Here is a 144,179-nt window from a genome sequence, read left to right on the forward strand (position 1 = left end):
ACGACTCAGAAAACCAGACGGAGACCATGTGGAGACGGACTCGGAAAAGGCCCAACTGTTAAATGAATACTTCTGTTCAGTCTTCACCCGCGAGGTGCCGGGAATCGGCCCTCAACCACATACAAGGATTAAATCAGTAGACCCGTTTAGTAATTTCAAATTTACACCCAGCAGCGTCTACTGCGAGCTGTCAAAAATCAAGGTCAACAAGGCAATGGGGCCTGACAACCTACACCCTAGGGTACTCAGGGAGTTGGGAGATGTCTTGGCGGAACCACTATCCGCGCTCTTTAATCTCTCCCTTAGTACAGGTAACATCCCGATGGACTGGAAGACGGCTAACGTCATTCCACTACACAAGAAAGGCTCCAGGGTGGATATGGCAAACTACAGACCAGTGAGTCTCACTTCAATAGTGAGCAAACTAATGGAAACCCTAATCAAACACCAAATGGATAGGATCATGGACGAGGAGAATCTGCGGGATCCCCGCCAACATGGATTTACTAAGGGGAGATCGTGCCAATCCAACCTGATCGGCTTCTTTGACTGGGTGACGAGGAAGCTGGATGTTGGTGAGTCCCTGGACATCGTCTATCTGGATTTCAGCAAAGCATTTGATAGCGTGCCACACCGCAGGTTGCTGAACAAGATGAGTTCTTTAGGTTTGGGCGACACTTTAACCAAATGGGTTGGGAACTGGCTTGGAGGTAGGCTTCAGAGGGTGATGGTGAATGGCACTCCCTCCGAGATGTCGGAGGTGATAAGTGGAGTGCCACAGGGCTCCGTCCTGGGCCCGATCTTGTTCAACATCTATATAAGAGACCTGACAGAAGGGCTTCGAGGTAAAATAACATTGTTTGCCGATGATGCCAAACTGTGCAATGTAGTGAGCAAAAGCACAACAGACAAAAAAGCAATGACAGACGATATGGTGCATGACTTACTTCTGCTGGAGCACTGGTCTAGGTCCTGGCAACTCAGTTTCAATGCCAAAAAATGCAAAGTCATGCACCTGGGAAGCCAGAATCCATGCAAGATCTACACCCTAAATGGCGAGATCCTGACAAGAACTGTAGCAGAAAGAGACTTGGGAGTGATTGTCAGGGAAGACATGAAGTCGGCAAACCAAGTGGAGCAAGCTTCATCCAAAGCAAGGCAAATCATAGGTTGCATACGCAGGAGTTTCATCAGCCGTAAACCTGAAGTCATTATGCCACTGTATAGATCCATGGTGAGACCGCACCTGGAGTACTGTGTGCAATTCTGGAGGCCGCATTACTGCAAGGATGTGCTGAGACTGGAGTCGGTCCAGAGGATGGCCACCAGGATGGTCTCGGGACTCAGGGAGCTCCCGTACGAGGAGCGGTTGGGGAATTTGCAGCTCTACTCACTCGAGGAGCGTCGAGAGAGGGGAGATATGATCGAGACATTCAAATATCTCACGGGCCGCATCAAGGTGGAAGAAGACATCTTCTTCTTCAAGGGTCCCGCGGCAACAAGGGGGCATTCGTGGAAAATCAGGGGCGGGAAACTGCACAGTGACACTAGGAAGTTCTTCTTCACTGAAAGGGTGGTTGATCGCTGGAATAGTCTTCCACTTCGGGTTATTGAGGCCACCAGTGTGGCGGATTTTAAGGCCAGATGGGATAGACATGTGGGATCTATCCGCAAAGATAGATAGCGAGGATCACTGGAGTGGGCAGACTTGATGGGCCGTGGCCCTTATCTGCCGTCTATTTCTATGTTTCTATGTTTCTATGGTATTAATATGGCCTAATGAAGGGATTGAGAGCAAGTTTTGATTAGATGATCGGAGAGAACGCTGAGAAGAATGTGGAGTCAAGAGTCTGTTAATAAATTCTGGCTGGCAATGCCAACCAGGATGTCACCACTGTCGGACAACACTTTGGAAAAACCGACCTCTGCACCAATGATTTTATGGTGAGAATACTAAAGGGGGGACTTTGGGCTCCTTTTACAAGCCGCACTAGGGCCTTAACGCGCGGAAGAGCGTGCGCTAAATTGCCACGCGTTCTAGTCGCTACCGCCTCCTTTTGAGCAGGCGATAGATTTTCAGCTAGCGCGTGCTAATCCGGTGCGTGCGTTAAAAACGCTAGCGCACCTTTGTAAAAGGAGCCCTTTACGACAATCCAAGAGCGTAAAACCTTTGACGTCAAAACAATAAGGTTTTTTGACACCTACCAGACAGGACTTAACAGAGATCTGGGCTTTCTTTCCCACTATAAAGACATTTAAAACTGCTCTGCCAAATAGTCCTCTGTCCTATGCTGTCCTCATTGCTGGGGGGTGTTGAGGCTAGGATACCTCTCTCTCTGAAGAGAATGATAACTTATTACATATATTAATCCTCATTGCAATTCAAATTATTCTAACTGGAAGAATTTGGGGCTCCTTTTACTAAGGTGCGCTAGCGTTTTTAGCGCACGCACAAGATTAGCCCATGCTATAGTGCACGCTAGCTGAAAAATCACCGCCTGCTTAAAAGGAGGCGGTAGCGGCTAGCGCACACGGCATTGTAGTGCGCACTATTCCGTGCGTTAAGGCCCTAACGCACCTTTGTACTAGGAGCCCTATCCAATTTTGAGGACTAGTGTGGGATTAAGTTGAAGAATATATTATTTTTTCATGTAGCTCTGGTTTATTTTCAAGTTTGAAAATAATTAATGTTATGTTTTCTTGATCGTACTTTTCTGTACAATAAATAATTTGAAAACTTATAAATAAATAAATTAAAAAAAAAAAATAAAGGAGCCCTTAGCAGCAGCGGAATACAATGCCTGGTGGAACATGGTTTGTTTGGTGGCCAAATACGAACGCAGTGCTGCAGAGCGGCTTCGGACAGAGGAAAAGTTTGAAAAACTCTGGGCTCCTCTTTTGGAATACTCCACTCTGCCTCTTCATTCCTCGGGTCGATTCCTTGGAGATTACTTTCAGTGTCAATACCATACTTTCACACCGCTGTGCTTTCCCTGTATTGAGTCTCATTATTGTACTGAGCCCTTTCTTTATGAGTGACACCCAGACAATGCTCATTATTTTTCTTTTATTGACCGTGTTACACAGTGGTTTTGTCATTTTATTTTATTTTTTTCTTTTCTTATTGTATTGATTGCATTGTGGTGCTATTTTTGGTAATGTTTATTATCCATATGTACTTGCTGGTCTGCACCATATGTTTTGTTTTGATTGTTGTGATTTTCTTTTCTTTTTTTTATTCTTTATTCATTTAAAAATCAAATACATAGTGCAAACAATTAAACAAACAAGCAATATATCCCACTGCACTTTGATTCAATCAAATACTATACAATTATTAAATTTCACCTCCCACTCTCCCTCTCCCTCACCCTCCCTTCCCTCCTGGATATGTATACTAATCTTTCATAAACCAAAGGGAATTAATATTACAATATCATAACTTGCAATATTTTGTTAATGGGTTCCATATTTCCTTAAATTTACTATGATGACCCCTCTGTAAAGGAAAAAATGTTTTCAAACTTATAAATTTGAGAAACGGACTCCCACCAAAAACTATAATTCAAATTATCACAATTTTTCCAATTTTTCATTATCATCTCCTGTCATGATAAGAAGCAATTTGTTCTTATTTGCATTTATAGGTTTCTTAGTGAACAATGTTGTTCTAAATAATATTATATCGTATGATATTGATAGTGGAACTTCCAATATTATAATAATTTGACCCCAAATGGTTTTCCAGAAGTTGAGTATCAAAGGACAGTAATAAAGCAAATGATCCAACGTCCCTATATCAAGACGACAATGGCAGCATCTATTAGATTTCGAACTATCTAACCGATGCAACCTAACCGGGGTCCAAAAATATCTATGCAGTAAGAAAAACCAAGTCTTTGATTGTTGTGATTTTCTAACATTTAATAAAACATTTTTGAACAAACCCCCCCCCCCAAAAAAAAAAACTGCTCTGCCACCTTTCTGTCTCCTACCTGTCACCCATCCTTCCCTCTTCCTATCTCTGAAATGCTTTCATGTTTTCCTTATATATACTGACATGTCAACATTTGCTTTTATCTGATCTGAAGAAGAAAGGTTACCTTCTTCACAAGCTCATCATAAAATGCATTGAGTTAGTCCAATAAAAAAGGTATCACCGAATTTCCTTTGTTTTTGTTTTTTTTGTTTTATTTCTTTATACTACATATTACTACTACTACTATTAATTATTTCTATAGCTCTTCCAGACGCACGCAGCGCTGTACAGAGTCACAAAGAGTTAAAAAAAAAGTCCACACTCGAAAGAGCTTACAATCTAAACAGGCAAGACAGACATCACTAATGAGATTGGCTCTTATTGGTGGAATGAGGCATTATGACATCGGAGGAGTAGGGTTACGGATTGAAAGCTATATCAAAAAGGTGGGTTTTCAGTCTGCTTTTAAACAAAGGAAGGGCCTTTACAGACAAACTCAAGTAATTTATTCCAGGCATAGGGGGCAGCTAGATTAAAGGAACGAAGTCTGGAATTGGCAGTGGAGGAGAAGGGTAATGTTAAGAGTGATTTATCTGAGGAACGGAGTTCTTTGGGAGGTGTATAAGGAGAGAGAAGCGAGGAGAGATATTGAGGGGCAGCAGAATGAACACACTTGTAGGTCAGCAATAAGATCTTGAACTGTATACAATGGCAGATAGGGAACCAGCGAAGTGACTTAAGGAGAGGGGTGACATGAGTGTAGCGAGGTTGGTAGAAGATGAGTCACATGGCAGTTTTGCACATATTGCAAGGGGAAGAGGCGACACTGAGGGATACCAGTTAGGAGTATATTGCAGTAATCTAAGCGTGAGGTTATGAGAGTTTGGACAAGGGTCCCGGTAGTGTGCTCAGAGAGGAAGGGACAAGGTCTTAGCAGCTTGGTTGGATATACGTAGAAAATGAGAGGTCAGAATTGAAGACGACTCCAAGGTTGCGAGCAGAGGAGACTGGAACAATGACAGTATTATTTACAGAGATGGAGAAAGGCGGAAAGAGAAGCAGCTCAGTCTTGGACATATTTGGTTTCAGATGACGGCAGGACATCCAGGCAGTGATGTCAGCCAAACAAGCAGAGACTTTTTCTTGGACTTTAGGTGAAATTTCAGGCGTAGAGAGGTAGATCTGGGAGTCATCAGCATAAAGGTGAAACTGGAAGCCATGGGAGGAGATCAGGGCGGGAAGAGATGTAGAGAGAGAAGAGAGATATTACCTGGAAGAGTGGACAAACGGCCACCACACCATGGCCACCGTTTCATTCAGTTTGAGTAAATTCATGTGCATACAGGCTGCATGCACAAACCTTTACCCACATATAATTCAGGCAGTTTTACAAGAAGCCTTTTTTTTTTCTGTGCTTTATGCGCATAAATGGCTTTTTTAAATTACCCTCCTAATGCCGAGTTATTTTTGCAACAGTTCCATACCATGAGCTGAAGTGGTGCATCCTAAGAGGTGCTATATTAGCTGGGCCGTTTAAAAAAATGTCCCTCTGAACAATTTTCCCACTGAGATAATTGGTCCCGATCAGATACGCTTCTTTGAGCCTCACTGATGTCATCCAATTTTGCTGAATATTCTGCATATCAGCAATGTGTGAATGCAACGGTCTTGATTGCACTTGAAACCTTTAAATATCTTGTTTCTCTTTACCTATAAAGCAATTCTGTTCTCCAAAGAAGCAGTTTTAAACAACAACAAAGAGAATTACTTCATTTCTGCCGGGGATTAAGATACGGTGCGCCACTAAGATCACAGTATTCTGCGCTGCAGGATGAAAATAGGGCAATGCAGTTGGCTCTATTCAGTCAAATTGGCGTAATTACTAATTAAACGATGTAAGTAACCCGGTGACTACGGCTGAGTCTTTAAAATGCCAGAAATTGCTCAATCCGTTCTCAAACTGCTCTTTCTTAGATGTACAAAACATGCCCCATAGTACTGTTTTGAACAGGATCGTCAATTTAAATGTCTTAAAATCAAATTTTTTCATTTTTTCATTCATAGTCTTTTAAGGTTCACATATACATTTGTGGCATCATCCCCAGGGACATTCACTGAAGACAACATCATTCATAATACCAATTATTTATCAGTTGTATTTTTACACAATTTGGTATTCCTTTATATTAAAATCAAATTGCCATCATTTTGGGATTATATCACCTTACGTGTTAAATATTTTAACAGACAAAGGGCTCCTTTTACGAAGCCGAGGTAGCGGCTTTAGTACGCGCGGCTTTCCATCACGCGCTAGCCGGAAAACCCACCGCCTGCTCGGCCGGCGGTTTAGCGCGCGCTATTATGCGCGTTCAACCGCTAACGCGCCTTCGTAAAAGGAGCCCAAAAACATGTTTAGAGACAAGTTGCTTAGCAAATGATATTATCGAGCTATGTAAATCTATAATGTATATCTATAATTTGTCTTTCCATGCAGGTTCTATAGTTAAATTCTCAGAAGTTCAACACCGATTTCATAAATTCAGTTATTTGAAGAGACGAGCCATATCTTTTTTTTTTTTCCCCAATTAAAAATATGATTAAATTACATAAAATAATAATCTATGCTGTGTTTAACTGGTAAACTCATAGCCAATTATGACTTTTTTTTTAAAGCCTCCTACTCTAACGTTTTTTCTTTATTTAAAAAAGAAATGGAAAAAATTAAAAAGAAACCATCATTAAGTAAGAGGAGAAGCTGTCACTAAGCTTGGCAGGCAGCATCTGTTAGCAAAGCTAAGTGCACTTTAGGGAAATGGTTCCCATGGTCTCATTTTTATAGCAATCATCTGAAGGAATTGAAATTTTTTTTTTTTTTTTTGCTTTATATTGAAAAAAAAAAAAGTTAATGCACCTTGCCTCACTTAACCAGAGTGTCAGTATTATCAAACAGATGGATAGTAATGTATTTAACTTGGTGTGGGGTCCATTGGCATCTTTTATTGCTTCTATACATTTGTCATTTCTCTTTTATTTTTGTCTGATTTCCTCACACATCCAAGGTGGGAGGGAAGGGGGGGGGGAATGTGGTATTATTTTAAATAAGAATGGGCAATTGGAAGAATAATTGCATTTATATTATTGATTAAGTAAAGGGGTGGGGAAAAATATTACTTTCAATTATTTGTAAGTTCAAAGTGCTTTTCTTGATTTGTTATATGTTCGGTTTCATATGTATTGCATTGTTAATACTTGAAATTCAATAAAGATTTTTTTTTTTTTTAATATATATAATATTTCTTTATTGAGCAAACCAGTACACACATAACAGAACAGAGTAAAGGGACATCCATCAATCCAGAAAAAAACCGCCCTACCGGGCATACAGAGAGCAAAGGTCATAAACACAACCAAGATCAGATGTCTCAGGAACAAGAGGTGCTCAATACAATTTTCCATGTAAAACCCTCGGAAAACCCCCCCAGGACATATCGTAGCACCCCAATACTATAACATACATTAGAATACACCGTAGAAAACCGGATCCAAACCACCCCCCAACCCCACCACCCACTCCTACTCCTGACCTGTGAAATATATATTATTTTAAAAAAAGAAAAATCAAGCAGGTTGATATTCAACACGATATAACCAGCCAGAAATGGCTCCAGACCAATTTAATCACCAGTTTGAAGCTAACTGGTCAATTTCAGTGGCGCGTAACTGGTTAGAACTGATGAAAATAACCATCTAGCACTGAACTGGAAACCTGCTGTTTTGGGGGTGTTCCAGGGGCGAAGTCAGCACTTGACCAGTTATTTGCTGATGTTCAGCCAGGGTAAAAGCAAGATAACCGATTATTTACCAAATAGATCTCTGTGTTCTGAAAACTCAGCTTTGCTAAAAACAGACGCTAATCCAAAATATGTTGAGACCAGTAAAATGACCAGTAAAATGACATTTTTTTAAATGGCCCACCTAAAATAGCACCTCTTAGGATGCATCACTTCAGCTCATGGTATGGAACTGTTGCAAAAATAACTCAGCATTAGGAGGGTAATTTAAAAAAGCCATGGATCGATGAAAGAGGCTTCCATCCACAATTCAACCAAAGGAGATTTCAATGATCCTTGGCGTAGAGTTCTGAGATCTTTTTCCTTCATTTAGGCACATCAGCACTATGGTTAACCTTCTCAGGATCTAATATTTATGGTTGTTGATGTTCATTTTATATTATTATAATTTTTTGTGTATTACCATATAACCCTTATAATTTATGCTGGGTCTTCCAAAACTCTTGCAAAACCTATTTGTCTACCACCCTAATAGTCCTCATAGCTACAGGTAGCCCCTATATGGCAGTGGAGTAGGGTTTTGGTGGGCTCACACTTTACACTATAAATGTAGTGGTTAGAGTGGCTTATGGGCATGGGTCTTCCTCTCTATGGTTCACTAGTCCATACAGCAGATTACTTAAGACACCTTTGTGATGTTGTACTAGGCTTTCCCATACCAAGTGCTGATGTTCTACTTTTTTTTTTTTTTTTTGGGGGGGGGGGGTAGGAGGAGATTAGTGAGCAGTGGGGGAGTATGGAGGAGTCATACATTAATGTATCCAGTGGTTATCTGATCCGTTTATGTACCTTTGTAGCACTTAGATGCTTCTAAAACAGGTCTAGCTCTGAACGTCTAAGGTCCGTCCAGGACGTCATGGAAAAGGTTTGATTATCGCCGCATGATGTCCAAGTTAAGCACGCCCAAAGCACGCCAATAATACACCTCCCAGCATGCCTCCTGGAACTTTGGATGCACAGCAGGAGAAACGTCTTGCTAGATGTCCAAGGAAGAGTTTTGATTATTGTCACTTGGACGTCCTGGCGATTAGAATGTCAACGTGCCAACCTAGGCCTTTTTTGGGATGTTTTATTTTAGTTTTTTTTGTTTATCTTGCTTTTTACCAAACTTTTCAAACCACCCTTCAGGGGTTAGTACACATCATCTTAGCACCTAATGTTAGATGATCTATAGAGAATTACCCCTCCCCCCCACGGCTCCTTTTGCGAAGGTGCGCTAAGCGTTTTAGCGCACGCACCGGATTAGAGCGCGCTAGCCGAAAATCTACCGCCTGCTCAAAAGGAGGCGGTAGCGGCTAGTGCGCGCGGCAATTTAGCGCGCACTATTCCGCACGTTAAGGCCCTTGCGCGGCTTTGTAAAAGGAACCTATATTGTTTTTTATTTATAAATTCTTTATTGATTTTCCAAACGTCAATAGTGCAAGACACAAGTATATAACATAATAAGTCAATAAAAGCACATTCATCTTACAAATATACATGACCAACCATTTTATCCCACCCACCCACCCAATGATTAATCAATAAAACACAGAAACATAGATTTTCTTACACATATTGTTTTTTATAAAGTCAGATCATGCACACAGTACTTGCACAATTGGCATGCTCAGGGGTAGTTTTGGCAGAGCATGGTAGGCATTGTGATTTGCATGTGCCTGGTCAGGGCAAAACATGGATTCGTGTCGGCACTAATATCCCTCTGATACGTTTTCAAAAGATAAGTGCTTTAACTTCGCATTATAAGTTTAAGAAGTGTGCAGTAATGTTTAAAAAAATTCAAAAAAATCATTCAAAATATGGACTAATGAAGAAGTGAGGTTCATGCATTATGCTATGCTGAACAGTATACCTTGTATACCTCTGATGGTCCAAAAATTCCCCCCCCCCTAAAAAATAAAAAAGTTATATATGGAATGTGGCATTTGCACTGCTTTTTTTTGATTGGTACAATTGATAGTGCATATTTTTGAAGATATTTGTTAAGTTGGTGCCTCCTGTACCATTTTATAAAATATGCATAAATTTGAATATCGTTTGCATGTCCATTTTCATCTTTTCCCGAGCAGGGGTATTGTCCATATTTTCAATCTGGGTAGAAATGTTAACTTTTTATATAGGAATTCATGAATACACAATAATAGATCAGAGCAGAAATCCAAAATTCCAGTATAATACTTTCTCTTCTCATGCTGAATAACATCCTTTTGGTTGTTTACAGCTCTATACACAGCCCCTGTAAGAGTGAAACATAATCATGATCATAAATTTATTCTTGTATATCGCCCAACCAGGAAGTTCCAGGCGGTTAACAACAAAGAAGAACTAACTGTTCAATCAGTGAAAGGTACATCAGGTTAATAACAAACTTATCAAACAAGTGTGTTTTTAAAAATTTTTCTAAAAACGTTAAAAGAATCTGTTTGACAAATAAGCGGGCTTAACCAAGAGTTCAGTTTGCCTAGTTGAAAGGCAAATGTCCTATTCAAAAATTTCTTATAACTGAAGGATACATAAACATTAACTTATTATAAGTGTTTTTTTTAATGAGGTATAAAAATTGAATTGAGAGGCTAGATATCCCGGAGCCAACCTAAAAAGAGATTTAAAACAAAGACAACCAAATTTAAAAAGAATATGTGCCTCGAAAGGCAACCAATGTAATTGCCGATAAAATGGGCTAATGTGATCATATTTCTTCAGGCCAAAGATTGGGCACACTGACGTATTTTGTACTAGTCGAATACGTTTTTCTTAAATGATGCAAGATAGACGATATTACAATGGTCGAGGACAGAATTAGAGACTGTACCAAAATTCTGAAAGAAACAAAATCAAAATATCTTTTGATAGTTCTGAGTTTCCAGAGGGTCATAAAACATCTTTTTATCTTAAGGTCAGTATGATCCTAAAATGTTAACTGTCTATCTAGTGCAGCGGCAGGCAATTCCAGTCCTCGAGAGCTGGAGCCAGGTCAGGTTTTCTGGATATCCACAATAAATATGCATGAGATAGATTTGAACCTCAAGGAGACAGTGCATGCAAATCCATCTCATACATATTCTTTGTGGATATCCTGAAAACCTGACCTGGCTCCTGCTCTCGAGGACCAGAATTGCCTACCCTTGATCTAGTGTAAACCCTAAAATCCTAATAAAAGGAACAATTTCAAAGGTTTGATCATTGATTAAGACCTGTTTGTCTGAAATGGTATCGTTTGGGCTGGCAAGAAAAAATTTTGTTTTATCCGAGTTAAGTTTAAGTTTAAATCTAAACATCCAAAGTTGTATCTTTGCCAAAATTTCAGCAATCTGGACTTTAACGTCCTCAGAACAAGATGACATAGGCAATGGCACAGTAATGTCATCAGCATAGATATAGAATTTGACTTTAAGTTTTTGCAAAAGGTTAGCCAGGGAAATCGAATATATATTAAAAAGATTAGGTGACAATGGGGATCCCTGAGGGACGCCAGATGGATTACTCCAGGTGAATAAGTATGTCCCAGTACATTATGCTTGATAAGATCTACTGTGTAAAAATCCTTCAAACCATCTATGGACATTCCCATGGCGGGCTTTTAATTAATTATGTATTTCTCATTTTCTGTGGTGAATAAATTATTTTCTTGGAATTTTGGATTTCAGTTCTGATCTACTGCTTTTGTATATCCTAGGTCTTGTGGATCGGTTGCCTGTCTGTTTTCTTGGGAATTCATATAATATACAATCTAAGATAACTCTTGTAATGAAAAATATTTATCCCTTTCACTAAATTAACACAAAAGGAAAGAATCAAAGGGAACATTCTGCCTAATCTCCAGTCATACATAGAGGACACATAAGGACATAAAAATAGCCTTACTGGATCAGACCAATGGTCTGTCTAGCCCAGTAGACCGTCTTCACGAAGGCCGATCCAGTTCACTAGTACCTGGCAAAAACCCAAATAGTAGCCACATTCCATGCTACCGATCAAGGGCAAACAGAGACACAAGGAAGAATTCCAGGAACGAAAAGAAATCAAAGGGCATGGACATTGTTGTGACACCATAGGAAAGTCCATGATATAAAATGACCACATATATAGATCACCAGGGGAAAGAAGTAGCCTAGTGGGCTGAGAACCAGGGGGCCTGGAGATACTGGTTCTTATCCCACTGTAATGCTTTGTGATTTTTTTGTGTGAACCCTCCAGAGACAGAAAATATCTACTGCATCTGCATGTACACTGCTTTAATAGCTTTGGGAATTACAGGTGGTGTATAAGAGATTTCTATCTATCTATCTATTGTGACAGGGAAGCTCTTGTTATGGTTAAAAAGACTGCTAACCCAGTCCAATGTACAGCCCTCAAACCTGCAATCCTTAAAATAAAGCCTGTACACCCTGCCAAAAGCCCTAGTTTAGGACAGAAAGAAAGAAAAGAGAAAAGGCAGGTGATGTCACAGCTAGAAATTCAGGCAGGGAGGGCACAGAAAACACAGTCTATCCCCTATTATTCCTTTCCCAGAGCTATCGAGAAACATAAGATCAACTCAGAAGGGGGTGGAGTTAAGCCACAAAGCTCTGCAGTCAGGTAAGCTTCAAGCAGGAGGACTGCAAATGGATAAATTGTCCTCAGCTGACTCTAACAACTACTTAGTAGCTTCATCGCATGTCCCCTAGTCCTAGTATTTTTGGAAAGAGTGAACAAGTGATTCACATCAGAACAAGCTCCGATCCCATATAGGGAGGAGCGAGGCCAAATCGGCCGGAGCAAATAGATAGGAGGGGGGGGGGAGGGGGAAGGGAGGAGGATAGGGAAACGCCAATCAGCGAGGGAGGGGGGGAGGGTTAGGAGAAGAAGGGGAAGCGGAAGGGAGGTCGCCCCTTTTCCCGACGGCGGTCCAGGGACATCGACGCGACTTCCCTCCCGCTCACCCACTACAGAAACATTTGTTTTCTTCTCACCTTACTGGAGTGCTCCCGCGGAGCCAGAAGTCGGCAGGGCATCCTCAGGGCGCCTCCGGCTCCAGTATCCATGTGCCAAGTGTGGGCTGGGACGTTGGGCCGCTGCACACGTGGCCAGGAGCATTTCCCCACCCATCAGCAGCGGAAGGGAAGTAGCGGGAGACCTTTGCAGCCTGTCTCCAAATGTCTCCCCCAGGGCATCGCCGAATGGAATCCCTGGGGCGAGGCGGTTCACTCTGCTCCAGCATGCAGTCACACACGGAGTGAGTCGCGTCGCACCCCCTTTGTACCGCGGCCTGCCAGATCCCGCCGAGATGTGAGGTAAGAGCGTCTCACATGGGCTGCTACATACGCCAGCCCATGTGAGTCTCCAGCCGTGGACGGGTGCAGTCTGTGCCGACGGCCTAGGCTGTGCGTCGCGGAAAGGGTGGTGGCGTCTCCGGCGGCGCAGCACCTTGTCTCCAGGTGGGAGGGGGAGTATGGCCGCCGCACACGCGGCATTTTTGTGCTCTGGCCAGCATCCTGGCTGCACCTGGGGCCGGGCCGAAATGGAGAGTCGGCCTGCGGTACACGCGGCATCTCCTGCCTGGGGCCCTGCGCGGCCAGATCTCTGGCCCTTTTCGGTCTGAGGATATAGGAGAGTCGGGCTGAGCGGGGATGAGAGGGACTGGGAATCGCAAGCCTCATCGCCACGCTGCCACCACCGCGCCGGCCCAGCGTGCACACAGCAGGACTCCTGGTGATCACGCTGGATCGAGCAGAGGGGCCCGCCGAGATACCCCACAAGTAATTCAGCTCACGCGTTCACTTAACGTACCCGGCAGCTCCTTTCAGTCCCCCAACCCAAATTACAACCAAAAAAAAAAACCAGTGTGGGTAAAATAGTTTCTCTAACATCAAAACAGTATGCATTTCACAAGATTGTAGACATTCATGTCACATGTAGTTTCTACCATTCATGTCACAGGTAGTTTCTACCATAGCAATTTGGATGGGCTTCAAGCAAGTAAATGCCTGATTTGCATTAAAAAAAAACAAAAACAAAAAAAACAACAAACTGGAATGGGCACTAAAATGTCCCTACTGCGTTTGGCAAGAATCTGAGTGCACTTTTGCCAGCTCTGCTCCTGTGATAAGCCGTTCCTGGCCGCCTTCCTCTTTTATTTACTAAAACTCGAGCTAAAATTAAGCTACAGATCTTTAGAAATGTTAGCTAGTAGTTAAGAAACCTTTTCAATGAGAGCTCTCAAAGTCTACATTTACTAATAAAATGGCTAAGCAATCCTGACTGTACCACATCCAAGTGAACATAACAGATGATTTATCTTCATAGCCAAGCTAGGTTTTAATGGTTTTGTATGAGAGACCAGCTGACAAGCATTTTCCAAAGGAATAAAACCCACTAAATCAGGCATAAAGTGGCAGAGACACAAAAGAAGAGCTAATGCCCCCAAAGTACTATTTAGCAAAAGTGTACAGAGGATGGGGTAAGAGCGGATATCGTAGCTGGTTTTAAGAAAGGTTTGGACAAGTTCCTGGAGGAAAAGTCCATAGTCTGATATTGTGAAAGACATGGGGAAGCCACAGCCTGTTTTAAAGATAGGGAACCTGCCTTCACTGCTGTTTTAGTGAGATGTTATGCTTTTCGGGGTATGTCTAGCCTAGCCATCTGTCCAATCATCATGTTATAATGATACTATAATTCTTATCCTGGGGATTTAAATCTAATAGCATAGCAATTTGGACAGATAGTATTATGGGGTAGTTTCTTATTAAGTTTCAAAAAAAAAAAAAAATTATAAAATAAAATAATTTTGGGACTCATGTTACCTTTGTTTTCTCACACAACTGCCTTTATTGTTCTCTCACATATGTATGTTTTCATTTATTAATTTAGCACCGAAGTTAAGAACATAAGATTTGCGGCTGCTGGGTCGGACCGGCGGTCCAGCGTGCCCTGCAGTCCACTGCATATGTTCCGGTTAAGCGGAACTCGTCTAACTTTCTCCTGAATACATAGATGGTGTTTTCCCTTATGACAGACTCCGGAATAGTATTCCAGTTTTCTCCCACTCTCTGGGTCAAGAGGAACTTCCTGCCGTTCGTATGGAACCTATCCCCTTTCGATTATAGAGAGTGCCCGCTCATTCTTCATCTACTAAGTCTATTTCCTTCAGCACCTTGAATGTTTCGATCATGTCCCCTCTCAGTCTCCTCTGTTTGAGAAACAAGAGGACGATTTTCTGTACTCTTTAACAGTACGGCACCTCCTCCTACCACGTAACCATCTTTGTCGCATTTCTGGACCCTTTTGAATAGTACCGTGTCATTTCATGCATGGCGACCAGTGCTGGATGCAGTACTACAGGTATGGACACACCATGCCTATAGTACTGATTCCTTCAAGTTCTAGCATTCTGTTTGCCCCCCCCCCCTTTTTTTTTTTCGTCGTCGCTTCATCTACTTATCATGCAGAACTCCCAAGTCTCTTTCCTGGGGGGTCTCTCTAAGTACGGCCCCGAACATCCTGTGCTTACTGACATCCATTACTTTACACTTCCACGTGATAAGCATGGAAAGATCAGATGGCTTATCCATTCTGCCCACCCATGCCATACAGTCTCTTTTATTCCCTGTAAGACTCTATGTACTTGTCCCATGCTTCCTTTAATTCATATACAGTTGTGATCTTTATCAACTCCACTGGGAGGCCGTTCCAGGAATTTCACACCCTTCGGCCTTCCGGCCCCAAGTGGCCTATCACGTCCGTCCCTCGGCGAGTCAGCTCCTCTGTAAGAAGCAGTTTGCCCCCTTTTTACATAGGAACTATTATATACGGCACTCCATGATGTGTCCCCTGTATTTCAATAAACCGGATGGCGAGGGAGACCCATCAGGACCATCTAGGCTGCCCATCTGCTGTAACCATTATCTATTTATCTTGTGACCGAGAGATTCAACTCATGCTGGAGAGTCCCGATTGATGGAGTTACAAAGAAAGACCCCTTTCCTTAGCCACCAACTTCTTCTATGAGAGGTTATGGGAGACACACAATGATATCTGCTTTCATATCCCAGCCTTTCCACATCATAAATGTTAGCTCATAATTGCTTCATCATTACTACGTTATCCAACGAATCACTATGTCCTCTACCAGTGGCCTTAGGATGGGACTAACAACGGATCGCTTCTATGGATCATTCCCGGGTAAGGGCGCCCATGAGTTGGGCGCCAGGAGCAGCTCCTCATCTTAAGCACGCCAGGGTTACGCATCTAGGTACCATCCTTAACAGGATCAGTCCACCACTCAAGACTTTCATCCTCCCTGAATCCTACAATCGAGGGGACCATATCCAGGTAGTATCAATCCCTCTTCAATAAGACTCTTGGTCTCCATGGTATCATTTTCTTCCTCCATTCATCTACGAATTCCTACTTTGCCAGAGGGGACTACGATGTAGACCTTGAGCCCTCATATTTGGCTTCCTCGAGTTTTCTCCATGACTATAGCGGCCCCTTATACGGGGTGCTACAGGCAAGGGTTGTGTGGCCCTCACTTCATGCGTACCTCATGTATTAACTGTTTTCGTGCCTCACTCACTCTTCATCGGCAACACGGCCATGATATCATCATTTACCACCGTGCTTACGACCTTGAACGGGAAGAAAGACGTAGGCCTTGAGCCCTCATTTACCTTCCTTGAGGTCTCCTTGACCATACCGGGCCCTTATACGGGGTGATGCTACTGACAACAGATGTGTACGTACCTCCTCTATTAACTGTTTGCTTGCCTCACTCAACTCTCTTCATCAGCTACACGGCCTTGCTACTTACCACCTCGCTAATTACCTTATTACCGGAGACCTTAGCCTTGGGACCAGCTTACATTCGCAGGCATCAGGAACATAAGAACGTAAGGAGTCCCCTACTCAGCAAGGAGCATCAACATCTGGGAGGTAAGAACGAACGCTCAGTTTTACTAATGTTATGAAGGGTGTTATGGTGCGGATGAATGGCGACTGGAATCGGGCGCTACATAGGGCTTACATAGAGTTTATTGATCTTGTAAATCCGGGTCTACATTCGGGTTATGGATGATGGAGGGTGACTAGAATTGGCCTTTAACAGGGGTTTATTGAGGGAGAAAAAAAAAAAAGAAAAAAAAAATTCCAGGGCCTACCTTTGGGTTATGGATGTTACAATGCAGGGTTTACATCGTGGATGGTTAGAGGTTGAAGTACCTTCATAATTAGAAGTACCTTCATAATTAGGTTACATAACCTCAAGAGTGGCACTACCTTACATTTGTTGCGGGGTTTACATCGTTTACCTTATAGTTTAGCCGAAGGACCTTCATAATTAAGTGACATTACCTCAACTGCGTTTTTACCCTAGATTGGTAGCAAAAGTTACAATTCGAAAATCATGGATATACATTCGGTTTATGGCTGTTACTATTCGGTTTACATCAGGGTTAGGGATGGATGTTGCCTCGCATTTTGATTCACAGTACCTCAAGGACCTTCATACTTATGTTTTACATTACGGGATTTCACTTTCGGCTTACAGCACCTCAAGAGAGGCTGAATGATCTTCATAATTACATTACCTCAAGAGCGGTCCAAGGCTTCCCTGATTGTTCGCGAAATTATGTTTTTACTGGTCTCACATTCCGGGATTAGGGGGTTGACGGGATACTTAGGGTCACAGTTACTGGGTATACGTACCTTGGGTATGGGTTTAACTTTGGTTCCGTGGGCGCTAGAGACCACGAACAGTGTACACTTTGTCAAAAAAATGCGGACCGATAGTTTATCCTCAGCCAGCAGGCTTCCCCTCACTACCTTATTGATAGATAACTCGCATTAAACTCAACAAGTTAAATGTAGACAAATTGTTATCCTCAGCCAGCCAGCAGGCTTCCCCACAGACCAATAGTAGCCTCAGACAGCAGGCTTCCCCACACTACCTTATTGTGGTCTCATATTATACCCCGGTGAGTATGAAAAGGTGCGAGTTCTTACACAGCCGTGGAGATAACTCTCAAGAAACTCAATAAGTAAAAAAAAAAAAAAAAAAAAATTTCTACTTGCTAGATACACTGCTCCGACATCGGTCTGGATATATTCACCAGTTCTATCCAGATTGGCATATGTTACCGTGTGCGGGGTCGCAGCCATGACACTTGGGGGGAACCCGCGATAAGCGAGGTTTCGCTATCACGGGTAGTGGCAGGTAAGCACAGCATATGGGTAGAAGGCTGACATCTTTACAGTGGTTAAGACATGGGGCACGTCGCCTTGCTTGGACGGCAGGGGGCCAGGCCATGATCTTCACAACAACGTACCGCTGACGAGGGGACACCTCCTTGAACGGGAAGGGTCCGGTGAGCTGGGGAAGCTTGTACGGCGCCCCACATTGTGCGGGATAGAGAGCCAGATGCTGTGCGCCTGACCATCAGTTCCTTATATGTTGCCTGGTGATGTACATTGTGTGTTATGCCATTTTCTGAAGTGCGCACGATTTGTACCCTTTCCACTTCACTCATTATTTTGTAGACCTCTTTCATATCTCCTCTGAGCAGTTTCTTCTCCAAGCTGAAGAGCCCTAGCCACTTTAGCCATTCCTCGTAGAGAAGTCGTCCGTATTAGAACAGCAGCTGTACAAGTTTTCTTGAAGCTTTGAAATGAAAGGTCATAACACAAACAAATGAAATGGAAGCACTGGGGGGGTTAAAGAAAATCACATGACCCTAAGAAGCAAACACTCAGATACAACACTAAGGCCCTCTTTTACAAAGCCGATTACCGTATTTCCCCATGTATAGGCAGCCCCATTGTATACGTCACAGGAAATGCCTCCCTCTTAGATAAGCCGCATCACCCCCTCCCCTTAAATAACTCCCTTGCTGGACAGCTGCCGGCTGCCTCCTCCGATGACGCTGTGCGGGGCAGGAGCAATGTTTTTGATCTCAAGTCTTGCCCCGTGTGGCTTCCTGAATGGATGCCGTCAGTTCTCGCGATGGCAGCCATTCAAGGAGTGGCATGGGGCGAGGCTTGAGATTGAAAACATTGCTCCTGCCCTGCACAGCGTGATTGGAGGAGGCAGCCGGCAGCTGTCAAACGAGGGAGGTATTTACCAGCAAGGGCGGTGAGGGAGGTATTTACCAGTGAGGAAGGATGATGATTGCCCCATGTATAGGCCGCCCCATTTAAGCAAGCCGCACCTACTAGGCCGGTTTGCAAAATCGATGTATAGGCCATAGCCTATACATGGGGAAATACGATACCTCAGAGGCTTGCGGTAATCGCACCAAAGCTCACTGAGAATTAATGGACTTTGGTGCCATTGCTGTGTGGCAGCTGCAAGTACGGCTTTGTATAATGGGGGGGGGGGGCTGTGTAAAAGTTTTCAGCATTTTCAGTTTGCTACCTACCCAATGTTTCCAATTGATGAATCATTGATGTGTTTGGGTAGTGGCATAGTGAGGGTGAATGCTGCCTAGGGCGGTGGTGCCCCTCCCCCGCCGTGCCTGCGCCCTTTCCCCCATACCTTTTTAACTTTGGCGTGAGCGGCCACCGACGTACTGCCCACGTCGGCTTCAGGGCCCTCTCTGATGTCACTTCCTGGGCGCAGGTCCCGAAAGTGACTTCAGAGAGAATGCCAAAGCTGGCGCAGGCAGCCAACTAGTGGCTGCTCACGCCGAAGGTAAAAAGGAACGGGGAAGGGAAGGGGCATGCGTGCAGTAGGGGGAGGAGTGGGAAGGCAGGGGCGGAGAGGAGGAGGGGTGCCAGCACCCCGAGGAAGATAGTGCCTGTGGCAGACCGCCCCCTTCGTCCACCCTTACTAGACTATTGTTTTAGGGGGAGCCCTATAGATAATAAGGGTTACGGGCACATTCCACTGGAAATAATCATCTAGGCAGATAACCGTGTTTCTATTATGTGGAACATAATAAGCCCCCCATGGACCGATATAAATGCCGTCTTTTCCTAATTATGACCGGGATAGCCATGCAGATGATAACCCATAATTGGAAAAATTACGATTGCCTGAATTTTCCTTTTTGGTGGGCTCTAGTTATAGGTATGAAAAAATGAATGCGGGAGCATAGTAACGTATTTAAGCTGGTTTGGGGCCCATTGACATATTATATTAGTTCTCTGTAGTTGTTTTTTGTCTTTAATTTTGTGCAATCTCCAGGGTGGGAAGGAGGGAGGGGGGGTGGGATTGTATTATTGTATTATTTTAAATAAGTGTAGATTATTGAAAGAGTATACTTGAGAGGGTCCAGAGGAGAGCAACAAGGATGATAAAGGGCATGGAGAACCTTTCATATGCCGAAAGGTTGGACAAGCTGGGGCTCTTTACCCTGGAAAAGCGGAGACTTAGAGGGTACATGATTGAGACTTATAAAATCATGAAGGGCATAGAGAAGGTGGAGAGGGACAGATTCTTCAGACTAGCGGGGACAACAAAAACAAGAGGTCATCTAGAAAAATTGAGAGGAGACAGATTCAAAACGAATGCTAGGAGGTTCTTCTTCACTCAGAGGGTGATGGACACCTGGAATGCACTTCCAGGAGAGGTGATAGGACAGAGTACATTATTGGGGGTTCAAAAAGGGACTGGATGACTTCCTGAAAGAGAAGGGGATAGCAGGGTACAGATAGAGGGTTACTTACAGGACATTAAGTAAATAGGGTATAAACATCTTAGGTAAGGAGCACTTACCATGGACCTGGGGGGCCGCCGCGGGAGCGGACTGCTGGGCGCGATGGACCCCTGGTCTGACCCGGCAGGGGCAATGCTTATGTTCTTATATATGTTGTGATTAATCAATGGGTGGGATAAAATGATTGATTTTGAATATCTGTAAGTTGAATGTGCTTTTCTTGACTTGTTATATGTTCTTGCACTGTTAATATTTAAAAATTAATAAAGATTTATAAAAACAAAGCAAAACGTGTTTCTAATAGCTAAGGAGTTTATACCACTTTACAGAAATGTCTTTTGACATACTGTTCGTGGAGCAGCTGACATTTTGAGACTCCTCTGAGACTATGCGGCAGCATTCTCGGAAAATGTAATAATTTTATACAATCCTTGAGTGCAGCGAGGTAGACTATTACCTGAAAAAAAATGTACTGTAGTCCAAAAAGAAGTGAATTATTTCGGAATGTAGGGGCTAATTTTAGAGATATTTTTTCATCCATCAGTTCTAAAAAAAAAAAAGTATGTGAAATGCATTTTATAAATTTTCTCTCCCCAGACAAGGACTCCCTATAACAAGCAGGCACATACTTGTTTGATTTGCTTGGGGAGGGGGGGGGTGTTCATTCTTTGATTCAGCATGGGAGATGGCACAAAATGAAACTTTTCTGGTCTCCCCCTCCCACTCTCTCCATTTGAAGAGCCGACAACCTCAATACCTTCCCCCTTCCCCCACCTCAGCCTCCCTGACTCCCTGGTGGTCTAGTGGATGTCCTTGGTCGTCTAATGGAGGGCAGGAGCGATGGCCATTTGCCAAGGCCACAACCTTTCACCCTATTCTCGCAGTGGTACTAGTGGTACTGTGAGTCTAGGGTGAAAGTTCACAGCTGCCATGTTGGATGCAGCCGTAAATGGGCATTGCTCCTGCCTCAATAGGAATTCAGGTAATTCTAGGGGAGCAATGGGGTCAAGAAGAGGAGGCAGGAAGAGAGAAACTTTGGATCATGGGGAGGGCTGTCATTGCCAAACCTTTTGTTGGCAAATGAAAGCCTGCCCTTTTTTTGTTTACCAGTGACAGGAAATGATGAAGCCCATGTCATTGACATAACAACATAAGAATTGCTATACTGGGACAGACCGAAGGTTCATCCTGTTTCCAACAATGGCCAACCCAGGTCCCAAGTACCTGGCAGAACTCAAATAGCAGCAACATTCCAGAGCTGAGATTATAATGTCATAAAGCCTCATTCCACCATAAGAGTCAAACTCATCACTGATGTCACAGTGGCTTGATTGTCCTATACTTGGCTCACATAAGAACATAAAATCGCTGTACTGGGACAGACTGAAGGTCCATCAAGCCCAGTATCCTGTTTCCAACGGTGACCAACCCAGGTCACAAGTACCAAGCTAGATCCCACGTAGTAAAACTGATTTGATGCTGCTTATCCTTGGAATAAGCAGTGGATTTCCCCAAGCCATCCCAATAATGGCCTATGGACTTCTCTTTTAGGAAATTATCCAAGCCCCTTTTAAACCCCGCTAAGCTAACTGATTTCACCACATTCTCTGGAAATGAATTCCAAAGTTTAATTACACGTTGTGTAAAGAAATATTTTCTCCAATTTGTTTTAAATCTACTACTTAGTTGCTTCATCGCATGCCCCCTAGTCCTAGTATTTTTGGAAAGAGTAAACAAGTGATTCACATCTACCCTTTCTACTCCACTCAGCATTTTATAGACTTCTATTATATCGCCCCTGAGCCGTCTCTTCTCCAAGCTGAAGAGACCCTAGCCACTTTAGCCGCTCCTCATATGGAAGTCAACCCATCCCTTTTATCATTTTTGTAGCCCTTCTCTGTAACTTTCCTAATTCCGCTGTATCTCTTTTGAGATACGGTGACCAGAATTGCACACAGTATTCGAGGTGCAGCCATACCATACAGCGATTCAATGGCATTATAACATTTTCATCTTTATTTTCCACTTCTTTCCTGTTAATTCCTCTGTTGTTGTTAATGACTGCCCATCCCTTATTAGCCAGAATTGGCATGAAGTACCTTTGGTCTGACCCAGCATGTTCTTATGCATTCCAGACTTGGAATGGCATAAATGCAGAGGTTTCCTCATTAACCAAGATTATAGAAAGACAGGGATCTCACACGGTTTTTGCAGTCACTACAATTTTTGGGGAAATAGGTTTATTTACAATGTATAAGTGAACATTTAAGTCCGATAGGGAGTCTATTACTAAGGCACTAGCCGATTTAGCACGCACTAAGGGCTCCTTTTATCAAGGTGCGCTAGCGGGGTTAGCGCGTCAGACATTTCCTCACTCGCTAACCCCCGCGGCAAGCCAAAAAACTAACGCCTCGTCAATGGAGGCGTTAGCAACTAGCGCAGCAGGCAGTTTAACGCGCGGTATTCCGTGCGTTAAACCCCCTACCGTAGCTTGATAAAAGGACCCCTAAATGCTAACACCTCCATAGAATATAATGGACGCGCTAGCATTTAGCGTGGGCTAAATCGGCTAGAGCGCCTTAATAAAAGACCCCCCCCGTAGCTTTTTAGCCTAATAGTATTTAGGATAAATTCACTGCAGAGCAGATCAATTGTATCCATTACAAATCTTTAACAAATGGCAGTGCGATGTTTTAAACACGTAATATTTACTTATTTAAAATGAGGTTTCAAAGAGACTAGCGATTATGTATCTGCTCAATTGTCTTCATTACACATATTAAATACTGTAATATAAGTTGCTATAGTGACAAATAATCCTTTGGAACAGACCGTTCTAATGCACATTGTAGGAATGATAAAAGCATAAGTAATTTAATGTATGTTTTATATCATGAAACGGAAGACTACGTCGAAGTGCCGGCAAGAACATAAATTCCAGTGAGCAAAAACTGCAAATTATCGCATGTGCCTTTTATGCTGTTATGAAATAGTACGAACAGCGTGCACACACCTGACAGCTCCTCCGAAATGGTCAAAGAAAACAGCACATGACAAAATAATTACCGCTTGTAAACACACAGCGATACACAGACAAGTCACATTTTTTTTTCTATCCGCTTTATTGAAAATTATCGTGCTTCTGCCTGCACTTCCCCCACATTAGACTATAATAAACTTGATGAGCTATATAAAGAGTCATCATTTGCCCACTCTAGTGTCAGGCTTCCCTCTGGCTGGCTATTATATTCTGTTTTGTGTAACGAAGCCAATTAATCTTATACTGACCGATAGAATCTTATACTGAAAATAGCATATAATTCCGAGTGAATGCAGCTCAATTAATGGCATATACTGCTGGCCATGAATGTAAATAAAGAGACAGATGAGCGCCTTATAGGTCCTGATTGACCAAGGCTTTTGTTTTCCCTAATTCTGTATTGAGTGGGGAAATCTTAGCACATCAGGCCCATAATGTCAACAGAGTTCTTCAAAGAAATCTCTGGCGAGGTATATATTTAGGTTTCAGTAATTGCTTCTATCAGAAGATGTGCAGCGCTCACAGTTATCTGCTATAAGTAATTACTACAATGTTGATTCACCTATTTTGAAGCCAGGTAGGAAGCTGAGGTGAAAAAGCTAGTCATGCAGACAAATGAATGCAAATACAATAGAAAGCTTTACAAAAGGATGAAAGGGGAAACTGAATAGAGAAAAAAAAAATAAGGCAACAATGTAAATTTAGAGCCCAATTTACTATCTCCCCCCCCCCCCCCCTATAGTCAGAGAAAAGGAAAACATAGGGGGGTTGATATTTAAGCGATTTAAACGGCCAGGAGAGGCCATTTAGACGTTATGTTAATCAGGTTTTCTATTTCGCCTTTACCTATTCAATTCAAGGTCGGATTATATTACATGAGGTTGGGTCAGTTACCCAGGAAGTTACAATAGACAGATTGACATGGACATCCAGTAGGGTTGCTAATACAGGTAGATCAGTACAACTATTAAAATAGTTAGGTCATAGTTTCAGATATATAGTTACAAGTACAAGGAGGTCATTGTTGGTTCTTTGTTTTGTCCCAGGAGTTGCATTAGATCACTTGTCCAGGGCTAACCAAGGATATTCACCCCCTCTTTTACTAAGGTGCACTAACCGATTAGTGCATGCTAAACGCTAATGCATCCGTAGATTAACATGCATGCGTTAGCATTTAGCGTGTGCTAAATCGATTAGCGCACCTTAGTAAAAGAGGGCCTCAGTGGTGCTTGAACAGTTAGTTCAGATGAACAGTGGCATATCCAGACAGCTGATTTAGGGTGGGCCCAATACCAAAGTAGATGGGCCATAAATCTAATCTCTGTCATTTCCACTCCCTATGGCACCCCTCTTCTCTCCAAAGTCAATGAAATACCTGAACTGGCTGGGATCCCCAAGCCTTACCACCCAAAAACCTCCTCCCCGCTGAAAGAACTTACATCTTGGGTGGCATTCGCTTATGCTCAGTTTTACTCACGCGTGAAAACTGAGCATGCGTTTGGGGGAGAGGGGGCTGCGGCTAGCAGCCGTAGCTTGGGGACAGTGTTGGCGGCCATCAAAATGTAAGTTATTTTGACAAGGAGGGGGTCTTCAGCTTGGGGGGGAGCTCAAAGTAGTAGACCTTTACTCACCCAGGCCCACACATGGCTACATCACTGCTTCTGAATATCTGTGGTTAGTGCCTTAGCCAAAATCAGCTAATTTGTGGATGATTTGGGGGTGAAGACATAGTTAAATGCCGCAAAGGTAACCACATAAATATGACTGCAAAAAATCTTTATGCAGGGAAGTGTTGAATATTGCTCTTGCCACATACGTGTTAGTAGGCCATATATGCCGGGACATGATGCTTCATTGAATATCTAGGGATAATGCTGGCCGTCACCACTCGTATTTATGCAATAGTAACATAATTCATGCATTTAAAATTGTCTTTTAACTATATAAATGCTGGTGTTCAAAAAATCTTTCCCACGTTTCCTGCCAAAAACTTGCCCATGTTGCCATCCACTTTCCTATGCTCCTTACTTTAAGAGTTTAGAGAAATTTGGAGGTTGATAGTCAAAGCGATGTAACTGGCCAAAAATTACTCCCGCTGGTTATATTCAGCGGCGCTTAACTGGACGGTACCACCGAAAATGTCTGGTTAGAACCCAAAGCAAAGCCAGTTATTATGAGGGATGTTCCGAGAACGGAGTCACCACTTGGCCGGTTAGGTGTCAATATTCAGCATGCCAAGGTAACCTCATAAATAGGATTGCATAAAAGTCAATCCTATCTTTATGTGGTCCACAGTAGCTTGTCAAGTGTTGAATATCGCACTTAACTGGCTATGGTTTCACCAACTCTGTATACCCAGAATTCAATCCTGGAGCCCAGACATGGCCTGGCATTGAATTTCTGGAGAACATGCTGATAGTAGACAGCAAAGTGCTGATTGCCACCAGCTGAATATCAGGCCTTTGGAGTAGAAATGTGTGCAGTCTGCCCTAGTACATGTTCAAAGAGGCCAATTTGTGAGCATAACTCTCCAGGTTAGGAGCATACATCCTTTGAATATCAGGTCCCAAGTGTTCAGATTCTGATTTCTTACCCAACATTTTATTATAATCCTTTCTAGTGAAATTTTCAAACATTAAGCCTTCTTTGGATGAATATAAAAGCCGTCTTTCCTTGATCATGACGGGAATAGCTATTCAAATGGTCACACATAACTGGAAGAGCCATGACAGAATCAATTACACATTTTGGTGGGCAAATGTGTGTACCAGATATAAATATGAGAGAATGAATGCGGAATGTTTGGGGTCTAGTGATTCATTTAATAAAGTGTGGAGCCCATTGACTATGTTTGTTACCCCGCATTAATGGTCATGTATCTCTCCTTTTCTTAGACTTCCTTACACATCCAGGGTGGGGGGAGGGAAATGTATTTTGAAGATTAAAATGACTTATTTATAATAATGTAATCACATAACATGTCTTGTTGTATTAATAATTGGGAGGAGGGTGGGAGAAAATGATTGTTTTATATATTACTTGTGTAATTAATAGTGCGTTTTATGCAGTATTTTATGTTCAATCAATTGTATTGCACTGTCAAAGTTTGAAAATCAATAAAGATATAAAAAAAAAAAAAAAAGAAATTTCCAATATGTAACAAAATTCAGAGAGAATATAAGAATACAATAAGCTAAGATTGGTACAGTAATATATAACGTAGACATTAGGCTATGAGCTCATTTATCAAAATCTGGAGTCCGGTCAACTCTTATTGCAGTACAGACTGATGGCATTCAATTATTGCGCTAGGATATAGATATCTACAACAGAACTTATGCATTATATCATGGCTCGCTATCCATATTTATACGGGGGTATAACTCTGGTGTTCCTCTGTGCTTTGAATATTGTATATGGTTATGGCTGTAGGTTGTTCTGACACTCTCTTTTTAGATAGGCAGGGGTCAGCTGGTTGCATTGCCTAGATCAGGGGTGTCCAATGTCGGTCCTCGAGAGCCGCAATCCAGTCGGGTTTTCAGGATTTCCCCAATGAATATGCATGAGATCTATTAGCATACAATGAAAGCAGTGCATGCAAATAGACCTCATGTATATTCATTGGAGAAATCCTGAAAATCCGACTGGACTGCGGCCCTCGAGGACCGACATTGGACACCCCTGGCCTAGATAATATTTTATGATTCTTTGCTTTTTGCACAACTTGTCTGTATCTTGCCTTGTTAACATTTATTGTATTTTATTAAAATCAATAAAAATCTTTGAACTGAAAAATTCTTATAGCCTTACATTCAAAATTATGTATCATCATTACCGTAGAACACCAAAAATGGAATATGTAATAGTTGTGCAGATTTCCAATTAGAAAGTATCATTTGGAGGGTAAGAGCTATAAAACTATCTAGTATTTATTTATATACCACATATATCCTAATTGGTTTTACATTCAGGTACTTTATCATATTTCCCTATCTGTCCCGGTGGGCTCAAACTCTATCAGGAGTACCTGGGGCAATGGAGAGATTAAGTGACTTGCCCAGGGTCACAATGAGCAGCGAGGGATTTGAACCCACAACCTCAGGGTAGCTCTAACCCCTGCACCACACACTCCCATTTATCCATGCTATCTGTGATAACAATTGATCTAAATATAACTAGGCTTGCGCCAGAAGATGTATGAGGAGAGACTGGAAGCCCTGAATATGTATACCCTAGAGGAAAGGAGAGACAGGGGAGATATGATTCAGACGTTCAAATACTTGAAGGGTATTAATGTAGAACAAAATCTTTCTCAGAGAAAGGAAAATGGTAAAACCAGAGGACATAATTTGAGGTTGAGGGGTGGTAGATTCAGGAGCAATGTTAGGAAATTCTACTTTACGGAGAGGGTGGTGGATGCCTGGAATGCGCTCCCGAGAGAGGTGGTGGAGAGTAAAATTGTGACTGAGTTCAAAGAAGCGTGGGATGAACACAGAAGATTTAGAATCAGAAAATAATATTAAATATTAAACTAGGCCAGTTACTGGGCAGACTTGTACGGTCTGTGTCTGTGTATGGACGTTTGGAGGAGGATGGGCAGGGGAGGACTTCAATGGCTGGGAGGGTGTAGATGGGCTGGAGTAAGTCTTAACAGAGATTTCGGCAGTTGGAACCCAAGCACAGTACCGGGTAAAGCTTTGGATTCTTGCCCAGAAATAACTAAGAAGAAAAAATTAAAAAAAAAAAAAAAATTTAAATTGAATCAGGTTGGGCAGACTGGATGGACCATCCGGGTCTTTATCTGCCGTCATCTACTATGTTACTATGTTACTATGTTAGATATGGGAGATGTAATTGGTAGAATATGACATATAATCACCAGACAGATGCTCAGAAATCATGTAAGATAGCACAATGACATATCATGTGCAATAAATCGCCCCAGTGTAAGCAGAAATGCCAGCATTTATTCAGATTTATCAAATGGGCTTTATGAAGCTTGCTGGGTGTCCAATAGGCTTTATGGTAAAATAAATACATAGACTGCATAAGGCTGGTTGATAGCGTGGGAAAAATGGAATAGCAAAAATAGCTAAACCATTGGTCCATCAGGTCCATTCCAGACTCTTTCTTCAGACCAAAGTTTTTAAATCTTGCAAGTGAGCGCAAGCACTAACGTCGAAACTTTGATCTGCGACCTATCATTGCTACACATCTTATATATCTTAAACCGTTAGTATGGAAGCCACAAGGGAACTTTGAGCGAAATTTTGAGCAAAGCTTGAGCTACACAGCGTTTTCTTATACCCTCACTTATCTAGCGATTCTGTTGCGCGCATCTTATATAAAAAGTTAGCTACAGCGGCCTACCGTTAGCATGGAAGCCACAAGGGAGTCGAAATTATGCGGGTGCACTAACTTCGAAACTTTGAGCGGAACTTGAGCTACACAGCGTTTTCTTATACCCTCACTTATCTAGCGATTCTGTTGCGCGCATCTTATATAAAAAGTTAGCTACAGCGGCCTACCGTTAGCATGGAAGCCACAAGGGAGTCGAAATTATGCGGGTGCACTAACTTCGAAACTTTGAGCGGAACTTGAGCTACACAGCGTTTTCTTATACCCTCACTTATCTAGCGATTCTGTTGCGCGCATCTTATATAAAAAGTTAGCTACAGCGGCCTACCGTTAGCATGGAAGCCACAAGGGAGTCGAAATTATGCGGGTGCACTAACTTCGAAACTTTGAGCGGAACTTGAGCTACACAGCGTTTTCTTATACCCTCACTTATCTAGCGATTCTGTTGCGCGCATCTTATATAAAAAGTTAGCTACAGCGGCCTACCGTTAGCATGGAAGCCACAAGGGAGTCGAAATTATGCGGGTGCACTAACTTCGAAACTTTGAGCGGAACTTGAGCTACACAGCGTTTTCTTATACCCTCACTTATCTAGCGATTCTGTTGCGCGCATCTTATATAAAAAGTTAGCTACAGCGGCCTACCGTTAGCATGGAAGCCACAAGGGAGTCGAAATTATGCGGGTGCACTAACTTCGAAACTTTGAGCGGAACTTGAGCTACACAGCGTTTTCTTATACCCTCACTTATCTAGCGATTCTGTTGCGCGCATCTTATATAAAAAGTTAGCTACAGCGGCCTACCGTTAGCATGGAAGCCACAAGGGAGTCGAAATTATGCGGGTGCACTAACTTCGAAACTTTGAGCGGAACTTGAGCTACACAGCGTTTTCTTATACCCTCACTTATCTAGCGATTCTGTTGCGCGCATCTTATATAAAAAGTTAGCTACAGCGGCCTACCGTTAGCATGGAAGCCACAAGGGAGTCGAAATTATGCGGGTGCACTAACTTCGAAACTTTGAGCGGAACTTGAGCTACACAGCGTTTTCTTATACCCTCACTTATCTAGCGATTCTGTTGCGCGCATCTTATATAAAAAGTTAGCTACAGCGGCCTACCGTTAGCATGGAAGCCACAAGGGAGTCGAAATTATGCGGGTGCACTAACTTCGAAACTTTGAGCGGAACTTGAGCTACACAGCGTTTTCTTATACCCTCACTTATCTAGCGATTCTGTTGCGCGCATCTTATATAAAAAGTTAGCTACAGCGGCCTACCGTTAGCATGGAAGCCACAAGGGAGTCGAAATTATGCGGGTGCACTAACTTCGAAACTTTGAGCGGAACTTGAGCTACACAGCGTTTTCTTATACCCTCACTTATCTAGCGATTCTGTTGCGCGCATCTTATATAAAAAGTTAGCAAATGAAAATATAAACATACCTTGTAAATGAAGAAATTTGGAAGTAGTGTCGCTCTCACCAAAGGCGAGTGAAATCCACGCAAGAGAAATACCTGTTATAGAGCAAGTTCTAGGCCAGACCTATAACGGACACAGTCAGGCAGCGAAAGGAAGGTGGACTGTTCTGAGCAAGTATAAAAGGAGCAAACGTAACCAATCACAAAGATGCTAGCGAAGGGAGGGCGGGCTGTTCCGAGCACGTAAAAAAGGAGCTAACGTAACGAATCAGCTAGATGATGGCAAAAAAAAAATCAGGAAAACCCATCCCTCCATGTTGTTTGGGAGCTTTTAAAGTATTTAGAACAATTCTAGGTGGTTTGTTCCACCAAATAAAGTCTGAGAGGAGTTTGTCCAATGATTTATAAAAAGAATTGAGGGGTCCATTTGGGTAACTTACATAAGGCATTGGCCCTCTTTTACAAAGGTGCGTTTTAGCGCGTATTTAGCGTGCACTAAATCAGTCCGTGCGCTAACTGCTAACGCATCCGTAGGTAACATGCACGTGTTATCATTTAGCATGCAATATTTATCATGCATTAAAAAGCATTGCACACTTTTGTAAAAGAGGGGGATAATTTATAACAGGTGTAATGGTCATTTATTTATTCAATTTTCTATTCCGTTCTCCCAGGGGAGCTCATGCATTTATTCAGGTACTCAAGCATTTTTCCCTGTCTGTCCCAGTGGGCTCATAATCTTTCTAATGTACCTGGGGCAAGGGGGGGATTAAGTGACTTGCCCATTGTCACAAGGAGCAGCTTGGGTTTGAACCCACCCCAGGGTGCTGAGACTGTAGCTTTAACCACTGTGCCACACATCTTTACAACTTCAATACATCCCCACCAAGTAAGGGGACAACTGAGTAGTTAATTTACCGCCTCCCGCCTTTACAAAACCGCAAAAGCATTTTTTAGTGCTGGCTGGCATGCTGAATCCTCTGCCCCGCTCCCAGTGCTTATAGGAACATCATTTGTTGTTCTATTGTCCTTTGATACTCAACTTTTGGAAGTCAATGTGGGGACAGATTGACCTCCATACTGGAATTAACAATCCCTTTGATGTATAAGGCAATTATATGTGGGACATTGCTGCATATCAAGCCTCCCATGGATCGCTACAAAGGCAGGCTTTTCCTAATTATGACAGGGATCGCTAAGCAAATGATAACCCGCAATTGGAAAAATTGCCACCGCCTCAACTTTTCGTTTTGGTGGGCCAGTTTATGTTTAGATTACAAATACGAAAAGATGAATGCTGATATGCTGGGGCATAGCAAATCATTTAAATTGGTGTGGGGCCTGTTGATATCCTTTGTTACTTCAACATAGTTTGTTTAATTTATTTTTCTTTTTATACACGTCCAGGATGGGGGGGGGGGGGGGGGTGGTAGGGATATCCTTTTGGTTATTCTTTGATTAATTTGTTGGATGAGAGGGGAGGGATATTTTTCTTCTGTATGGTTATTGTTTGAATTTAAGTGCTTTTGTTGTTTTTTAATGTCAATATACGGTATTTCCTGGCACTCTGTATTCGTTTGGAAAATTAATAAAGATTTATTTAAAAAAAAAAGAACTTGGCCATCATTATTTACAATAGAAGCAATTCTTGATCTTTGTTTATGATTAGCCAGAAACCTTGCTAGACAGCCGCCAGCTTTATTACTAGCAGTGTGGAGGGGGCATAATCAAAAGTGTGCCTAAGTCTGAGGTTGGACGTTTTGAGCAAACCCAGCAGGAAAAATGTCCATTTTCAAAGCCGCCAATCGTCTGTCTTTTATTTTTGAAAATGAGCTAGGTATATGTTTTGGTCCTTAGGATGTCTACTTTTTTTGCCCCATTTTCAAAAATGAAAACGTCCACCAGAAGTAACCTTGGGCTTCCACACCAGCCTTGGGCATCGGTATGCATCCCTAGACACCTCTGTAGGCATGAGACGTCTATATTGTATGCGTCCTTTGCATCATGGAGTTTGAAATTAAATATGTGTGTCCCGATTGGCTGATGAGACGGTGGTAGGAAGTCCGTAAATCTCTAAAGGACACTGATGCGTGATTGATATGTGATTGGCAGCCACTTCTTAGGGGCCGCTGAGATCAGTGTCCTTTAGAGAATCAGGCCCTTTATGACCTTTGTAATGCTTCATGTTTTCTTTTTGATGTCAAGAGCTTATGCACAATAGATTTTCATACACATGTGAGTCAGATTTTCATGCACATATAAGACTATAGTGATTGGGAGGGGGGGGGGGTTGCCCATGAATAATGTGACCATATGTCCCGTTTTTAGATCGCCTGTCCCGTTGTCCCCACGCACAGTTTTGGGATGCCAAAATGTCCCATTTTCATAAAGTATCAAAAAGCTGGTTATGCACTAGTCCAGCTTTTTGATATTTTCATTCATTTCTACATTTTGGGACTGGTATAAGCATTCACTACTTTAGCCATATTTGAGGAAGCCATTTTCATAAAGAGCATCCCGAAGCTATGCCTTGGGACAAAGGGACAGGCAATCGAGGAGCCCAGGATTTCTCCCTGAATCCCCCAGATCAGGTGCGTCAATTCTGGTGTGTCAATTCTGATGTCAGAGAGGAAGTTCCAGGTCAGCCAATCGCTGCCTGGCTGACCCGGAACTTCCTCTCCAATGTCAGAATTGACATCAGGGGAGGAAGGCTTAAGCAGTCATTCCATGTACCTGGCCTGTTGCTGTGGCGGAAGCTTGGGGGGGGGGGGGGGGCATGGAGATAGAAAGAAGGACAGAAAGAAAGGGGGCAGGGAGAGAGAAAGAAAGACAGTAAGAAAGGATGCACAGTCAGAAGGAAGTGCAACCAGAGACTCATGAAATCACCAGACAAAAAAGATAGGAAAAATGATTTTATTTTCAATTTAGTAATCAAAATGTGTCAGTTTTGAGAATTTATATCTGCTGTCTATATTTAATGGGTTCTTGGAGGGGGGGGTTCTGGGACCCGGAGGTCTGGGGGAAGGATTCATGGAGGATCCCGTGGGGAGAGGGAGTCCGGGGGGGAATCCTGCCCTGTTTAAAGGGAAAAAATAAATGGTCACAATACCCATGAAAGAATGTGTGTGGTGCAGTGGTTAAAGCTACAGCTACCCTGAGGTTGTGGGTTCAAACCCACGCTGCTCCTTGTGATCCTGGCCAAGTCACTTAATCCCCCATTGTCCCAGGTGCATTAGATAGGGAAAATGCTTGAGTGCCTGAATAAATTCATGTAAACCATTCTGAGCTTGCTTCAGAGAACGGTATGGAAAACTGAGTGAATAAATAAATAAATCCTTTTGCATGTACCATGCTTTGGCTAATTGTTTGAGAACTCTTTTAAATTAAGCCCTTTTTTTTTTCTCCACTGATGAAAGTGTGCAGCTTGTGAGTTTGTCTGTGCTCCAGGTATTGGATGCATTAATTTATGTGTTTTTGAATGATTGGATGTTCAATTTCCTCTATATTATAAGTGGGCGTACTGTATATAAATGTTTTATGGATGGATCACTTCTGAAGAGACAAAGGGAATCACCCCTTTGAGAGCTCATTTAGTAGCTACTACGAAGGACAGGGAAATCTCATTCTGAGCTCTGGGTTCTCATTAAAGTAGGTTGTACATCTATCTCTGCTGTAATTGACATCCACAGTCTTCTCCATCTGCAGAATTATGCCTAGCAAGCATGGACAAGATCTATCCATTCTAATAAACTGAACCTTGTGAAAATTGCCTGCCAATACATTATAGGGTACTTGAAGTCCAATCTTACCAATGTCTTTGCAGTTTCTCTTTTGACGCTTGCCAAGAGGTTTCTGCTAAAATTAATTAGGGGCTCCTTTTACAAAGCCGCGCTAGCGGTTTTAGCACACGCATCGGATGAGCGCACACTATAGGGCGCGCTAGCCGAAAACCTTACCGCCTGCTCAAAAGGAGGCGGCATCGGCCGGCGCGTGTGGCAATTTAGCGTGCGCTATTCCGCGCCTTAAGGCCCTAGCGCGGCTTTGTAAAAGGAGCCCTGGGTGTCCTTTTACTAAAGCGCGCTAGCCGTTTTAGCACACACTAAATGTTACCGTGCACTAAACACTAATGCATCCATTATAGTCTATAGACACGTTAGCGTTTAACACCGCCTAAGTGCAGTTGTGTAGATACAGGGGGGGGAGCACTTTTGTTTCAGGCCCCCTCCGCAACTGGCTGGTGAGGATCCCAACCCCCACCGGCTGATGAGATCTGCTACCAGAACCGCCCCAGTGCTGCCACAGTAGGGAAGAAGTCTGCTGCCCTCCTTCCTACCCATTAAAAAAGGGTGAAAGGCCATGGATTTGATATAGCGCCCCTCTGTGACTACAACCAAAGTGGAAAATTGATATCTAAACCCTAAATAACCTGCACACGCATCATTTAACACAAGATAAGGAAATTTTAGTCGAGAGAAAACTTTCTAAATGCATAAAATCCATAAAACACAAATTTAAGAACTGCTTTCATGTGTAACCAGGCTCTTACAAGGGGCATTTGAAAAGGAAAGTACCTACAGGATCCTGTGATGCCCTATGTGCCCTCTTGAACATTGCGCTCTGCTACACATTGCAATTTGGTTATTCCAACTCATAAGAAATTACACTTACAGACTACGAGATCTGGTAATTTCCTGGGTGCAGGACCCGTTGAGTGGAATAAGCTTCCAGAATATATCAGGCAACAAAAGATTTGTGCAAATTTCACAAAAATTGTTAAATTGCCATATATAAATTGTCATCTGTTTGCATGATGAAGTATGATGGTTGACGCTTTGTGTATGATCTAGTGACTTTGATATGTTTATTTTGTTATTTTAATTGTGTATGTTTGGTTGCAATCCACCTTCTTTAAAGGCAGGAATATAAATAATAAACCATAAGTACCTGGTTTAAGCAGTAAGAAGAACTTATATCTTAACCAAGTAAGCCTGGGTATATATGGAAATATCAAAAAAAGTTTGACCATAAGAAGGTACACTTTTCGTTTGAAAGTATGTCTTCAATATCTAATTGGTTTTGCAATAGTAGTAGAAGAAACCCAAAAAAGTGGCCCTTTTAACAATACTATCCTGAGGGGATTTCATAAATCTTGTAAGGTCTACACCAGTGTCCCGCAAACTTTGTCGAGCCGCCGTGCACTAGACGTAGTGAATTTTGGCTCGAGGCTCATCCTAGGCCAGTGGTCCCCAACCCTGTCCTGGAAGACCACCAGCCAGTCCGCTTTTTTAGGATAACCCTAATGAATATGCATGAGAGAGATTTGCATATAATGGAGGTGACAGGCATACAAATATGTTCCGTGCATATTCATTAGGGCTGACCTGAAAACCTGACTGGCTGGTGGTCTTCCAGGACAGGGCTGGGAACCACTGCTGTAGGCAGTCAACCAGCGCCTCCTGCATCGTGGCACCCTTGAAATCTCAGGAGTCACACTAGTGTGCTGCGACATACAGTTTGAGATACACTATCAGGGGAATTTAGATGATCAAAATCTCCTTCCTTATTAATTATTTCAGTCCCTCTAAAAAGGGAATACAGAAGCATGCTCGTTTATCAAAGCACATGTGTCCCCATAGGCCACAATGTAAACTGAAACAATTCGTTCCACAACCAAGGTTTACTATGGTGGCCCTGGGGTGGGTACCTGCCCGTGGGTGCTGCAGCCCTTGCAACATGGTGGTTTCCTTTCCCCGGGGTCCCTGTGCGGGCTCTCCTCCCTCTTCGGCCGATGCCTCTGCCGTCCACCAGCGCCTCCCGGCTTCCGATTCAAGCCGGCCGCCATCCTCCAGACGCATGCGCTGGACCTCTGAACTCCCCTGTCAAGCCGGCGCCACTCTAATAACACACGTACCACGTATAAGCACACAGGACGTCCTGCATGCTTGTACGTGGAGCGCGTGTTGTTGGAGCGGCGTCGGCTTGACGGGGAAGTTCAGAGGTCCTGCGCATGCGTCTGGAGGATGGCCGGCTTGAATTGGAAACTGGGAGGTGCTGGTGGACGGCAGAGGCATCGGCCGAAGAGGGAGGAGAGCCGCACGGGGACCCCGGGGAAAGGAAACCGCCACGCTGCAAGGGCTGCAGCACCCACAGGCAGGTACCCATCCCTGGGCCACCATAGTGAGAGCTCGTGTGGCGAGTCAACACTCGTTTTGCGAGACAAAAGTTTGCTGAGTGTTTTGCTCGTCTTGCAAAACACTCGCAAACCGGGTTACTCGCAAACCGAGGTTCCACTGTATACATTTGGAACATTAATAACAAATTGTCCAGTTTTAACACTGTGGTAAATCTGCGGCTTAGCACATGGGAAAGTCTCTGTTGTTAGGTGCCATCGACTCGTGTTTGAGTCCTTGCGAGTTCATGAACATCATTAAAGTTTTCATGGCAGAATGCAGAAGTAGATTGCCGGGTCTTTCTTTTGCGCAGTATAAATTAGATGAAGTCGCCGTTGTCACATCAAACGCAATCCTCTGCCTCCATCTGCTACTTCCCAGATTAGTCTGACCTCTCTGCTGAAACCTGCCCGCCTCGGGAGGCCTTGCCAGTAATGAAACTACCAACGGCATAGCTTTCAGCTTCACGGACATGGGCAAGCCCCAGCGGCACAACAAACCTAAACCCAGATTTCACTGCACCTTGATAAAAGGGCCCTTAAATCGATTACAGCAGTCCATTTTACCACACAGAATTCAAACTCACAGTATTCAAGCTTAAGCAACTGAGTGAATTGTAACAATAACTATGGTGAGCATAATGTGGAAAAAGAAAAAGGTGTTATAACTCTAATATCACTGTGCCTTACGAGCAGAGCTAATAATTGACAACCAATTAAAGATTTCTGCCAGCATGTATGAATTCAATCAATTCTGAGATAGTTTATATCGGCTAAACTAATTTAGATGGTCCAATTTTGCTAAAATCAAAACCATATTTGTTTAATGAGGTGTTCCAAAATCTTTTATTATAAGTGGACCAAAAGCAAGCGCTTCTTTTTGTACCTAGCCTTTCAAGCCTAAAGACCAGCCCTTACAGCATGGCCCAATTAAGTCTGTTTCAGATCAATGCTGCTCTCTGATTGTTCGCAACAGTGTGAGAAAGCAACTGGAACAAATTAATGCCTAGGTTTGAGATTGTTTCACTTAAAATTACTTATGTCAGAGAGATAAATTGAGGATGCGGGCTAGAGGTGGTGGAGACAGAGACTGTGTCTGAATTCAAGAGGGCCTGGGATAGGTACATGGGATCTCTTGGAGAGAGAAAGAGATAATGGTTGCTGCGGATGGGCAGACTAGATGGGCCATTTGGCCTTTATCTGCCGTCATGTTTCTAACATCAAAATTCCAAAGCTGATCGGCAGTTTCTTCCAGTGCCAAATTTCTTCTGGTCCTTGACGCCAGGGCTGAGGATGCTATAAGTGGCTGAGCAGCTCCAAGGTCAGGCAGCTCTGTGATCTGTATTCATCATTAATCCGTCCTCTTCTCTCAGGTGAGAAAGAACAAGGATGCAGAAGTGGTACTAGAAGCACAAGCAGCAGATCTGACATTGGGGTGCTCAAGCATTCATAGAGATGATAACGTAACATAACAATCAGCATATATGGTAGTCCTTTTACTAAGGTACGGTAGCTGATTTAGCGTGGGCTAAAAAATTAGTACGCGCTAAATTCTAACGCACGCAAACGTGTCCATAGGATATAATGGACACAGTAGCATGCGGTAGTATTTAGCGTGTGCTATAATGGCTAGCGCGCCTTAGTAAAAGGACCCTATACCGCAGCACCGTGACGTTCTATGTGGTTTACAAAAAATAAGATATACAATTGAATGGAAGAATTAGTTACCTAAGTATTTGGCGAAGAGGTATGTTTTTAGATACCCCCTACATTCTAAGTAGGAATTGGAAGTCATGATCAATCGATCCAAATCCTTACCCCATAAATCCGCCTGATATGAGAAAAGATGTTGGTGATTTTTTTTTTTTTTTTAAAGTTTACCTACCCATGCTATTGACCTACCAATGATTTGCAAGCTGATATTGCCAGGTTTTGATTAGGCTGCTGACCAGCTGATAAAATGAACAAGGAGAAGGTTATCATGCCGCTGTACCGGGCGAGGTACGCCCCCACCTGGAATATTGCGTCCAGTACTGGTCGCCGTACATGAAGGAGGACCAAGTACTACTCGAAAGGGTCCAGAGAAGAGCGACTAAAATGGTTAAGGGGCTGGAGGAGTTACCGTACAGTGAGAGATTGGAGATACTACTGGGCCTCTTCTCCCTAGAAAAGAGGAGACTGAGAGGTGACATGATCGAAACATTCAAAATACTGAAGGAAATAGACTTAGTAGATAAAGACAGGTTGTTCACCCTCTCCAAGATAGGGAGAATGAGAGGGCACTCTCTAAAGTTGAAAGGGGATAGATTCCGTACAAACGTAAGGAAGTTCTTCACCCAGAGAGTGGTAGAAAACTGGAACGCTCTTCCGGAGTCTGTTATAGGGGAAAACACCCTCCAGGGATTCAAGACAAGGCTAGATAAGTTCCTGCTGAATCAGAACGTACGCAAGTGAGGCTAGTCTCAGTTAGGGCGCTGGTCTTTGACCTAAGGGCCGCCGCGGGAGCGGACTGCTGGGCACGACGGACCACTGGTCTGACCCAGCAGTGGAAATTCTTATGTTCTTATGTATATTTGGTCGGGTATCATGCACAGAATATCACCAGAGCCTGTTGTAGAGCCCTCAAAAATAGCTGAAGAACCATTTAAAGCCAGTCTACATTGAGGTAAAAAAAACAAACAAAACCAAGAACAGTAGACCAGGCTGAACTCAATTCATTTGCACTCACTTATGCTTTTGATCCTGTCTGATAATGAGCAAGAGGGTAGGGACTCTTCCTGGGTCCCAAAAGAAGAGATGGCATTTGGGCAATAATTAGCCCCCCAAATCATTGCTGCGATGTCGAACTGGTTTCTTCTAGTACAAATTCTCTCAAGGCATCATTAAATCTATTTTTAAAACACCAGTACTTTGATTGAATAACACTGTAAATTCTGCCACAAAGGTAGAAATAGGTTCACTTTCTAGCTGAATCCACATGCAACCTTTAATCTTTCTGCTGGGAATAGAAATTCAAGTGACAAGAGTGTTCCACCAAAATTTTATGCTATCTTTTAAAAGATTCATCTAGTTGACTTCTCTGTGGTGATCGGGTTCTACAGTATAGTAAACAATACATTATTTTCTCCCCATCACACTTGGTAGCTGATACATGCATTTTCAACCTCTCGTCCAAAAAAAACACAAAACAAAACACTGTTTCAGTCTCTCCCCAAAACACCAGCTCTGTGGGTGCTAAGTCCTAGCATCCCCCCCCCCCCCTCTCATATTTTTTTTCTAGAATTGCCCAGACATCAAAGCTGAAAACTTCAGGATACAAAGCTAAAAGAGAAAGCAGGAAGGAAAGTTGTTGTTTCCTAAGCGCCTGCTTCCACGTCCCCTTGAAGTCTATTCTATGGCTAAGGAAAATCTGACTAATATTGGGGGGTGCTCTGGCATCCACAGAGCTGGCACCTATGGATAGAGGGGGCTGGGAGAGGGAACGTAAGTTGTAAAAGAGGGTGCTGGTTATAAGATACATAGTAGCATAGTAAATGACGGCAGATAAAGACCTGAACGGTCCACCCAGTCTGTCCATTAGTTATTCTCATTTAAAATACATGATTAAATTAACTTGTCTTTTCTTTGATATTTCTGGGCCATAGACTAAAGTCCACCTGGTATTGTCCTAGGTTCCAGCTGCTGAAGCTGTCATCTAATTAAGCCTTTGTGACATCACTGATGAGGTTGGCTCTTAGGCATTGGTGGAATGAGGCATTATGACATCACAATTTCAGCTCTGAAATGTTGTTACTCTTTGGGTTTCTGCCAGGTAACATAGTAAATGACGGCAGATAAAGACCTGAATGGTCCATCTAGTCTGCCCATAAGTTATACCCAATATAAAATGCATGATTAAATTAACTTGTGTCTTCTTTGATATTTCTGGGCCATAGACTAAAGTCCACCTGGTATTGTTCTAGGTTCCAGCTGCTGAAGTTGCCATCCAAGCTCACTCCAGCCTAGTCAACCATCCCGTTGATTGCAGGATTTCTACCATAAAGTCTGGCCAGTAACGTCCTCATGTTCCAAGTTAGTGGAGTTCCCATTGATGCCCTCATCAGCCCATCCTACACCAAATCATCATATTAATGTATGGGACACAAATATCGCTGTGAGGACCGTTTCTATAGTGCTACTAGAGGTAGACAGCAGTACACATTAAGGCCCGGATTCTGCGTAGGACGCCCAGTCTCAGAAGCTGACGGGCGTCCTATACAGAACCGCGCCTAACGTGAACTCGAGTATCTAACCGACGTCCATGTTACAGTCTCCAGTTAGAGAATCGGATTGTAAGTAGGCACGGCTGCTGAGGTTATCGTGGCAAGGGATATCCCTGCCACAATGAGTTTAGCGGCCGCGACTCTGGCCGCCTGTCCCCTATCCCCCCTGAATGAACGCAGCAGGGGGGGATGCCCGGCCACTCCTGCCCAGAACACACCGAACGAAAGCGGCAGTAGTATGTAGTCTCCACTCAAAGGAGACATACAGGAAAATAAGGCATTAAGGAATTACTCGTGGGAATAATTAACAGATTGCGTACTGAACACGTGAATAGGCGTTAAAGAGTTAAAAGCGGCCTCAAAAAAGGTGGGCTTTTAGCCTAGATCTGAACGTAGCCTGAGACAGAGCTTGACGTACTGACCCTGGCCCCGACGCTCAAAGCTTTCTGTGCCGAAAGGACCCCTCCTGCCTCCTGTCCTGTGACGGTCTAATTTTCTCAGGCATCATGTATGAGGGTGACGGTGTGGCCTAGTGGTTACAGCTGCTGCCACAGCACCTTTACATTGCAATCCCGGCACTGCTCCTTGTGACCCTGGGCAATTCACTTAACCCTCCGTTGCCCCGACTACCGTAGATTGTGAGCCTGCCAGGGCAGATAGGGAAAATGCACAGAGTACCTGATTGCTATTTCATGTAAACCACTGAGGATATCGTGCAACTGCGCTGAAATGTTTTGCGCTGAATTGTCTTGCGCTTAATTGTGGTTGTGCTGAAATGTCTTGCGCTCAATTGTGGTTGCGCTCAATTGTCTTGCGCTCATTTGTGGTTGCGCTGACCTGTCTTGTGCTCAATTGTCTGCGCGCATTTGACTTGCCACTGTGCTAAATAAATAGAATAGAAATACTTTGTCAAATGCCTTTTGAAAATCCAGTTGCACAATATCAGCTGGCTCACTTTAATCCACAATGTTCATTCACCCCTTCGAAGAAATGTAGCAGATTGGTGAAGCAAGAGATCTTTTGACTAAATCCATGTTGGCTACAGTGTTCATTTTCTAAGCGGAAGGATCTTTCAAAATGACCAAAAACATGTCCATCTGCCCAAAACATCCAGATCACGATTTTCAAAAGTCAGAATTTGGAAGTTTTACACTGCAGGTTGTGAAAATAATAAGGGGTAGGGTTACCAGATTTTACGTTCGGAAAATCCGGACCCCCCCTAGACACGCCCCCAGGCCTGTACAGTTCCACCCATCCCCACCCATCACGTCCCAATCCCGCCCTAGACCCGCCCCTGCTGCCTGCTCTGATTGGGCAGGAGGGCATTTGCACATGCACGCATGCAACGAGATGTCACGTGCACATGCACACACGTGATGCCATCGCATTGCCCTCCTGCCCGACGGTGATTTTGAGGGAGGCTTTTCTAAATCCGGACAAAGTGCCGGGTTTTGAAAAGCAGTCCGGGGAAATCCAGACGTCTGGTAACCCTAGTAAGAGGGTATGTTGGAGGCATGTTTGGGCAGAACTGGGGCAGAAATAAAATTAGGTTGCCTTTTAGCAATAATGGAATGGGAAGAAATGCCCAAGGCAAAAAAAGAAGGATGTTTTCATCTAGACCTGCCTCAAAAACACCAAAGTTCGCATTAGGACACTTTGCCCTCCAGAACAACGTAATTTTTTACTTGAAAACACTGTGGGCTCCTTTTACTAAGGTGCGCTAGCATTTTTAGCGCACGCACGAGATTAGCGCGCACTATAGCGTGCGTGAGCTGAAAAATTACCGCCTGCTTATAAGGAGGCGGTAGCGACTAGCGTGCGCAGCATTTTAGCGCACACGAAGCACGCGCTATAACCGCTAGAGCACCTTTGTAAAAGGAGCCCTGCGTCTTGCCTTAAAACCCGTGGAAAAAGCAGAAAATTGCTCCATGTTCTAGATGAGTAATACATTGTATAAGCAGGACACAGGAGGGCAGAATTGGCTGTTGTTTTTGTATCTGTGTGTGTGTGTGTGTGTGGGGGGGGTTTCCAACTTCAAAGTAGCTCTGTTTTTGTGTGAGGATGATTGGAATCTTCTGGTTTTCTGTTAAAGAACTATTTTTTTTTTTTTTTTTATGCCCAACAGTCGCTTCTGAGCATTTTAAAAGCCTTGACCTTTCACCCCAGAAGTAAAACTTAAAAAGCCAGTCATACACGATTCAGGCTGATTCTACTGTTTTTTTTTGCTTGGTGAGGACAGATGCTGCTTGTTTTGCGAGTACATGAATTATATTTTTATTTTCTTTTTGTTTTTAGCTCAAAGCAGCCCAATCTTCTTGTGATCTAAGTGGTGTTTTGCTCAACTGCTGTTTCATTATCCCCTTATGAATTCAGGTGTGTTTGAAAAAAATTTGCTTTAAGGGAAATGTGTGCATTAATCCCCTTTTAAGTATGTGTTCCTTTTGACAATTTCTAAGGCTTGGATAACTTACAACCCCTTTTATCAAGCTACGCTAGAGGTTTTTAGCACAGTCTGGGGCAGTAAATGCTCTGAATTCCTATGAGCATCGGAGCACTTACCTCGCCAGCCCGCGCTAAAAACCTCTAGTTCAGCTTGATAAAAGGGGCCGGTAGTAATTCATTGAATGTGATCACTTTGTGTAATCAAAGATTTGATATGCCACCAATTATTCAGTTGTGGATGTTCATTCATATCTCTGTGCTTGCATGTGAATTGATCTGATATTCACTAGAATCAGATATATAGGCAACCTACCCCAAATAATCTTGCACTGACTATACACTTTTATGGTAAGCTTGTAAAGATATTTTATGCATGTTCCTTCTTGCATGTATTCTTTATTTTACTTGGTTTTTCATTTCTGTAATTTATTATTATTTAATGTATTTTTATTTAATATTGTCAGCATTAGTCAGATTCCTGAGGCAGGCCCTTCTGGGCCGAAACGCGATCGTGTCGAGTCATATTAAACAATAAAGGAAATTGAACACCAAGGGCGGGACCGCCGGAAGAGGAAGCAGCGCAGACACAGGGCTCAGAGAAGGGGTGGGACTGCCAGCAGAGGAAGCAGCAGGACAACGGTAGGCAGCTTCTCCATGATGGGGGTGGGTGGGGAGGCTGTGGGGGTGCGAGCGGTCCTTCGGGGTGGGGGTGCGGATGGTCCTGCGGGTTGAATCGGACGTCGGGGGGGGGGGGAACTATGTAAAAAAAAATGTGTACAACGCGCTCATGAATATAACGCGCATGGTTATACTCGGTTTGTAAAATCATGTATAACGCGCGCGTTATATGCGTGAAAATACGGTAGTCATTTTATATTGTTTGACAAAAGCTGTGGAGAACTAAAAGTCCTGTGCCAATGTGTATAGATGCCCAGATGGCTATGCCTAAACAGCAGTTTCCAGGTCCTAATTCTAAAAGCGTTGCTTTGTGTCCACTCAGTTTGCAATCTTTCATTTTCCCCTCTTCCCTTCATCCAGAAGCAAACTTATCACCCTCAGTTCCACTGCTCCATCAGCGATCCTTTCTTATTCCCTACTCAGCTTACCTTCATTGCCATCTATCACTCTCTCTCTCTCTCTATCAACCCTTTTCAGCTTCAATCATCCTGTAGCCCATAGGCAGTAAAACTCTTTTTTGTTTGGGGAGTGGGGGGAATTTCCGCCCCAGAGCCCACTCAAGCTCCACCCATGACTCCACCCCCATAATAATGGTACTAATTGTAAAGTCATTTTCCATTCATTTTTCATATACTGTATATACACACAATATAATCTTATTAACAATACATAATGGTTGACCACAAAATCAAACTACACAAAGCACACTGTATGGTTCTCAACATTCATTCCTACCAGAACACCTGGCCTTGATCACAAATGCAAATACAAGACCACAAACTAAAAGCACTAATGTACACAAATGAAACCCTAAGATGCCAGACTCTACATGTAGTGCAACACCAGAGAAATAGAAATTAATTTCTTCCTGAGCAGTGCAAAATGTAGACAGCAGATATAAATTCTTAAAACTGACATATTTAAATCACTAAATTGAAAATAAAATCACATTCCCTACCTATGTTGTCTAGTGATTTTATTTTTCTAATAATCTTTTCCCAGTCTGTGATTGCACTTCCTTCTGTTTGTGCTCTTAACTGTGTTTCCAGGGCTTTCTTATCCATTTGCTGTTTTTCTCTCCTTCATCATTTTCTGCCCTACATCCATATTTGGTATTAACTGTTAACATTCAATTTTCTTCCATTTTCTGCTTTCTTCTCAAAATCTTTCTATTTTTCCATATCTTACCTTCCTTTCCTATCTATCCATGTGTACCATCTTCTTCCTCTTCCCATCTATCCATAAGAAACATTTCTTCTATCTTCCCTGACACACCCATTGCTGTGTACCATCTCCTCCTTTTCTCTCCCCTACCCTCCATCCCTGTGTACTAGTGCTGCCCGATTCAGGAAAAAAAATTTTGATTCGATTTTCCTGCCCAATTGGGTGGTTTTTTTCCAAACATCCTCTTCACACTCTTTGCCCTCTCCTACCCACACTGGTCCTGTGGTGTAAACAAAATAAACAAACAAAAAAAGACTTTTCCTCTCTCTATTAAATCCTAGCTCACGTTTGCGGTCCAACACCAGCTCTGGAAAGATACACATTTCAAATCTGACATATTGTAATCACAAAACAGAAAATAAAATTATTTTTCCTAGCTTTTGTTGTCTGGTCATTTTTCAAATCTTGTTGGTCCCATGTTGGTCTGATTGTCTTCTGATCAGACTCTCCTTCTTTCTTCTTTCTCCGTGCTAACCATCCATCTTCCATCTCTGTCCTCCCCTTCTGTTTCCCTTTCCTCTCCTGGAGGTCTGGCATCTTTCCTTTTTTTCATTTCCATCGCCCCGCAGCTGCAGCGATGGACCCCATCATCCACAGATCCACCATCTCTCCTTTTCTCATCTACCCTTTCATCCAGCATCTCTCTTCTGTGTCCCTGTTCCTATGCTCCCTCCATGCCCAGCATCTTATCTCTCCCCATATCCAGCTTCTTCTTTCTCTCTTCCTTACCTCCTGTATCCCCTTCCCCAGGTACAGGCTTTCTCCTACTATCGCTCCTGCATTCCTGCACCTTGCCCACCTACTTTGTAGCAGTATCTGTCCCTCTAATATCCTTCCCCTTGTGGTCTTGCATTTCTCTCTCCCTCTCCCTCTTTCCATTAGTCCAGCACCTCTCCTCTGCTTTCCTCCCCCTCTTTTTGGTATCTCTCTTCCCTTCACTTGACCCCAGGTCTGGCATCTCCCCTCCCCTCTCTTACTCCTTCCTCCTCCTCCCTCTGCACAGGCCTGCCTCCCCACCGCCAATGGGGTGATGGGTCTTAAGCGCACGAGACAGACGCGTGCCGACAAACGAGTGGTGACAATTCAGCACAAGACTTCAGCGCGCCGCAGAAATACCTTCTTTTAAAGGGCTCCGACAGGGGTGTTGGTGGCGAACCCCCCACTCTACTTAATAGAGATATTGCTGCCGTGTTGGGGCGTGTGGGGGGTTAACCCCCCATATTATACTGAAAACTTAACTTTTTCCCTAAAAAATAGAGAAAAAGTTAAGTTTCCAGTATAATGTGGGGTTACAACCCCCCAACACCAGCGCAATAACTATTAAGTAAAGTGGGGGGGGGGTTCCCCACCAACACCCCCCATTGGAGCCCTTTAAAAGAAGGTTTTTCTGTGGCACACTGAAGTCTTGCGCTGAATTGTTGGCCCGCTTCTGTCTCACCCGCTTAAGACTATGAACCGCCAAAGGAACTCTTCCTCCTCCTCCCTCTGCACAGGCCTGCTTCCCTGCCCTGAAGGCCTGCTCCCTGCCACGAAGACCTGTTCCCCCCCCCGAAGGCCTGCTCCCCCCAAGAAGGCACTTTCTCTCCCCCTCCCCGCTAAGAAGGCCTGCTTCCTCCCCCCTCCACCCCGGGAACGAACGCTGCTCTCCCCTCCGCCCCGAAGGCACATTTTCTTCTCTCCCTGCTGGGAACGAACGCTGCTCCCCCCTGCTGCAAAGGCACATTTTCTCCTCCCCTCCCCCTGCCAGGAACGAATGCTGCTCCTCCTGCAAGCCTGCACCTTCCCAACCTCCTTACCACTAATAGGGCAGCTTGCAGGCTCGCTGGTGTTATAGCGATCCCTGCAGCTGCCCGTGGTCCTCAGCGGTACATTCTTCCTGCTTCGTCCTGCCCCAGCTCTGACGTCAGAAGCAGGATCGCGGCAGAGAGAACGTGCCGCTGAGGACCACGGGCAGCTGCAGGGATCACTATAACACCAGCGAGCCTGCAAGCTGCCCTATTAGTATAAATGAGGTAAGAGCGGGGAAGCTGGGGGAGGTATGAGCGGGGAGGCAAGAGCGGGCAAGCTGGGAGAGGCCTTTCTGACGACCCTCCCCCCTCAAGCAGGAGCAGCAGCGGATGGCCAGCAAGAGGCAGATCTGCAGCTCCTGCTTTAGGAAGGCACGGGGGAAGGGTCGACCATTGAATCAGGAGGCCGATTTTTTTTTTTATTGAATCGATTCGAATCAATTCACCTGATTTGAATCGGTGAATCGATTCGAATCGTGAATTGGGCAGCACTACTGTGTACCATCTCCTCCCTCTTTCTCCCTCTCCCATGGTCTGACCTCTGTGTCTTCCCCTTCTCCCCTCCTATGGTCTGGCATCTTTCTCCTCTTCTTCCCACAGCCTGGCATCTCTCTCCTTCCTTCCCTCTTCACATGGTCTAACATTTCTCTCCTTCTCTTCCCCCTTCCGATGGTCTGGTATCTCTCTTGAAAACAACAAAACTCTGTGGAGATGGTGATGTTCAAGATGCAGGCTTTATTTAAAAGTACAATTTAATAATCCACATAAAATATATCTAGGAACCAAAACGGGAGCTATGGACCCTTTCTAACACGGCCCGTGTTTTGACAATGCTGTCTTCCTCAGGGGTCCTATAAATGATAATTTAATGAATATAATCTTACAATGTCTAATGGACTCATTCCTGGATTTGCAAATGTCGTGGATATTGACAAGGTGTGATATTGACAAACAATGTGTGGAAATATATTTGAATGTTAATATTGACAAGTGCTACGTGACATGTGAATGTGTAGGATTGTAGGCTGACCAAGGTTCCAGAGGTATCCAGATAGAAAACTCAACAGTGAAAAATTAAAGATTAAAGAGCAGAGATTACTCTCCCTGGTGAAATGCATAGCCAAGAGGCATGATTAAATGATATAAATAATACTAAGCCGTCAGAAAGAAGGTCTAGTATGTAATCAGTGACAGACAAGACTTGATAAACAGAAATGTACATACCCTAAAGATTCTGATATAAATACTCGTGGATTAATAATAAAAAGCTACAAACAAATGGGAAGTTAAAATCAGCATTATTAAATAAACTTAAACATAAAAATAATGATGATAAGCATGAGCATAAATATTAATCATGAACATAAAAATTAATAACAAGTACAAAATCTTCATGCATGGAAATACAAGAGCCTACAAAGAACTTAAAAAGAGGATACGAGAGTAAAAACTTGTGAGGTGGACGGAATAGAAACGCAAATAAAAATGTATGCATAAAACTTCATGCATGGGGCTGTGACAAGAACTTTAAAGGACACGAAATTCAAAATTCCCTTTAAGGTGAATGTAAGTGCGGTTCCGTGGTGGTATTTGTCTGATAAAAGCAAAAAATTTTCAAATTGTAAGGACAGTAGCTGTGAGGTTTACCACAATATGCTCCAATAGGATAATGTTTTAAAGCCTAAATAGCTGTCAGCCAGACGGTAATGAGACTTTTAAAAAAAATTTTAACTTTAAAAAAGGTGCTTGTTGAACCGTCATAATTACTGGGTACCAGAACATAAAGCTAAAACTGTCTAAACACTGCCGGTACAGATATCTAACTAAGAGTACTGGAGGATCAGGTTGGAAAGCCAAATAATGACGGTAATTACAGAAACTAGGTCATTACTCTGCACAGGTGAGGATGCCTCAAGAGCGAGAAAAAACAGCATGTTAAAGCGTAGCCTCTTTAAACGTTACAAAGAATGTCACCGATTGGTGGTCTGCAGAGGTGGGGGTGTGGCCAAAATGTGACATCAATGGAGGGGAGGAGTAAAGGGTAAAGATCAAGAACGTGCTTTCTAATCCACAAAGATGGGTATGTGACCAAAACATGACATCAGTGGAGGGGAGGAGTCAAAGGTAGTGATGGGTAGGTGTGAAGATCAGGATCAGGCTAGGTGCTAAGGGCCATAGAGGAGAGGAATCTCAACTGTCGAAAAACTATCGAAAAACTGTCATGCTAACAAAGGAAGAGCCGAGGTTAAGTGCACTATAGCTTATAGGAGTTAATCACATAACAGCTGATAATGACTGAACAATATGATGAAATGTAGCTGACATTGCCATACTATTATGAACAGTACTCTCTATATTAATAATGCTTGCTGCATGAAGTGAAATTAATAATAATAACAGTTTATATACCGCAGGACCGTGAAGTTCTTTGTGGTTTACAATGATTAAAAGGTGCTACAAATTGAGTAGAGTTAACAAAGTTAAAAGCTAGTGATTAACAGCTCTAGAGATCAGTTATTGTGGAATAAGATTGTACAAATCAGCTACCTAAGTACTTCAGGAACAGATATGTTTTTAGGTGTCTCCTATATTCCCCATAAGTATTAGTAAGCATAAGTAATTGTTCCAGATCTTTACCCCATAATGCTGCCTGATATGAGAAAAGATGTTGCTGATGTCTTTTAAATTTACATCCTCTAACCCAGTGGTTCCCAACCCTGTCCTGGAGGACCACCAGGCCAATCGGGTTTTCAGGCTAGCCCTAATGAATATGCATGGAGCAGATTTGCAAGCCTGTCACTTCCATTATATGCAAATCTCTCATGCATATTCATTAGGGCTAGCCTGAAAACCCGATTGGCCTGGTGGTCCTCCAGGACAGGGTTGGGAACCACTGCTCTAACCGGTGGAGAAACAAAATTCATGTGTGAGCTTCTCCTATGTCTGTTGGTTGAAAAAGAGAAAAGGTCAGTTATATATTTAGGGTCTAAACTGAATAGTACTTTAAAGCAAAAACATCCAAATTTAAACTTCACACGTGCCTCCATTGGCAGTCAATGCAGAAGTTGGTAGGAAGGTGTTACATGATCGAACTTCTTGAACCCCAAAATTAGCTTGACTGCCGCATTTTGCACCAGTTGTAATCGTCACATATTCTTCTGGGAAACTAATGGAGTAAAGTGTTGGAAAAAGGTTAGAAAAAGGGTGAAGGAGATATTTAAAAGACAGTAGGGAAGAGGGTACTCCCGATCTGTGTAAGACGCTACAGATTACATGAATAAAAACTAAAACCATGAAAAAGAGAAAGAAGACCAAAGGCATTCATGTTGAGAAATTGATGAGAAGACTTTGCAAAATCAAATGATGGAACGCATAGATAAGAATGATGTAAATCATAAAATATGATTTTAAAAAAATTTAAACAATAAAGCAATGTGATGATGTTCGAGAGAAGGTTATCTACCTAATTTTGAGGTTAATGTGGTTTAAATGTGAAAACAATGTGGTACATAAAGAATAAACAATCAAGGTGTGGCAGAGTCAATTCTGAACATGAATGATGCAATACATAAATAATAAGGTTAATACATAAATAATAAGATAAGTACAAATACATTAGTCATGAATAGTCATGAAGATAAAATCTGATAATTATGCAATATATAAATACATTAGTCATAAATAGTCATGAAGATAAAAATGCAATATATAAATAATAAGGTTAATATAAATACATTAGTCATATATAGTCATGACAATAAAACCTGATAATATATAGAAAACAGTGTGTTAGAAGGGAAGAGATTCCGTACAAACATAAGGAAGTTCTTCACCCAGAGAGTGGTAGAAATCTGGAATGCTCTTCCAGAGGCTGTTATAGGGGAAAACACCCTCCAGAGATTCAAGACAAAGTTAGACAAGTTCCTGCTGAACCAGAACGTGCGCTGGTAGGGCTAGTCTCAGTTAGGGCGCTGGTCTTTGACCTAAGGGCCACCGCGCGAGCGGACTGCTGGGCACGATGGACCACTGGTCTGACCCAGCAGCGGCAATTCTTATGTTCTTAAACAGTGTGACCTTGAGTAAAAATATATAAAAGACTATGGACTCCTTTTACAAAGCCGCGTTAGCGGTTTAATGTGCGTAATAGCATGCGCTAAACTGCCGGCCGCTCTAGACGCTAATGCCAGCATTGAGCCTGCATTAGTTCTAGCCATGTAGCGTGGGTTTAGCTCGTGCTAAAAAGCTGCTTGCACTAAAACCGCAAATGCGGCTTCGTAAAAGGAGCCCTAGATGAGCACATACTTTATAGCAACGTGAATATAATAATAAAGCAATGTTGATGACTTAGAATGCGCAGTTCCATAACCTTAATGTGATGGGGTAATGCATAAATAACGGGATTAATAAAAATACATGACTGGTAAAATATTGAATTACATTCAGTGGTCCAGGATGACAGAGTAAGGTTCTAATAAGGGATGATAAAACTTGAAAAAACTTTGCTCGGGTGAAACATGTTGGCTCCTATGTCCCTGAATAGAAGACCACATTAAAAGTTAAGTTAAGCATTTTCATGAACCAAATATTCCCTAAGGGGTGTTATAAAAATAAAAATAATACAAAATAAGGAATAAAATCTGTCGCTCCAGTGAAGAGATCGTACATAAAGCCTAGGGCAGTGAAAACTGAGGAGCTGGGGATTTGGTGTTGGCTGTGAGGAATTTGTGATTTGTACTAAGTTTTGGTACCTATCTTGGTGAGATACATCTTGGTGACCCTCACAAAAAAAATATTATATTAAGAAAGTGAGTGCTGGATGGAAAACTGGTAAAAGATCATGACATTAAGACCTTATAATATGTAGAGGACAATGGGTAAACGCTAGAGCAGCAAATAAATATGGCGGTATACGATGGGCTCCTTTTACAAAGCCGCGTTAGCGGTTTTATTGCACGCACTGGATTAGTGTGACTAGAAGGCCATCGTACACATTTTTTCGTTTGATACCTCCGATTGGGGGATGCGTGAACGGTTTGTGAGTTCTCCTATGTCTAGTTGAGGTAGTTTGGATTAGGCAGTGGTTTGGGCTATCTCCGTTTATGGTTTTAAATATCTCTTCCTCTCGCCGAGAGATCCCACGTGCCTATCCCACACTTTCTTGAATTCAGACACAGTCTCCGTCTCCACCACCTCTTCCGGGAGACTGTTCCACCCATCTACCACCCTTTCTGCATAAAAGTATTTCCTTCGATTATTCTTGAGCCTATCACCTCTTAACTTTATCCTATGCCCATAGCAAAAAATTTGGAAATCACTGTTCAATCCTGTCCATCGGGTCCAGCTGAGGACACAGGTTACAAACGTTGTCAAAGCAAGAGGACAAAACTTCCAACTTCTAAAATTGTTTCACTGAAATTTTGTCCTTGTTACGGCTTGGTGAACAAATACTGAATTTTGCTATTAGCATGATGCATTTAATCATATATAGCTCTATTATTTATGGAGCTTTAATCATGCATTAAAGTACAGTCTAATCCTAAAGGTATACTGTACATATAGCTTGAGGTGCTTTGTAATTAAGTGTGGTTTCATCTCTCCCAGCCTCTCCTTCCTTATTTATTCATTGATTGTGTCTTGCTTTTTTTTTCTTAAATAATCATGACCTATTCTAAACCATAACTAATTGTGTTTTTGTAATTTCATCCTGTTATCGGCAAATGATGATATACTACATACTTTGGAAGATCTTAGTTTAAAGATTCATAGATCATGAGTTTGTTGTTGTTGAGTTATTGTTTTTTATTTAACAACTAGTCTTTAAGCCCATTATATTAAAGGGTGCTAGAATAGATTTGTGTGTCTGTCTCTCTCTTTCTCTCTCCTTGGCCGCTGTATGTCTGTCTGTCTTTTTTTGCTGTCTGTCTCCTTGGCCGCTGTATGTCTGTCTGTCTTTGTTTTGGTGTCTGTCTCTTTTAATCTGTCTCTGTAGCCCCTTGTCCTTCTGTGTGTGTCTTTTTTTTCTGTTTGTCTCTCTCTCCTTGTCCAAAGTTGTGTTTTTATTTTCTTTAAATCTGTCTCTTTAGACCCCTGTTCTTCTGTGTGGATTTTTGACTGTCACCTTCTGTCTATCTCTTTGGCTACTGTTTGTATTTATTACTTTTGGTCTCTCTGTCTGTGTTTGTTTTGGTGTTTGCCTCTTTGGCTGCTGTATGTGGGGTTTTTTTTTCTGTGTCTCCTATTATTAACCAGCATTACCTCCCCCTCCATTTCCCTCCCTCCACACTACTTCCCTGTGCAGCAGCAGCAGCGTTTCCCCTATCCCCCCCCCCTTTCCCTTCCCGCGGTCTGGCCAGCTCCCTTGGTCCCTTTCCGCCCCCCTTCCCTTCCTGCGGTCCCGACAAACCTGTGACTCGAGCAGCGTCTGCAGCACTGTACACACACTGCTTCGGGGCCTTCTACTGCCCTGATTTGCTCTGCCATGTCTCTGATGATGTCATCAGGGACGTGCCAAAGTAAATCAGTAAAGTAGAAAGCCCCGAAGCAGTGTGTGTACAGTGCTGCAGGCTGCTGGAGTCGGCAGGTTTGGAGTCAGGACCGCGGGAAGGGAAGGGGGAGGTGGCAAGGGACTAAGTGAGCCGGTCGGATCGCGGGAAGGGGGGAGGCGGCAAAGGACTAAGTGAGCCAGTCGGATCGTGGGAAGGGAAGGAGGGGGCGGCAAGGATTAAGTGAGCCTGAAGCTGCGAGTGTGGGGCCGTTTCTGCAGCCGCGCGAGATGGAGAGGTGAAGAGCAGAGAGGCTTGTCTGGTGCGCATGCGCACTCCTACCGCTACAGCCCGACGGATCAGGGAAGCATATGGTAAGAGTGCGCAAGCGAGCTTAGCATTTTATTATTATAGATTATAGAGAATTGCCAAAATCACACTATAAGAAAAAAAAAATCTATTATGCTCCTTAAATTCATGCTATACGCTATTTGGCCAGGTAAGAGCTGTTGCTGGCCAGCCAAATAGCGCTGAATACTAACTGGAGAAAGTTTATTTTAACTCTGTGGATCTCTTAAGCAGGGACTTTATACTCAAGCAATTCAAGGTGAAGAAGATCCTTTTTTTATAAAAACGAGCCTGCAAGTATGCAGGTGTTCCCACGAGCCGCCAAGCTGCTGGGCAATTTGAAAATTATTCCCAAATGTTTTTCCTCTATGATAAAATCTACAGACAAGAAGTGTTGACTCTTGATATTCAAAATAAAATCATAGAGGATACCACTTTTACTAAGGTGCACTAATGCATTTAGTGCACGCTAAATGATTAGCACATGGTAAATGCTAAGAAGCCCATAGATAGAATCTAATCGTTAGGATTCACTAAATGCATTAGTGCACCTTATTAAAAGGACCCCTAAGTAAGGGTATTCCTTTTCCTATATATTTTCATCATTGTTGTGTGCCTTTTTTGTTCATACTGTGCAACCTGCAGTGTATCTTATGAATATATCAGATTTTTTAGCCAAGCATAAAGTAACAAAACAGTGCAAAGCCAAACCAAATAAAATAGAGGAGTGACGATGTGGAGTGGAGGAGTGGTTAGAGCTGCTGCCTCAGCACCCTGAGCTTGTGGGTTCAATCCCACTGCCATGCCTTCTGATCCTGGGCAAGTCACTTAACCCTTCATTGTCCCAGGTACTGTAGTTACACTGTGAGCCCACCGGGCCAGATAGGGAAACACTTAGCAGTATTATAAATCACATTCCCATTAGCATTCTTTCCACGCGAGTCCCGCTATATAGTATGCTTCTTTACTAGAGTTTACCTGGATAACCGAGAAACTAAGGAGGCACGTTCTGTAGAAATGCTCTGTTTCAAATAAGAGGAAAGGGAACATTTAAGTCTTTTCAATTAGACTACTTTTGCCTGTTGCCATGGCAACCTCTCCCTGCCTTTCAGCTGTGGTTTAAACTGTGAAAGATATGTAGATAGTTGAAATAATGTGATATAACCGATCCATGGCTGTCAGGCCAACTCCTAAATCGTACTTTAGGTAATTTTACGATCGCCCCAGAAATCCACAGTCAGAAAGAAGGATTCTTGACCCACTGAGCTCTTTCCCAGTACCAGGATACTTTTTTTTGTTCCTGCAAAGTAGAAAGGAATGTGCGCTTATTGACAAGTACGCCTAACACTTCCAACCATAATTAGAAATAATTCCAAGGTCCTGCTGCCAAGGCATTTGGTGGAGAATAAAATGGCAGGTAAGGGTTGCTTTCACAGATTTCACAGATTGACACCAGAGAGCAGTGTGGTACCCCTTCAACTTGACACCAAGCTCAGATTTTTTATTATTTTTTGAGAGGGCAGAGCCCAAAGTGAAGGGGGCATAAAATTTTGCCTCATCCCGTGCCACTCAACACTTCCCCCACATACCTGAGCTGATGGGGATCCCCCAAGCTTTGCCAGCAGAAGTCTCTTCCATCTGAATCCTGGCAGCTAACAATGCAATTCCTAGGCTGCTGATGTTCTGGCTGCTCCGCCCCCCGCACATACTCATTTTTTTTGTGTGTGAAAATAAGCGTGTGGGAGTGAGGCCCACCTCCCCTACATGCACGGTTTTCACACGTGCCTGGGAGTGGGCCTTCCTCACGTATGCTCAGTTTCACAAAAGTCAAGTTCAAGTTCAAGTTCACTTTATTTTTGATGAATCGCCTATTTAAAACATTCTAAGCGATGTACAGTTAAAAAACAGATTATAAGGGAACACATAGTCATATTAGTAGTACATTAATAACAGCTAAATAAATATTTGTTAAATAATTACATAAAACAGAAAAGATCCCTATATATAATGTTAAAAACAAACATGAAAAGAGGGAAAGGGGGAAAGCATGTATGGGGAAGGGCGTGGCCCAGCACAGCAGGGGTCCAGGAAAGGCTTTGCACAGAGGATGGTTTCTGTGGGTGGGGCTTAGGGACACCTGCCAGCCAAAGTGGCAGACAGCACTTCACTTTTGGTGGGGATCCAAACCCAGTCTGGGAGGGTCCAGCCTAATATTCCCTCTAAGCTGACCAGGAGTCCTCCACTTACATCCCTGCCAGTGGTGGGTGATGTTTCACTATCGTAATTTCAATAGTGAGAGACAGGCAAGCTCTGCAGGACTTCATGGAACCTGCATGTCCCTAGTGATTGAAAACACAATATTGAAGCACCACTCCCTACTGGCAGTATGGAGGACAACCTGGTGAGTATTGCAGTTGGAAAAAGATCTTAACTTGAACAATATATGCTTGTTGGAACATTGGAGAATACTGGAGAAAAGAAATAATACACACAGACAATGATGTGGAACAGCTTTATTTTCATCAGAAAAGGCTTGGGAATGGACTGAGTACAAGCTCCAGGTTTTCTTCCATTGTATTGTGGGATAATACAGATTTTAGTAACTGAAAGTGCAATATGGATTCATTTATGTTTAATGTATAATATAGTGTTAAGATTTGTGTTATTTAATAAAAGTACCGTATATTTAAATAAAAACCTATCTAGTTATATCATATGTATATCATATCATATGTATATATATGTATATTATATCATATGTATATCATATCATATATTTCAGAAACCTCAACCTCAACCAAGTAACCACTATCTATAACCAGAAACCTATTTCCTTCAACGTTATGTAATTCTCTTTTGTAACCTGAATGTGATGTTATTCTCTATCGCAACCTGATATATTCTCTCTTCCTTGTTATGTAACTCTCCTGGATATGTCCAGATATCTTCTAATTGTAATCCGCTTAGAACCGCAAGGCACAGGCGGAATAGAAATCACTAATGTAATGTAATGTAATATGTATTAAATACTTCGAGCATTGGTATATACAGCTTTCCAGACACTGCCTCTTTTTCCCATGTGTGTAGAGGTATTTAGTTATTCATTTACCTGAGGGTTTATACTTAACTGGGGGCTTTCATCACCTAGTCCCAATGATTCTAGTTTAAAGCTCTCTTCAGTAGGTTAGCCAGTCTGCTGTTGAAGACACTTCTTCCCTTCTTTGATAGATAGACACATCTTCTCTTCTGCTTCCTAGAACAAATGGTGGGAGAACCGACAAGAGGAACTGCCACCTTAGACTTGGTCCTAAATGGCATAACTGGAAGGACAACAGATGTAGAGGTCACTGCTCCGTTGGGGACAAGCGATCACAGCATGATCAATTTTAAAATTGGGATCGGGAAGGGGAAACGTACCAAGACTCAAACCACAACCTTTAACTTCAGAAAAGGGAAATACGACAGCATGAGAGTCATGGTTAAAAAACGGCTCAAGAAAAAGGCAGCCAAAATCAGAACGGTCGATCAAGCATGGTCCCTACTAAAAAATACCATCACCGAAGCGCAGAATCTCTACATTCCGCAGATATCCAAAGGAAGGAGAAATAAAAACAAAGGAGAACCAGCTTGGTTAACTAAAGAGGTGAAGGATGCAGTAAGGGATAAGAGGAACTCTTTTAAAAAATGGAAACGTGAACACACAACGGAGGCTTGGAACAGTCACAAGGTCGACCAGAAGAAGTGTCACAAGGCAGTAAGAGACGCCAAAAAAGCCTATGAGGAGAAGATAGCGCAAGAAGCCAAAAACTTCAAGCCCTTTTTTAGATACATAAAAGGGAAAAAACCAGCTAAGGAGGCAGTGGGCCCTCTCGACGACCAAGGAAGAAAAGGGTGCATCAAGGAAGACAAACAGATCGCGGATAGGCTCAACTCATTCTTTGCGTCTGTCTTTACCAAGGAGGACACTGCATCAATGCCAGAAACAGGGAGAGTATTCAAGGGAGAAAATGAGGATAGCCTCACCACAGTAAATGTGGATTTGAACATGATATATTATCAGATCGACAGATTGAGAAGTGATAAATCCCCTGGACCAGATGGAATTCACCCAAGAGTGCTAAAGGAGCTTAAGATAGAAATCGGAGAACTATTACAATCCCTAGCTAACTTGTCAATTAAAACCGGGCAAATACCAGACGACTGGAGGATAGCGAATGTCATCCCAAACTTCAAAAAGGGATCGAGAGGAGAACTGGGCAACTATAGACCTGTGAGTCTAACGTCGGTTCCTGGGAAAATGATTGAAGCACTAATAAAGGATAGCATAGAGCAACACCTGGAAAATCACGACCTGATGAGAGCTAGCCAACACGGCTTTAGGAAAGGGAAGTCATGTTTGACTAATTTACTTCAATTTTTTGAGGAGGTGAACAAACAAATTGATAGCGGTGAACTTGGACTTGGACTTGGACTTCCAGAAAGCGTTTGATAAGGTTCCCCACGCAAGGCTTCTGAAGAAACTACAAAGCCATGGAATAGAAGGAGATATACTAAGATGGATAGGCAAATGGTTAGAAAACAGATTGCAGAGGGTGGGCATAAATGGGAAGTTCTCGGACTGGGAAGAGGTAACGAGCTGTGTACCCCAGGGATCGGTTCTTGGGCCCATCTTGTTCAATATCTTCATAAACGACCTAGAAGATGAAACAACAAGTAATTTAATCAAGTTTGCGGATGACACAAAACTATTTTGGGTAGTTGGGACACAAAAGGACAAAGAAGAACTTCAGAGAGATTTGAACCAGCTAGAGAAATGGGCAGAAATGTGGCAGATGAAGTTTAACATAGAAAAATGCAAAGTGATGCACCTGGGTAAGAAAAACAAGGAACATGAATATAAAATGTTAGGTATGACACTGGGCAAGACAGAACAAGAAAGGGACCTGGGGATACTGGTAGACAGGACCCTGAAGCCGTCGGCTCAATGCGCAGCGGCAGCAAAGAAAGCAAATAGGATGTTGGGCATGATAAAGAAGGGAATCACAAGTAGATCGGCGGACATCATAATGCCGCTTTACAGAGCAATGGTCAGACCACACTTGGAGTACTGTGTTCAACACTGGTCTCCCTACCTAAAGAAGGATATAACCCTACTGGAGAGGGTGCAAAGGCGAGCCACGAAGCTAGTAAAAGGTATCGAGAATTTGAGCTACAAAGAACGCCTCGGAAAACTGGGATTGTTCACCCTCGAGAAGAGAAGACTGCGAGGAGACATGATAGAGACTTTTAAAATACTAAAAGGATTTGACAAAATAGAGCAAGAAACATCGTTACTCACATTGTCAAATGTGACTCGGACAAGAGGTCATGGACTGAAACTGAGGGGCACCAGGCCCAGGACAAATATTAGGAAGTTCTGTTTCGCACAACGAGTGGTGGATGCTTGGAATGCTCTGCCTGAGGAGGTAGTGATGGAGACCAGCATTCTGGGATTCAAGAGCAAGTTGGATGCACACCTTCTTGCAAATCACATTGGGGGATACAAGTAAACAAGGTTTCTCAGCAGGGAACACCTGGCTTGGCCTCCGCGGGTGCGGGTTGCCGGACTGGATGGACCTAGAGTCTGATCCGGCGAAGCCAGTTCTTATGTTCTTATACTTTATCCTCATTTTTGTCATTTACTTTTGTATTAGAAGTAGTGTTTTCTAATTCATTACTTGCATCTTCATCTTTATCTTTGTTATCTTTGCCATTCTATCCAATTACAAAGTAGGCTTTCATAATGTTAGAATCATTGTTTGTTGCTATTCTAGCAAATTTTCATCTGATGTTTGAATATCTTTAAGAACCGATGCAAGAACGTCAAATGGGTGAGAACCCTCCAGTCTTAAGACCAAACAAGTAGACTTCCTTTCCAAACACTCTGTCAACACCAAGGAGATATGGTTGAAGTCTACAAAATCCTGAGACATGGACAACTGCGATAATCAAGACGCCAGCTGTGGAAGCCTAAGAGAATACATAACCCAACTCTATGGGAACAACATCTTTAACCTCTACTCAGACGTGGCAAAACAAGGACAACTGCAACAACCCTATGTTTTTTTTTTCCTTGGTAATGTGCAAACACAAACACAAAACCAAACAAAATCAACCAGACTACTCTCCTAAGGATCTGTCTTATTAAGACAGATATCTGCATAGAAATGTTCTACTCAAATATTTATGTTGAGAACTATTAAATATAAGTCCTTATTTATGTTACATACATAACAGCTCATTAGAAGTGTTCCCATTAAGCTGATGTTTAGTTTTGGCATAGATAAATGTTAAAAGCATTAATGATCAACAATTAACCAGTTGTTTCCTCATTAGCATTCACTTATCTGTTCATATCTAAAGCCAACCTGCCTAAAATGCTGGCTTCTTTCTCTTGGTTGTGAGAACGCCTCTGAGGGACCCTAGTCAATGGAAAGCAAATGTGCCATAGCCAAGACATATGGTTATCATCCCAAAACTGAAACAGCAAGCTACTCTAGCACTGCTAGTGTCAGTAATAAACTAACGTGCCTGGTAGACACTCACCATGCACTTTGATCTATAATGTGTGTAAGACTACTACCATTTATCATATCTATAGAGCTGGAACAAAGTGGAAAATTATCTAGATAGACACAAAATGAATCAGACTGTGAATCCCCATCACATTGTTATCAGAGTAGTTCTGGAGCAATGTGTGGTACCTGTTATCAAGGTCTCAGAGTTTGACAACTCCAGGACTGCCACATGTGAAAAAAAATAGCAATGTGATATTCTTTCTTGCTATGGCTTTGCCTTCGTTTTTAGGGCTCAATGAGTCAATCTTCACGGTATAGCGGTATATAAGAAATAAATAATAATTATTATTATTATCCATGTAGCTTACCACCAATTTATACGTCATTGTGGTAAAGTGTGGGAGCAAAACCTTCATAAAATGCAGTCAGACAAGAATACAAGGTGAAACGAAAGTCCTTTATTAACCAATACTAAACCTTGTTACTCCTCTGGCACACCAAATAAAGAATAATGTCTCTTAAGTTCAGAGGCAGACTTTCCGCAGGCCTCAAATCTTCTGTAAACCTAGATTCCTGCCCCCACCCACAACTCCACAAGGTGCAGGGGCTTTGGCCAGCTTGTCGGGTCATGGAGTTGCCCACCAGACAATCAGAGTCACAAAAAGATAGGTACTTTTGGTTTGCTTCTACAGTACTGATGGTTACAGTCACTCATGAGTGCTGGTACCTAGATATTATTCAGGCAAGTCAGGACTGCAATATGTCTTCCTACCTGCAAGTATACAGTAGCAACTATCCATAATGCTTGCTCGTGCAAAGCAGTACTCGACTTACCTCTTCAGAAGCATTGGAAAGAACCTCAGTACATCTCATGCACTGTACCAAGATATCAGCGTCTTAGAACTCTTCTTGTCTGTGTTTAATCAAGCCAGAAAAAACAACATCAAAACTTTGGTCATGTTTTCAAAAGCAAAGATATAGAATCACATTGATTAAAAAAACAAACAAACTTGGAATACATGACCAGAGGTGAGGCACCCAAATGAAACAGAATCCAAATGAGACCATGAGGAGACTGACACATCCGCACTAGCCAAGATTTTTAAAAAAAATTTTTTCTGCAGTGATATATTAACTTGAACAGCCCTGAATAATGGGACTCAGGTTCTTTAAACAGCAGGCTTACATTAAGTGAAACATTTCCATATCATTTTAGATTAAATCATGCATTTACCATTTCATGCTGTCTCCCTTGGCAATTCTGCTCTGTCCTTCACATCGGTGATTTGTTCCACATGGGCACTCATGTAATGCAGCAGCAGGCTAAGAGGTGTGACAAACAGACATAATACCTATCAGCAAATCCATAGTTTCTTTTATTGCCTGCTAGCTAAGGTAAATCACTAGGTCTTTGCTGTTGTAAAATAAACAATAAAAATTGCATTCATTAAATGTTATTTGCAAAACTAGGCATGCATATCGTTGACCAATGGTAGCATACGTGGTAGCATACGTAGAGAAGATATATCTCACTTTTTCAACAAAAACTAGAAAATAGACAAAGGAATGGAAAGTATGGATTTTTTTTAAGGTAGTCTTTGTCCTGCAATAAGAAATAGGGGAGCTCTTTTGCCAAACTGCGGTAAAGTATGGTAAAGTGTGGCCTTAGCATGTCATAATGCCCCTGTATCACTCCATGGTGCGACCTCACCTGGAATATTATGTTCAGTTCTGGTCTCCTTATCTCAAGAAAGATATAGTGGTGCTAGAAAAGGTTCAAAGAAGAACGACCAAGATGGTAAAGGGGATGGAACTCCTCTCGTATGAGGAAAAACTAAAACGGTTAGGGCTCTTCAGCTTGGAAAAGAGACGGCTGAGGGGAGATATGATTGAAGTCTACAAAATCCTGAGTTGGAGTAGAATGGGTACAAGTGGATCGATTTTTCAGTCTGTCAAAAATTACAAAGACTAGGGGACACTCGATGAAGTTACAGGGAAATACTTTTAAAACCAATAGGAGGAATTTTTTTTCACTCAGAGAATAGTTAAGTTCTGGAACGCGAGGCCAGAGAATGTGGTAAGAATGGATAGCAAAGCTGGTTTTAAGAAAGGTTTGGACAAGTTTCTGGAGGAAAAGTCCTTAGTCTGTTATTGAGAAAGACATGGGAGAAGCCACTGCTTGCCCTGGATCGGTAGCATGGAATGTTGCTACTCCTTGCGTTTTGGCCAGGTACTAGTGACCTGGATTGGCCAACATGAGAACGAGCTACTGAGCTTGATGGACCATTGGTCTGACCTAGTAAGGTTATTCTTATGTGCTTAGCGAGTAATTTCTATGTACTAAGGCCATTTGAACTGCTTAGGTACAAGAGTCGAGTTTTCTTTCTTTGAATTAATGGCCTCACGCTAATTTTCCCATTAGCGCATGAGCCTCTGCCACCTATTTTGTAGGCATTGTGGGCCTGATTCTGTAAACGGTGTCTAGGTTGGAGATGTCCAGCTGAATTCTGTGCAGAACTCAGAATCCATTAACGAGCTTAATTGGCGCTGTAATTGATCATGCCATTAAACTTTAGCTAAGTGTTCCATGTGGAGCTCAGAGTGACATCTAGTGATGCCTAAGTTGAGATGCCTACCACATGTACCCGCAAAGTTGGCATGATTAGGGGCAGAGAGTAGATGTGGTAGGTAGGTGTAGGCAGAGAGAGAGAAAGAGAGAGGACACCAGCAGCATGCAGAGAGATAGAGAGAGAAGACACCAGCAGCAGGCAGAGAGAGAAAGAGAGGACACCAGCAGCAGGCAGAGAGAGAGAGAGAGAGAGAGAGAGAGAGAGAGCGAGAGGACACCAGCAGCAGGCAGAGAGAGAGAGAGAGAGAGAGAGTGAGAGGACACCAGCAGCAGGCAGAGAGAGAACGGCAATGGAAGCAGAGGGAAACCAGAAGATGAGTTTTCCAGTGTTCTGCACAGACTGTCATATGTATGACTACCTCCCCTTGGGGAGACAGTCATATGTATGCGGTCGGTGCCAGGAGCTGGAAAGCTTGAAGAAGGAAGTAAAGCGACTAGAGAACAAGATACAGGAGCTAGAAGGACTTCACACTATAGACAGCTATGAATGAGAGACACATTGAGGAGGAGGTCAGGGAACACGAGAAATTAATTGAGGAAGCCTACAGGAGGAGAGTGGAAGAAAACGAACTTCAAATGAACGATGAAGTTACATCAATACCAACATGGAAGGGAGAACAAGAAGCAGATGACCTCATAGAAGACTGCTGGGCACGATGGACCTCAAGTCTGACCCAGCAGAGGCATTGCTTATGTTCTTATGTTCTTATGACGCATCTCTAGGTGCCTGTGTTAGGTGGTGGCAAGTCAAATGCACGCAAGACAAATGCACGCAGTCAAATACGCACAGACATTTCAGCGCAGGACAATTGCACGTGACACAATTTCGTGCACGATCATTGCACGCAAATACAGTCACACACACGATAACTGAGCACAACACAATCGCATACAGGATAAATGAGCACGAGACAAGAACACGAGAGACATTCGTGAATTGCGCATTCGCAATGAAACTTGCGCGATATAGACTTGTGAGCATGTATCTGAGGAGTATAAGGGAAAGAATGGTGTTCTTTTTATGTACTTTGCTGTTGGGCCAGATCATGAAGGAAACCAGAGAATCCATTTTGGTTCTCTGTCTTTGCTATAGCCTCTCAGTCTTTGGAATCCATTTTGTGTTCCAAGTCTTTGTTCTCAGCATCGTGGAGTTAATTAATACCACATGTGCTTGCTTTAGAGTGGTAAAGAAAGATAACGTGTCCCAAACTAAGATATAACAGGAATTAAATATAGTTTTGAATGAATGAATGTATGGAAGGCTTGGCCAAGCAAGAATAAATCAAGCAAATATGACTGGAGTGGTTGTGTGGCTGTGTATTGAACAAAGGAATGGGTTTTGAAAAACATATTATATATCTTTGCAACCTAAAGAAATCCTAAAACATCTGGAAATGAGTAACAGTTTCTAGTGAAGAGAGGGGGAGGCCAGCCCCTCCTCCTCCTCCTGTGGGCTAAAGCTATGTAATTTGAACCTGTCAGCTTAGGAAGAGTCTTTTCCTCTAAGGCTGAGAACTTTTCAGCATCTTTTTAACAAATAATTTCTTTTAATATACTTTTGTGAAAATTATGATTTATTTTCAGAAATGACTATAAGCAAACAAATGTACTTTTCTGAAACTTTTGACTTTGTCTAATTTTTAAACGTGGAGGAATTTTCTTTGTCTAACTTTTAAGACCACCTCCTTTGTGAATTGTTATTGGTTGAGATACTGATGATGTCACTGAGCCAAAAGTATATAATAGAATGACCTGAGATATTAAGGTGAGCTCGTTATTAGAAGGCCAGCATTTGGTAACTATAACGAGCTCCCATTAGCGCAACTGTTAAGCAATTATGCTTTATTCTTTTGATCTCATAATGGAAAAATAGAAACAATAATTCAATAAATCTTAATTATAATTTTTAAAACCTTGCGCTGGTGTCATTTTGCATGTTTTATTATTTTTCAAACCTTGAGCTTTCAAAGAGGTGTCGATGTCCCTTGCTCAGTATCTCACGCTTCATTATCTTGCGCTCAATTATCTGCGCCCAATTGACTATGTACCGTGTTAGATGCTGCTAAATTAGGCCAGGATATATTTGGTGCCTGATATTAGGATGCCCAGTGATGTTTAAGTTGATTTAGGTGCAATTCTGTAAATGGCGTGGCGCAGGTGATTGACAACCTTGCTGCTAAGCGCCGTTTATAGAATCAGGCCTTAAAGGGTCCTTTTACTAGGGCACGTTAACTGATTTAGCACACGCTAATTGATTTAGCGCATGGTAAAGATTAGCATGCGCTATGCTAAGACACCCATTATATTCTATGGGCGCCTTAGTAAAAGGACCCACAGTGATGTAGCTGCATTAACCGATTAGTGCAGAAAACATTTTTTTCTGCCCCAACTCACAGCATGGGAAGCGAACACAGATGTCAAACTTACCATGGGACACCTAGTACTAACCCCCCCCCTCGTCCCAGTAAGGCATTTTAAGCTGCATTAAGTACGTGTCAGAGCTTACCACAGCTTATTAAAAAGATCTCATAATTTCTAATAAAGCTATTTGCATTTTTAGATAAGGAAGAGAAATTAGAAAGGGCACAGTGATTCCCTACATTAAATCCTCCTGTGTCAACTCGCCCTCCCTCTTGATCCACAGGAGATTTGCAAACATCCCATAGTATATTAATAATACTGTGGAACCTTAGTTTACGAGCATAATTCGTTCCAGAAGTAGGTGTCAGGTCAAAAGCGCGCCGGGACAAAGGCGCGCGCAGATAACTGAGCACAACGTGGAAGTGCACGCCGAAGAAAATGACTGTTTTAAAGGGCTCCGACGGGGGGTGTGGGGGGGAACCCCACCACTTTACTTTATACAGATCGTGCCATGTTGTGGGGGGTTTGGGGGGTTGTAACCTCCCACATTTTATTGAAAACTTCACTTTTTCCCTAAAAAACAGGGAAACAGTTAAGTTTCCAGTATAATGAGGGCGGTTACAATCCCCCAAACCCCCCCAACGCCGCCGCGATCTGTATTAAGTAAAGTGTGGGGGGTTCCCCAACAAAACCCCCCGTCGGAGCCCCTAAAAACACTCTTTTTCTTCGGCGCGCGTTGCTCGTAAACCAAATTACTCGTATATCAAAGCGAGTTTCTCCATAGGAATGAATGGAAACTCGCTTTGATTCGTTCCACCAACCCCCCCTCCCCCCGAGGCTACCGGCGCTGCTCCAATCCCCCCCCCTTGAGGCCACCGGAGCTGCTCCATATCCCCCTCCCCCTGCGATCCAGCATTCCCCCCAGCGAACTGGCACACCCCCCCCGTGATCTTACATACTCCCCCGAGCACCAAAACGATATCCCTTACCCCAATTGGGCACCGGCACCAGCACCAGCACCAACGCACAGGACATGCCGGTGCCGGTGCCCAAAGATCCTTCCTCTTTTGTTCTGGGCTGGGTGGTGCATTGGCGATCCTTCCTCTTGCATGTGCTGGGCTGGACTGGGCCTTGAGCATTTGCGCATGCTCAAGGCCTTCTGGTCTTGCTTTCTCCAAGATTCTGAATCTGAGAATAGCAAGGGCAATATAGTGAGAACATAATGGGAGACTACATCTGGGGGCTGATTCATGAAAGTGACTTACAATATAATCACAAATATAAAAAACAAACAAACTACTTACTTCTAAATCCTTTCAAGTTTCAAGTTTAATTAATTTTAATATACCGACTATTGACATGTACCTGGCCGGTTTACAATGCTAAAAATGAAAGGTTAAAATAAATTATTATAGGGGGAGGGGAAATGTGAACATTAAATAGCCAAATTACAGATCCGAACATGAGCTTAAGGGTGAAGGGGGAAGGGAAAGTTAATAATTACATCGTTAAAAACAAATTTAAAAAAGGGGAAGGGGGGGAGGATATAACACCAGGAAAGGGGGTCATTTCTTGAAAGCGGTTCAAATTTATTTTGCTGGCTGTTGGAGAGGAAATATTTAAATGCTATGGTATGCGTCTTGGAGTAAAAACGTTTTTAATTTAACGAGCAACTCTTCTCGTGACCTTTAAGACAGAGCTTGAAAAACAAGATATTTTAAAATTATATTTCCTGAAAAAACAAGAGATGTTTTGTGGTCAACGGGTGACAATTTTTCCAGATGTCTCTAGACAAACTCAGTTCAAGAGGAAACAGTTCCTTCAGCTAAAGCCTAAGGTTTTGGCAGTTGGAGCAACTTTCTTTTTGAAATTTCCATGCAAATAAATATGTGTTTTTTGATCCAGTCCAGTTGGAAGATTTTATTAAAGAGAAACCTTTGCTGAAAGTTTAATTTCTAATATTGATGTTAATTTTGGAGGATGATGTATAATATATATAAAAGCCATTTGCCTGTTCTTAGATAGTGGACAGATAGATTTGATTTGATGTTTTATTTTTAAAATACTGGCGATCAGCAATAATGTGGACTAGGACATGGTTGATTAGTTTCCTTAAATATTTTTGTTGTTCCTTGTATGGAATTTACATTTGCAATTTTTGTGCTCATTCATGAATGTTTATTACTGAGATATTGTAATGAATAATCAAATAAATAAATAATAAAAAAAAAATCTTGAATTTATCAAGTGAATTTTCAAGGCGGATTTGAGGTGGCATGACGTTCCATAGAGTTGGAGCTACAACGGAAAAGTTAGTTTTTCTAGTGTTGTCATCTTATAGAACTTCAATATCAATAGATGTTTTTAAGTTTTGAAGTGCAGTTCTTTTGTATAATAATGAAGATGATATGGCCTTCCATATCCATGTCTAAAGAGCTGTATACAAAGCAGCACATCAGAAGTAATTTCTAAGCTCTTAATTTGTGTTTTGTTCTTTGTATGTTTCATTTTAAGCATGTTTTGATATTGTACACCATCTAGAATTGAAAGATAGTGTGATTTATAGCGTGGGATGAACACAGAAGATTTAGAATCAGAAAATAATATTAAATATTGAACTAAGGCCAGTTACTGGGCAGACTTGCACGGTCTGTGTCTGTATATGGCCGTTTGGTGGAGGATGGGCTGGGGAGGGCTTCAATGGCTGGGAAGGTGTAGATGGGCTGGAGTAGGTTTTAACGGAGATTTCGGCAGTTGGAACCCAAGCACAGTACCGGGTAAAGCTTTGTATTCTTGCCCAGAAATAGCTAAGAAGAAAAAAATTTAAAAAAAAAAAAAAAAAATTTAAATTGAATCAGGTTGGGCAGACTGGATGGACCATTCGGGTCTTTATCTGCCGTCATCTACTATGTTACTATGTTATAACATTTTTAAAATAAAAATATGGTTATTGAGACTTTTCTTTAAAAATAGACAGAAAAGAGTTTCTTGGTTGTAAAATACAAATGTTTCCTGACCTTTCCAGAGAAACTCAAAAGCGACGTAGAGAATTTCTGTTGTTGAAATCTGGAGTCACTTCACTGGGAGCAACGTTTTATTTGAGACATCCCTGCAAATGTATTATTTGCTACCGTTCAGTTAAATATGTCTTTTTTGAACCACAACAGTTAACTGCTTTTCTGGCTATGTCTTGACTGGATAAAGAGAAATCAACAGCTCTATAATTTATATAACTGCCCATACCTCAGTTCTGTCTGTAATATATCTTCTAATATTATTTCTTCTTGCTCGCTTTAATGTAATCTTGGATCTAATATTTTGAGGACTTGACTTGAGTTAGTTGAAAGAATTTTCTTTGTATTTTTGTTTAACTTGGTTAGACTATGATTTATATTGGATATAGGTCATATCCCACTAACTTACTTTCTGTACAAGTGATGACTTGAAAATCAATAAAATAATTATAAGTAAAAATAAATAAATAAATAAATAAATATATTAAGATACAAATTCAGCAACAACAAAAAATATAGAATATATTCAATTGAGTTTCTATGTAAAATCGAAGAGCAGTTTTGACTTTTACCCATCTCCTATAGATTTGGGCAAAGAATTCTAATAGCATGTTGTCCCTGCAAAGGAAAAGCCTGTGTTTTGCGTACTCTGCAGGTACATAGCTTCCAAAGCTCTGCCCTGTTTATTTTGATTAGACCATAAACTCTATCGCGTTGGGATTATCTCATACATGTTTAACGTACAGCACTGTGTACATCTAGCGTTGCTATAGAAATGATAAGCAGTAGTAGTAAAGTAGGGAGATATAGTTGGCAATTAGTGACCTATCTCAAGAAACTCTGAGGCTTTGATTTATTTATTAATGACATCTATTTGTAATAGGCAGAGGGAGACCAAAGGCCCGTTGGTTGGATACTCGGCAATGAACGTCAAGCAATTGAAAGAAGCTGTGGAAAACCGGGAAACATGGCGAGGCCTGGCCTACAGAGTATCTAAGGGTAGGACATGACTGAATGGATAGCAGTAATAGTAGTATTTGATATATTGCAAATGGCCACACAGGTGGATTTTACAGTACGTAGCGCACAATGATAAAAAGAACAAAACAAACGAGTGAGATGTTTTACTCCCCGGGATCTTACCAAGAACTTGTGGCCTGGGATGGCCACCATTAGAAACAGGATAGCCGGCTTGATGGACCTTCAGTCTGTCCCAGTATGGTAATTCTTATGATGTTATGTAGACAGAAAAAAAAAAGTGGATGGAGGGAAAGGACAAGGAGGCAAAAGGAGAAGAGGAAGGCATTCAACGAAAGGCCTTTAGAAAGAGATGTGTCTTCAGGAACACTTTACGTAAATGCAAAACCTTCTTCACCAAGTTCGATCTAGGAGAATAGGGCATTCCAGAGTTTAGGTCTGACGTCGCTGAAGACAGTTTCACAGGAGATGTGGGGTGGGATGTAGGGGTTGAGGGGAGGTGGAGAAGCCCACTGTTAGAGGATGGGCCATGGGGGATATAGGGCTATCTAATTTCTGCGTTCTGGGTCCAAACCCTATGTACATTTATGTAGAAGAGACAAAATATTGAACTTAAATTAGTTGACAATAGGCCAGCTAGTGAAATAATTATTGGGAAAGAATCTACTCATTTTTTAAGACCCTCAACCAGCCTAAGAGCATCATTCTATAGATCTTTAACCAGGAGACCATTACAGTAGCTACTTAGTATTGGTTAGAGAAAAAAATAAATAAAGAAGTAATTTAGATGAATTACCAGTCATCTGTGAAAACAGGACACTTATGTAAATTACAGGGAAAGCTTGATTAATAGTATCTTAATAGATGTTTGAAGCAATTATTTTAGTTGGTTTGACCTTAGCTGTGTCCTAGAAAACAATATTCTACGAGAGTGGTTTGAAAAGTTTGGTAGAAAAGCAAGTTAAACAACGTAGTCTCCATTGAGGGCTATACGCTCAATCCAGCAAGTTTCCAGGTTTTTTTGTAGGCTATTTTTCCTATGCTTTGAAAAAACTGGAAACTCGCTAGACCACGTGTACACAACGTATCGCCCTCGATGGAGACTACCCCCCCCTCTTCTATTAAACTGCGCTAGCAGTTTGTAGCGCAGAGGGCCCGTCTGAGTGGCCCGCCCTGCTCCCGACACTCATAGGAACTCTATGAGTGTCGGGAGCAGCGCAGGCCATTCAGCGTGGCTCACCGTGCTAAAAACTGCTCGCGCAGATTAACTTACTTTTTTTAACCACACTTTTCAAAACACCCTCGTACAAAGGGAACCACACTAGACTGTGAATTTTATAGGTACATAAACACCCTTTATAGTTTGAAAGGATAAGATATACCACTCCACATTTCATAATAACATGTAAGAATGTGAACAGAGCTACAATACAGAGAATCATAGGGCTCCTTTTACTAAGCTGCGATTGTGGTTTTAGCGCACACTTAGCACGTGCAGAATTGCCGCGTGCACTAGACGCTAATGCCAGCATTGATCTGGCGTTAGTTCTAACCGCATAGCACGAGTTTAACGGCGCGCTACAATTCTGCGAGTGCTAAAAACGCTACTGCAGCTTAGTAAAAGTGTGGAAGTGTTAGATTCATAGGAAACCGAATGTCTGATTCTACAGCAAAGGAAAAAGTGAGAAATTCGGTAGGTCTTTCTCATTAATTTCAACAGGTACCAATGCTGATCACTTAGGCCAGTTTCTATAAATGGTGCTAAACATTTGGGGCCTGATTCTCTTTAGGATGCCGATCTCGGTGGATGCCTGAGAGGCAGCTGCCGTTCACATGTCAATCACACATCGGTGTCCCAAAGAGAACCGCGTCTGCATCGCTGAACAGACGCCTTAAATGTAGGCAAGAATTTTGCAGGCCTATAATTAAGGCATCTGTCTCGTGCCTTCGGAGATGAACAGGGAAGCTTAAGCACGCCCAAGGCCACTTCCGGTTGAAACCATGCCCATTCCCTGCGACCTCATTTGGAATATTGCGTTCAATTCTGGTCTCCTTATCTCAAGAAAGATATAGTGGCGCTAGAAAAGGTTCAAAGAAAAGCGACCAAGATGGTAAAGGGGATGGAATTCCTCTCATATGAGGAAAGACTATAATGGTTAGGGCTCTTCAGCTTGGAAAAGAGTTGGCTGAGTGGAGATATGATTGAAGTCTACAATATCCTTAGTGGAATGGAACGGGTACAAGAGGATCGATTTTTCACTCTGTCAAAAATTACAAAGACTAGGGGACACTCAATGAAGTTACAGGGAAATACTTTTAAAACCAATAGGAGGAATTTTTTTTCACTCAGAGAATAGTTAAGCTCTGGAACGCATTGCCAGAGGATGTGGTAAGAGTGTATAGCGTAGAAAGGTTTGGACAAATTCCTGGAGGAAAAGTCCATAGTCTGTTATTGAGAAAGAGATGCTGCTTGCTCTGCATTGATAGCATGGAATATTGCTACACCTTGGGTTTTGGCCAGGTACTAGTGACATGGATTGGCCATTGTGAGAATAGGCTACTGACCTTGATGGAACATTGGTCTGACCCAATAAGGCTATTCTTATGTTCTTAAGTGTCCATATGCATCTCCGTAGATATGACACACGCTTTCAATGTAGGTGTCCTTCCCCCCCCTTTTTAAAAAAATGCATGTCCCGATTGGCTGAAAAACAACTGTAGGACATCTACCGCCACTTACCATGGGGATGCACGTTTGCAGAATCAGGCCTTTGGTGCTTAATGTTTTTGGTGGGGGTGTTGTGCCATATTTAGTGCTCAACTTTGGGCACCGAATTTGGCACTCAACTTTGGGTGTGAGGACTTACACTAGCTGAAATCTGTTGTAAATCCTGGTGTACAAATTGGGCATGGATCCCCATGATTCAGTAACATTATGCACCTCCCATGCTCCTCCCATGACCATGCGCCCATTGTTACAGAATGGCGCATAGCCAGATTAGCACCCAAATCCCACTAGTGCCAATTAAGGAGCTTGTTGGCTCTAAATCATAGGAGTCCATTAACTAATTATTTTGGAGGCTGATTTGGATCTGTGCCCAATTTTGGACAATCTTTGAAATCAAAATGATAAAATATTTTGACACCTATCAGACAGGACTTAACAGAGATCTGGGTTTTCTTTCTCACTATAAAGATATTTAAAACTGCTCTGCCACCTTTCTGTCTCCTGCCCAGTAGGTACCTTGAAAAGTCTTTTAAGTCCTCTTTTAAATGATGTTTTAGACTTAACTTAGGTGTCTAAATTAAGGCACCATTTCGAGAATATAGGCCTTAGTCACTTTGCTGCCACTTATGAGCCTAAGTGCATGCTTATCTACAAAACTTCTGGCATTCTGTATAAGCAGCATGCAAGTGGCATGTAAATGGCTTTACCTGTGCATATTTTGAAGACTCATACTTTCCAGGTCACGGCATCTGCTTTCTTTCTTGTTTGACTTCTTAACCTCTCTCTCCTTACTCCTGTATATTTTAAGAAAGCCTTTACTACCGTGTTTCCCCAAAAATAAGGCAGTGTCTTATATTCATTTGAGGTCCAAAAAACACACTAGGGCTTATTTTTCGGGATGTCTTATTTTTTTCATGTACAATAATCATCTCTCCCTTCCTCTACTCTACCCCAATTCTTCCTCTTTTCTTTCGCTCCCCCCCCCCCCATCCATATGCAGCATCATTCCTCCCCTCTCATCCATCCCCTTGTGCAGCAGGACCTCACCGACCACCGTGAGACTGACATACCTCTGCTCCGAGGCCTCCTAAAGCAGCAGGGGAGGGGGTTGCTGAATTGACAAGTCTGATTTTTTTCAGCAATACAGGCAATACTAGTGTCAGGGATGGAGTCAGGGAGTGTCGGGGACAATTGGGGGGCTTCAGGGGTCGATCTTAACTAGGGCTTATATTAGGAGCATCTTTAAAAATCATGCTATTTTCGGGATAGGTCTTATTTTGGGGGGAAACAGGGTATATCTTTGCATGGTGTTCTTTTTCTATTTCAATTTATTTCGCTGTAAACCACTTTGATTTGTTTGTGAAAGGTGGTACATAAAGACCCAAATAAATGATAAAGCATTTAAACATTACCACCTCTTGCTTCAGAATTGCTTCTGTTCAGTTTGAGCTAAAGACCAGAATCAACCTGCATAGATATCATATTAAGAATTGCAGTGTCACCTGTCGGACAACACTTTGGAAAAACTGACCACTGCACCAATGATTTTATGGGGAGAATACTAAAAGGGAACTTTAAAACCATCCAATAATGTAAAACCTTTGATATCAAAATGATAAGGTATTTTGACACCTACCAGACAGGACTTAAAAGAAGTCTGGGCTTTCCCATTATAAAGACATTTAAAACTGCTCTGCCACCTTTCTGTCTCTTGCCCACGCATCCACCCATCCACCCCTCCCTCTTCCTCTCCTTGAAATGCTTTCATGCTTTCTTTATATATACTGATAGTTATCAACATTTGCTTATTTCTGATCTGAAGAAGAGTTGCCTTCGAAAGCTCATCATAAAATGCATTGAGTTAGTCCAAAAAAAGGCATCACCTTATTTCCTTTGTTTTTTTTTTTTTTTTTTAATTATTACTTCTTTATATTACCTTAGAAAGTGGAGTAAAATGGCCACCACACCGTTTCACGGAAAATCTGAAAAAATCAGGGGAGCGATATTCAAAGCAGTAAAATTGCTTTTTGGGAGTTAGCCACTAATTTCAGCAGCACTTAACTTAATAAATGCCACCGAAAATCACGGTTAGCATATTTTAACTGGATTGTTTAATGAGGAACGCTTTAAAAAAATAATTCATAGGGATAGGTGGACAAAGCCCTCAGATTAATACAATATTAAGCCCTGAACAGAAATGGGGAAAAATGACACCATCTAGAACAGGATTTCCCCAATGAATATGCATTGAAAGCAGTGCATGCACATAGATCTCATGCATATTCATTGGGGAAATCCTGAAAACCCGACTGGATTCGGCCCTCAAGGAGGGATTTTGGGGAACCCTGATCTAGAAAGTTGTTTATTCAATGCCCATAGGAAACAGTCTTGGTTTAGATTCAATAAGGGAAGAAGCTGACTAGCATTTGGTGGTAGACATGGAGGCTAGTGCATAGAGAGCTATGACTGGGATATACTTGGCTACAATTTATTCAGGAAGAACAGGGAGGAAAGTAGAGAAGAAGGAGCAGAGGCATTGTAAAAGATATTAAAGCAAGAACTGCAGGACTTACAAGGAAGGGAGGAAAAGACAATGGAAAAAGGGGAGGGGAGGGGAAGGGAAGAGAGAGAAGATATGATGCATATAGATGGAGAGAAGGATGAAGAGATGGAAAGGTAGATAAATATGAAAGGGATGCAGAAAAATGGATGAAAGCTGAATATGACAATTCAGTGCCAAAAGTGAAGAAGGAGCAGCAAATGTATAAGGAGGCCTTGGAAAGAGAGTTAAGAGCTCAGACAGAGGAAACAAGATGATCGAAAAAATAAAAATTAGCAGATGGCAAAGGGAGGAAAATGGTCTTATTTTCAATTTAGTGACTGAAATATGTCAATTTTGAAAATTTACATCTGTTGTCTTTATATTTTGGACTGCTCAAGAAGAAATGCATTTCTTTCTATTTCTCTTATGTTGCACTGTGTGCAGAGTCTGGCATCTTAGGGGTTTGTGTACATTAGTACTTTTAGTTTGTGGGTTTGCATTTGAAAAGGGTCTTTTGGGGGGGGTTTCTACATGTGTGACTGAGACCAACTCTACTTTTCTTTTTTTATATATATATATTCTTTATTCATTTTTAAAACTTCAATTGTGCACAAAAGATGATGCATTTACATAAATTAATATCATTACAGCACAATATACTTAATAGAATAAAGACAAAACTTATTTTCTCCCACCCATTTTCAATTTACAAACATCTCATAAAATACTTGTAATCAACCCTTCTATATTTCTTAACAAATGCCAAAACATATCCCCCTCCGCCCCTCCCCTGGATGTGCATGTTTTCCCCAAATTATACAAATAAATCAATCTTTACAATATTTAGTTAATGGTTCCCAAACTTCCATAAATTTTTTATAATAACCCTGCTGAATGGCCATAAAACTTTTCCATTTTAAAGATATAACATAGGGATTCCCACCAGAACAAATTTTTCCAATTCTTTAAAATAAGCTGCTACATTTCAAGAAATTCCTGCAAATGACTTAATACCGCTAGCTCCTTCCCACTTCCCAATACCACTTCCCAATACCTTCACGATTCCCCAAAGCAACCTCATCCACTCTGTATTTCCTCTAGAAATGACCAGATATCTTCTTCTTGTAATACGTTTTTTGTAATTCTTTTGTAATCTGCCTTGAACCGCAAGGCAATGGCGGAATAGATATCTCTAATGTAATGTAATGTTTTCTGGTGAGGATAGAAGTTGAGATACTTTGATTGGTATTGTGGCCCCAAGTAGGAAGATATTTGTCAGCTATCCTTCAGCTCTTTAGGACTCAAAATGGCTCTAACTTAAAAATTAGTAAAGGCCACTGCCCTAGCCACTAAGTAGAAATGCTGTGATCAAAATATACGGTGAATGTTTACATTAAAAAATGCAGTAAAAGACACATTGCCATTAATCCTCTTCACTTCAAACACAATTATTCCATTGTTCCTGCCACTTACTGAAACAGTTTTGGAAGTCCTCTTTCATGAGTGTCTTTAGCTCACAACGTTAACTTTCATGATCATTTTGACTTTGGGGAAGAGCCAGAAGCCGCATAGTACCAGATCCGGTGAATAAGGTTGATGAGGACACATCATAATGTTTTTATTTGACAGAAACTGCTGTACCAGAAGCAATGTGTGACATGGAGCGTTATCATGATAGAAGATGATACCGTTTGCCTATTTCTCATGTTCAAATCTGCTGTCCAAATGTTTTGAACAGAACCATAAGAGATGTTCAGATTCCCAGAAATTCCCCTACTAGTCAATTTCCTGTTTGGTCAAATCATTTCCCTTATTCTTTCAACATTCTCTTGGGTTTTGAATTTGAAGGAAATCCTGATCTCTCCTTGTCTTTAATCGATTCACAACCATTACAAAATCACTCGAACTACTTGTAAACTGTCTTCATGGTAACTGCAGCATCACCATAAACAAATTTTAACATTTTGGGCTGGATTCTGTAGCCGGCACTTATGTTGGTGGCTGCCTTAAAAGCGACCACCGATCGTGTGTTAATCACTCGACAGCGCCAGTTATAGAATTGTGCCTAAATTGACCCACATATCAGCTGCCTACCGATGCTGCTGCGGGATCCTAAAATCAAGCCATAGTAGCCATAAGCTGATCACGGCAGGAGAAGCTATCCCCAATCAGCTGAGCCTCCAGTGCTCCCAAAGCCATTGCTTCGGGGACTTCTGCCATCTCAGCTGATTGGGGGTAAAATACCCCTGTCATGATCAGCTGAGTGGCTGCAGTAGTGGACTCCCCAACATCGGCAGGAGCAATGCCCACTCTCTGCTGCCGGAACTCCCGAAGCACCCTATGAAGTCCCCCGGCAGGAAGGATGCCTGGCAGGAGGGATGCCCAGCAGTAGGGAACTCCTGAAGCAACCACCACCCCCAACCACAATAGGCAGGAGGGATGCTCAGCCCCTCCTGCCTGCAGGCCCCCCTTAACCCATGGCCTGTTCCAACCGCCAATACCCCCAAACCCCTCACCCCAACACCCCAGGATGTACTGGGAAAGGGAAAGCCTGCCATGAAGAAGTGGGCCTGCCAGCCGGAGGATATAGGAATCGCTCCAGCCAGTCTTACTGCAAAAGGTATGGGGGGTGTCAGAGTGGGAGGTTGGGTCTTGGGAGGATGTCAAGATTGGGGGTTCAGGAGTATTGGCAGTTAGGGGGTCAAGGGTTTGGGGGGTTAGTGTTTTATTGTGTCAGGGTGGGAGGTTTGGGGTTATCAGCGGTTGGAGTAGGTCATGGGTTTGTGGGGGCCTGCCTACCATGGTTGGGGGGGGTGCTTCAGGGGTTCCAGCAGGAGGGAGTGGGAATCCCTCCTGCCAGGGGACTTCAAATGCTGCTTCGGGGGTTCTGGACGGAGTGATTGGGCATACCTCCTGCCGATGTGAGGGGGTCACATGCTGGAACCGCTCTGCTGATCGTGGCAGGGGTATCCCCCCTCCCCCCCAATCAGCTGAGCTGGCAGGACTCCCTGAAACCATGACTTTGTGTAACACTGCCAGCTCATCTGATTGGGGATCATTTGCTCTGCTGCGATTAGCTTATGGTTGCTGCGGCCTGACTTTAGGATCCCGTGGTAGATAGGCGGCTGAAATCTAGGCCTGGATTTTCCAGGCCTACATTTCAGCTGCCTATCTTGATGTGAATCGCGGCCCACTTTGGCATTCCATGGCCTAGAGTGGCTACCTAACCCCGATTCTAGCTGCCTTTTATTCAGGCTTCGGTAGGCACTTCAACACTGCCGGGGTTTTTTTGCCATTTCTGATGGCATTTTCCAATTAACTTGGGCATCAGCAGGGTGCTTACGGACGCCTACGTTTAGACGCTGGTTACAGAATTTCCCTGCCATTGTCTTTCTTTAGCACTTTTTTGAAGTTTGATACAAGGGGCTCCTTTTACAAAGGTGCGCTAGCGTTTTTAGCGCACGCACCGGATTAGCGCCCGCTGTAGCATGCGCTGGCCAAAAAGCCACCACCTGCTCAAGAGGAGGCGGTAGCGGCTAGCGCGCGTGGCATTTTAGCGTGCGTTATTCCGCGCGTTAAGGCCCTAACGCACCTTTGTAAAAGGAGCCCAAATTTCATGTTTGTGACCCATGATTTATAGCATTACAGTGGTACCTTGGATTACGAGTATAATCCGTTCCGGGAGCATGCTTGTAATCCAAAATGCTCGTTTATCAAAGCGAGTTTCCCCATAGGAAATAATGGAAACTCGCTTTGATGTGTTCCTCCCCCCCTCCCCCGAGAACCGGCATTGCTCCCCTCGAAGGCCCCAACCTGTGATCAGGCACCCCCCCTGCGATCCGGCACCCACCATGCCTCGAACCGGCACCTCCCCCCGCCACGATCTGACTCCCCCCCTCGCCACGATTGGGCACCCCCCCGACACGATCCGACATCCCCCCCGACACAATTGGGCACCCCCCCGCCGCTTCTTACCCTCATTTGGGCATTCTAGAAGATTGGACTCCTCGTCTGCTGGGCCTTGAGCATCTGAGCATGCTCAAGGCCTGCGAGTTCACGTTCACGTTCAGAACGTGAACTCACAGGCCTTGAACATGCTCAGATGCTCAAGGCCCAGCAGACGAGGGCCGATCTTCAAGAGTGCCCAGATGAGGGTAAGAAGCGGCGGGGGGGTGCCCAATCGTGTCGGGGGGGGGGGGGGTCGGATCGTGTCGGGTGGGTGCCCAATCGTGTCGGGGGGGTTAGATTGTGGCGGGGGGGTGCTCGTAAATCGAGCCATGCTCGGTTTCCGAGGCACCGATTTTGCAAATGTTTTGCTCGTCTTGCAAAACACTCGCAAACCGGTGCACTCGTAAACCGAGGTACCACTGTACTTTAAAACACACCTTCTCTTAATTGCACCAAACAGGTTGAAAGTTGTTACACACTATGACTAAGGTTTGACACACTGCTTCCCAGATTGAAAGTCCTTGCCTTTCTGTTGGATGGTGCTCAGCAGCAGCATTCAGCGTATTTTTTATTTTTTTTTAATCACATCTTGGTATGTCATGAGGGGCAGCTGGAAAGTTCTCAGCCCAACTAAGACAAGAATGATGTGGAGCCCTGAAACTTACGAGTTATTTCACACTTTTCTTGACACTTTTCATTTCGATGCTATGAAACGAAACAAAAAATGTTGAGAAAAGAGTGGAATAACTCGGAAGTTTCATGGCTCCACATCATTCTCTTCTTGGTTGGGTTGAACTTTTCAGCGCCCCCTTCATAGAATAGTCGTACAAGGCACATTGGGAGTTGGCATCTCTGATTAGGATAAAGAAAGAACTGGATTCATCCAAATTATTTTTGGCACCTCTGAAGTCAAAATTCTGAAAAACGATGGTTTCAAAAGCAGACATTCAGAAGATATTTACAACACAGCCATTCTGAACAGCCTGAATAAAAGATATTTGATGCATGCAGAAGACATCATGTCCCCCCCCCAAAAAAAACAACAATCCATACATGAGCTGTATTTGCTTCCAGGAGCCCCTAGACCTGAAAATAATCATTCTTGCCTGAAGCAGAAGTTAGTGAGCTTCTCCCATTAGTTCTCAGGAAAGTGATTATGGTGCTCTTTCTGAAACCTTTTTTTTTTTTTTTTTAATACTTTAACAAAGTAGGAAAGCTAACTGGGAAAAGAAGTTGCTTCTTTTACACTTTCAGATAACATTCATATAAAAATATGAGCAGCCTTCCTCCTATTTTTAAACACTTGCTAAGTATTCCTGTGCAAAATTCACTTTTAATGAGTGCGGGCTGCCTTTCCTGCAGGGGACTGCAACGCTTGCCTTTAAAAACCAGGTTTAGCCTAATCTAATAGCTGCAATATTCTAGATCATCTTCTTATAATAAAGATTCATTCTCATTTCTATCACATCCATACTCTTCTTTGACCTCTCAGTCATTTTTAAGCGGCACGGTTTCCACGCATTATGCAAGAAAATATTTTTTTCCACATTCACCCCTCCATTTCTAAAGCATACAATACAAATTCATGATACTATGAGGGTTCGTGCATGCTTACTGCACATTAAAAAGGATTATCATGGGATGTACTGGTATCCCATGGTAAATTTTCTTTTTTTGCGCGTGTCCACTGCACGCTAAAAAATATTTCATATTTTCCTTGATATGGGGGGTAGGGTGGGGGTGGAAAGTGGGCATGACAGCAATAATCAGCTAGCGCATGAGGCATTGCCATTCATTAATTGATTAGCATGGGGGTGCTAATGGCAAAATTGGCAAGTGGTCATTAATTCGGAAAATGTGTCATTTCCAGCCAAAGCACAAGTGGCCTTATCGCACAGGAAAGACCAGTGTAAGGGGCATGCTAAGGCCACTTTTACGAAGGCTATAGCAAAAGGGCCCATGTGTGTCCTGATTTGTGCTGTAACCTGAACCCAATGGTCATGCACAATGCATCGTTAATAAAAATAAATCACTCAGATTATTTACCTCTCTTGCTCCCCCCCCCCCCTCCATTGTTCTCTCTCCTCAAAGTCCCAAGCTGCTTTAAAAAAAAAGTTACCTTCCATTCTAGTGTTCTCCCAGTCTCTCTCCCCCCCCCACCCCCCAATGCTCCATTTTTACAATGTGCCTCTATCTGAAGGTTTGATATACATGATCTTCCTATACTGGAGCTGTTGTGTGTGTCTTGAGGGTCGGAGGGAAGGAGCGGTGCATGAATTTGATATGCTTCCTTCCTCTGCCTCTACCCCTACTCCTACCTCCATTAACTGTAAGTCCAGTATCTCTCCCTCTTCCTTCTTCCCTCACAGATCCCAGCATCATTTTCTTCTCTCTCCCCACTTCCCCCCTTCCTATATTTCTCTTCCTTCCCCTGCATGTTCTGTTCTTCCCCTACCTCACGGTATGGCATCTCTCACTATCTTGCCTTCTTCCCTCCTCTATTCAGCATCTGTGACTTCACACACACCTTCCTGGTTTGACATCTTTCTCCCACTTCCCTTATGATTTGGCACTCATTTGCTCCCTCCCTCACCCTAGGCCTGGGCCTTTAAGCTTGCCTTCTACCCCTGTGGGCAGTCTCTGAGGTCTTCCTTCTGCTGGTCCCGCCTCCTCTGATTCTACTTCCTAGGTACAGGGGAGGAGGAATCACTGCCTTCATGCTAATTCTCAACATGAACAATCTATTTTACTGGACTTAGTTTGCGACCCTGAGGAAAAATTATTTCATCTCATCCAAGGCGTTAATACCAGAAGAATTATTTAAATTCAGTAGGGTATGAAGGAGTTCCTCTCTTATGCTGCTGTCTCTTAGGAGCTCCTCGGTGTCACCATAATTCTATAAATTTATAATTCTCATGGATTGTTGGCCCTTTCTAGCAAGCTGCACCTGAGGTTTTTAGTGCGAGTCAGCACAGTAAATGTCCTGATGCTTATAGATAGGGTTACCAGATTTTCCATCTGGTAAAAGAAGACACATGACCCCAGCCTGTTCCGCCCTGGGATTGCCCCGCCCCCCAAACCCAGCCCCACACAAATCTCGTCTCTTCGGGCCAGGGCTGGAGTGCATCCGCGCATGCGCAGATGCATTCCAGCCCCGGCTCCAATCTCACCAGCTTTTCAAAATCCAGACAAAGTGCCAGGTTTTGAAAAGCCATCTGGACGCCTGGACATGTCCTCTAAAAGAGGTTTGTGTGGGGCTGGGTTTGGGGGGGGGGGCGTAATGGGGCGGGGCTAGGGACAGAAAGGGGTGGACCTAGAGGCAGAATGGGACAGACCCGGGGGCGGAACAGGGCGGTCCCGGGGCAGAACAGGGTGAGGGTCATGTGTCCTCTTTTACATAACATAACATTGTACTTATTAACCGTTTAACCATAAGTGCCACATGGTTTACAAAAGATTATTAACAGTAAACATGATCCATGGAATAGAATGAATTAAATAGTCAAGTATTTAGAGAAAAGATAGGTCTTCAACTGGATTCTAAAGTGTTTATAAGAATAGGCTGTGAGCAACAATGATCGAAAGTCTTTGGCATGGAAAGCTGCCTAAAATGTGAAAGTATGATTAAGAAATTTCTTACTTTTGCAACCCTGTACATAAGGAAAATTAAACATGGCATGAGTTTTTCTGCTATGTTTGTATGTAGCTATGGAGAATCTGTTTACCAGGTAGATAGGGGCTGTGTCATATAGAGCCTTATAACAGAAACAGCCCAACTTAAACAATACCTGGTCCTCCACAGGCAGCCAATGCAGCTCACGATAAAATAACGTAACATGATCATATTTCTTCAATCCGTAGGTCAGTCAACTGTTGTATTTTATTACAGTAATAATCTCGACTGTTCTTTCTTGGTGATTGTCAAATAGACAATGTTACAATAACCAAGAAGACTCATTAATAATGATTGAAGCAGTAATTTGAAGGCAGAAAATTCAAAATAAGGTCTAATTGTTCGTAATCTCCATAAAGTAAAACAACTTTTACGCACGACTGCATCTATCTGAGTTTTCAGAGTGACATGTTGATCTAAAATGATCCCTAGTATTTTAATCGGTGGATGAATTACGTAAGACGTTGAGTATATTAATGGAAAGTTCATGAGAGATTTTACTAGGTGAGGCTACAAAAAAAACTTTGTTTTATCAGAATTAAGCTGTTAACCCTCTCTATAAGCATCAGAGCATTTACTGTGCTGGTTCGCAATAAAAACCTCAAGGGCAGCTTGATAAAAAGGGCCAACAATCCTTGAGAATTATAAATTTAGAGAAATATGGTGACACCGAGGAGCTCCTAAGGTAGCCGCATAAGAGAGGACGTGTCCTGGGAAATCCGGACGTCTAGTATAGAGACCCTTTTTTTACTAAATGCTCCAATGCTCATAGGAATCCTGTGAGCATCGGATCAGCGTCGGAGCATTTAGCGCTCTGGGCCATGGTAGAAACCTCAATCGTGGCTTAGTAAAAAGGGGGAGAATTCCCATGAATGTCGGAGCATTTACGCCACCAGCCCACACTAAAAACTTTTAGGCGCAGCTTGATAAAAGGGGCACTTTTTTTTAGCTAATATTATACACTATTCCCCGCCCCCTTTTTTACAAAACAGTGGCGGCAGCAGCTGGGCGGCAAGCACTCCAACTCCTAGTGAATCCCTATGGGCTTCGGAGTGATTGCCGCAGCTGTAGCCGCTACCGTGGCTTTGTAAAAGGAGCCCTTTGTTATGTTTTTATGTTTACATATCTGCTCAGCATCTTTGTTTCATCTTTTCGCAAATAAAATTTAATGGAATGCCTACCATACTTGCTGTAATATTAGAGATGATGCTTTTACATTTGCATTAGAGAATGACACGGTGACAAAATTCTTCACCATTCCCGTCCCCGCGGATAACCGCGGGAAACCATCTTCATGTCATTCTTTAAGGAGACAGGGAAGAATCAGAGTATGAATGGCCACAACCACTGACCCGCAAGCTTTGCTTTGAAGAATGCTGGTGTAGAAGGACTGAGGTTGAAACAGACACTACAGAATGACAGTCTCTGGTATCCAGAGCAGATATTGTGATGTCATAATGCCTCATTCCACCAGTGCCTAAGAGCCAATCACATCAGTGATGTCACAATGGCTTCATTATCCTTGGCTCCCATAAGAATCAGAGTATGAATGGCCACAACCACTGACCCGCAAGCTTTGCTTTGAAGAATGCTGGTGTAGAAGGACCGAGGTTGAAATAGACACTAGAAAATGACATGGGATTATTTCCCGCGGTTATCCGCGGGGACGGGAACGGTGATGAATTTTGTCACCGTGTCATTCTCTAATTTGCATCTATTGCTATTTAATGAAATAATTGTTTTCAGCACTCTCAATAAGCTGAATTAGACACTGAATTTTTTTTTTCTCTGTTGTCTGGGTTCAGCCGGGCAGGAATCTCTCCTCTCCAGTTAAACCCCTTTGAAAATTGACTCCCTCATGTAACAGTATAAAAGTTGAGAGCAACAGCATTTCATTGAAGCTCCAAAGCTGTAAATGTTCACTCGGTTTTAAATTGTACGAGGTGCCACTGAAACTTACAAGTTATTCCACTCTTTTCTTGACACTTTTCATTTCATTTCATATTGAAACAAAAAGTGTGGAATAACTCCTAAGTTTCATGGGGCCACATCATTCTCGTCTTGGTTGGGCCAAGAATTTTTCAGCGGCCCCCCCGATAATTGGCCTAATATATTTTGAAGACAGATTTCTCAGATGTGATAAGCTTCCTGTGACCTATTAATTGGGTTTGAAGACTTAGGGCTCCTTTTATCAAGCTGCGGTAGGGGGGTTTAACGCGTGGATTACCGCGCGCGTTAAACCGCCTGCCGCGCTAGTCGTTAACGCCTCCATTGACGAGGTGTGAGTTTTATGGCTTTCCGCGGGGGTTAGCGCGTGATGAAATGTCCTTGATAAAAGGAGCCCTTATTTAGAGGTAAGTTTTTATAAAGGATTTCTCACATATAAAATTTTGTTTGATATACGGAAAAGTTACAAGAAACAGAAAGGCAAACAGTTCACAAGGCCAGACTGGTGAGAGGTAAGGAGCAGTCCAGAACAAGGACAAGGAGTAACAGAAAAGTTCAATCAAACTTTATTTACAACAGTATTGGAGGGGTAAGACATTGTGCCATTGGCCAAGTTTCGTCCAATAAGTGTTGTCTCACTGACATAAAAGAATTCATGCAGGGAGCAGCAATTCATACAAGTTGCCTGAAACCAGTCCCTAAGCTTTCCTTCTCCAGCTTATATGTGGAAAATGTTTTTATTATTATTTGTTTGTTTCTTTTTTTGGGATTTGTGAAGATAACCTAAGAACATAAGAATCGCCATACAGACACAAAGTGAAGGTCCATCAAGCCCAGTACCCTGTTTCTGACAGTGGCCAACCCAGGTCCCAAGTACCTAGCTAGATCCCAATTAGTAAAACAGATTTTATGCTAGTTATCCTAGGAATAAGCAGTGGAGGGAGGGAATGATCCAAGATGGCGGACATGTAGCGGTGGCGTCCTGGCTGTGTTTTTGTACTGCGAAAATATATTGCTTCTTGCTTCCTAGGACGTTTATAACATGCCCCCTGCTAAGAGGAAAGGGGCTGTGAGAGCATTTCAACCCGTGGCCCTTACCTCCTCTCCGACGCAACAAACACTTCATCGTTTCTTCGAGCCACGGAACGCCGCTGACCCTCGAATCTCCCCGTGGTGGCAGACTTCTGTGGCGGCTCTGAGTGAGGGAGCACTTGAGCCTTTGGAACTGGAAACATTTCTGTCACTGCTTACGATCTCTGCACCAATCTGTCCAGTGGGCGGGCAGAGCAGCGACTCGTTCTCCGGAGCAGGTAGTGGGCGGAGCTATACTCTTGGCTGGAGAGCAGGGGAGTAAGAACTCTGAGGGAGCCGAAGCCTCAGCGAAAACCCCCTACTAACAACCTAGATATCCTTCTGGATGCCATAAGGAGAATGGAAGAGAAGGTGGAGAAGAGTGCTTCGGATGTTCAGCCACTGGTAACTAAAGTAGACTCCTATATTTCAAGTATTGAAAAGGTGAAATAGGAATGTTTAGAGAAGATAGACTCTGAGACTATTCCCTTGAAAAATTCCATTACTACAATAATCAGAGACCAAACCACTCTTTCGTGCAAGATAGAAATGATTGAAAATTACAATCGTCGTCTCAATTTGAGAGTACTGAACTGTCCAAAAATTTTTTCTATCTCGCCGATTGATGTCTTCAACAAACTTCTGGTGGAGAACTTGTCTTTTCCACCAGATCAATTACCACCTATAAATAAGGCTTATTACTTACCAACACCAAAAAGAAATAGTAGCTCGGAAGAATTACTTGTTTTTGAAAATTTACCAGTTTCTGGAAATTTACCAATTGATATTGACTTCCAAAATGTAACAGCAGCTTTGGAAAATTATTTCATGGATGTAAAGGACAGAGCTATGTTATTGTAAATTTTATATTTGAGCAAGATCTCAATTCAATCATGAGGTAACCCTGGAATTCGCACCATGCTCAGATTGTTCACAATAAAATACACCAACTCAGATATAGTGGCAAAAAATGGGCCGCGGCTTTATTGTCATTAAGAACAAACCTTAATAAATCAACTTATCCACATTTTCAAAAACAGTGTAGCTTATTCTCAAAATTCTGGAGCTACTCGGTGTCGAACTAGCTCCTCTTCCCAAATTCTCCCCCATTCCCCAATTCCCTTACAGCAAGACTTGTGGTGCCGCAGAGTCCAGCCGCCACCTATGGCGGTATCGTACATGAGCAGTTACAAAATTTAGTCACCAAATCTGTTGCATAGCCACACTGATCCAAAATTGTTTCCCCAACTTATAATTTTTCTGCCACGTGCGGAGACAGCTTAGCTAGTCACCGCATCCCTCCCCCCCACAAAAGCTGTGGCCCTGGGGGCCGCTTAACAGGCCTCCAAAACATCCTGTACTGAACTCAAAAAAAATATCAAGCCCAATAGCAGACAAATGTACCCCATCTGCCCTAATCAACCCAGGGCAGTCAACCGTGAGCAAATCATGGCATAGAACTAAACCTGAGGACTTATACATAAGAACATAAGCAGTGCCTCTGCCGGGTCAGACCATAGGTCCATCCTGCCCAGCAGTCCGCTCCCGCGGCAGCCCAAACAGGTCACGACCTGTCTGAATAACCAGAAGGGGCCCCCTTGCCACCTTGGTTTCCCATCGAAGTCCTATCTTCCCATCGAAGTCCTAATCCTCCGGTCTTGCACATTCACGACTTGGTTGGGTTTCTATACTTATTACCTGGTTAGTTTTCTATACTTGTATTACATCCCAGCACCTCTCTCAGTATCCCACGATCCCTTTATCCCTCAGGAATCCGTCCAATCCCTGTTTGAATCCCTGTACCGTACTCTGCCTGATCACTTCCTCCGGTAGCGCATTCAAGTTTCAAGTTTATTATTTATTTGTTTAATCGCCTTTTCAATATTCAAGGCGATTTACACATTAATAGAGTTACAAAATAAAATAAGTTTAAAATAATTAAAAACTCACAAGACTAGACGATAACTGGACAAACTGGAAACAAAAGGAAAGTAGGGGAAGAAGTTACAATGTAATTGAGCAAAGTGGGGAACCAAATAAGGAAAACACAGAAAGGATGGGATAAAAATAGTTGAATATGTGAAGAAAAGAGAAATAGAAACAAATGAAGTTGGATGATGTTAAAAAGAAAACTATAAGTCAGATAACAAATGCATCGTTAAATAAAAAAGTTTTCAGTTTAATTTTAAATTTGTCTAAATTGAGTTCTTCACGTAAATAGATGGGAAGAGAATTCCAAGTTTGGGGAGCCGTTACTGAAAAAATATACTGACGGCGCGTGTTTATTATTTTTAACGATGGAATCATTAATAAGTGCTGTTGGTCTGATCTTAGGGTTCTATTTGAGGAATAAGGAATTAATAGTTTATGAATGAAGGCCGGAGTTTTGAACAGAAGAGATTTAAATGTGAGCAGACAAAGTTTGTAAGTTATTCTGTGAGCTACTGGAAGCCAGTGAGCTTCCTTAAGAAGAGGAGTTATATGGTCGAATTTTTTTGCTTTTGTGATAAGTCTAATGGCTGTATTCTGAATAATCTGAAGACGTCTGATTTCTTTTTGTGCTATACCATTAAATAAAGCGTTGCAGTAATCTAATTTTGAAATTACAAGAGAATGGATGAGAATTTTCAAAGAGTCATTATTGAATAGCTGGGAAATAGAGCGTATCTGTCTCAGTCTAAAAAAAGAGGACTTAATAACACTGCTGATATGATCGTGAAAAGTAAGTTTATGGTCCAGAATTACACCAAGAATTTTGGTTTTTTGTACTACTTGTAAAGGGAGTCCATTGACAGAGATTGGCGAGATAAGAGTAGGGTTGTCTTTCCAAGGAAAAAAAACTTCCTTGCATTTGTTTTGAACCTATCTCCCCTCAGTTTCTCCGAATGCCCCCTCGTACCTGTTGTCCCCTTCAGTCTGAAGAATCTGTCCTTATCCACCCTCTCTATGCCCCTCATGATCTTGAAGGTCTCTATCATATCTCCCCTGAGCCTCCTCTTTTCCAGAGAGAAGAGCCCCAGCCTATCCAACCTCTCGGCGTATGGGCAGTGTTCCAGCCCTTTTACCAGTTTCGTTGCTCTCCTTTGGACTCTCTCAAGTACCGCCATGTCCTTCTTGAGGTGTGGCGACCAATACTGAACGTAGTATTCCAGATGTGGACGTTTTTGCGTGATCGCGGCACATACACACATAAATACCTCCAATTTTATATATATAATAATAATAATAATTTATTTATTATATACCGCTGTACCGTGAGGTTCTAAGCGGTTTACAGTAGAAACAGAAGAAATGCAATAAGTAAGATTAATTAAGAGAACTTTTTGCACCATTTCATTTTTGCACATAAAAACGACCGCTCGATGAAAGAAACCATTTACCTGTACACGTTGTTTCGAACACTTATGTGCTTGAATAACACAGGTCTCTGAGAGCGGAGTAGCAAAAAGCAAGAATTTTCATTCGTATAAGTCCTCAATTTTGCCTGTTTGTTTTGTTCATTAAGAGGTCTTAGTCCATTATAGTGGTTAAGTATAGAACTAAACCTCCCATCATACCCAGAAACCTGGAAACTTCAGAATTAACACGTTTGCGTAGACGCTCAATACCTTCCACCTTACGAGCATCTCGCCAGACCAACCGGGGAATGATGCAAGACCATACAAAATGAATGCTTGGAAAATAAAATGAGGCAGACAACAAATCTTGCTTCATTCTCCGAATAAGGCCCACTCCTTTAGTATAACACAAATCGTCACCCCCAACATGGAAAACATTCACTTGAGGCGAAGAAAAACGTCGAGCTTGCAGTAAAGTTGGAAGAAATTGCTCCCACAGCATGCCTCTCAAGCCCAGCCATCTGATGCGGACTCCCAAATGCACCAGTCCAAGGTTCGGTCCCCAACAAGACTCCTTTGCTCGGCGCTGTGCCCAAAAGACATAGGAATGGCCACAGAACCATACGCAGTGATCAGGCATCACCTGCTAACAAATCATACAAAACCCCCATAGACTCACTAGAAACAGCTGCAGGAGCAGTGCCAGAAGGTCCAGGTAAAGGGTCAGGAACAGACACGGCCGCCAGACGCCGACATGCCCTATCCACCACAGTCTCTGGGCCCACATTCTGACGCGAGGCTGCCCCACGACGACCCGCAGCACCTGCTCCACGGCGCAAACCCCTCGGTGCAACCACAGCACCCACAGCCCGGGTTACTGCCGCAGCATGTCCCCTGCAAGCCTCACCATCCCTTCCTCCCTTGGCACCACCAGACTGTTTAGCAGGAGTCATGTCAACACCCCAAATTCCCCCCAAATCCCAACTACCTGGGAACTCTCCCTTTAATTCACCCCACCACCCCAAATACACAGAACCCCTTCCAACCGTCAAAGACACAAGCACACATTCACCTATCCTCAAGCCAGCAAGCAGCCCAAGGAAACTTGCCAAGAAGGTGCAAAACCACCAGTCCACCTGTGCCTGCCAACAATCCCCACCAAACACAGCTCAAAGAACTTGCCTGAGGTATAGGAAGATGCAGGAACCAGTACAGCCAGGAACTATTCTCCGTCGATGTTCCAGAGCCACGGACCAGCACCACACCAAGGATCTCTTACGGCTGATTCCCGCGAGGCTCCAGCACACCCGGCCCAATCCAATGCACACACCCGATGGCGCTGCCCGCACAACAATGCAGGGGAACCGCCAGCCCTAAATAAGTCTCCTGCCCTTCACCACTGCTGGCTCCGCCGCCCAACAGCAAAGCAGTAGTCCTGGATGACGCGGCCCAACAGGAAACTCCTCCAGTGGAAAAAGGGAACTCCGGTACCAACCGGCACTCCCCAGCCGCCCTGCACAACACGGCCCATGGCAAACAAGAGCCGTAACAGGTAAGTCAGCCAACTGACTACAAGTAACCCCCACCCGACTCCACTAGCAAACGAATCCAAGTAGAGCACAGCTACCATTACCACAACAATTTTCCCCACCAACCCTACCTTCCCTCACTCCCCCACCAACCCTACCTTCCCTCACTCCCTCCAAACCCCTAATTCTCCCCTGCCCGCCAATTCTCCTCATAAACTCCTCCAATCCCAGAGCCCCATTCCCCAGCCAATCCTCACTCACTCTCCTGCCTATCCTTACCCTCTTATTTCCACCCCTCCCCTTACCTAACTTGACTAACAACCCACTATCATTCTCCTACCTACCTGCTAATATCTAATTAACCCTTTCCCCCAACCCAATCTTAGCTGGCTCATCCAGCGTTATCAGCCCGCAGATGAATCTGCAAGCCACTTTATTCTTTAAGAAAATAGGTACGCCTTTCTGTGACCAATGTATATGGCTACACCACGATGTTACAAAACCAACACAAGACAGGCGTAAGCTATTTTTAGCAATGCGAGAAGATACAAAGAAGTTGGGGGCTACTTTTACATTAGCTTATCCTTGTAAGTGCATAATTAAGTATATGGGTTTAAAATATGTTTTTTATGCACCTGATAATCTAAGATCCTTTTTGGACCTTAAGGGGTTAATCGAAGGTGGAGCGTCTAGCTCTAAAAATTAAAATCCGGAGGGTAGACGTATTAAGTCTATGTCTTATTTTATAATTTGTAATTTTACTTTGAATATCTCCCTGTAATTTAGATCGTTCCTCCAAATTGAGGTCTGTGAAGGAGTTATAACCATTAAGAATTGGTTTTGTTTCCGATAGGAATGTGAATATTTCTTATTTTATCTTTTTTTTACATGATGGATTATGACTCTGTATTGCTCTAACAAGTTGTCTTACTTGTGAATAATATGATAATGAATAAAAAAATTTTTTTTTTTTAAAGGAATAAGCAGTGGATCTCCCCAAGCCATCTCATTAATGGCCTATGGATTTTTTCAGGAAATTATCCAAACCTTTCTTAAACCATGCTAAGCTAATTAATTTCATCACATTCTCCGGCAACAAATTCCAGAGTTTAATTTCACATTGTGTGAACAAATATTTTCTCTGGTTTGTTTTAAATCTACTACTTAGTAGCTTTATCGTATGTCCCCTAGTCCTAGTATTTTTGGAAAGAGTGAACAAGCCATCCACATCTACCCTTTCCACTCCACTCATTATTTTATAAACCTCTATCATATCCCCCCTGAGCCATCTCTTCTCTAAGCTGAAGAGCCCCAGACGCTTTAGCCTCTCCTCATAGGGAAGTCGTCCCATCCCTTTTATCACCCAAGATATTCACCCAAAGCAGTGTACAGCAGGTATAATTCAACATAAAACTTACAATTTTGTTTATAGCATAACATTAGTAAAAAGTCCAAATATAAACATAAATATAATGAATGAGGTAAAGTCAAAATCAGTAAACTGAAATTTATGAAGAGAACTACCCTGAAACAGTTTCAAAAATCTACTTATTAACAGCACTATGAAGGGCATAGAGAAAGTGGAGAGGGATAGATTCTTCGAACTTTTGAAAGCTACAAGAACGAGAGGGCATTCGGAAAAATTAAGAAGGGACAGATTCAGAACCAATGCTAGGAAGTTCTTCTTTACCCAGAGGGTGGTGGACACCTGGATTGCGCTTCCAGTGGGTGTGATAGGACAGAGTACGGTTTGGGGATTCAAGAAGGGGTTGGATGATTTCCTGAAGGAAAAGGGGATAGAAGGGTATAGATAGAGGATTACTATACAGGTCCTGGACCTGATGGGCCGCCACGTGAGCGGACTGCTGGGCGTGATGGACCTCTGGTCTGACCCAGCAGAGGCACTGCTTATGTTCTTATGTTCACTGAAATTCAAATGAGAAATACAGGTCACTCTGGTAACCTCTGGTCTCTCCGAGTATACCAGTCCCTCTTTATTCTCTGGTTACTCTGGATTTACTAGTCTCTCTGGTCTCTCTGAGTACACTGGTCCCTCAGGACTCTCCAATTGCTCTGAGTAGACTAGTCCAGTGGTTCCCAACCCTGTCCTGGAGGAACACCAGGCCAATTGGGTTTTCAGGCTATCCCTAATGAATATGCATGAAGCAAATTTGCATGCCTATCACTTCCATCATATGCAAATCTCTCTCATGCATATTCATTAGGGCTAGCCTGAAAACCCGATTGGCCTGGTGTTCCTCCAGGACAGGGTTGGGAATCACTGGACTAGTCCTTGACCGTGTTCTGGTCACCTAAGGAAGGGCTTACTGCCTAATGGCTGATCTGGCCACTAGGGGGACAGTGTGGCACATTGGTCAAAGCTAAAGCCTTAGCACCCTAAGCCTGTGGGTTCAAACTGACACTGCTCCCTGTGACCCTGGGCAAGTCACCCAACTGTGACTGTGAGCCCATCAGGATAGACAGGGGAAATGCTTGTGTACCTGAATAAATTCATGTAAACCATTCTGAGCCCCCTTAGGAAAATAGTATAGAAATGTGAATGAATAAATAAATAAGCATACATAAAATCTCCAGCAGAATATTTTACAATTTACAGCTTTGTTGTTCTTAATAAACCACCTATTACCAGCAATTGGAAAGATTACACCAGACTTAGTTACACCTTTTGGTGGAATTCGCTCTGTCATATATATAAAATGGAAAGAATTATTGCCATACAAAGGGGGAACTATAATAATTTCAAAAGGATTTGGTCCATTGACAGAATATTGTAATGATTAGACACATTTTCTGCACATAATGTAGATATAAGATTGGGAAGGGGGGATGTATAGATTTATTGTTGATTGCAATATCTTTGAATATAATATATGTATAATATGATTGATTGATTGATTTTGAAGAAAAGGGAGGGTGGGGGAAGGGTCTTCATTTTATACATTTATGTTGATAATAAGAAAGATTTTCAAGTGTTCTATATGAATCAATTGTTTTATTATTGTACACTTGTTGTGAGATGTAAAAATGAATAAAGATTTTTTTTTTTTTTTTAATATATACCGCCTAACTGGTCAGGCAAACTCAAGCTGGACTGTTTCTCCCAATCGCTGTACATAGCAGCCAAAGTAAATTCTCTATATTGTTTACTGCCAATTGCGCCAACCCTCATCAAAGGGACTCTGTTTTGTAAATGCATTGTTGTCTCCAATATCCATGCAATCAGGTTTGTGGTGGCACAGAAGTATAAATAATGTTTCTGGTTTAACCCTTTCAGGACCATAAGGATCGTAGGCCAATTTTTGTGGTTTTGACGACATTTTTATGGTAAAAAGGGCTTGCAGTTGCCAAAAAATTGATTTTTTTTGTGAAATATCATTATTATTATTTTTTTTTTTAAATCACACTTCTGGCTTATGGACAGTGTGGCAAGTGAATCTTCTCGTCAATCTGGCAACGACGCTAATGAATGAATGTCGGAACCAGTTTGTTTACATAAAGGCAGTATCATATGGAATCCGTACATATCAAATTTAGAACTGTAGACTATCCCAATCAAAATTTATAGGATTTTAAAGTTATGGGACAAATATGTCCCTTGGTCCTGAAAGGGTTAAACTGTCCATGAAAACCAATTTGTATTTTGAAAAGGGTGATGATGCAAGACTACAGTGATTGCTGAGTGGCACGGCAGGAGTGTGATTGTCAAGAGGTGCTATAAAAGGCATGGTAAGTTGAAATGGAAGGTGTCATCACATGGTGGGTAATTAAAATCATCCTCTTTGCATCTACATGTCTTAGTTGAAGCCCTTTGTTCAGTTGCTGAGTTTTAAAATGTTTATAATAATCTACCTTAAATATAGATATCAAAATTGTACTGTTATATATTTCATATGACTTTAGGGCGGTTCCTAGTGTCAATATGCTATAGACACTGGCATAAATTGGCACTTAGACAAAACAAACAGTATTTAGCTTGGGGATTACTTCCTCAACATTTATGCTTGTTTCAAGCAGATAATGTAATGGGCTGGAATCCAATTAAGTCCTAGATGAATGTCGTTTGCTGGACAGGGAATACCTCCCCTTTGCAACTGAAACAGATCGCCGTATGTGGTGCCACAACTTGGCCATAATTTTGAGGCCTAACTTAGCACGGGCAAAAGCGATTATGGATCGTTCCAGCCTCAACTACTCCCTAGACCACTAGGGACAATAAGGTAAGCCAGGGGAGTAACTACAAGTGTGTGAAGGAGGGGAGGGGGGAATACGGGGAGCTATTACGGAGGGGGGGTTGATGGGAGATTTCTAACCCACTTAAACCTAAGCGGATTAAAAAATTCAAACATAATTATAATATAACATACAAATGAACAAAACAAACTCATCTATAAAGTGCCTCATTAGTATCCCAGCCTACTCAATGAAATGCCTCCATGAACAAAGTTGTTTTCAAAACCTTCTTAAATTTCTGGATATCAGAAAGTAACCTCAATGGTCCTGTCAAATTACTCCATAATTGCACATCTGCAACCAAAATGACAGTTGTTCACGGTGTTTGCATAATGTACATGCGATAACTCATCTTTTGCGGGAGGTCTGTATGAGTGGCTACTATTGGCAGGAGGTCCGAGGGGGGAATGGGCTACTCTTTTTCAGGGGGAGAGATGAAGGGGAGAGCATAGGACATATCAGCCATAACCTGTGTTGGTGTTAGCTGATATTCATTGTTTTCACCCATAAATCTAACTGGGCAAACTTAGGACTAATGTTACTAATGTGGTCCTACATGCCTAGTTGACTGTGTGGGCACCAGCACGGAATATTGCCTATTCCTGTATAATTCCTGCCTCTGCCCTCAAAACTCCCTTCTCATGCTTGGACTTGCTGGTTAGTCCTGATATTCAAGAACAAAAGAAACTGTGGAAAAGATGCTCCAGATTCAGTCAATAAATAGTTGCAATAACAATCACAAGATGGAAAAGACCCAACACGGTCCATGTTTCGACTAGAGAGTTGCACGGGGACAGAAATCCCACCCATTCCCGCCCGTCCCCACCAGTATCCTCCCCGTCCCCACCCATCCCCGCAAGGAATTACCACCCATCCCCGCCCGTCCCCCTAAAAAGCAGCAATTACTTCTGACAGGATCATCAATTCCACCGTTTCTTTTGCTGTTTTCCTTGTGGAATCTCTTTGGTGGAACCCTTTTTTTGTTTTCTGTTCAGGTAATTAACTTAAAACCCCCTCTTTTACTAAGGCTGACGTGTCCATTATATTATATGGACGAACCCTGCTTCCAAAGCCTTCCATCCCCGTGGGAGTCCCGTTGGCTAGAGGGGGATCCCTGTGGGAGTCCCGTGGGCCAGAGGGGAGTCCCTGTGGGAGTCCTGAGGGTTAGGGGGGATTCCCGCGGGACCCGCAGGATTCCCACGATCCCCGTTCCCGTGCAGACCTCTAGGTTCGACAAACACGCCTTCCTCAGGGGTCCTAAATTATGATGTAAAAACAGAAAAACAAAATGTGGATGTTGAAGGACTGCGAATGACTGCAGTCCGCTGGTACATGCGGATTGCTATTGCAACTACTTATTGACTGAATAAAAGCCTGCATCTGGAGCATCTTTTCCACAGTTTCTTTTGTTCTTGGATCCTCCATTCACTGTGGAAGTGTTGTGGGGTTTTTGTTTTTTTTTAATTATTATTTTGTTGCTGACTTAGTCCTGATATGCAGCAGCACTTCCCGGTTCAGAATATTGGTGGCTGGCCCGATGAGCACAGTTTAAGTGGGCAGGAGTCAGAGTGCCAGATTTCCTCTGTTAGAAAAGAGGACACCTGGCCCTGCCCAGTTCCACCCCCCCCCCCCGCCCCCACCCAAACCTCCCCGAGATCGGGACTGCGTCTGGAGGGTATAGGCAATGATGTTGCATGCACCTGCGCATACATATGACGCCATCGCGTTGACATCTGCACAAGTGCAGACATGCTCCAGATGCGACCCTGAGGTCAGGGACTTCCAAAACCCAAGTTTGGCAATCCCTCCGGGCACCCAAACAGTCCTTTAAAAAGAGGAATTGTCCAGGTTTTCCTAGACGTCTAGTAACCCTAGACAGGAGTCTTTTCTGAATGGCAGACATAAATACTTGGACCTAAATATTCTGAAAGTTTAACGCATTACTGCTTGGCAAGCCCCTGCCTCACCCATACCCCTGCCTCAGTCATATCCCTCTCACAGTTAGATGGTATAGAATAGTGTGATATACCTTCTGGAATGTTTCTTGAGTTCAGGGGTCAGGGAATCTGTCTGACAAAGGCCCCCTCCCCCCCCCGGGCCAACTCTGCTATTCTTACCTGTCTTTATATAGAGAGTGGGCCCTAAGTTGATGTACTTTATTCATTTATTATTGAATAGATATAATACACTACTGAATGATAATCAAGTAACAGCAAAACAATGTAACTGATACAAAAACTATATACGAATGTTATTTGTGACACCTATACAATAAAAAGAAATCTATATATATAAAATCGGATGTATGTATGTATGTGCCGCGATCACACAAAAACGGCTTGACCGATTTGAACGAAACTTGGTATGCAGATCCCTCACTACCCGGGATGATATGTTCTGGGGGTCTCGCGGCCCACCTGCACACGTGGGCGGAGCTACAAACAGATAATCGGATTTCACCCATTCATGTCAATGGAAAAAATGTAAAGAGCTGCCAACGCAAAAACGGCTTGCCCGATTTGAACGAAACTTGGTATGCCGATCCCTCACTACCTGGGGTGATATGTTCTGGGGGTCTCACGGCCCACCTGCACATGTGGGCGGAGCTACAAACATAAATTCAGATTTCACCCATTCATGTCAATGGAAAAAATGTAAAACAGCTGCCAACGCAAAAACGGCTTGCCCGATTTGAACGAAACTTGGTATGCAGATCCCTCACTACCTGGGGTGATATGTTCTGGGGGTATCGCGGCCAACCTGCACACCTGGGCGGAGCTACAAACAGAAAATCAGATTTCACCCATTCATGTCAATGGAAAAAAATGTCAAAACTGCCTCCGCAAAACCGGCTTGCCCGATTTGAACGAAACTTGGTATGCGGATCCCTCACTACCTGGGGTGATATGTTCTGGGGGTCTCACGGCCCACCTGCACATGTGGGCGGAGCTACAAACATAAAATCAGATTTCACCCATTCATGTCAATGGAAAAAATGTAAAACAGCTGCCAACGCAAAAACGGCTTGCCCGATTTGAACGAAACTTGGTATGCGGATCCCTCACTACCCGGGATGATATGTTCTGGGGGTCTCGCGGCCCAACTGCACACGTGGGCGGAGCTACAAACATAACTTCAGATTTCACCCATTCAAGTCAATGGGAAAAATATAAAAAGCTGTGGGACCGATTTGAACTAAACTTGGTATGCTGATCCCTCACTACCTGGGGTGATATGTTCTGGGGGTCTCGCGGCCCACCTGCACACATGGGCGGAGCTACAAACAGAAAATCAGATTTCACCCATTCATGTCAATGGAAAAAATGTAAAAAACTGCCATTCTCACAGTAATTCCAACTACCTGGGGTGATATGTTCTGGGGGTCTCGCGGCCAACCTGCACACCTGGGCGGAGCTACAAACAGAAAATCAGATTTCACCCATTCATGTCAATGGAAAAAATGTAAAAACTGCCTCCGCAAAACCGGCTTGCCCGATTTGAACGAAACTTAGTATGCGGATCCCTCACTACCCGGGATGATATGTTCTGGGGGTCTCGCAGCCCAACTGCACACGTGGGCGGAGCTACAAACATAACTTCAGATTTCACCCATTCAAGTCAATGGGAAAAATGTAAAAAGCTGTGGGACCGATTTGAACTAAACTTGGTATGCTGATCCCTCACTACCTGGGGTGATATGTTCTGGGGGTCTCGCGGCCCACCTGCACACATGGGCGGAGCTACAAACAGAAAATCAGATTTCACCCATTCATGTCAATGGAAAAAATGTAAAAAACTGCCATTCTCACAGTAATTCCAACTACCTGGGGTGATATGTTCTGGGGGTCTCGCGGCCAACCTGCACACCTGGGCGGAGCTACAAACAGAAAATCAGATTTCACCCATTCATGTCAATGGAAAAAATGTAAAAACTGCCTCCGCAAAACCGGCTTGCCCGATTTGAACGAAACTTGGTATGCGGATCCCTCACTACCCGGGATGATATGTTCTGGGGGTCTCGCAGCCCAACTGCACACGTGGGCGGAGCTACAAACATAACTTCAGATTTCACCCATTCAAGTCAATGGGAAAAATGTAAAAAGCTGTGGGACCGATTTGAACTAAACTTGGTATGCTGATCCCTCACTACCTGGGGTGATATGTTCTGGGGGTCTCGCGGCCCACCTGCACACATGGGCGGAGCTACAAACAGAAAATCAGATTTCACCCATTCATGTCAATGGAAAAAATGTAAAAAACTGCCATTCTCACAGTAATTCCAACTACCTGGGGTGATATGTTCTGGGGGTCTCGCGGCCCACCTGCACACGTGGGCGGAGCTACAAACAGAACATCAGATTTCACCCATTCATGTCAATGGAAAAAATGTAAAAAGCTGCCATTTTCACTGTGACCAATTTGGACGAAACTTGGTATGCAGATCCCTCACTACCTGGGGTGATATGTTCTGGGGGTCTCGCGACCCCCCTGCACACGTGGGCGGAGCTACAAACAGAAAATCGGATTTCACCCATTCATGTCAATGGAAAAAATGTAAAAAGCTGCCATTCTCACAGTAATTCACAAACGGCTTGACCGATTTGAACGAAACTTGGTATGCAGATCCCTCACTACCTGGGATGATATGTTCTGGGGGTCTCGCGGCCCACCTGCACATGTGGGCGGAGCTACAAACAGAAAATCAGATTTCACCCATTCATGTCAATGGAAAAAATGTAAAAAGCTGCCATTCTCACAGTAATTCACAAACGGCTTGACCGATTTGAACGAAACTTGGTATGCAGATCCCTCACTACCTGGGGTGATATGTTCTGGGGGTCTCGCGGCCCACCTGCACATGTGGGCGGAGCTACAAACAGAAAATCTGATTTCACCCATTCAAGTCAATGGGAAAAATGTAAAAAGCTGTGGGACCGATTTGAACGAAACTTGATATGCAGATCCATCACTACCTGGGGTGATATGTTCTGGGGGTCTCGCTGCCCACCTGCACACATGGGTGGAGCTACAAACAGAAAATCTGATTTCACCCATTCATGTCAATGGAAAAAATGTAAAGAGCTGCCATTCTCACAGTAATTCAAAAACGGCTTGACCGATTTGACCGAAACTTGGTATGCAGATCCCTCACTACCTGGGGTGATATGTCCTGGGGGTCTCGCGGCCCACCTGCACATGTGGGCGGAGCTACAAACAGAACATCAGATTTCACCCATTCATGTCAATGGAAAAAATGTAAACAGCTGCCATTCTCACAGTAAATCTAAAACGGCTTGACCGATTTGAACGAAACTTGGTATGCAGATCCCTCACTAACTGGGGTGATATGTTCTGGGGGTCTCTTCACCCAAGAATTTATATGTTCTCGCTCCTGGAGGTGAAACTAAAAATGTTGTTTATAATCAATTTTTGTGTTAGTTGAATTGTATTCATTTTGTCAAATATTTCACATTATACTTTGAATATTTTACTTTTTATAAAGCTGTAACAAAATTATTTCATTCACCACTATAAAGTATCTTTATTTAAATCCATTTACAGTGTTATTGCTATAATTAAATACCCGTGCAACGCCGGGGCATCAGCTAGTAATGAATAAAAACTGCATACCTATTTTTGGCCCACCCTGTATCTGGCATTCTGGTGCCTCCACCCAAGGGTATTAAAGAATGGATTTCAAGCCCTTCCCTCAGAAACTATTATAAAATCTCAGTGAATTCATAGAAACATGATGGCAAAGGCTAAATGGCCCATCCAGTCTGCCCATCCACAATATCCACTATCCCCTCTCATTCCGGAGCTTCTTTTTGGATGAAAAAGATTTGTCTCATGCATATTTATGCCACGTAGGTATTTAAACATCGCTCAAGAATACTAATTGCAATAACAAAATATAAATTCAATATACAATCAAAATGTTATTAGCCGAGTGGTGGGAATACCGCATGAAAAAACATTTATACTCCGTGGAGAAAAAGCCTCAACCATCAACAATATACGGACGGCAACCCAATGAGTTTTTTAGACAGTCCAATTCTGTATCATAGGCAAAAAAAAACTCCACAAATTTTCAAATGTAATTTTTCAAAATAGGAAAATAAGAAAAAGAACAAGAGACACAGTTCACTTATCTTCGTAGATGTTCACTCAGAAAATTACATGTTCCTTCCAGCGAGTTGATCTTCCTGCTATAGCAATTCTCACGCTGGACTGAAGGATAAGAAACTAGCTGTTGCCGTCCGTATATTGTTGATGGTTGAGGCTTTTTCTCCACCGAGTATAAATGGTTTTTCATGCGGTATTCCCACCACTCGGCTAATAACATTTTGATTGTATATCAAATTTAAACGTCTCTTATCATATCTCCCCTCTCTAAATCTAAATCTAAACCTTAGGTTTGTATACCGCATCATCTCTACATTCGTAAAGCTCGACACGGTTAACAAGAGTTAGGGTAGAAAGGAACTCCAGTGGAGGGAAGAGGCAAAATGAAGAGAAAATTTAGAGGACTAGAATAACCAGAGAGGGTGGAGGAGCTCCATTTTTGAGAATAACCAGGTTTTCAGATGTTTACGGAAGAGTTGGAGGGAGCTCAGATTCCTAAGAGGGGAGGTAAGGTTGTTCCAGAGCTAAGTGATTCTGAAAGGGAGGGAAGAACCTAGTTTTCCTACAAATGAAACGCCTTTTAGAGAGGGAAAGGAAAGTTTCAGTTTTTGGGTGGCTCTGGCAGAATTGGGGTTAGAGGAGTTCCAAGAAAGAGGAATGAAGGGAGGGAGAATACCGTGTAGGATCTTGAAAGTGAGGCAGGCACATTTGAAGTGGACTCTGGAGATAATCGGAAGCCAGTGGAACTTGGATAAAAGCATACATATTGAGATCTTTGAGTCTGTCCTTATAGATCTCATGACATAGATCACCGACCATTTTAGTATCCTTCCTCTGGTCCGACTCCATCCTGGTTTTATCTTGTTGATGATGTGGTCTCCAGAATCGTATACAATATTCTAAATGAGGTCTCGCTCCTTTCCCTCATCACTGTCTCCCTTAATATCTCCCCACAACTACCTCCTAGAAGAGCATACCCACTGATATCTCCCTCCTCAGAAAATTCTTCTTTCTTCTTCACAGCCTGTTGCAATACAGATGACAAATTGATATGTTTACTTACAGCCAGCTGTGCTCCCAGAAATATTTGGCTTCATCAAGAAGTGACAGAAAAATCACAGATATCAAGCTTCCAGTTTGATTAATACACATCTCTATTTTATCATAACCTAGCTTATAAACGGGTTACAATAATAATAATAATCATAATAATAACTTTATTCTTTTATACCGCCATAACCAAAAGTTCTAGGCGGTTTACACTAAAAAGAGCTGGACAATCAGCGAAATACAATAATACAGTAAAAAATATAAATATTTGTAAAATAGAATTTCAATAATAAAACTCTCATTAAGTAATAAACTTATTGAACAAAGTGGTCTTAATTTCCGAAAACTGCAATAGGATAACATAGCTTGCTGAATACATTTACCTAACCAAGATTGTTGCCTACCAGCTTGAAATGCTAGGGTCCTATCTAAGAAAGTCTTTTATCTACACCCATTAATTTTTGAATACGCAAATAAGTAAAAGTTTCTAGTTTCTCTTGATGATCTATGCAACACAAAATGAGGAAAAAGGTAAGCTGGAGACAATCCCGATATCAGCTTAAAGCAGATACAGAAAATTTGAATAATACTCTTGCCTCCAAAGGCGGCCAATGAAGTAAACGATAATATGGACTAATATGGTCACTCTTTTTTAAACCAAAAAATCAATCGAACAACTGTATTATCCTTAATTTCCTTAGAATTTTTTTGGTGCAGTTAAAAACAGAGAAACAGAGAAAAATGAAGGCAGATAAAGACCTTATGGCCTATCCAGTCTTCCAATCCATGCCAGCTACTCTCCCTTTCACTGCCTTAACGATCCTATGTACATGTTCCAAGCTTTCTTAAATTCAGATAGTTCTCATTTCCACCCCCTCCACTAGGAGGCTGTCCACAAATCCGCCACCTTTTCCATGAAGAAGTATTTCCTCAGGTTACTTCTGAGTCTGTCCCCTTTCACCTTTATCCTATGCTCCCTCATTCCAGAGCTTCTTTTGTTTTGAAATTGCATTCATAACTGCAAGTTAGGGCCGATATGTGCCAGTAACTTTAAGAATTGCCATATATTGGTTGTTAGTTGTTCACCCTCTCCAAGGTAGAGAGAACGAGAGGGCACTCTCTGAAGTTGAAAGGAGATAGATTCCGTACAAACGTAAGGAAGTTCTTCTTCACCCAGAGAGTGGTAGAGAACTGGAATGCTGTTCTGGAGTTTGTTATAAGGGAAAACACCCTCCAGGGATTCAAGACAAGGTTGGACAAGTTCCTGCTGAATTAGAATGAACACAGGTAGGGCTGGTCTCTGTTAGGGCATGATGGACCATTGGTCTGACCCAGCAGCGTCAATTCTTATGTTCTTATGTTCTCTCTTCCTGTTTTATGTGTCGTTATGTATTTGCTGGAGTCCTTAAAATAATTTTACAGAAGATATAGCGGAATTAGTAAAAGTACAGAGAAGAGTGACAAAAATGATAAAAAGGATGAGACAACTTCTCTATGGTGAAAGGATAAAGCAACAAGGGCTCTTCAGCCTGGAAAAGAGTCGGCTGAGAGGAGATATGATAGAAATCTATAAATCACTGAGTGGAGTGGAAAGGGTAGATGTGAATTGCTTGTTTACTCTTTCCAAAAATACTAGGACTAGGGGGCAAACGATTAGTTTAGTTTCTTAGGTGTTTATATACCGCCTATCAAGGTTTTTTTTTATCTAAGCAGGTTTTTGGTTTTTGTTTTTACAATCAGGTACTCAAGCTACTAAGTAATAAATTTTTTTTTAAAAAGCGCAAAAATATTTCTTCACGAAAAGTGTAGATAAACTCTGGAATTTGTTGCCAAAGAATGTGGCGAAAGTAGTTCATTTAGAAGGGTTTAAAAATGGTTTTGATAATTTCCTAAAAACAAAAGTCCATAAGCCATTATTAAAGATGGACTTGGAGAAATCCACTGCTTATTCCATAGATAAGCAGCATAAAATCTGTTTTACTTCTTCAGATCTTGCTAGGTACTTGTAACCTGGGTTGGCCACTGTTGGAAACAGGTGCTGGATTTGATAGACCTTGGGTCTGTCCCAGTATGGTAACTCTTATGTTCTTAAATACAGGACAGTCAAGCCAGTATGACATCACTGGTGAAGTTGGCTCTTAGACATTGGTGGAAATGAGGCTTTATGACATCACAATCTCAGCTCTGGAATGTTGCTACTATTTGGACTCCTGCCAGGTACTTGTAACCTGGGTTGGCCACTGTTGGAAACAGGTGCTGGATTTGATAGACCTTGGGTCTGTCCCAGTATGGTAACTCTTATGTTCTTAAATACAGGACAGTCAAGCCAGTATGACATCACTGGTGAAGTTGGCTCTTAGACATTGGTGGAAATGAGGCTTTATGACATCACAATCTCAGCTCTGGAATGTTGCTACTATTTGGACTCCTGCCAGGTACTTGTAACCTGGGTTGGCCACTGTTGAAAACAGGATACTGGGCTTCATGGACCTTTGGTCTGTCCTAGTAGGGCAGCTCTTACATTCTTGTGGTCTTACATTCATGTTATGCACAGCCTTTTGTATAATAATCAGGAAATACGAATACCTCAACCTAGAAACCCCATTTCCTGCATGAAGCCTCTAAGAAACATAAGGTTATGTGTGTTTTGTGGCATCAAATTTCCAATAGTCAATATGATTTATTTTCCATGTACAGTGGAACCTCGGTTTGCGAGTAACCCGGTTTGCGAGTGTTTTGCAAGGCGAGCAAAACACTCAGCAAACTTTTGCCTCGCAAACCGAGCATGTTCTGATATGCGAGCACCTCTCCCCCGCTCTAACCGGCATCGCACCCCCCGAACCGGCATCACAACCCCCCCCCCCGCGAACACCACCTCCCGCGAGAACTGCATCGCACCCCCGTGCTGAAAGCGGCATCCGCCCGCCCTTCCTCTGAAACACGCTCCTTACCCCTTCTGCTGGTTGTGAGAGTGAAAGCAATCTCCCGCCTCTTGCCTGGGCCGGGCCTTGAGCATCTGCGCATGCTCAAGGCCTTCTGGCTCTTGTTCTCTCGAGAGCCAGAAGGCCTTGAGCATGCGCACAACCAGCAGAAGGGGTAAGGAGCGTGTTTTGAGAGGAAGGGCGGGCGGATGCCGCTTTCAGCACGGGGGTGCGATGCGGTTCTTGCGGGGGGGGGGGCGTTCACGGGGGGGTTGCGATGCCGGTTTGAGGGGTGCGATGCCAGGTAGCCTCGGGTGGGGGGGGGTTAGTGGAATGAATCAAAGCGAGTTTCCATTCATTCCTATGGGGAAACTCGCTTTGATATACAAGTAACTTGATTTACGAGCATGCTTCTGGAACGAATTATGCTCGTAAACCAAGGTTCCACTGTAGTTTGAATGTTGCTGGCAATTAGAGAATACACAAAAAGGCAACCAAGTCACATCAAGGTTTGTGTGGGGGACGCTCAGGACGCCAAAATTGGCTCACAACTTACAGACCGAAATTAGATAAATATAATATAGGGTGCTCTCAGTGTGAACCATCAGTGATAGGAGCGCAGCTCCGACACTTCACTTCTGGGTCAAGGCGGTAAGCCTCCACCACCACACCATCATCGAGCACCCTAAGTGTGCTGAAATTTAAAGGGACCTAAGTCCACTAAATCAACAAATCAATCAATCAAAGTGAGTAAATCAAACTCAACACAAAAAACCTGAGCGACCCCCAAACAAACCCTGCCAGCCAGACCCCCCGAACCACACAACAAAATCAAGAATCACCATACAAAAAATGTCAAATAAATACAATACTTATCTGAAACTATCTCACAGACTAATAAACGCAAAAAACCGCGCCAGGAGAAAAGGTTCAACCGCGCTGGTTTCGGGAGGAGCCCTTCTTCAGGAACCTGACCCCCGACGGAACACAAACGAAGAGGTCGGCTGGAGGGCCGATTAGAGAATGACACGGGAACAAATTTTTCTCCGTCCACGCGGGAACTCATTTTCCCATCCTGTCCCAGCGAGTTCTTTTCCTGTCCCTGCCCCATTCCTGCAAACTCCGTCCTCTTCTGCACAAGCCTCAAACACTTTAAAATCATAAGTCAGTGATGGCGAACCTTTTAGAGACCGACTGCCCAAACTGCAAACCCAAAACCCACTTATTTATTGCAACACGGGAATTTAACCTGAATACTGAGGTTTAAGATTAGAAAAAAAAAAAAACACCTCGTACATTAACATCTTTTGTCTTAAAAGAAAAACACAATAACAGAGCTTTCAATGATACAAACACAAAAATTTTTTTAAAAAATGAAGCACTCAATACAATCTATCTCTAAACCAAAAATAGCTAAGACTTTTAGGGCTCCTTTTACTATGGTGCGTTAGTGGTTTTAGCGGGCGTTTAGCGCACACCACAATACCGCACACACTAAATGCTAATGCCTCCACAGAGCTTGCGTTAGTATTTTTCATTTAGCGTGTGGTTAGCGCATGCTAAAAACGCTAGCACACCCTAGTAAAAGGAGCCCTTCGTTAAGAAGTCATTCGACTATGGCTGTATAGAAGAACAAAGTTATTATTATTAACACTAAAGCAATGGATATTCCCTGAATCAACAATTTGTTCCCCTCTGCTATGCTACGCTGTGAGCTATGCTCCTCTCCAAACTAGCTCCTCTCCAACCGCACCACGGGAATCACTTTTGCCACAGACTCAACAGGCTGCCATCCACACCGCACCCTCACGCCACATGTCAGAGAGAAAACTTCCGACGCAGGCGCGGATCATGAGAGGAGCTACCACGGCAGCTTTAAATTCAAAAATAACTTCGTCAAGGGACTGTAAGGGAGCCGGCCAGAAACAAACAGAAATGCTGCTGCACAAGGAAGTGGAGGGGGAGGCAATGCTGCTGCACAGGGAAGTGGGGTGGGGGAGGGAAATGCTGCTGCTGCACAGGGAAATGTAGGGGGAGGGAATGCTGCTGCTGCTGCACAAGGAAGTAGAGGGGAGAGGGAAATGCTGCTGATGAGAAAAGGGGGCTGGTGCTGGAAGCTGAAAGGGAAAAGATGGGAGAAGGGGACTGGGGGGGGAATAAAAATGGGTTTGGAGCTGAGGCTGAAAATAGGGGACATGTGAGGGAAGGAGGCTTTAATAGCACCCGTTAATGTGACGGGCTTAAACACCAGTCTTCCAATATTTTGTTAACGGGCCCCAAATTTCCTTCCTGTTCTAACAAATAAAATAAGATTAAAGGAAGGATAAGCACAATTATTTCATCAAAAATTACATGAAAGCCAGTATTTATATCATGGGACCATTATAATGAACTTTCAAACACATTGCTGCTGGATGGTCCGTGGTTATGCAATTTCCAAAGTGATTGCATAACCATGATTGTATTCCAGCTTTCAGCCTGGAGTCTGCCTAGAAACGATGCCATATAATTTAGATTATTAATTTATCCTTTTTTTTTTTTTTTTTTTTAGAGACACTGAATGGCAGCTTCGCTGTTATTTTTCTTTTCCACAGATACTTTGCAGATCTATGAATATTGATGAGAGAAGCCATTGTGCAAGTTTGCAGCAGTGAATCAACGCCAGCTGCTCTATCTGTATCGAACAGGTTTATACTAACGCTGTACTGAACCCTTACAGAGGGGCAGTGCCTGGCATTATTACACCTTTCGCAAGGGCAAATTACACTAGGTTTCTTTCTTAAGCTGTACTGCTGGGAAATCGCCATGTGACTAATAGAAGCAAGCAGAAACAGCTTCAATGCCAGTCATACGTACATTTATGTAAATTCATAACCATACCTATTGTCATTTTCAACTTTTATTGCATTCAAATGCAGAATCATAAGTCTGAGTGACAGGAACAAAAAAAAAACCCTCTTCATTTGCTTATTTTCCACTTCTTTTTTTGTCACATTTCTATGAATTCTTGTGTAGACTGGACTTGCTGCTGGATTGGAAATCAAACGTTTTCTAGATTTCTACTGAGCGCCGTGGTATATGAGCAATTGGCAAATTGTGAGAAGCAGAATTATGCTCTGTAAAAATACAGTGGTGCCTCACACAACGAACTTAATTGGTTCCAGGAGCAAGTTTGTTATGCGAAAAGTTCGTTATGTGAAACGCGTTTTCCCATAACAATACATGTTAAAAAAAATAATTCGTTTTGTAGCATAAAATATGCTAAGATGACATAAAAAAAGATAAAAGATAAATTTTTTGTTATTATTTTTATTTAGATACATCTAAAAACATAATTTTGGCTGATTTGATTGCATCCTTATTTGTCAAAATGGTGAAAATGGTGGTCTTGCTGAGGCCAAACTCTGTGACGAGGTCACACTGTTTTACCCCACATTCACTCCTTCTAATTATTTCCCGTTTCATTTCAACAGAAATCACCTTCCTGCTTTTTTTAGAAGCCATGATATACAGTAGAGGGCAGAAACTGGGACTTAACTTTTCTTTTTTTTTTTTTTTCTAGCATCGGGGAAGCGGCGAGAGTAGCTCCGCCCCCCCCCCCAACGCATCAGCAGTAGGCGCCGGGCCCCTCCATAAAAGGAGGCGAGCCGACGGACCGCCACTGCACAGGGAGCCAGGCGAAGGGCTGTGAGAGAGGGCAGTTAAGTGCAGTGAGTAACGCAGCTCGGGCGACTTCGTTGTGTGAAACGAAGTTCGTTGTATGAATCAAGACCTGAAGTTCGTTGTGTGCAGCGTTCGCTGTGCGAGGCGTTCGTTATGCGAGGCACCACTGTACTGCGCAGCAATAACGCTAAATGCACGAATAAGGAGTCTGTAAAATAAAGAACTGCATAGTGTACTCCCAAGGTAAGAGCTTCACAGCGGAGAATTTCAATGCATCAGGGGGTATGTGGCAGAGTCCAGTCCGGGTTTCCCCGCAATCCTGTGCACATTCGCCCGACCACTAACACAAACCACTATAAAAGGTGCAACAAAACTTATATTCTTTTCCAGAACTGAACCTGTTTCCTCACAGGCTCGGGAACAAGAAACATAAGAATAGCCTTACGGGGTCAGACCGAAGCAACTAAAGGTATGAACCTTTTGAAAAGGACCATTTTTAGCATTTCCTTTATTGTGACTGCTTGTTTATTGATTCTGCTATTCTATGATGCATAATGGTTTAATTTGCAAAAATCCAATCAAATGAACTAGAATTCTATAACCTAGAACTTCAAAAATAGTTTAGAAACACATCACATTACAGCTACAAAGAAAGAGCAGCTGCAAACGTGGAGTTCTCTACCAATCCATTTAAGAGAAGAACGCTCACTGGATAGATTTAAGAGCAACTTAAAATGATTCCTTTTTAAAGATGCCTTTGATCTTTAGCTTAGTTATTCAGGCCATCTTCTACATTCGATGTTTCTTCTTCTTGCAGAGGGAGTCTCCCTTCTATTCTCTCCATTCTCTTTGGTTTCTCCTTACCCTTCCTGCTGTTCTTCCCCTATTCATCTTCTTGCAGAAGTAGCCTTCTTTCTGTTCTCTCCATTCTCTTTGGTTTCTCCTTACCCTTCCTGCTGTTCTTCACCTATTCATCTTCTTGCAGAAGTAGCCTTCTTTCTGTTCTCTCCATTCTCTTTGGTTTCTCCTTACCCTTCCTGCTGTTCTTCCCCTATTCATCTTCTTGCAGAAGTAGCCTTCTTTCTGTTCTCTCCATTCTCTTTGGTTTCTCCTTACCCTTCCTATTGTTTTTCCCCTATTCATCTTCTTGCAGAGGTAGTCAACTTTCTGAAAAAAGGGAAAAACGCCTCTTCCCTCTATAATGGGGGATTCCCCCCTACACCCCCACCCAACATCAGCGCAAACAGTACTAACTTAACTGAGGAAGTTCCCTCCTCAAACCCCCCCCCCCTCAGAGCACTTTAAAATTAAGTTTAAGTCCGGCGCGCTGATGTCCTGTGCATTTTCGACTATGAACCTGTGTCTGTATATGGCCATTTGGGGGTGGCTGGGCTGGGGAGGACTTCAATGGCTTGGAGGGTATAGATGGACTGGAGTGAGCTTTGATGGGGACTTTAGTAGTTGGAACCTAAGAACAGTACTGGGCAGACCTTTAGATTCTTGCCCAGAAATAGCTAAGAAGAAGAAAAAACAAACAAACAAACAAAAATTTTTTAGATTGACTGAGGTTGGGCAGACTAGATGGACCATTTGGGTCTTTATCTGCCGTCATCTACTATGTTACTATGTATTCATATATTGTCTGTAAACAACAAAAGCAGCAATGAACATATCTTAGTGGCTGAATCTGGGAATCTTGAAATCTGGGAATCTTGAATCGCCAATGAAAAACACAATAAAGCTATCTCAAGGGCTAGGTGAAATCCTCTATCTGGTTAGACAACAAAAACAAAACTTCCCAACCAAAAAAAATCTCACATAAAAACATAAATGTGTTTTTTTTTCTGACCACTCATATTTTCCACAAATGGCATACATCTTAGACAAAGGCTGCCAAGGGTATGTTAACTTATGACCAGAACTGCATAGTTCTTTTTGAGTCAATAACAGTCAATAGGCTACTGTCCAATTCTGAAGCAAATTATGAATTCTAAGTAACCAGATCGGGAGAATTATGCACTGTGAAAAGAGAACAGATGTAGCTTATTTACCGAGCCTCAAATTTAAACCTAAACATGAATCAACAGTGAAAATGCAATTTTTGGTTAAATAAACTGTCAAAGGCAATGGAATTTGTATAGTCCTCAGGATTTTAATTTCTACAGCATAGCGCAAAAGAGGTCAAGAAGTATATGTACAAATACTTTAGTTCCTTACAGTAATCGTATTATAATTAAACCTCTTGAGAATGCATTTTCAGTGGTTATACACTTATACACAGATGGACATTGCAGCCATGCAGCAGGAAGGAAAAGAAACATGAGCTTAGATTAATCTCTTTACACACAGTATTATCATTCAAACAGATTTTGAGGGTATTGCATTGTGCATAACCTTCAGAACTGAAATAGTGCTTGAAAGGGAATCGGCCACAGACAAAAGCAGTATGTAATGGTTCCCAAAGTCAGTCATGATTTTAGGATATGTGCAATGGGTCCAGTCTTCAGTTACATAGTAACATAGTAAATGATGTCAGATAAAGACCTGAATGGTCCATCCAGTCTGTCCATTAGTTATTCTCATTAGAAATACATGATTAAGTTAACTTGTCTCTTTGATATTTATGGACCATAGACTAAAGTCTACTGCTGATGTTGCCATCCAAGCTCACTCCAGCCTATCCAACCATCCAATTGTTTGCAGAATATCTACCATAAAGTCTGACCAGTAATGTCCTCATTTTCCAAGTTAATGGAATTCACATTGACGCCCTTCCCAGCCCTTCCTACACCGAATCACCACATATGGAACACAAACCATATAAGTTTGTCCAATACCGGCCTTAGTTCTTTCATTTATATTATTTGTTTGCATTTTTTTAAATTAGAGATCCTTTGTGTTTATCCCACGCTTTTTTGAATTCCATCATCGTTTTCCTCTCCACCACCTCCCTCGGGAGGGCATGCCAGCCATCCACCACCCTCTCCGTGAAAAATAATTTCCTAAAATTACTCCTAAGTCTTCCACCCTGCAACCTCGAGTTCATGGTGGTAAATGACCTGTAAGCCTCTCACAGCTGTGGGTGGAATTAAACCCAGATATTCAATTCTGAGGCATGTTTGTCCTCTTGAATATCCAGGTTAATGTGGCAACCTGGAAATTAATCAGATACTGCTCTGGTTTGGGGTTTTAAACTCTTCCTTTTCTACGAATAGCATCTCTGTCAACAATAAAGACCAGCGTACCATTGAACGCTCCTCTAAGGTTTTAGGGGTATTATTGGACTCAATGCTAACTTATTAACTCTATATTAATAATTTGATAAATAAATGCTTTTTTAAGCTTAGACAACTGAGATCAGTTAGGTCCTTATTTAACCGCTCTCATTTTGCAGTCAGTACATTACTCTTTCTCAATTTAGACTACTGTAATGCTTTGTTTGAGGACCTTTCTGTTCACCTGCATAGCAGACTTCAGCTGATACAAAACACAGCTGCAAGACTTATATATGGCAGGCCAAAGACTGAACATGCCTCTCCTTTATGGAAGGAACTCCACTGGCTCCCAATACACAAGAAGATTGAATTTAAAATATCATGCTTGGTGACCTTCCTGAGGAGCCTATTTCTTAGCTTAATTTTCCCTGAGGTGAAATCTGTCACCGACAAACTCAACATCTCATTTTTATGTTTCTTTCCACTAGATCTATTTCTTTCAAAATAATTTTAGAGCATTCTTTTTCTTTTATGGCTGCTTCAGTTTGGAATAATTTTCCTGTGGATACTCGATGTATGCAGTCTTGTTATTTGTTTTGTCGCAGACTTAAGACTTTCTATTTCTCTTGATTTGTGAGGCAATGCGCTATTATTATTGAAGTTTTTTGTCAAATTGTATACTGTAAACCACTTTTGGTCCTTATATTTAGGATAGAGGTGGTATAGCACTGTGAGGAATAGAATAGAATAGCTTAGCTCAGCAATTAAAGTTAGACCAGTGTTTTTGCTGTCCTAATTTATCCTTTTATCTAGCCAGTTAGCAAACTGAACATTGGCCTTGACTACCCCAAATTCCAGAACCCCCAACTGCAATGGGGATACAGACCTGGGAGAGGCACGAGTGGGTCAGGGGCATGTCTAGCAGTTGTACGCATGGGCTATATAATACCTGGATATACTGCCTAAAATTAGGCATGAGTATTTTTGCCAGCCATTCGGCTGGTGTAAATACATAGAAAAATGGAAACATGATGGCAGATAAAGGCCAAATGGCTCATCCAGTCTGCCCATCCATAGCATCCATTATCTCCTCCTCTCCCTATTGGCTAAGGGGCTTATAATCGAAAAAGAAATGCCGGCCTAAGTCGGCATTTGGATGAACATTTCTCAAAAACGTCCAAGTACCAATACAAAAAATGGGTTTTGGACGTATTTCTAAACAACCTAGGCCTTCATAGTGCCGCTGAACAACCAAAGCTAAATGGGGCGTTTCAGGAGGAGTGTCAAGGACGGGAGTTGGGCGGGACATGGGTTGATTTAGACTTAGTCGTACAGCATGTATAATCAAAAGTTATACAGCCCATGATCGACTGAACTTTGACGTTGTGACTTAGACCATATAAAATGTAATGTAATGTAATATAATTTATTTCTTATATACCGCTACATCCGTTAGGTTCTAAGCGGTTTACAGAAAATATACATTAAGATTAGAAATAAGAAAGGTACTTGAAAAATTCCCTTACTGTCCCGAAGGCTCACAATCTAACTAAAGTACCTGGAGGGTAATAGAGAAGTGAAAAGTAGAGTTAGAGGAAAAATAAAAATAAAATAAACATTTTAACAAGACAGCATTGATCTAAATACTTTGGAAACATTGTCTAAACATGTCTAAACATGGTCTAAGTCACAAAAACTACCTAAAGTCACCAGATAAGCACTTCAAACACATAAAACAGACCCCAACACACTACTCCAGTGATCTTCGACCCCCCACCCCCATAAAATTATTAATCACATCTTTAAAATTCCGCCTCCAGACCATCATCGCCTGGCCGCCTGGCATAGGAAAGCCTAGTCGTCCAGCACAGAGGCAGCTTAAGTCGTCTTGGGGATGGGTCAGGGACCCATAGAGAGGAGGACCCATGCCAATAAGCCCCTGTAATCATTGCATTGATACTTAAACATGTGCACTGCCCTATATACCCCCAAAACCCTTTTGTACTGGCATATAAGTGGCTCCTGCAGCCATAAGGGCTATTGGGATGGTAGATAAGTGGGTCTAGGGGATTCTGGAGGTGGTTTGGGGGCTCACTGTAACCTATAAGGGAGCTGTAGGGAGGAGAAGACATGGCACCCTTTTTGTGAAGTTCACAGCAGTGCCCTGTAAGGTACCCCACTATTTAAGTGGCATGTCTGGGTGTGCAGTCCATCTCTTTGCAGACCCCTCCCACATCCAACAGGGCTTGTTCTAGGTGTTTTGGACTTGGACGAAAAGTTGGACGAAAATGTGGTATAAAGATGGACGATTTAGCAGCTCGGCAGGACGTATAATTAGATGAAAAAAAAGTTGAACGTATTTTTTGAAAATGTCTTAAGCTGTTTTTTACTTTGGACGACTTGCGAGTTGGACGTAAACGGACTTAGATGTCCCTTTCAATTATTCCCCTCCATGGCTTTTACACTTGCATTGTGAGGTCATAGAGCTTTGTGGTTATAGAAACATGGTGGCAGATAAAGGCCAAATGTCTTATCCAGACCGCCCATCCCCAGTAATAATTATCTCTTCCGCTCTCTAAGAGATCCCATGTGCTTATCCCACTCCTTCTTGAATTCAGACACAGTCTCTGTTTCCACCATCTCTTCCGGGAGACTGTGCCACGCATCTACCACTCTTTCTGTATAAATATATTTCCTTAGATTACTCCTGAGCCTATCACCTCTTAACTTCATCCTATATCCTCTCATTCCAGAGCTTCCTTTCAAAGTTAGGCGCATAACTGAAGCTTTACATTAGCATTCTGTCACAGTAGCAACACGTGTAATTGCCTTTCTAGAATCCACGCTCAGTGCACGGCATCCCATCACCTAACTTTAGGCAGCATTTTGAGAATTACCCAAAATGTATTCAGTTAGTCCAATAAAAAATTATCGTCCTTTATTTTTATGGGGGGAGGGAGCAATGGCATAATGAGGGAGGTTGGCGCTCATGGCGGTGGTGATCCTTGTTCTTCTCCACCATGCCGTGCACCACCCGCCCCTCACCACTTGAACGCTTTCCCTGCCCTCCCCCCCCCACACACACACACACATACCTCTTGAGATGATCACTGGCACAAGCATCATCTTCCACCTAGTGCTTGCACCGGTCTTGGTATCCTTCTGACATCACGTCCCAGTCTCGAGACCAGGAAATGATGTCAGAAGAGAGCTGAGGCCAGCACAAGCAGCAGGTGGAAGATGCTGCTCACTCCGGCGAACATTTCAAGAGGTGCGTAGGAGAGGAGGAGAGACCACAGCACAGGCACTCCCGCAAAGACAGCACCCGGTCAGTCTGCCACTCGCCCCCCCTCCCTCCCATTACTATGCCACTGGGGAGGATATTCTTATTTATTGCTATCAGGTACTTGCCACTCATATTAGGAATGCACAGGATTTCTGTTTTACTAGGGTCCAGACAGAGTTTGTGGCTTTTTATTTTAATATTTTGGAGCTGAAATTAAACAGACAGTCGATTTCCTTAAAGTTGTATGTAGATGGATTACTGGGTATAAGCTGTTTTATGTCGCCAGCGTAGATATAGAATGTTATATTCTTCACCTGACACAGCTCAGCTGGAGGTTAGAGATAAAGCAGGTGCCGTCCAAAATTCTGCTTTACTCACGTTATCCCTCTCCTAAAGTCACTTCATTGGCTTCCCATCTGTTTCAGAACTCCTCTGACTGACCTACAAATGCACTCACTCAGCTGCCCCCTCACTATTTCTCTTCACTTATCTCCCCCTATGATTCCTCCCCCCCCGAGTAAGCTTCGCTCAGCTGGTAAGTCCCTCCTTTCTGTGCCCTTCCCTTCAGCTGCCAACTCCAGACTCTGTCCCTTCTGCCTTGTTGCGCCGTATGCTTGGAACAAGCTGCCCGAATCCCTATGGCGGGCTCCGACTCTGGCAGTGTTCAAGGCCCAGTTAAAAGCCCACCTCTTTGAGAGTGCTTTCGACTCCTAACTCCTCTTACCTTGCATCTCCAGCCCTATATGTCATGTCTGTCTGTCCAAGTTACATTGTAAGCTCTTCTGAGCAGGGACCGTCTATATATATGTCAAAATGTACATTGCTGAGTACTCCTTTCAGTGCTCTATAAGTGATATTTAGTAGTAGTAGTAGTAACAGTGTGGCTATCCCAGCACCCTACAGGTGCCCAAGGTGGTGATGTGGTCATTACATCAATGGAGCCAGGCTGACCTACGGCGCCTTCCGGAGAGCAATTAAAACCGTACTGTTTGACAAATTCATCTCCTAAACAGAAGCTTCACTACTTACAAAGTTATTTTTTTCCCTCTGTCAATTCCTGTGTAATATGTTGTTCCCTCACTTTCGAACGCTGCAAAACTCCAAATACCCTGCCACGGGAACTTAAAAAGATACCGACAAAAAGGCAGATCTAGTCAAAAGGTTCTGAGAGTGGTAACTCAATGACAAAAAGCCTCTGTGAATACAAACACAAGATCAAAGTAAAATAATATAATAAATATTAGTGAAATTGGGTAACCTCAGTGTGAGGGATCAGCGAAAGGAGAAACTCTCCAGTGCTTCACACAACAAGGCAGAGGCAACCATACCCCCGCCTACACACCATCATCGGGTACCTCGTGTGTGCTTTAAATCACACTTTGTGTGTGGTTTAATTCACACTTTTGATTTAAAGCACACACGAGGCACCCGATGATGGTGTGTAGGCGGGGGTATGGTTGCCTCTTGTAATATGCAAGGTATGCCTGCTAGGACTGTTCCTAGAGCAGATAGTGCCCATCCAGCTCTGCTAAAACCTTGTCCAGCACTACTGCGGCTGGAGGAATCAGTGCTAGTGCACTGGTTCAGGCACAAGTCTTTTTGGAAAAGAATAAGGACTTATGCTGGGACTATATTTTTGATGTGCAGAGAAATCTTATTGTTTGGAACTCTTGCTACAGAAAAGAATCCTTTTTGTTGAGGTTTAAGGTTTCTGGTTTTGAGTTTTGAAACCCCTTTCTTTTTGAGAAATATTATACTGCAATAGGACTGTTAAGTTTACCTAAACCGGATGTTCAGGGACTTACCTATTGGCGGCTATTGCCTGACAAAGTTTATTTTATGATTTCTTTGTTTTGTGGACTGCTTGAAGCAATTGTTTTGTTTTTGATACTGCAAATTAAATCCAGTCCAGATTTTGATTTTTACTTTCTTGATTGCAGTGTGGTTTCTTTTTGGCTAATCCTGACTTATCTTTCCTTGCTTGTGTTGCAAGCCACAGCACACAAGAGCCAAAAAATCCATGTCCCAGCGGCTTGGGACCCATTGCCCTGACCCCGCTGGTGACACTCTGCCTTGTTGTGTGAAGCGCTGGAGAATTTCTCCTTTCGCTGATCCCTCACACTGAGGTTACCCAATTTCACTAATATTTATTATATTATTTTACTTTGATCTTGTGTTTGTATTCACAGAGGCTTTTTGTCATTGAGTTACCAGTCTCAGAACCTTTTGACTAGTTCTGCCTTTTTGTCAGTATCTTTTTAAGTTCCCTCACTTTCTGCATTTTGCAATTCGCTGATTGTCCAGCATTATTCCTTGGGTTGCATACAAGAGACCTAAATTACTTACTTAAGTTTCATATTTTCCTTTTATCTATTTCTTATAGTAACATAGTAGATGACGGCAGATAAAGACCCGAATGGTCCATCCAGTCTGCCCAACCTGATTCAATTAAAATTTTTTTTTTTTTTTAATTTTTTCTTCTTAGCTATTTCTGGGCAAGAATCCAAAGCTTTACCCGGTACTGTGCTTGGGTTCCAACTGCCGAAATCTCTGTTAAGACTTACTCCAGCCCATCTACACCCTCCCAGCCATTGAAGCCCTCCCCTGCCCATCCTCCACCAAACGGCCATACACAGACACAGACCGTGCAAGTCTGCCCTTATGTAATAAGTTGTACCCTTACTTCCTTCATTCTGTAATTCGCTGATTGTCCAGCCTTCTTCGTGTGAACCGCCTAGAAGTCATTCGACTGTGGCGGCATAGAAGAATAAAATTATTATTATTATTAGTGCACTGTACCTGCTAGGATTTAACACTGGATTACTTAGTGACTCCTATGTAGGAGGTGCATTAACTTAGGCCCTCTTTTACAAAGGTGCGCTAAGCGTTTTAGCGCTAACTGCTAACGTATCCATAGGATAATATACACGTGTTAGCGTTTATCGCGTGATTAGCGCGTGCTAAAAAGCATAGCGCACCTTAGTAAAAGAGGGGGTTAGCTTTTGTTAGCGCATGCTACCTATAATGCACTCACACAAGTAGGAACCCAATATAGAAAGAATATCAAGACTAGGTGGAAAAAGGATTCTTTCTAATATAACTCACCGCCGAAGCGCCGTTTTGCTTGAGATTCAACTGAAGTTCCTCCTCGCCCAGCGTCAATATTGTTTCCCAGTGCCTTTGCTCCTGAAGAAGGAGGCTGTTGTCTCCATAACAGAGCCCCGCAGAGCAGACTATACAGCGCAGATTTTGATTGGAAAACCTACAGCGTCAAGGGAGATAAGTTTCAAGTTTATTAAAATTTTGATTTGAACGCAATATCAAGTATTTTCAATGCGTATAATAATAATAATTTGGCGGGACAAATATAATCATTTAAAACAATAGACATACAATCATATCCAGAATGAATTGGAAATACATAAGGAAGGTAGGGATAAATTACAATTGTTGAAAAATAAAGAAAAAAAAAACCCATTGAGGGAAGAACAGCATCAGGAAGGGTATTAAAAAATTTTTTTTGATAGGATTTGATCTAAAAGTAAATGTGTAAATAGGACTTGGTTTAAAAGTGAATTTAGAAGATCAATAACCTGATTACAGATCTGGTTAGATTTAAGTATTTTGTCCTAAGATTGTTGATAAAAAAAATTATCCAATCTAAGATTCATATGCATCTTTATATAGATAACTTTGTAGTCTGCTTTTAAATTTATCTAAAGAGGTTTCAGCGCGTAAATAGATTCCAAAGCTGAGGACCCAAGATTGAAAAGATTGTAATTCTTCTAGTGCCTATTACTTTCAATGATGGAATGGTCAGCAATTGCTGATCTGTTGATCTTAAAGATCTAGCTGGGGAATAAGGTATTAAATATCGATGTAAAAATGTTGGAGTATTAGTTTGCAGAATTTTGAATGTAAGCAATGCTATTTTGTATGTTATTCTATATGAGATAGGTAGCCGGTGAAAAGAATTAGGTCCCAATTACTGCCCCACACTCTCTCTCTGTCTGTCATTTGCAAGACAGATGCATCTGGGGACAATATCTTTGAGACAAGAAATCTCCCAAACATGTCCAGTTTATTGTCAGCTTTACAACTCTTTTATATCATTTTACATGAGTCAATGTCGTCAGCATGTGACGTAAATACAAACCATATATGGACACAGATCACATGAAACTTTAAAGAAATAGCAAGAATCTTACTATCCAAAGGCCAAAGTTTAAAGGTGCTTTGGTCAGCAGAGCCTTTTTCTTATCTAAAGCTTCTTACAAATACAGCTATGAAAACAATTGAATTTACTTCACAACAAGATAAGAACACACATCTTCTCAAACATAAAATGGCCTTGCAGTATTTCAGAGAAGGAAAAACAAACAGGGTCTGGTTTTCTTATAGCTTCAAACATAGCCTAAGGAAAACTACGAGATACGTGTCCCTTCAGCCGGTGTGCTTCTTGCAGAAGAGGAGTAACATGATCGTATTTTTTAAGAGTTAGTAATAATTTTTATTGCTGTGTTTTGTATGATTTGTAATCTTCGAATTTCTTTCTGTGTTATGCCTTGGTATAATGTATTGCAGGAATCCACTCTGTTCCTCTATGAACTGTATATGATTCCACACACTCCCCCCACCCCACCCCCCCACCCCGATTTAAGGGCGTTGGATTAGGGAGCTGGACCCGTTTTGAAAAAAAGTTTTTGCTAAATATTTCTTTGATAACTTTGCGAGATACTTCACCTGGTACAGATTGTATGCTTAATGACTGGAATAGCCATGCAGATGATAACACACAATTGGAAGAACTATGATCAACTTAACTTTCCTTTCTGGTGGGCAAACTTATACTCCAGCTACAAATATGAAAAAAATGAATGCTGAAATCTTGAGGCATAGTAATGTATTTAATTTGGCGTGGAGCTCATTGGCATCTTTTATTGCTTTTATATAATTGTCATTTTTCTTTAATTTTTGTCTGATTCCTTACACATCCAGGGCTGGAGGGAGGGGGGTGGGATTGCACTACTATTTTAATTAAAACTATGTTATTAGAAGTTTATATGCATTTGTATTTGGGATTAATTAATATTTGTAAGTTCAAAGTGCTTTTCTTGATTTGTTATATTTTCAGTTACATGTGTATTGCACTGTCAATATTTGAAAATCAATAAAGATTTTTTTTTTTAAAGATTGTATGCTTAATTTTGGATTTTTCGCACTTTTATGTTGATTTCACATGCACAAACATAGTAACATAGTAACATAGTAGATGACAGCAGATAAAGACCCGAATGGTCCATCCAGTCTGCCCAACCTGATTCAATTTAAATTAAAAAATTTTTTTTTTTTCTGGGCAAGAATCCAAAGCTCTACCCGATACTGTGCTTGGGTTCCAACTGCCTAAATCTCCATTAAAACCTACTCCAGCCCATCTACACCCTCCAAGCCACTGAAGCCCTCCCCAGCCCATCCCCCATCAAATGGCCATACACAGACACAGACCGTGCAAGTCTGCCCAGTACTGGCCCTAGTTCAATATCTAATATTATTTTCTGATTCTAGATCCTCTGTAAGGTCCAAGGATATATCATGCTTAATATACCCTGCTGGGTTATTATAAGCTCTCAACTCTGAGAATACAAACTCTTCCGACATACTTCTTTAAGTATGTGTCAAACTAAATAAGCAAATTTCATATTAGATAGCTTTTTATCTTCCAGTGAGTTATATCAGAAAGTTTTTTCATTACACATCTGGGATGGGATGGGGGAGGGGTAGGGTAGGGAAAGATAATGAAAATATAGATATTAATTCTTCATATTAAAGATGTTTAATATTGTCAATATTAATAATTGATGGAAAGGGGTTGGGTATAGCTATGATTCTATAATATTATTGTTTGAGATAGTGCATTCTTTGTTATATTTTGTTATTTTCAATCTAAATGTATTGCACTATTGTAACTAAATAAAATAATAAAAATGTTAAAAAAAAAAAAAAGAAAGAATACTTTTTGCACTTAGAATGCACTAGCAGAATAATGTTTCAATACCCATGCAACACCTTCTCCGGGACAATATTCCCTAACACAAGTGCTAACTAGTAGATTACTGCAGAACACCTTAATTCCATCATGCAGCACCCCTGTAAGCATACATTAACCCCCAAACAATCTATACGGCACCTAAAAAGTTGATATCGATCGGAACGGCGCTTGGCGTGATTCTATAAATGCACTTGCCATATATAGAATCATGCTTAGTGCCATACACATCACTAACGTTCAGGCACACCCATGTAGGCCAATGAAAGCCAGGCTTAAGTGCTTGCGCCTAAGTTGTGCCCGGATCAGGAGTATTGTATAACAGTGTACTCAACTTTTAGGAACGCCCACAAGCCACCTGTGCTCCTCCCCTGGCCTTACCTCCGTTTGAGAGTCACACTCTAGAACCGACGTGCGCCATTTTATAAAATGAACCTACCAAGTCATCTGCATAACTTCTAATTAGTACCAATTAGCATCTATTATTAGGCGTTAATTGTGAATTATTGGCATCAGTTGGCTTGTTACGCAATTATGTTGAACACGCAAATCGCCAGTGTACAACAATTTTTGCACACAACAGGATGCCATATATAGGATTTGGGCCTAAGGGCTTATCTCCCTTTAGAAAATATATTTATTTGGTTTTATATCCTATTCTCCCCAAAGAGCTCAGAACAGGTTCCAGTTTTACGGTCACAATTTTACAATGTACCGTTACATAGGACTACTCTTAGAACAATGTATGGAGTTACAGGTTATCTTGCATGGGGATACGACTTACAAAATTACAACGTTACTAAGGATACTGTTTAAGCGATGCATAGGGTACAGATTATCCTGTAAGGGGATGACTTTAGAATTGAGTGGATGAAGTGCAAATCGAGACTACGACGGGAACTCACGGCAGCCATTTTGTATGAGTGATTGGCATGGGGCAGGAGCGTAGGAAGATCGCTCCTTCCCCGAAAGACCGCTAAACCACCAGGTAAGGTCCGGGAAGGTCCGGGAGGCAGAAGAGAGGTGGGGGTAATTCTGGTTCTAGGAAATCGTGAATAATCAAAATCGCAAGTCTTAAAACCGCGAATCGGGAGGGGGATGTGTATACCAATAAAAGTTCAAGGAGATTTACAATATGAGAAGACCATCTAAACTAAATGGGGATTTACAACAACCTAATTACTCATCTTGAGCACATCAGTCAAATCTATCAGATAAAAAACAAGATTTTAATTTATTTTTGAATCTTATATAGAGGGGAATTTTTGATATGATATCTAAGTCTGAGTTTGAACATTTTGTGAAATATATCCAAAAATTGGGTCATTTTCGAAACTGCAAAACATCTTATTTGTTCAAAAAATGAACTTTATAGATGCGTTCGCCCATAGCGCATTTATCTTTTTGAACCATTTTTCACAGAACAAAATGTCCAAATGAAAAATGCACCAAACAAGCCATTTGGACATAGGAGAGGCCAGCATTTTTAGTTGACTGTCCAAAAGACATGCCAGCAGAGCAGTGGGGCACCCTAGGGGGCACCAAAGTGAATTTAACACAAAGGGTCCCATGTACACATCTCACCATAACCCCATACAATGTTCATGGGCCCTCCAAAACTCCCACAAAACCTAGTGAACCCATCTGTCTACCACTACAATAGCCCTTATGACTACAGGTGTCAGTACAGTAGGGTTTTGGTGGGGTTTGATGGGCTTACACTTTCCACAAGAGCAAAGAAATTGACCCTGGAGAATCCACAGAGAAACCAGAGAAAAACTGTGGAGAGATGATGTTCCTGAATTGAACTTTATTAAAAAAAAAAATCAACATAGCAATCCACATAAAAACCTTAAGGACCCAGTCCACTGGGAGCGTTGGACCCAACATGGTCTGTGTTTCGACAAGAAAGTCTTCCTCAGGAGTCCCTGCTAGTCCTAGGGTGGAAGATACATGGAAAAGCTAGACAGTCCAAAAGTACTAAATTGTACAAGCTCTGCGAGAGACGTGCTTCAATAACCAGATCAGACTGAGGAAGACTTTCTTCTCGAAATAAGGACCGTGTTGGGTCCGACTCTCCCAGCGCACTGGGTCCTTAAGGTTTTTATGGATTGCTATGTTGATTTTTTTAATAAAGTTCAAATTAGGAGCATCATCTCTCCACAGTTTTTCTCTGGTTTCTCTTACACTTTCCACCACAAGTGAACTAGTTACAGTGGGAGATGGCCTGGGTCCACTTCTTGGAGTCTTCTGCACTGACCTATCAGGCTCCTCCAGACACCTACTTGATGCTTTAATTGGACTGCTATAACATCTGCAGCTGTCATATAGGCATGTATGTACTGTTTTGTAAAATGTTTGATCGCTACAAAACGTCCAGGTCCTAAGCCTGCCCTAGTCCAGCCCCAAAAATGTCTCTAACACGCACCCTTGGAATTTAGGCAAACGGCATAGGAAACCATCTAGAAAACAGGTTTTGAAAATGGTGATTTGAACATTTTGGCGATTTAATTGTTCAGATGCCACTTTAGGACCATTTTTGGACGTTTATCTGTTTTGAAAATGAGCCCCATAACCTGGCTCTGTCATAACAGTTGAAGGTAAACGATTACAAATTCTAGAAGCAAAATATGTAACTATAAAGTGGAGCAGTTGTTTATATTTTATACCTTGACTAGATGGAAGTCTCAATTTAAAAAAAAAAGTATCTTGCATTCTAGACGAGGAGAAAAAAGAACGAGAAAAGATATGAATAAGGGATTCTGATGAACTAGCTGTTTCCTGCATGTTTCCTACAAATGCCTCAAAATACCTAACCAGTTTGTGGCCTTTGAGGACCAAAGCTTAAGATGACATTGATCAATTTGGGCCAGTGTAATGCATTCTGAGCGAGTATCTTCCTATCTAATGAGGCAGACATGAAGGGAGGTTGGTGTGTGTTCATGCATGTCCTGGATAGACTCTATGATAGACATCAGCTGTATTTTCCTTCAGTACCAGTGCTATGAAAGCAATTATGAGGCAAGTTACAAAAAGAAATACCTAGTTTGAAGGCCCATTATTAACGTACTGATTAAGAATTCTTCCTGGTGGGTAAATAATTATTTTGAAGTGAGCATCTAATTAAAAAGATGAACTGATTGACTGATTGTCAGATCTAGTGAGGTTCACATTCTCCATCACTTTTCAGCTTCTCGCTGTGTGAATGCGTTATGTTTCTAATATCCTCTTTAACAGTTAATATAAGAACATAAGAAATGCCTGCACCGGATCAGACCTGGGGTCCATCCAGTCCGGTGATCCGCACACGCGGAGGCTCAGCCAGGCGTACCCTGACGCATACATTAGTCACTCGTATCCCTCAATGTGTCCTGCAAGAAGATGTGCGTCCAATTTTCCCTTAAATCCTAGAATGGTGGTTTCCTCCACCATCTCTTTTGGGAGAGAGTTCTTTTGGGAGAGAGTTCACCACTCGCTGTGTGAAGCAGAACTTTCTGACATTTGTCCTGGCCATGTCCCCTCTCAGCTTCAGGCCATGACCTCTGGTCCGAGTCTGGGTCACATTCGCCAATGTGAATAAGGCTATTTCTTGCTCTCCATCCTTTCCCCCTGCTGGTGAGTGAGCTTGCTCCATTTTGTCGATTCCTTTTAGCAATTTAAAAGTCTCTATCAGATCCCCTCTCAGTCTTCTCTTCTCAAGGGTGAATAAGATTCTAGAGCATAAATTATTAAGGCCAGCTTAACAATCTGTGCAAACCAAGTTTTACGTATGAAGAAAAGCAAATTGTAAGGAATGCTATAGTATATGCTTAAAGTTAAAATACATCAGTATATCGCATTCCATTGGCACGTAAGAGGAGCGGTTGGTTACTGGCGCCAAGGCATTTCTGGTTGGATGGCCTACTGAGGCTTCCATCACAAAACCATTTTCTTCAATAAAGTTTCTTGTGTTAGGGGTAGATTCTCAAAACTTACCGTGCTTTTAACGATGATCGCTAAACCGACTCCCTCCCTCCCTCTACAATATATTCATTTTAGGTCTGGATTTACTGGAGTATGATGGCAAAATCTAATGTGCATTCATTTGCATTATGTACCGCATGGCCTATTTTATGCAATAGAACCTATAATCTAAAAATAGGCAAATGAGACAATCAAGGAAAACTTCAAAAGAAGGGGGTTTTTGGTGTCCTTTTATTTATTTATATATATAAAAAAAAAGTTGAGTCTTCAACAGGGTTTTACGATGTCTATCAGTCAAAAGCATCTTTAAAAAGAAAGCATTTTAACTGGAACGTCTGATGGCTATATAGCAGGGAAGGTACAGGAAATTTATGGATGTTTGGGAGCCGTTGCCTAAATTTTGTAAGGAATGGTAACTGACTTCATTTTACTGACCTTTAAACATACACATCCAGGGTGGGAGGGAGGGGGAAGGGTTTGTACTGGAATTGTTGGGGGGAATTTTTAAATGGCTCTTAAATCTATCAATATTTCGTTCTTCCCTCAAAATAAATTGGTAAGGAATTCCACAGTTGGGGAAGCCACAACCCCAAAAATATATTGTCTCTGCGTATTAATGGGGGGGAGTGTGTGGCGCAGTGGTTAAAGCTACAGCCTCAGCACCCTGGGGTTGTGGGTTCAAACCCAGTTGCTCCTTGTGACCCTGGGCAAGTCACTTAATCCCCCCATTGCCCCAGGTACATTAGACACAATTGTGAGCCCACCGGGACAAACAGAAAAAATGCTTGTGTACCTGAATAAATTAATGTAAACCGTTCTCAGCTCCCCTGGGAGAACGGTATAGAAAATTGAATAAGTGAAGGAACGGTTAGCAGAGGGATTAAAAGGAAGAAATGTTATTTTGTGGTTTTCTTTCTGTATTTTTTTGTTTGTTTTCTTACAGTTCACTGCTAACATGGTGACACCACCAGCTTCAGTGGCATATAGTGTCTCCTACTAGGTTACAAGTAATAACATTGGCATTCGCAATTCCAGTCGCCCTTTCTGACTTCATACACCTCCAAACGTGAAACTCCTAAATACATATACCAGTGGCAGAACATTAACCGTAGCTTTATTACAACAATCAAAAATCTCAAACAATAATAATAACATTGGCATCGTTGTGTAGCAATACAACAACTTTACATGGCCTTTCCCAGCTCTGCGGTACTTCACTAGCTGAACCTTGTAAGTCAAACAATCTTCAACGGTTACCCTTAACCCAAAATTGCACGACCTGCGGTACCGCAAGGCCCTGCTCCGACTCATGGCAGTAGCTCATGTGAGTTGAACTTAAACTCAGCCCCAAATCTTGCCCAATTATATCAGACTTCTCTCCCTCCCCATCTTCCTTTCCTTGCCAGCTGTGACTGCTTCCAAACCCTTCAACCCACCCCCTGCACTCTATCCCCCACCAAGGGAGGGCGGGCGGGATCGTTAGCACCACAAGCCTCCCACTGCCCTCAGCACCGTCAGCCCAGAAACAAAATTCCTTCCCGCCCAAAACTTTCACCACTAAGATTCTTCTTCTTCCCGCCCCCTTCTTTTTCCAACCCACCAATCCTCACCTTTCCTTCAGATCTCCACAATTACTGGACCAATCCCCATCCCCTCTTCTTCCCTTGCTTGTCTTAACCCTTTATAGATCAAAGCGATTCCACTCCTACTACCTCTTTCCTTTTATTTCCCCCCCCCCCCCCATCTATTAAGCCTATTCCCAGTTGCCCCTGCAACTCCAGGAATACTCAGCCCAATGCAGAGGGCTCTCCTTACCCACTTTTATTAATCACTCTAATTTGGAACTATTGCAGATCCAAAGTTACCCTCCCCACATTGCGTTCTCTCTCATTTGAAAATATTTTAACAATTAACCTTCTTTCCTATTGTGTCACTCAATTTCCTACTTGCCTTCTCCTTTTTTATTTTTTCTGTCCCCTTTCCTTCTCTGTACATGCTCAATTCAAACGTCCCTTACTGAGGAATACTATGACATGATGGATAATCACAAGACAATTGTAATCAGAGCTGCTGAGAGTTTGAAAGCCTGCAAAAGGTCGTTATTCTAGTACTGTTTAAAAACAAACTATAACCAGATGTTACTGATCCAAGCATGTTGTTTGAATATTTAGAGACTTGTACTGCTTTCGGGCCTTTTCTGGATAGTGTTCAACAGAAATCTCGTGGTGGAAAGAAGTTTTATAATTTTTATTGCCCAATCTGTAAGTATTTAAGAAAACTCTGATAAATTTCATTAAAAAAAACATTTATGCATTCAAAGTGACCTTGCAATCAATCAGTCATTAACCTGATAGCATAGAACATGAACGCCACCCTGTGGTTACTGATAGAAATAATAGTAAATCTGTCATAATTTTACATATATAAGTATTGGGTTGGCATTTAAAACAGAAATAACGCATAGAAAAGAAAATATGCAGCATATCACTTTATTCTTTTGAGATGCTGCCGGGTACTTGGGACTTGGATTGGCCACTCTGAGGAGGGGCGGGACCGTGGCAGAGAGACGACAACTCCGGAGGCCTATGGCAACCTGCAAGGATCACTAAAGTACCCGCGATCCTTTCTGCAGGTTGCTTTCTGCTGCAGTTGGGTAAAGGGAGGCCAGAGGGGAACACACAGGCCTTCCCGGGGGGGACAGTCCTTTGGGGGGGGGGGGGAGGTACAGTCCTTCGGGTGCAGGCCAACAGGGGGGGGTGCATGCCTTCTGGGATTCAGGAGGTGCAGTCATTCGGGGGGGACAGGCCTTCAGGGGGAACAGACCTTTGGGGGGAGGTACAGGCCTTCGGGGGGATGTAGGCCTTCAAGGCGGGTGCAGTCCTTCAGGGGTGGGGTGTAGGCCTTCAGGGCGGGTGCAGGCCTTCAGTGGGGACAGACCTTTGGTGGGGAGGTACAGTCCTTCAGGGGAGACAGGCCTTCAGGGGTGGGGTGTAGGCCTTCAGGGCAGGTACGGGCCTTCAGGGGGGACAGACCTTCGGGGGGGAGGTGCAGTCTTTCGAGGGGGGGGGCAGGCCTTCAGGGTAGGACAGACCTCCAGGGGAGGGGGGTCCTGGTGTAGAAGTACACGGAGGGAGGGAGGGAGGGAAAGGGGTTCAAAGATACGTGCATATGCCGGACTTTGGGGGGAAGAAATAATGGATCTAAAAACAGAGGAGTGGGAGAAAGATGGTGGATAATGGAATTTAGGGAGGGAAGGAACAGAAAGGGAGAGAAGTTGGACACAAGGGATGGTGTGGAAGGGGGATAGAGACACTGGATAGGAGGATAGTTGGGAAGAGAAAGGGAGAGATGGTGGACCCTGGGGTGGTGGGGAAGAAGGAAGAGATGCTGGATGAAAGGGTAGTTGAGAAAAGGTGAATCTGTGGATGGAGACGAAAAAAAGGAAAGATGCCAGACCTCCGGGGGAGGGAAGGGAAACGGAAGTGGAGGACAGAGATGGCAGATAGATGGTTAGCAAGGAGAAAGAAGGATACCCTGGCAAGCAAGACAACCAGAGCCTGGGACCAATAAGAGCCTGGGACCAACAAGATTTGAATATTAACCAGACAACAAAAGGTAGAAAAATAATTGTATTTTCTGTTTTGTGATTACAATATGTCAGATTTGAAAAGTGTATCCTGCCAGAGCTGGTGTTAGACCGCAAACGTGAGCTAGGATTTAACAGAGAGAGGAAAAGTCTTTTAGTTTCTTTATTTTGTTTACACCACAGAGCTAGTGTGGTTAGGAGAAGGCAAACATAGAAACATAGAAATTGACGGCAGAAAAGGGCCATAGCCCATCGAGTCTGCCCATACCAATGATTCACTCCCTGATTCTTACTCTCCTAGAGATCCCACATGAATATCCCATTTTCTTTTGAAATCTAACACGCTGCTGGCCTCAATCACCCGCTGAGGCAGCTCGTTCCAATGATCGACCACCCTTTCGGTGAAGAAGTACTTCCTAGCATCACCCTGAAATTTTCCTCCCCTGATTTTCAGCGAGTGTCCTCTGGTTACCGAGGGCCCTGTAAGACTGAAGATATCATCTTTCACCTCTATACGCCCAGTAATATACTTAAAGGTCTCAATCATGTCCCCTCTCTCTCTTCGCTCCTCCAGTGAGTACATCCGCAGTTTTTTTAACCTTTCTTCATACGTGAGATCCTTGAGCCCCAAGACCATCTTGGTAGCCATTCGCTGAACCGACTCAATTCTCAACACATCTTTTCGGTAGTGTGGTCTCCAGAATTGAACACAATATTCGAGATGAGGTCTCACCATGGATCTGTACAGTGGCATTATGACTTCAGGTTTTCTGCTGACAAAACCCCTACGGATGCAGCCTATCATTTGTCTTGCCTTGGACGAAGCCTTCTCTACTTGATTGGCAGCCTTCATGTCGTCGCTAATGATCACTCCTAAATCACGTTCCACCGTGGTCCTAGACAAGGTTTCACCATTTAGTGTGTAAGTTCTGTGTGGATTTTTTTTGCCTAGGTGCATTACTTTACATTGTTTAGCATTAAAGCTTAGCTGCCAAGTTGATGACCACTGTTCAAGCTGTTTTAGGTCCTGCGTCATAAAGTCAGGCACACTGCTTTTGCTAACTATGTTGCATAGTTTGGCATCGTCGGCAAACAATGTTGACCTGAAACAATGTGATTGCTTTTACTGGTCTTTTCATTCAGCCATCTCCGTTCTGTTCTCCAAACTCTCTCTCTTGTTTGTTCTCCTCTGCTTGGACTATCGGTCCCAATCCTAACTCTTTAAACCAGAGGTGTCCAATGTCGGTCCTTGAGGGCCGCAATCCAGTCGGGTTTTTAGGATTTCCCCAATGAATATGCATTGAAAGCAGTGCATGTATATAGATCTCATGCATATTTATTGGGGAAATCCTGAAAACCCGACTGGATTGCTGCCCTCGAGGACCGACATTGGACACCCCTGCTTTAAACTCTTACCCCACTGGTTCTAATTGCCACCTTTCCAATCTTATTCCTATTCCTCCTCTCTTTCTTATGCACCTTGTGAAAAGTCTTTTGTCTCCAACAAGTTTGCCTACATTCATCTTTCTCTCTCATACTTACCAACTCCCAGAGCAATGAACTACTCCTACTAAAAAGACAATGCAGACAACTAGAAAGAAAATGGAGGAAAAACAGTCAAGATTCCACAACCATGATAAAACAACTACAAACAATACAAAACACAGCCCTGACTGGTCTACTCACTGAAGAAATTCGACCACATCACAGAGGCATACCACGACTCACATTGGCTCCCAATACAAGCGAGAATACACTTTGAATTTTCCTGCCTATTATTTAAAGCAATAAACCAGGGGTAGGGAACTCCGGTCCTCGAGAGCCGTATTCCAGTCGGGTTTTCAGGATTTCCCCAATGAATATGCATGAGATCTATTTGCATGCACTGCTTTCAATGCACATTCATTGCGGAAATCCTGAAAACCCGACTGGAATACGGCTCTCGAGGACTGGAGTTCCCTACCCCTGCAATAAACGGAGACAGCCCAGCCTATTGGAACAATCGACTAGCTCAATCCACCTCAACCAGACATAGGAGAACCCACACACCATTCACACACCCTCCAACCAAAAACGTCAAAAGAAAAAAACAGTTCGACAACCTCCTAGCCACTCGAGCGGCAACACTCGACCCCCAACTCTTCAACCTATTGACCTCGACCACAGACTACAAAACCTTCAAAAAAGAAATAAAAACCCTTCTATTCAAAAAACATAAAATCAAACTAACACAATCAAAACTGTCCCAAGCATCACCTGCAACTACTCCATATGTACTTCTGATGTCATGACAATTCAGACATAATTTATGTTATGTTTGGAATAATGGTTACATATGAGGTTCAATAAAAGAAAATTTTCACTGCCTGTTTCTATTCTGACCATTTATTCCGTTTTATGGTTATTACAAAAAATATTTTTTTACATGGGGGGGTGTCAAAAAATGATGGGCTCTGGGTGCCACATACTCTAGCTACGCCACTGGGCTCACTTTTATTGCATATGAGGGGGTGCTGAAAAGTTCTCTGCCCAACCAACCCAACTTCCTAAATTCTAAGCATGTATGTATTTTATGTAGTCGAAAAAAGTGTTATCTTATTTCGTCAAGTACCAATGGGCCGAAATGAAATTCTATGCTTTGACATTGTTTCATTGATTGAACCATTTCCACGTCATCCTCTTCTTGATTGGGATGAGAACCTTTCAGTAACCCCTCATAGTATGACACTGTTTGCGTGCACCGATCTTATTTAAATAATTGTAATATGTTCCATTTAAATCGGTTTGAAAAATATGGAAAGTTAATTTAATAAAACATAAATATACCCCCTCTTTTATAAAGGTGCGCTAAGCTTTTTAGCGCGCACTAAAGATTAACGTGCACTAAACACGCACTAAACGCTAACGCATGCATGTTATCCTATGGAAGCATTAGCAGTTAGCACACACGTTGATTTAGCGTGCGCTAAATGCATGCTAAAACGCTTAGCGTGCCTTTGTAAAAGAGGACCACAGTATATGTATTTAATACATATAGGGCACCTTTTACCGAATGCTAGAGGCTCTTTTAATAAAATGTGGGAAGGTTGTTTACTTGCAATGTGTTAACAGCAGAAATTAATGCGCACTAGCCCCCAAATCCTGTATATGATGCGGATGGTTGTGCACGCACTTTGTGCCTACACAGCTTGATTAATTGACAATTAATACCTGGTCGTTGGCGCGAATCAGCACTAATTAAAAGGTACACACACGACTTGGAAAGCACAATTCTTTTTTTCTTTTTTTTTTTTTTTCTCCATAAATAATTTATTCAAATTTTAAACAAATAAACACACACATCCCCAAAACAAAAACAAACAAAAAAAAAAATAACAACACAAATAACAGCAAGCCTTACCCCAAGTCACAAAAATTCTGCTGTGGATACACTTTTTTCAATTAGGAATTGCACAAGTTCAAGTTTCAAGTTCAAGTTTATTTAACTCTTGATATATCGCCTATTTAAATATTCTAAGCGATGTACATAATATGATAAAACATAGAAACATTAATAAACATTTAAAAACAGCAAATTTCAATAATGACTAACAGGAAAGCGAGGGAAAGGGGGCAAAGTTACAATAAGGGCGTAGGAAAAAAGGGAAAAAACGAAAGGTTGGGTAAATAGTAACAAGGCACTCCTTAAGAAAATTAATTTAAGCAAAGTATATCCATTAGAGCTTTAAAGATCATAGGCGTCCCTAAACAAATAGGATTTTAAAAGTTTTTTAAAAGCTGAGATATCGTGTTCCATTCTGATATACTGAGGAAGGGAGTTCCACGATTGTGGACCTGCTACAGTAAAGATGTCGGCTCTCCGTGTACCGATGATTTTTAGAGATGGGATAGTTAGTAAATTTGATTCGGATGAACGTAAAGATCGTTGTGGATTGTAAGGGATCAAAGATTTTGATATGAATTGTGGCTCGCTAGATGTTAAAGTCTTAAAAATTAGAAATATAATTTTGTACAATATCCTATGATTTATTGGTAACCAATGCGCGTCAATCATCAGTGGAGATACGTGGTCGAATTTTTTAGCGTTGTAGATAAGTTTGATAGCCGTGTTCTGGATGATTTGGAGTCGCCTTCTTTCCTTCTGAGTGATGTTTAAGAATAGAGCGTTGCAATAGTCGATTTTTGCAATGATAAATGAGTGTATTAAGATTTTTATGGAGGAAGGGTTTAGAAATTTGGAAATGGCTCTTATCTGACGAAGTTTGAAGAAACAGTTTTTGACAATAGAAGAGATATGGTCATGGTAAGATAAACTGTCATCAAGTATAACCCCAAGAATTTTAACTGATGCTTCAGTACTAATAGGAAAATTATTAAGAATAAATGATTTTGCAAGGCAGATGTCTTTTTTCCAGTTGAATAATGTGGATTTGGTCTTATTAATATTTAATGACAATTTGTTTGAGTTCAACCAATTGTGTATTTGTTCTAGTTTATGGTTTATGGAGGTAATGTCTGTGACATTTTCGGGATCTAAAGGATGGATTAATTGGATATCGTCAGCGTATGCGTATGGAATAAAACCTATGGCCTGACAAGTTTCTAATAATGGCGATAAAAAGATATTAAATAAAAGTGGAGATAAAATGGATCCTTGAGGGATTCCAAATGTTGAAGTAAAAGTAGTAGAGTCTTCGTTGTTAAAATTTACAGATGAAGTACGATTGTTAAGATAAGACTTAAACCATTCTAGAACTGCGCCGCTTAAACCTTTTTCTTCTAGTCTATTTAAAAGCAAGTCGTGATCAATGGTGTCGAAGGCAGCTGAGATGTCTAAGGAGAAAAGGATCACGGATTTGTGGTGGTCAAGGTAGTATTGAATGTTGGAAGTTAGACCTATTAATGAGTGTTCTGTACTATGATATTTTCTAAATCCAGTTTGATGTGGGTGTAGTGCGTTTGTTTTTTCAAAAAAATCGGAAAGCTGGTTAAATATTAGTTTTTCAGTGAGTTTGGCCAAAAATGGAATATTCGCTATCGGACGGTAATTAGATAAATCGTTTATGCTGGATTTATAATTTTTAATGATTGGGGTAATTGATGAAGACTTCCATTGAGGTGGTACTATTGATGTAAGTAGGCTGTTTTGGATAATGGACAAAATAAAAGGGCCAAAGTGTGAAAAGTATTTTTTCAGATAGAAAGGAGGGATTATTTCTGATCGAGAACTTTTCATGTTGACTTGGGAGAAAAGAGATTCGATATCTTTTAATGATGGGATTGAGAAGTTTGAACATTTAGCTGTCGGAAAGAAGTTTGGTTGATTAGAGTTACAGATAGTGGTAGATGTACTTTGAGTGAAGGAATTCCGAATATTATTTATCTTAAGATTAAATGCGTCAGCTAGATCTTGGGCTTCCTGGTTCTATAAAACCTTCCGTGCAAAAAACTTTTTTTTTTTTTTTTTTAATTTAAATCCCAAAAACTGTGTTTAGCTTACTTGGTCCTCTGAAACCCAATGACATGTTTCAGATGAGGATTGGTGCGTTTACTTCAATGATATCAATCACTACTCTATCCCAATCATTATCCCCCTGTTTTACTAAGGTGCGCTATGCGTTTTTGCACGCGTTTAGCGCGCACTAAATCCTCGCATGCGCTAAATGCTAACGCATCCATAGACTAACATGCACCTGTTAGCATTTAGCACGTGGTTTGCGTGTGCTAAAACACTTAGCCCACCTTAGTAAAAGAAGCTCTATATTTATCAGTCACAAACAGTCCCCACCCCTTTTTTTTAAATTTTAACTAAGCCATGGTAGTGGTTTCTACTGTGACCCAGAGCACTAAGGCCCAAATTCCGTAACCGGCGCCTAATGTTAGGCACCTATTTAGATAAGCGCCTATCTAAATTGAATAACAAGCTCAATTAAGCTTTTTTAATCAGCAATAATTGAAACTTAGGCGCCTATCAAGAAAGAGCGATTCTGTAACAAGGCGCCTCTAAAAAATTTAGGCGGCCTTCAAAAAAACAGGCGCTATGCGTGTTAGGCGTGGGCGTGGCTTTGTGTTGGGCGCCTTGATACAGAATCGCTGCTCTTAAGCGTGCTTAAGCGCTCGCATGGCCGCCTAACTTTTAGTTGTGCCTAGAGCTGGCCTATTTATTGGGCGCTTCCAAAATAGGTGCCGCTCAGCGTGATTCACTAAACAGCACCCGGTTTTCCTTGAATCGCGCTGAACGTTAAGCTAACCGCTATGAGCGACTTTTGAGCGGTGAATGGTGTTTGGTGTTACTGAGGTCCAGGTAAAGTTTGGATGAATAATTTAAAGAAAATTCTAAGTTATTTTTGATACTTGGGACTAGAGGGTTATATGGATAGTTTTTTATATAAGCACCACTAGCTGCGATTCTGTAGATGGCGCCTAAGCATGATTGACACGCAGCCGGTGTCTTTTTTTTTTAGGCGCCAGCATAAATTTAAACCTTCAGAGCAGATTTATATTGTTTGTGTGGATCATTGTATAAATCTATTTTATAAAGTCACATAGGGGACTATGTTGCCTTAATAAAATACGTCACACGAAACTCCTGTCTTCGTGCTGGTCTTTAAAACTCAGAGAAAAAATCACAACGGTAGACGTCTAAAGGTCTTATCCATCCATCACATAATACTGTCATCAATCCAGCCTATACTATCACTCTTAGTATCAAAATGTTCTCTCATTAGAAAACTATTTATCATACTGTATAATGTAAGACGAAGTGATTGCAGTTTAAATAAAGAAATCTTTATCAAGATGACTGGAAAAAAAAAAAAATCCCAACACGGTTCCTCTATTTCAAAGAAACTCATCTGCTTCGGGGATCTCTCCTCATTACACAATGAAATAATAGAGCAGCCAGCGTCATTGTCCTTTCAAACACAGTAATACAGATCCCCAGGAAACTCTCCTCACTCGGAAGGATTGAAACATGGCACCGCGTTGGAAATGCTTGCAGTCGTCTTGATGAAGGTGTCATTATTTAAGTGATCACTTCATTTTATAAACGTTGATATGATAGTTTCCTACTGAAAAAACATTTTTTAAAATATTCTTTCACTCTTAACATTTTTTTTTTTAAATATTAAAGGCTCCTTTAACAAAGGCGTGCTTGCGGTTTTAGCGTGCGCTTAGTGCACGCTAAAATGACCCGCGCGCTAGCCACTACCGCCTCCTTTTAAGCAGGTGATAATTTTTCAGCTAGCGTTCGCAAATCTTGTGCGTGCGCTCAAAATGTTCGAGCACCGTAGTAAAAGGAGCCCTAACAGTGATAATCGAGATAACCACTTGGTCCGATAATAATATTGAGCGATGGAAGGATAAGACCTTAAGAAGTCTACTTTTGCAACTGACTTCTGAGTTTTAAAGTCCAGTATGAACACAGGAGTTTTCTTTGATGTGATTTGGGTCCTCCTATAGATTTATTTATTTTAAAAAAATTTATACTGCAAAAAAAAAAAACCAACAACAACCGCAGTGGTTTATAGAATCAACACACATAAAAATATAAAATATAAATACACTGAAGCAAAAAAGTCAAAATCATCATACATATAACTTTAACATCAGATGTCGCCCATGGTGATATTATCAGTAAACCTCTTTGGCAATAGCCAATAACAACAAAGCAGTTTCCGAATAATAGCTATTAAACCATGTCAGAAATAAGCATAAACAAATAACTTTGTCTTAAGCAATTTCTTCCTTGACATCTTATATTACTTCACTATAGTAGGTCTTTGATTATGAGTTAGTTTTTGTTTATTTTCGTACACATTCAGGGAAGGGTGGGGGGGGGGGGGATATTTCTGTCCTAATTTTGACCTTTGAGTATTTACACTTGGGATGGGCGGGAGGATGGGAGGATATTGCTAATTTGAATAGGGTAAGGTTATTGGGGAAATCTATGTTTCTATGTTCTATTGAATAATCACTAGGTGGGTGGGAGAAAATGGTTGGTTATGTATATTTGTAAGTTGAATGTGCTTTTATTGACTTATTATATGGTATATATTTGTGTATTGCACTATTGAAGTTTGGAAAATCAATAAAGAATTTCAATAATAAAAGTCAAATGTTCAACGCATAACCTTATTTGGCTAGATAAATTATTCCATAGGGACATCCCTGCAAACGCAAACATGCTCTTTTCTATAGGGCTCCTTTTACTAAGCTGCGCTAGCAGTTTTAGCGCGCTTAGCGTAATGCTGTACACACTAAACGCTAATGGCTCCATAGAGCTTGTGTTAGTATTTTTCATTTAGCTCGTGGTTTGTGCGTGCTAATCTTGAGCACGCGTTAAAAACACTAGCGCACCTTAGTAAAATGAGCCCATAGTTTACATTCATGGGGGACTGACATACTAGTTTCATGCTTCCCCCAAAATAAGACACTGTCTTATATTAATTTGGGGCCCAAAAAAAGCACTAGGTCTTATTTTTGGGGAGGTCTTATTTTTTTTATGTGTTTATGATCATCTCTCCCTTCCTCTCCTCCAATTCTTCCTATTTCCTTTCTCTCCCCCACATATGCAGCATCTTTCCTCCCCTCTCACCCATCCCCTTGTGCAGTATCTTTCTATCCCTCCCATCCCCCCTGTGCAGCAGAACCCTTGAAGCTTCTACCCCTCCCTTCCTCCCGTCCCCATGTGCAACATCTTTCTATCCCTTCCATACCCCCCCTGCCGCAGCTGCTGCAACCCTACACCCCTCCCTGTTGACCCTTTCATCTCTCCCTCCCATCCGAACCCCTACCACGAGCCGAAATACCTGGAAACAAATGGCAGTGTTGGCAGCACAATTGGAAATCAGCAAATTTGCTTCATATAATATTTTGGTTGATGAATATTCTCATGGCACATTTTAAGTGTCACAACCACAAAAGCATACAGACAAATTCCACAGCCAGAGAAGCACAGCTGCCCTTATTCAATTTATTTTAAAAACGTGGAGAAAAAAAGACCTCAGAAAATAGCAACCCTTATATTCAGTCCAGAAAGGGTCTAATGACAGTCATCGGTCTCAGAAAAAATGTCACGTGTTTCCAAATATAAAAAATAACCGGAAAATAGAGCAGCAATGTACTTTTCTTAGTTGCAGACTGGGATCACACAGAGAGTTAAATTGGAGAATATTATATGCAAATAGTCACTCCACTTTCAATCACAATAATCCAAGCAGCCAAGCCCGACCACGGCCTTGTTTCACGGTCATGCTACTTCAAGGGCAAGGCACTAATTCTTCAGACATCTTCTTCTCAAAACCCCAGATTCGACTTCTAAATGTGGAGATGCAGTGGTGTAGTAAGGGTAGGGTTACCATATGGCTCCAGAAAAAGGAGGACGGATCGAGACCTCTGGGTTTTACTTCCATTTGTTTCCATAGAAGTAAACCCAGATGTCTATATCTGTCCTCCTTACTTGCATTGCTTTCAGTAGAAGTAAAACCCAGGGGTCTCAATCCATCCTCCTTTTTCTGGAGCCAAATAGTAACCCTAAGTAAGGGGGCAGCAAAATGCCCCAGGCACCATGATTCTTCTCCTGTCTGCCCCCCTGCGAACCTCTTTAAATGTTCATCGATGCGAGCAGCATAGTCCACCTCCTGCTTACGCCGGCCTCGGCTTTGTTATGACATCACTTCCTGGTTGCAATACCAGGATGTGGTGTCAGAAGGGAGCCGAGGCCGGCGCGAGCAGCCGGTGAACATTTCAAGAGGCACACGGGGGGGGGCGGGGGGCACTCAAACAGCAGAGAACAGTGAGAGGTGTACAACATGGTGATGCCAGGAGCAATCGCCATGGGCACCAGCCTCGCTCACTACACCGCTGTTGGGATGCAAATAACATAACATTCTATAAGTTCCCCATGTAAGTGGGATAGACGACTGTGTCCCGCCCGTGCTCCACACTAATGGCCCCCCTTCACATATGTATAAAATAGTAACGTGGAGGGGAATTTTGGATATATGACGCTTACGTTCAAATTGAGATGTTTTGCCAGAAAAAAATGCTGAAATTTCTGGTTCGATTATGGCTTTGACCTAGGCATTTTCAGGCTCTAACATGTCCATCTGTATGTGCCATTTTAAAAAATAAAATGTCCCGGTGAAAATATAGAAAAACAAACCATAGGGAAATTTGTCTGGCAGCATTCCTAGTGAACTGACCACACAGACGTCTATTCCAGCAATGTAGAGGAGCTGCTTAGTGGTCAGTGCTTTGTATTTCACATAAAGGGACCCAGGTGCAAATCCCACCTAAACCACTTCATGGTGAGCTCTCTAGGAACAGAAAAAAATCTACGGTACCTTAAGGTCCACCCCTGCAATAGCCCTCAGACGTGCAGGCCACTTATATATTTACGAGGTACAGGAAGTATTCTGTGTTCCAGAAGGGCGCACATATTTGTACAGACTTAAAGATCTCAATCTGTATACTTTGGAGGAAAGGCGGGAGAAGGGAGATATGATAGAGACGTTTAAATACCTATGTGGTGTAAATGCGCATGAGTTGAGTCTCTTTCATTTGAGAGGGCATAGGATGAAGTTAAAAAATCTAAGGAAATACTTGTTTACAGAAAGGGTGGTAAATGCGTGGAACAGTCTCCAAGAAGAGGTGGTGGAGACACAGACTGTGTCTGAATTCAAAAGGGCCTGGGATAGGCACGCGGGATCTCTCGGAGAGAGAAAGAGATAATGGTTACTGCGGATGGGCAGACTGGATGGGCCATTTGGCCTTTATCTGCCATCATGTTTCTATGCTGCTGTGTTTCTATAACCATAAAGCTCTATGACATCACAATGCAGGTGTAAAGAGCCCTAGCCAATAGGGAGAGGAGGAGATAGTGGATGCTGTAGATGGGCCATTTGGCCTTTATCTTTCATCATGTTTTTATGTATCTACTTGTATGTTTCTATGAAATGAAGGCGTTAAAGTGAGAATTGAACCTGGATTCCATTGTTCACTGTCCACTGTACTCCTTAGAAGTGGCCATAATATCTGGAGCTGTCATAAAGCCTGGCATCCAGTGCATAGTAAGGAGGGTGGGGCAAGGGGGGAAGTCTGCTCCAGGCGCCATGTTGGTGGGGGCGCCGACACCCCTCCTCCACTGCGTCTATTTCCACTCCTCCCTCCACCACACGCCCTTCCCCCTTCCCCTTAGCCGTTCGCCTCTGCGAACATCAACTTCAACGTTTTCCTCGCCACCTTGTCAGCTCTCCTGCTGACATCACTTCCTGGTGCCCTGTATAGGAAGTGACATCAGAGAGAGAGCCGCCTGGGTCACGAGGAGCACATTGAAGTTGTTCCTTGCGGCGAAAAAACAACTAGAGGTATGGCGGAATAGTGTGCGCGTGGCAAGGGGGATCGGGGAAGGAGCGGGGGAGGGGTACCTCCGCCCCAGGTGCCGCTCACCACCACTATGCATCTGCTAATATCTACTGTCACTGTCATAACTTTGGGGTGTAGGATGGAATCAGTGACCACTGGGGGATTAAAGGGTGTCATGCCTTCACCCTCCCCCCCCCCCAGTGGTCAGCTAGTCAGTTAGGGCACTTTTTTCAGGTTTAGTCATAACTGGAACAAGTATAGACAAAAACATATTTAGTTTCTGCCATGATCCTCTTTTTCGGTTCCATTATCGCTGAAAAATGTCCAAGTTGAAAGCCTGCCCATTGCCTTGCCACCATCATGCCTCCTACACTCCTTTGTAATTTTGATGAACTATGGAATACTCATTAAAAAGTCTCATTTCTGATTTTTCACAAAGCGCAATGTAGACATTGTGACCACTTTGAGACATTTTTCTCTTTTGAAAATGAGTGCTGTAGGATATGACACCAGATTAAGACCTGCACGATCCATCCAGTTTGCCCAATAAGGTGGTCAAAGCCAGTTTGCCCAATAAGGTGGTCAAAACAGGTCTGGGAACTAACGCCTTCTTACCTACTGCTGCATTTCATATTACACAACCCACACGACTAACCAGAAACCGTAACATATTTACATACCCAAAGGCTGCAAATACAAATCCTTTTTGGACAGGCCCTTCATGTTCCAAGCAAGCATACGGCAGTCCTGGCTGGGTAATTACATCAATGGAGCCAGGCTGACCTACGGCGCATTCTGGAAAGCAATTAAAACCGCACTATTTGACAAATTCATCTCCTAAACTGAAATCTCATCTCTTAGTAAGTTATATTTTCCCTCTGTCAATCTCGGTATAATATGCTGTCCATTTATCTATTTCTTATGTAATAAGCTGTACCCCCACTTCTTGCATTCTGTAATTCACTGATTGTTCAGCCTTCTTCGATGTGAACCGCCTAGAAGTCTTTCGACTGTGGCAGTATAGAAGAATAAAGTTATTATTATTATTATTATTATTACCTGCCACTCCATGCATGATCAATCCCGCCATAAGAAATAGGGTAGTCAAACAATCTTGGAAGAGTGGTTTTATAATTTTGGATAGTCCCATACTGTCAACACTTCAATAAACCGGCAATCCAGACTGACATTTTACTCACTATCAGCCCTTAAGTGAATGTGACACAAAAGTGCTCTCTTAATCTTGATCAGTCCCTGATATCCTTGGGTCACAGATTGTAGAAGTCTGCCCAGGACAGGTTCTACTTCCCAATCCAAATTGATCCCCAGTAATCCACAAATTAGGGTTACCAGATTTTATCATTGTAAAATCTGGACCCATGCCCTCCCCCAAGCCCAGTTCCACCCAGTCCCACCCCGTTCTGACCAATTCACTCCCCATTCCACCCTGGACTCACCCCCCCCAGCCACGCCCCCTCAATCCATGCTCAGAGCCACGTCGGAAGGGCATCTGCGCATGCGCAGGATGATACAATGCATGCACGCGATTTCACTATAAGAACATAAGAATAGCCTTATTGGGTCAGACCAATGGTCCATCGAGCCTAGTAGCCCGTTCTCATGGCGGCCAATCCAGGTCACTAGTACCTGGCCAAAGCCCAAAGAGTAGCAACATTCCAGCATCTCAAAGAATAGCACGACGCCGGAACCCCAATGAGAGCAACATTCCAGAGCTGAGATTGTGATGTCATAAAGCCTCATTCCACAGTTCCTCAGAGCCAGCCTCATCAGTGATGTTACAATGGCTTGATTGTTCTATACTTGGCACATATAAGAGCATAAGAACAGCCAAACTGGGTCAGACCAATGGTCTATCAAGCACAGTAGCCTGTTCTCAAGGTAGCTAATCCAGTTCCCTAGTACTTGGCCAAAGCCCAAAGAGTAGCAACATTCCAGCATCTCAAAGAATAGCAAGATTCCGGAACACCAATGAGAGCAACATTCCAGAGCTGAGATTGTGATGTCATAGTGCCTCAGAGCCAACCTCATCAGTGATGGCCAATCTAGGTCACTAGTACCTGGCCAAAACCCTAAGAGTAGCAACATTCCATGCTACCGATCTGGGACAAGCAGAAGCTTCCCCTATGTTGCATCAGCGCATTCGCAGATACCCTCCTGACGCGGTCCCGAGCTGGGAACTTTTCAAACCCGAAAAAAGTGCCAGGTTTTGAAAAGTCATCCGGTCACCTGGACATGTCTTCTATAAAGAGGACATATCCGAGTAAATCCGGATGTCTGGTAACCCTACCTCAAATGGTCTTGTATATAGAGTTATCCCTCCCTTTACTAAAGCACGGAAGAGATTTTTAGCGCCAGTCAACACATTGAACACTGGGCTGCTCTGACAGTCATAGAGTTCCTATGAGCATCGGAGCAGCGCAAAGCATTCAGCGTGCTGGCCGGTACTAAAAACCTCTTCAGCGCTTTCGTAAAAGGGAGGAAGGGGTGCACATTTGCTCCAAAACAAATACAATTATGTGCATGTAATCTCTGAGATTTGCACTTAAATTCTGACCCTAACTTTGCCGAAATGCTGCCCCACAAAATCCCTACAATCCATCTTGCTGCTTTATTTTATAATAGACATTTATTTTACAATAAAACATGTTTTTCATGAGCGAAACGCTTTATTAAATTGTACCCGTTGGACCCAAGAGATGATAGAAATGTCATCCTCAATGTAATTTTTCAGTATTTTTTTTGTTGTTGTTTGGATAATATAAAGCTTATTCCAAATGTCTTACTTTGAAAATGAAAACGCTCTATTACCCTTTTCTATCCTTCTGCAATTCAGGTGATTTAAGAGTTTAAAAATGTCATCCGACAGCCATTTATAATTTTGACTAGCATTCTTAAGTGCGAAAGCTCGATATACTGTTAAGTTTGCACTTTCATGGAAGGCTTTTGTGCCGTATGAAATGTTCACGCAGGGCTAAATTCTGGCACACTTAAAATGTGTGTAGGGATATTTAGGATGACCCGAAAACCATAAAAATGTAGTGTTTGAAAACTGGGTCAAAAGTGTGCCATAAATCTCAAGTATATCACCCCAGTAGAATGTATAGAATCTGCCAGTAATTTCAGGGTCGGCCCAAGGTTATTAGGTTCTCTTTGAATCGTCTGCCTTGTGCTCCCTTCCATTAACTGGAACAGAAGAAGAAGTGGGGCGGGACAATGGACTTTCCAAAGAGCATGCAAAGCCAGCAGGATAATAACCAGTTTATACTGTTTCTTAGTATCCAAATCCGATGCACAAAACCCGGCGCGGTACTGTGTTTCGGCGCACAAAGTACGCCTGTATCAGGGGGACTGGGATGACAATTCAGATGATGAATGATGGAATTAAATCGGAGAAACATGAATCTCGATTCATGTGCTTCGCTCTAGCGCACGCTGGACGACAGCGCCTTCGTTCCGGAATTGAGATTCACGCTGGCGGTGAAGGACATTGTAGGCATATGTAGCATACCTATGGAGACACAGAGATGCTTAAGGACACCCAAGGTGTGGTTATGGCATAGTCTCCACTGGAAGTGCCCCCTCTTCTATTAAACTGCGCTAGCAGTTTTTAGCGGTGCTGAATCCCTGGAGGGTGTGTTCTTTCTGGAGTTCATAAGTTTCCGAGTTTCATTAGAATTTGATAGTCCGCTATTATTAAAAGTCTAAGCGGTTTATAATTTTAAAAAAACAAACAAACCAGGAGTGGGGTGTGAAAAGATATAACATGACTGTAAGCGGGGAGGGGGGTGGAACACCATAATATTTAGGCCTCCTTTTACAAAGGTGCGTTAGGGCCTTAACGCGCGGAATAGCGCACGCTAAAATGTCACGCGCGCTAGCCGCTACCGCCTCCTTTTAAGCAGGAGGTAATTTTTCGATTAGCGCGCGCTAATCTTGCACGTGCGCTAAAAACGCTAGCGCACCTTAGTAAAAGGAGCCCTTAAAGTAAAGAGGGGAGGGGAAATATGACAGGGCAGACAGAAAGTCTCAGTGCTTATCCAGATGTACCATGTCTGCAGAGAATAAAGTAATAGTGAAGATTATTTAAGAACATAACATAAGCAATGCCTCTGCTGGGTCAGACCTGAGGTCCATCGTGCCCAGGAGCCCGCTCACGCGGCGGCCCAACAGGTCCAGGACCTGTGCAGTGATCCTCTATTTATACCCTTCTATCCCCCTTTCCAGCAGGAAATTGTCCAATCCTTTCTTAAACCCAGTACCATACTCTGCCCTATTACGTCCTCTGGAAGCGCATTCCAGGTATCCACCACACGCTGGGTAAAGAACTTCCTAGCATTTGTTTTGAATCTGTCCCCTTTCAGTTTTTCCGAATGCCCTCTTGTACTTATATCGAATAAAGAAGCTTAGGTATATGCATCAGAGAATAGAAATGTTTCTAGGTCTTTCTTAAATATGTTTACTGAAGTATGAGATGGACTATTTTTGTATCCAGGTGCATTTGGAAGTTCTTTTTGATCAAGCCTGGGGCAACCAAATATTTCTGCATCTTTCTGTCACCTTTTCTTGGTCCTGAACTGCATTTCCTGGTACTTGAGGATCTTCTCTCTCTGTATAATTCACTGACTAACCACTTGGGTCAGATAACTCCATAATCAATGCCGTTCTGGTGTTTTTTTTTTTTCTCTTGTACACTACATCTGGTT

The 144,179-nt window shown here is 42.4% G+C and overlaps 1 long non-coding RNA gene across 1 annotated transcript; it reads right to left on the minus strand.

The window, feature by feature from the left end:
• Positions 1–9,411: 9,411 nt before the first annotated feature.
• On the minus strand, positions 9,412–117,885 carry LOC117358128. Its single transcript, XR_004538945.1, has 4 exons — positions 117,599–117,885; positions 61,458–61,546; positions 61,058–61,136; positions 9,412–10,066 (listed from the first exon to the last, which is right to left on the minus strand). It is a non-coding gene; the product is annotated as an uncharacterized LOC117358128 (long non-coding RNA).
• Between the last annotated feature and the right edge of the window lie 26,294 nt (positions 117,886–144,179).

This window comes from Geotrypetes seraphini, chromosome 3 (assembly GCF_902459505.1).
Source record: "Geotrypetes seraphini chromosome 3, aGeoSer1.1, whole genome shotgun sequence".
NCBI classification, from domain to species: Eukaryota; Metazoa; Chordata; class Amphibia; order Gymnophiona; family Dermophiidae; genus Geotrypetes; species Geotrypetes seraphini.